This window comes from Cupressus sempervirens, chromosome 4 (assembly GCF_028749045.1).
Source record: "Cupressus sempervirens isolate cs-2001-9-10 chromosome 4, ASM2874904v1, whole genome shotgun sequence".
Classification (NCBI taxonomy): Eukaryota; Viridiplantae; Streptophyta; class Pinopsida; order Cupressales; family Cupressaceae; genus Cupressus; species Cupressus sempervirens.
Genome location: NC_143121.1, coordinates 314,178,165 through 314,311,727, shown reverse-complemented (window position 1 = coordinate 314,311,727; position 133,563 = coordinate 314,178,165). Strand labels below are relative to the sequence as shown.

Below are 133,563 nucleotides of genomic sequence, written 5' to 3'. Positions count from 1 at the left end.
GAATACTTCTCTAGTTCAAGTATGCTTAACATGAAGCTTCCTCTAAGCTAAATGTCACTTTGCTTGCTACTTACTTAACCACAAAGGCTAGGTGACTTCTTAGCAAGCCTTAATACTTCACCTTTATAAGAAATAACTATTCCATTCATCTTGCAAGAGATGGATTCTTGAGAACCAATATTGGTGAAGCATTGGTCAACAAGTTTGACAAAAAAATGAAACATTGAGCCCTGATAAGTGTACACATTTATTTATTTCTCTGTCTAAATAAGTGTATAGCTATTAAAAATAAGAACATTGACATTTGTTTTGTTTGTGCTTCTTTCAATATATATTTTTGTTATTATAATTTGAGAGATATTTTTATAATAATGACATAGTATTAACTACACTATAATCTAAAGAACAAGACAAATAGATTGCATTAAATGTGTTGCTTACTAAAATATTCCTAATCAATAAGAAATCAAGTTGAATTTTTGTTTTACTTTTGATTTGTCTTATTCAATATTTTTAAGTAAAGATATATATTTCTTAATAGGAATTTGTAACTTTAAAAACTCATATTGAAAAGAACTTGAAAATGACTTTATCATGTGATCAAAGTCTTAAAATATACTAGGATAATTTTAATATATATATTTTTTGTAATTATAATTTGATAGGTATTTTTATAATAATGACACAATATTCACTACACTATAATCTAAAGAATGAGACAAATACATTGCACCAAACGTACTGCTTATTAAAATATTTGTAATCAATAAGAAAACAAGTTAAATTATTTTATTTTTTATTTTATTTTATTCAATATTTTGAAGTAATATATTTTTTTTTAATACTTGACTGACCTAAGAACTCGAGTTACTATAAATGTCTTTAAATTATATTTGAATTCAATCGAAATGAATGATAGTTTTAAAAAAATGATTAAAAAAATCTTTAATAAATATAGTTCTGTAACCACAAAAAATGTCATTTTCCATGTTTTCCTTCTTCATTGAGGGCAAACCAGTAACCCATATGATAGCATCTGACATTTAGTTTGGAGTTTAGCCCCAACACGTATCATTATACAATTCATTGCGTGGCATCCACTCATGTAGAGCTAGCCACAATCAATTATATCTTCCAACAGAATGACCACAAACCCCAATGATCCATATAAACACTCTTGTAGAATTCAAATTCTATACGACTGCAGTTTTGTCATACTAGATGTCTTTTCTATGGACTCCATAGAGTGAGAGTTGGATCTCCATGGGATAAGCTGTAGCATTTGTCTTTATCTTTGTTGGCATAGCATATGCATTTGTCATTTTATATGCTTCAATTCTCCAGAGGCCATAAGACTGAAAGCTACAAAAAAATATGCCTCCCTTACCTCCAAGAAATATTGGGTTCGCTTATTTGGGAGAATTCCTGGACCATCTGAGGTCATGGGTGTAAACTGTTTGATCTGGACGTCTTGTATGAGACAAGGTACGCTAAGCATGGGGGTATTTTCAGAACCCATGTTCTAGGCATCCCTACTGTTGTCATGTCGGGCGCATCGGTGAACAAGTTTGTCCTGATCTTTGAAAACAAGTTGTTCAGAAATAGTTCACTTGGATCCTGCTAGAAATCAGCACAAGAATATCACCAAAATAAACATGCTACAACACTAATCAATTCATAAATAATCAGAACTAAGATAGTGGTGAAAGTTTTCCCCTTTATTAATTTTAACATTCAAAGTGTTAAAAATTGGAGCTTGCATGAATAAAGTGGATAATTCTCCTTATTACTAGACATTAAAAACTATTCTAAATTATTTCAATTAGTGCATGTTGTTAGTTTTAGGTAGCTTGGACAGTTGTTCATGCATATGTGATTAATTAGCAAATATTTGTTAATTAATTAACTTCTTCTAGAAGTAACTAGTAACATATTGATTAAATTGTTATTAAGAAGCAACTAGAAACTTCTTCATTAGGTTGTCTTGATGAAGAAGGAAGTAGGAACCTCTAGGTTAGGTAGTATAAAAGAGGAGTCAAAGGAGGCATTTGGTGAGCAAGATAGAGGAACACAAGTTGTACAAGCATTTGTAGTGATACCAAATGGTCTTGTAGTGTTAGCAAGAGTACAGTGATAGCGTTGGGGATACCAGTGGAGAATATTAGTAGGAGAAATTAGGAGGTTGTCTGAATTCTGCCAGTGAGAGGCAAAGAATTTTGTATCTCTTGACTTGTTGAAGTTAATATATTTTCCATCTACAGAACTGGTTTTCCCTTAAGGGTTTTTCTAGGGACAATTTGTCAAAAAAAAATTGTGTTCTTTGTGTTGTGAATTTCTTTCCATATTTTATTGGTGAAGTTGTAGTTGTGTTATTTTTTGATATTAGCTGCGAATTTATTTATGATAGGAGATAAATAATCAATGACTCCAATAGTGTAAATTTTTACATGATCAAAGTAGTGTTGAGGGTAGAAGAGTTTTGCCTTAGGAAAAAAATTTTGATCTCTTTAGAATTAGTATTGCCTTAATCCCTTGAAATGGCTTCAACTGGTTTGAGAGATCAGGGTAGATTGGATGGTGCCTCAAATTTTGGTCTCCAGAAGGCTAGAATTTCTTTATTTTTGGAAGAGAATGATATCAACGATTATGTTACCACTATTGTACATGTACCAACGGATGTGACACAACTTGCAACATATAAGGAGGATTTTGCCAAGGCAAGGAGAATTATCCTTGATGGTGTCAAGGATCATATTGTTGCACATATCTCAGAGCTAGACACAATGAAGTAGATGTGGGATGTCATTCTAAATCTGTACCAAAATGCTACCTCCAACAAGAAGATGATTCTCAAAGAGAAGCTGAAGAATACCTAGATGAACTAGGGAGAAGACATTACAAGTTACCTCAGTAGGCTTAGATTTGTCGAGGACAAGTTCGTAGCTGTTGGAGATAGTCCTAGTGATGATGAGATAGTGAGAATAGCCCTACATTGGTTTTCTAAATAGTGGAGTGTCTTTGTTCAAGTTGTCAATGGATGAGATAACTTACCAAGTTGGGATCGACTATAGATTCATTTTACTGAAAAGAAGTTTACACTAAGTTTTGTAAATGGGGGTAAAAAAAGTGAGGTGGAATAGGAGAACGTTACCCTAGCGAAGAAAGGGAAAGAAAAGAAGGGATCTAGCAAAGGATCAAATTCACAAAGTGAGAAGAAGAAGAAGGACCTTTTTAAGGTCAAGTGCTTTGGATTTCATGAGTATGGTCACTATGTTAGTAAATTCCCAGAAAGGACAAAGGCAATGAAGTAGGTGGCAGCTTTAGCAAGTGTAGAAGAACTCTTCAGTAGAATGAAAGATGAGTTTGTACTTATAGCTTGTATGGTGAGCTCAACCTCATAGACTATCTAGTATACATATAGTGAGGTGTCATTTCACATGATAGAAGTTAGAGAGTACTTCTCCAATTATAAGGCATAGGAGGATGGGCCATATTCATCATGGAGCACTCAAATTACTTCATGAGATGGTGACAAGTGTTCTAGAAATGAGCAATAAGCATGATGATGTATGTAAGGGACGTGTATTGAGGAAGCTTGGGAGAGCATAATGATGTATGTAAGGGATGATTTCGAATCCTTGTGCATTAAGAACAAGGATTGGAAATCATTCATAACTATGGGACTTAGGAGTGGCCACCTTTATAGGTTGTAGTTTGATACTCATAAGGTACTCATGAGTAGTTTTAATCCTAGAGATCTTAGAGATCTATGGAATAGGAGGATGGGCCATATTCATCATGGAGCACTAAAATTGCTTCATGAGATGGTAGCAAGTGTTCTAAAGGTGATCAAAAAGCATGATGATGTATGTAAGGGATGCATCTTGGGGAAGTTTTTGAAAGCATCTTTTCCAAGGAGTGACACCAGATGTGTGTAGACCGATGTTGAAAAAGTTTATCAAAGGATGCGAGTACTATGTTACACTTATCGACAATTTCTCTATGAAGACCTGGATATACTTCTTAAAGACCAAGGATGCAATTTTCAATTGATTCCAAGAGCTCAAGGCACTAGTGGAGAACTTAATAGAAAGGAGGATAAAGGTTCTTCAGTAAGACAATAGAGGCAAGTATAATGGAAATAACTTCTAGGAGTCCTATAGCAAGGATGGAATCAAGAGAGAGTGGACTACTGCTTACAATCCACAATAGAATGTAGTTGCTGAGAGGATGAACCATTCTATATTAGAGGTGGCAAGATGAATGCTACATGACTAGAATATGCTCTATTACTCATGGGAAGAAGCGTGTAGTAAAAAAGTCTACATTCAAAATAGGGTTCCACACAATGTACCAAGGAGGATGACACCAAAGGAATCTTTCACAGGAAGGAAGCCTAATGTTATCCATTTCAGAATATTTGGGAGTTTGGCATATTGACATATTCTAGGTGATATGTGTACCAATCTAGATAGACTAGAGAGAGGGGGTACTTTGTTGGGTATAGTGAAACCTCAAAGGCATATAGGATTTTTATCTTGTGACCTAAAGAATTATTGCTAGATGTGATGTTAAGTTCATAGAGGATAAGTCATTTAGAAGATCTACAGATTTGCTCGTAGATGAAGGAGTGAGTAGCCAGTACAAGCTCCAAGGCCTAGTATAGGGCAGCAAAGCATAAATATAGTTAGCAATACAAGTGTAGGCTCAAGTGGTGAAGATTGATAGAGCATGGAGCAATAGGTGCAATAGGAAATTCATCTAGAAGACTTAGAGGTTGATATTTCATTTTCTATAGTTGGAAGTAGGAACTATGAGGTTCAAGAGACACTAAGGAATATTTAGGAGTTTGTGGGAGCTCCTAGGAAGAGTACTAGACAACAAAGACAACTAACCAAGTTCAATGACTATGGCATTAGTTAGTTAGTTTCTAGATAGTGAAATTTCTAGCTATCGAGAGGCTATACATCATTAGGTAAAGGAAGATTCTATGCTTGAGATGTATTCCTCAATATATAGAATAATGTGTGGGAGGTAGTTCCTAGAGCAACTAGAAGGCTTTGTAGCATACAACAAAGAGAACCATGCATGCAAATTGAAAAGAGCATTGTATATACTCAAGCAAATTCCCAGAGTGTGGTATGAGCACATTGACACATATATGTAGGAAATGATATTTATGAAGAGCGAACTGGATGCCAACCTCTACTACTTGGTAGTTGGGGGTAAGGTTATCATTCTTGTTCTTTATGTGGACAACTTGTTTCTTACAGGTTCATTAGGCTCACAGAAGACTACAAGATGGACCTTGCATAAGGTTTTTGATGAAGAACTTAGGACTTATACACTATTTTCTAAGCATATAGGTGTGGCAAATAGATGGAGAGATTTTCCTTGGTCAAGGGAAATATTGCATTGAAATCTTGAAGAGATTGGGATGGAGCATTGCAAAGCCATGTCTACACCCATGATCATGAACTGGAGGAAGGTAGATACATATAAGGAGAAGGATGTAGATGCCACCTTATATAGGTAGTTGATTGATTTTGTTATGTATTTGGTCAACACTAGGTAAGATATAGTATTTGTAGTAAACTCTCTTAGTTATTTCATGTTTGAACCAAAGAGAATGCATTGGATAGGGGCCAAGCATGTAATGCATTACTTGCATAGTATAGATGAGTATGGGATTAGATATGTTCAAGGTGAAGGTATCAGGTTGATGGGATATATTGATGTAGATTGGGTAGGAAGTACAATCAGAGCACTTTAGGGTGTTGTTTCTGTTTAGGATCGGGAGTTGTATTTGGTTCAATAGGAAGTAGAAATATGTGGCTTTGAGTTCAATAGAAGTAGAATACATAGTAGCTAGCATGGTGGAATGTGAAGCTATATGGCTTTAGAAGTTGTTAGTAGCCTTGTTTGGTTAGAAGGTTGACACTACTGTGATACACTACAATAGTTAGAGTTGCATCAAGTTGTCTATGAATCTAGTATTTCAAGATAGGTCTAAACATATAGACATCAGATATCACTTCATTAGAGATTGTGTACAATGAGGGGTTATTGAACTACAGCATATATGTATAGAGGAGTAGGTAGTAGACATTTTGACTAAGACATTGGGCAAGGCTAAATTCATCTTCTTCAAAGATAAGTTAGATGTCATCTAGAGAAACTTTCTCGCTAAGAGGGAGTGTTAGTTTTAGGTAGCTTGGACAACTATTCATCCATACGTTATTAATTAGCAAATATTTTTTAATTAATTGACTCCTTCTAGAAGAAACTAGTAACCTATTGGTTAGGTTGTTATCAACAAGAAAATAGAAACTTCTTGGTTAGGTTGTTATCAAGAAGCAACTAGAAACTTCTTAATTAGGTTGTCTTGATCAAGAAGAAACTAGAAACCTCTTTGTTAGGTAGAAAGGGATACATTTGGTTAATAGAACAGAGGAACACAAGTTACAGAAGCATTTGTAGTGATAAAAAAGGGTCTTGTAGTGTTAGCAAGAGCACAGTGATAGTGTTGCATATAGCAGTGGGAAATTTTGGTACGAGAAATTAGGTGGTTATTTGAATTTTACCAATGGGAGATAAGGAATTTTGTATCTCTTGATTTGCTAAAGTTAATATACTTACCATTTGCAAAATTGGCTATCCCTTAGAGGATTTTTCAGGGACAATTTGTCTTAAGAATATTATGTTCTTTGTGTTATGAATTTCTTTCCATAATTTATTGGTGAAGTTGCAATTGTGTTATTTTTTGATATTAGTTGCGAATTTATTTATGATAGTTTAATAATCAGTGATTGCAATAGTGTTACTTTTCACAAATGTCAATTCACATGCGAGATCATCTTTGGTGGATCAAGTAAAGAAACTTAAAGTTAAGGCAATGAATATATTGCCAAATGTAACAATGCATGAGAAGAGATTATAATTTCTATCATTCCTTCTTAATTTTGTCAACCCCAATTACTCCTAGATTTTCTTTTAGATATTCAAAACTTTCTTTATGTTGTGCTCTAGTGAAGATATCAACTAATTGCTCTTCAAGTCTGAAGTAATCAAGACAAACTTCTCCATTTCTCACCAACTCTCTAATGAAATGAAATCTCACATCAATGTGCTTGCTCCTTTTGTGAACAAACATGGTTCTTTGAAAGTGTGATTGCTATTTTTTTATCATAGAAAATTATTTTGACTCCTCTTTTTCTTTTGCTAGATCCTTCAAAATTCTTCTCATCTAAGTTTCTTGACATGTTGTTGATGTGACCACTACATATTCCACTTTAGCTAATGTAATTGTTACTATCATTTTCTTCTTTGATGTCCATGATATTGCACTTGTACCACAATGAAAGATATATCTAGAAGTGCTCCTTATATCATCAATAGTACCTACAAAATCACTATAAAAATAACTAATCAATAAAAAATAGTTAGTTTAGAATAGAAAATCCATATTCTTTTGTTCCTGCAACATATCTAAATTTCCTTTTTCCAATTTGCCAATATGTGTCTTTTGGTGACTCCTTGATTCTTGATATCAAGATAACACCATATGAAATATTAGGCCTTGTACCTATGAGATACATCAAACTACCAATAAGTTTATTAAATAAGGTTGAATTAACATATGACCCAAAATAAATTTTTCTAAGCTTTGTTCATATTAAAACTGGTGTAGGTGTTGGATCACAACTCAGCATAGAGAATCTTCTCAACACATATTTGGCATACATTGTTTGACAAATAAAAATCCCTTTATTGGATTGAATAACTTCAATACCCTAAAAATATCACATCAAACCTAAATCACTCTATTCAAATTTGTTCACTATTGATTTCTTAAACATGTCTATAGACTTGAATCTCTAGTGAAAATAAAATCATCAAAATACAAGCATACAATCAAAATTTAACCTTCTTTGTTGATCTTTGTGTCTAAGGTAGGTTCATTAAGACTCTTGTGGAAACCATTGTTTATTGAATATATGAATCATTTTTACTATACCAAGACCTAGGTGATTGCTTTAAACCATAGAGAACCTTTTTCAATTTGCATACTTCAACTTCATGTCCAAGTACGTTGTTGAAAATAAACTTCTTCCTAAAGAAAAACATTCAAAAAAGATGATTTCACATCAACTTGAAAAAATTTCCAATCATTTTCTAGAGCTATAGCTAAAACCATTGTAACTGTATCATGTCTAGCAACTGGAGAAAATATTTCATTGTAATCTACACCATATTGTTGTGAAAAAACCTTTTCTATCAATCTAGCATTATACCTTTCAGCTTCACCTTGTGCATTAACTTTGGTTTTAAAAATCAACTTAACTCTAATAAAATCCTTACCTGAGGGTAGATCTACAATCTACCATGTGTAATTCCTTTCAATGGATTCAATTTCTTCATCCCTAGCTTTGATCCAATGTTCCTCCTTAACTACTTCAAAACACAATGGATCACAAGAGAAAAATGCTAAATTTGAACCAAAATCCAAACTCTTTTCTTCTTGATCATAAATATCTTTCAAACTTCTCATCTTTTTACCTTTTCTTGCAAAAGGTGTATTACGTACATTTGGAGTTTGTTTATTTTCATGATTTGATGGTTGACCTTGTCCATGATTTCTTTGTGGAGTGGTTGGTCCTATTTGATTTGGCTGAAATATTTGGTCTTCATGCTTTTCTTCATTAGGTTTTAGTGCTCCAATTGTGATTATCTTATCAATATTTCAATCCCATACTTCTTCCTCCTCAAATATGACATCCCTACTTGTAATAATATTCTTTGAAATAGGGATATATAATTTGTAATCTTTTTGAATCCTCATTATAACCAATGAAAATACATTTTTCTCTCTTATCATCCAATTTTCTTCTTGATTAGGCTAGATCCAAAACATATACAACACAAACAAAATTTCTAAAATGAGATACAAAATGGCTCATACCACTCTATGCTTCTTATGGGACTCTATTTTTCATTCTCTTTGTAGTACTTCTATTCAAGATATATATCACACATGCACCAACTTCAACCCAAAATTCATTAGATAAATTCTTTGCCTTTAACATACTCCTAGAGAAGAAGGGACACTAGTTTGCCGACCAGGCTCTATTCCTGGCCTTTGCTTCCCTGGCTTCAGGCACTTTTGTTTCTGGCGTTTTGAGGCTATTTTTTTTTTTTTTTTTTGAATTTTATGCTTTACGTTGTTTTATGCTGTAAAACTTTGGGTTTCAGGATCCCTGTAAAACCTATTTTCCAAATCAAAAACATACTCCTCGCCATTTCTATTATGGTTCTATTTTTCCTCTCCACTACAGCATTCCACTATGGTGTGTACCTAGTTGTAAATTATCTCTTGATCCCATAATATCTAAAAAAATATAAGAAATAATTATAACTATATTCTCCACCTTAATTAGATTTGAGTACATTGATGAATAATCTACTTTTATTTTCCACCATTGATTTTAACTCCTTAAACTTTTTGAAAGCCTCAGTTTTTCCTTCAAGAAATATATCTAGGTTTTTCAGCTGAAATCATCAACAAATGTAAAAAAATATAAACTTCCTCCCAAAGATAGGATTTTCAATAGACCACATATATTAGTACAAATCAACTCCAAAATATCTCTTTCTCTAATCAAACTTCCTATAGGAAAACTTCCTCTATGTTTCTTTGTCACTAAACAACTTTTATAAGAATTAGAAGGCACTGTAATAGGAGGCAAATATTGTACCATATTACTCTTTCTACAATAAAATCAAACCATCTAAATGAAGGTTTCCATACCTTAAATGCCACAACCATGTATGATCAAGGGCTTCTTCCTTGAAGTTAACTTCTGTCATTCCTTGAATATAATGGATCTAAAGAGGATACATCTTGTACTTTCTCATTTCAACTTTAGCAATCAACCTATCTATAGAATTTCCATTCAAGACTATGTATTCATTATCCTTAAATATAATAAACATCCTTTCTCATTTTTTAGCCAATACATTAAAATCATACCTTTTCCATCATAGGCACTATGATATCATTTCCTAATTTTATTTCAGATTTGATAGAATAACCCAAATTAGAAAATAATTCTCTATTTTCTGTCATGTGATTACTAAAACCACTATCTAAAAACCTTAAATCCTTAGAAATTTCTTGTGCCACATTGCATGTTATAGATAAATTGTCTGAATTACCCTCATATACATTTGAACAATTTGCACCATGGCTATCTAGATCTACTTCTTTATTGTTGCATTCATTGGCCAAATGAGGATACCTCTCACAATATAATACTAGATATTACATTTATAAAACCTTCATGATTGTTGGTTTCTACTACATCCTCTATTATTGAAGCTTTGATTAGGATGATTTACCCTTCCTTCTTGATTTTTTTTCACTTGTCCAACTATGCCTCTTGTTCTTCTTCTAAATTTTGATCATCCTTTTCCTCTTGATGAAGTCTAAGCTCTGAAAGCATTCTCAGAGGATGAACAATTATTTATATTAACTCTAGACTCATGAGATAACATGGAACCCATTAGTGCATCCACAAATAATTGCGATAGATCATTTGATTCTTCAATAGCAACTTCAATTGAACCAAACTTACTAGGTAAATTCCTAAGTACATTTTTAACCACATTTGATTAGTAATATCTTCCCCTTGTTTTCTCAATTGGTTAACAATATTCATTACTTCAATAAAGAAATTATCTACATTATTGATACATTCATATTAATATTTTCAAAATTTCTCCTTAATATTTGTAATCTTTCTATCTTCACCTTTGTTGTGCCTTGATAAGAAATCTGTAAGGCATCTCATGCTTGTTTTGGTTTGGTTTCTCAAAAAAATCTTTAAAATAATGACTCATCCATTGATTATTGAATAAAAATTAATGCCTTTGAATCCTTCTTCTCCTTATCCCTCATCAAATCTTTTTCTTGTTGTGACAACCCCTGGTATGCTACAAGATCCTTTGGTTCTATGAAACCCTTCTCAATTATATCCCAAAGATCTTGAGAATAAAATAAAGTTCTCATCTATACAAACCAAACATAATAATTCTTACCATCAAATATTAGAATTTGAGGTTGTGATGTATTTCTCATCATTTCAATGTCTTCAAACTTAATTCTCCAACTTTAGCTTCATCTTTCTCCTTAAATACAACCTGCTAAAAAACTTCAAATGGCTGGCTCTAATCCCACTTTGTTAAAAAACAACACAAGAATATAACCAAATAAACATACCATAACACTAACCAGTTCTTAAATAATTAGAAATTCAATTGTTACAACAATACCAAATTGTTAACATGTTGCTACAATACAATAAAAAATAAAGAATTCAGAAATTTTTATTCATATTCTTCATGCCTACTAAATCCCATTACAATTACGTTATTTATTGAAGCATATCCATGCACTTCCATGGCTAAACATTCAGCTATAGTCAAAGCTAATAAAAACTGAAAAATCTACATGCTAGTAACCTAAGACTTTAGTGTAACTATTGTTATACATGACTAAGATAGTGATGAAAATTTTCTATTTTATTAAACTTAACATTCAAAGAGTTAGAAACTCAAGTTTGCATGAATAAATTAGATAATTGTCCTTATTTCTAGACATTACAAATTATCCTAAATAATTTTAATCATTGCATGTCAATTCACATGTGAGATCATCTTTCATGGATATAGAAAACAATATTTTAATTAAAGCAGTGAATGGATTGTTAGATGTAATAGTGCATGAGAAGAAATTATAATTTCTATCAAGTCCATCAGAGTTCTAAATAGAAATAATATCATGGTTACTTCCTAGGGTGTTGGCTAGAAAAGGGTGCATCAAATTCTACACTCCATGCTTAGGATCGAAACCCTTAAAAATTCTATTGCAAGGTTTGAAAGGCTCATGTTGCACAATCTTGATTGTGACTAAAATCTAGAACATGTCATTTAAACACATGACAAATTGACAAAATTGGCCTTGTGTGTGGTGGCAAAGTATTTTATGGGGTTATAATCTAGGGAAGATGAGTTGGAGAGCTTTAGGCACCATCTCAACAATTTCAACATAAGGCTCCTTTCTCACCATCTTAATCTTTCATCAACCACCTTTGGAAAGGCTAAGTGCACTTGTGCCACCATCATTGCTCTAATTCATTAGCTGATCCATCTATACAAAATATCCCTTTGAAAAATTGGAGAAAATGACCAAGAACACTTTTTGACTACTTCAGACATCATTGAAACCCTTGTGACTAGTTTAGGTACCTGGAACCCTTGAACATCACTTATGACACCTCTAAACCATTAATGTATCTTAGAAACCCTTAAGACATTTTAATATATAATAGGCCCCTTCAAAACTTCTTGTGACATCTAGGAACCCTTACGCCATCCAAGGACATATTAACGAAACTTAGAGCCCCTTTGGACTACTCAAAAGACCTAGAAGTTTGATGAAGGCACAACCAAAGACAAAATGAACAGAATAGGAAAATGAGAATATTATTATCAGAAGTGATATGCTATTAAATTTAGTACAACAAAAAATAGACTCAATACATGCCCTATGGGGTTACAATGTTATAGATTCTAGACAAAAATCCTTCTCACAATACCTTCTCCCAAACTCCACTGAAACTACATTTACAATGTAAGAAATGACGTTAAGTAGCGCAAGTTAGGTTTTTAGGGTTAGGAATATATTTCAAAATATGCCATTTGGTATCCACCACCAAAATAGAAGGTTCTAGAAAACACGTTAGAAGTTGGTGTGAAATTAGAAGAATCTAGAAATGGTAGTCCAACCTCTAAGAGCCATAACTTTTTATTTGGGACTCCGATTGACAAATCGTTTACATTTTTAGAAAGTTCTCCAAGTGCTCTATAGCCCTATAGATAAGCTATGTTAATTCTCTAATTTTGGGGCTTGTACCAGGGCATTTAGTGCCTCAAATCTAACTTTGAAGCACTATTAGAGGATCTCTAGGCAACTTAAAACTACAATAACTTTCAAACCATAAAGCCTTTTGAGCTGATTCTTTTTTGGGAGTGCTTAAAATTACAACTATAATCATCCTTCAAACTTACACCTTCTAAATCTTCATAATCATGGATGAATTATAAAATAACCTATTTTCTACATTGGCATATATCCCAACGTTCTTAAAACCACTAACCCAAAAAACCAATAGTGGAACTGTGAGAGTTGTAATTTATATTTGACCCAAATTGGTATCCAAAAATAAGAACACAATAAATAGAAACTAACACTAACCATAGTTTTTTGGTAATACACGATTTCCCTTACACCACTGGATGCTCCTGCATCAAACATCCAAGGTAAACTAAAAAATGACCCTATCACTTTATAGCTAGTAGAGGAAAACCCAAATGGGCAGCCTCTACTATGAATATCCAAGTTGAATGTTTCACTAGTCATCCTTTCCACTTCACTGGGTATTCTTCATATTGCATGTTTCTAGTACTCTAGCCCACACAACTATCCAAAATTTCTTCAATCTCTTCCATCTTAGAAGTAGGAAATTGACATCCATGGCTCTGGCATCAACTCCTTCTCTACACCATCATCATGATATTCTGTTAAGTTTGTAATATTGAAAATAGGATAAATGTGAATCCCATCTAGTAGCTCCATCTCATATGCATTTCTTGAATCATGTTTCTTCAAAATTTTGCAGGGACCAAATTTCTCCATCTTTAGATTGTTGCAGGTACCAACTGGAAATTGTTCCTTCCTCAACTGTACCATAACCAGATCCCTAACTTGAAACTTCTTATGTCTCCTCTTTTGTTCTACTCTAGCCTTATATTGTAGGTTCATCTCGATAATATGTTCATGTACCTCCTCATGTAGGTTCTTGACATGTTCATCAAAGTCTTTTGCATCAACACTTGTCCTCTCTCCTTACTACTCCCATCAAAAATTTGGAATGGTGATCTACTAGTACTCCTATTCATATAATTATTGTAAGAAAATTCTGCTTGTGGTAGAATCAAATCCCATCCCTTGGGCTTATCTCCTACTAAATGCCTTAGCTAATTGCCCAGACTTCTATTCACTACTTATGTTTCTCCATTAGTTTGCAGATGATGTGCAGAACTAAACTTCAATTCTATCTTCAACTTTTTCCAAAAAGTCCTCTAGAAATACTCAACAAATTTAGTGTCTTAGTTAGAAACAATACTTTATGGAAGACCATGTAGCCTCACCACCTCCCTGAAAAACAAATTTTTAATATGCACTGCATCATGAGTAGCTTTGCACTTCTATGTTTCAATACAAATGTATAGCTTTGCATGAACTCTACCCATTTCAAATGTCTCTGATTCAATTTACCTTAGCTATTTAACTACTGTAATGTTTGATGATCAATATACAAAAAAAATCATTTGGAAACAAATTATGCTTCCATTTCTCTAAGGCCTAAACTATTTCATAGAAATCATGATCATAAAAAAATACTTCTTCTTTGCATCATTAAATTTTTTACTAAAATAGGTAATAGACTTACCTTCTTGGCTCAACACATCCCCAATAGCACTACCACTAGCATCATAATCCACCTAGAACACTTTGTTGAAATTTGGAAGTCCCAACATAGGTTGCTATGTCATGTTCTTCTTTAGCAATTCAAAACTCTTTGTAGCTCCTATAGTCCACTTGAACTGTTTTCTATCCCCCCTCATTGTTTTGGTTAGGGATGTACATATAGTACTGAAACTCCTAATGAACTTCCTTTAAAAACTAGCTAGACCATGGAATGACCTCACCTCTATGGAAGACCTTGGAGTAGACAATTTCTCTTCTCTCAACCTTTCAAGGATACTATGAATGTGCAAGAAATGTTCATCTAAAGAATTATTGAAAATAAAAATATCATCTGGATAGACAATAACAAATTTTCCCAAAAAATTCTTTAGTACGTTATTCATAAGTTGCATGAAGGTGCTTGGTGCATTTGTCATTCCAAAGTGCATTACTAGCCACTCATATAGACCCTTCTTGGTCTTGAATATAGTTTCCCACTTATCTCCCACTCATATTTGTATTTAGTGATAGCCACTTTTGAGATCTATCTTTGTGAAGTACTAAGATCCCCTCCAATAGCCCATGAGATCATCCATCCTTGGAAAAAGAAATTGGTACTTGATGGTTATTTTATTTATAGCCTGATAATCTATACACATTCTACACTCTTAATCCTTCTTTGGTGTTAGCACTATAAATACTACACATTGACTCAGGCTCTCTCAAATCAAACCTTTCCTCAACAACTCCTAAAATTGTCTATTTAGCTCCTCAATCTTAGTAGGAGTCATCCTATGAGTAGCGTTGCTAGGAAAACTAGCTTCAGGGACTAAATCTATTTGATTACTGATTTGCCTTATTAGCAACAACCCTTCTGGAACATTATTAGAGATGGCATCTCCATACTTACTTAATAATCCTGAAACTTCAAATGGAACTTCACTACTACCTTCATTATCCTTTCTTGGAATTAAAGCATAACACATATGCTAATAATTTCATGTCATCCATAACTTTTCTTCTATTGACAAGAAATACCCTAGAACTACTACATACCTTTTCACCCTCCTTTATCAAGGGCTCTAATTTATGGAAAGCTTCATCCTTTGTCAAAAAGTATGTATTTGCATGACCATTATGCATATGATACCTATCAGACTATCATGTCCTTCCTAACAATAAATAAAAGGCATCAATTGGGATGATGTTACAAAGAGCTTCATTATGGTAACTCCCAATCTTGAAATTTACCAAACATTGCTCACTAACTAGGACATTATGATTTTCCTACACCCAAGCAATTCGATAGGGATGGTGGTGTTTCTCCCTCTTGAGCTTTAGCTTTGAGACCATTTCCTCTGATACCAAGTTTTCATTGCTCCCACCATCAACAATCACATCATAGCATTTACCCTCACACTTGCACCTGGTATGAAACAAACACCTCCTTTATCAAGGTTCAGTCTCACTACTCAGCAAGACCCTTTCATTAAACAAAACCTCTCTTCTTTCTTCATCCTCTAATTTTGATGACTGTGCATCATCACACACAAGAGCAACCCTTTCTTGACCATCAGCTCTCCTATCTGTCCTTCCTTGGTGTTGAGGGCATTCATAGGCACGATGACCTTTTTCATTGCAATAAAAATAGGTACCATAGAAGCTTCCTCTTCCTAAAAATTTTCCATGTCCTCTACCTTGTCTCCAAACTTTTTACCATGGGAGCAGTTGAAACCCCTGTTCCTCTAGTTTTAGCTAGTACCCACATCTTCATTTTTGGTCTAGTTCTCATTTCGGCCTCCAAATGACCTGCCAATGCCCCTTCCTCCTTGATTGCTCACTCTTTTCCTTCCATCAAACTTTTTGTTTAACTTCTCTTAAACTCGCAAGGCAAATAGGTATGCTTCTTCAATGCTAATCATTCTAACTAGGCTTAACTCCTCCTAAATGTTAGATCTTAACCCATTAAGGTAACAGAAAACATTCTCCTTGTTTGCTTCCACATGCCACACCCTAATAAGGACTTGATAAAAATCTTCTATGTATTCCTAGATAGATTTTCCCACTTGCTTCAACCTTTGCATCTTCTTGAACAAATCAAGTTCATAATCGATAGGAATGAACTACTTCTTTAGTTTGTCCACCATGCGATCCCATCTTGTGATTTTCTCATTTCCTCTTTTACTTCCTTCGAATTGAATCTCTTGCTACTAGATTTTGGCATGACCTTCCATTTTGGCCTTTAGAAACTTAACCCTATCAAGGTCTCCAATATTCTCATACTCAAAATATTCCTTTGGATCATTTATCCAGTTAATCAACTCATCCATATTTAGATTTCTCTAAAAACATGTCGAAATCAATTTTGGGTCCTTTCCACAACTTGGAAATAGCCCTAAAAGATTCTCCTCTTCCTAGTTTAGGACTTCTTAACCTCATTCTCCTTCCTGCACAATATTTCCTTCGTGTACATTTTCCTCCTCACTTTCATTCCAAAAGACAATATTCATCCCTCTACGGATCTCCTCTTGCAATGCCTAAACTTGTCTCTGGAGGGCTCTAACTTTAGAATGAACAACTCCAACCCTTCCACCATGCTCTCTTCATTGAGGAATTTTCTGACTATTACAAAACCCACAACCACACAATCCTAGTGCAAGCTACCTTATAATCGATGCTCTATCTACACACTCAAGAAAACTTGCTCTAATACCACTTGATGAAGGCACAACCAAAGACAAAATGAACATAATAGGAAAAGGAAAATATTATTATCAGAAGTTATATTCTATTACACTTAGTACAACAAAAAATAGACTTAGTGACATGCCATATGGGGTTATAATGTTATCAAATCCTAGAGAAAAACCCTTCTCATAGTACCTTCTCCCAAACTCCACCAAAACTACATTTACAATTCAAGAAATGATGTTAAGTAGCCCGAATAAGGTTTAGGGTTAGGACTACATTCTAAAATATGCCATTTGGCATCCACCACCATAATAGAAGGTTCTAGAAAATATGTCAAAAGTTGGTGTAAAATTAGAAGAATCCAGAAATGATAGTCCAACTTTTGGGAGGCATAACTTTTGATCTTGGACTTTGATTGGTGATCTGTTTACATTTTCAAAAAGCTCTGCAAGTTCTCTATAGCCCTATTTACTAGCTATGCTTGTCCCTCATCTTACGACCCATACAAGACCATTCAATGCCTCAAATTTTACTTTGAAGTGCTCTTAGGGGGTCTCCAAGAAACTTAAAACTACAATAACATTCAAATTGTAAAGCCTTTTGACCTGATTTGTTTCTCTAGGGTTCTTTAAATTACACGTATAACCATCCCTCAAACTTACATCCTCTAAATCATCATAATTATGACTCAATTACAAAATAACCTATTTTTTACATTGGCACATATCCCAAGGTACTCAAAAACACTAACGCAAAAAACCAATAGTGGAACTATTAGAGTTGGAATGTCTATTTGATTCGAATGGGTATCTAGATATAAAAACACATTAAGTAGAAACTAATACTAAGCATTTTTTTGGGTGATATAAGATTGCCCTTACACTACTGGATGCTCCTGCATTAGAATTCTTAAGAAATCCTAGGGTTCACTTATTAATAATAGGATCCCTTATTACCACTTGAGAGACCTATGACCTTTTAGGACCACTTATGTCATCCCTTAAGAAATTTTGGATCTCACTAATGTATTTTATGGCCACTTGCAACCTCTTAAGAATCCTACAACCTCTTATAAAACCCATAAGACATTAGTGTAGCATAGCATTCCTTAAGTTCCATAAAAATATATATCAAAAGTCATTCATGTACCCTAGTACCACTTAGCACCCACCAATATATCCTAGGACCTATTGATATATACAAGGGCCCCTTTGGACACCTTAAGACACTCAAGGTCCATTGAGACACCCTAGGTACAATTAATGCATCATAGGACCCCTCAGGATTGTATAAGACATCTACTACCCCTAAAAACATCATTGGAAAAACTAATATAACTATGAATCATAGGACACCTTAATATATTTTAAGACCTAGTAATGTATCTTAATACCCATTAGGGATACTTAATGCATTGAGGGCCTCTTAAGACATCCTAGGACCTCTTATTTATCCTAAGATGCCTTTTGAGATATGGATGTGTGTTAGGACTCATTACACCCATAAATATATCTTACAATCTCCTAGTACCCATTAATGTATCCTAAGGTCCACTAATATAATCAATGATAAATTAACACATATTATGAGCCTCAAGGACAACTTAAGTAACCAAAGACCCTTAAGACATTCTAGGACCATTTATATCTAATTTCTCTCTGTTCATTTCCCCTATCTCAAACTCTATATGATCCTTCATATCACCATCTTATATTTTCTTCCCCCACCAAAATATGTGTGTGTGTGTGTGTGTGTGTGTGTGTGTGTGTGTGTGTGTGTGTGTGTGTGTGTGTGTGTGTGTGTGTGTGTGTGTGTGTGTGTGTGTGTGTGTGTGTGTGTGTGTGTGTGTGTGTGTGTGTGTGCGCGTGCGTGCGTGCGTGCGTGCGTGTGTGTGTGTGTGTGTGTGCAAGAATTAATTAGAATTAATTTAGAGAAAAATAATTGACAAATATTTTATAATGTTAAAATTTGTACATATTTTTAAAAGTACTAAAATTATATATATATAATAATAATAATAATAATAAGGTGAATAAATTTTGGTTATAATAAAAAATTAAACAAATTATTTGTAACAATTTATGAAAATTAGAAAGGAAGACCAATGATACCAAATAGATGGATGACATTTCTACAATGGGCATTCATCAATGAAAGTGTGTAGAAACCACAGATGTGTTCGAGGTTGTCCAAAGAATTTACTAAACATTTTCCAAATAAAATTGTGTTGACGCTTACTTATAGGAACCATGAATAATTCTTACTATTGAAATTTTTCTTCTTCTAGATTCTCTTCTGTTAACATTGCATTTTCCCAGTATAAATAATAATACTTGAGATTAATTAATTATTCATTAACAAATAGAAGGTTTTTTATTATATCAAGCCAAAGTTCGATAATGCTATCAAGATTCAATTGCTTAGTTCTTATATTCAACTCATAGACCTATTTTTCACAAATAGTAGTTTGCAAGAATCCATCTTCCATTATAATGAATGAAATTCTTATTATAGAGGTGAAGTACCCAAACTTCTCTGAAGGTCACCCATGAAAATACTACTCTAGTTCAAGTATGCTTAACATGAAGCTTCCTCTAACGTAAAGGTCACTTTGCCTGCAACTTGCTCAACCATAGAGGATGGGTGACCTCTTAGGAAGCCTAATGCTTCACATCTATTAACAATAAATATTCCATTCATCTTGCAAGAGATGGATTCTCGAGAACCAATACTTGTGAAGCATGGATCGACTCAAAAATGAACAATGAAATCTAACATGCATACACATTTATTTATTTTCCTATCTAAATAAATGTACTACTATTAAAAAATATGAATACTGACATTTTATTTATTTATGCTTTTTTCATTAAATAATTTTTTAATTATAATTTGATAGATATATTTAAAATAATGTCACGTTATTCACTACACAATATTCTAAAGAATGAGACAGATTGTTGAGTACTGAAATATTCAGAAAACAACTTGAATTTCTTTTAGTCTTTTTGTCTTTTCCAATATTTTAAAGTATATATTTCTTGATAAGAATTCATCACTTAAAAAACTCATATTAAAGAAAACTTGAAAATGACTTTATCATATGATCCCATATGATGAATGTCTTTAAAATATCTTTGAATTCAATCGAAATGAATGATTGTATTAAAAATAGTTTTAACAAATCTATAATATGTGTAGTTCTGTACTCACGAAAATGAAGCTTTTGATCATTCAATAAGGAAATGACGACTATGTTATTTTCCATGGTTTCCTTCTACTTTGAGGGAAAACTAGTGACCCATATGGAATCAAATAGCATCTTGTAGAAAATTAGAATTAAGAAAACAAGAGAAAAAACTATTGAGAGGAGAAGCCATGGAGAAATCCAAAAAATGGGCTCTGATGATCACAGGCCCAATCCATTATATTTATAGACAAATAAATAATAAATTTTGTTTACATTGTAGTAGAAAGTTAGCTAAAATACTTATAAGGAGCAGTTGAGATGGATGGTGATTGACTGGTTGGTCTGTATTGGACACATGCAGAAATTTCTCCTTGGTCTGTGCTGGGCGGCTGGTCTGTGCCGACTATATCTAAGATAATTAATTTATTTCAACATCCCCCCTAAATTAATTATCAAAAGGTTTCAAGTATCCCCCATAATCTAGAAACAATGGGTCTTGGCCCTAAGCCTTATTAGGTACCCATTTACAATCAATTATCAAATGCTTTCACCCTTCTTGTTTCCCCCATCATAATCACTCTAGATTTTGTATGGATTACCCATAACCGATGTGATATCAAAGTGGTTTTAAGTTCACCAAAAACTTCTCAAACATCACACAAGTGGTTTTAAGATCACCACAAACTTCAAACACTCAAGTGGTTTTGGATTACCACAAACCAAGCATTCACTAGTTCTAATGATCACAAACCATCACTACGGGGAAACTATCATCACTTTGGGCCTTTCTCTTTTGTACCTACATCAAACTGATTATTGAGTCCATATAAAAAGAAATCCATCTACTGAGATACATGGGTACCCAGCCGCTATACTCACCAGTTCTATAGGAATCACTTTCACATACATGGTTCATCAATATATCAAACCAAAAACATTTATGGTGTCGGGCACAACCGGTAATGCACCCCATACATTCACATAGCCCATTAACAGTCATTACTAATTCAATTTTCATCACTTGATTGGGGGATATCAATGCAACCAAATTCTGTTACATGACCACTATCAAGAACATAGTATCTTTCGTAATTAGATAGACAAATTCTCACTTCCAATCTCAACACTTTTATCCAATCAGCACACACAGAGACCTTTGCACTATGACAACGAGCTTTAGCACACCATCTCACTTTTTATTCAACATGTTACACCTAATATAACCAACTTAACTTTAACAACTAATGCATAAAAATTGACACACATATTTCAAACACAAACATAATAAAAATTTCCATTATCAATATCTTTCATGCCATGTGTATGCATTCTCTGGCACTCCCGCTTGCATAAAGATGCTTCACATGCTTTGAATCTATGAATGACAGTGTCGCACAAGGCTAACTCAAACACACTTCAACTTTGACTTCCTTCTTTCCATGGCTTTGCTGTTTGTCATAGCAGTCTCTTGATTTGTTCTTCTGTTTATTCTTACAGAAGATAACTTCAAATGCCATTGCCTGTTGGGCTACGTTGCCACAACACTCTTCAAAAATTCTAAACTTCTTGAGCTCTCCACGATCTTGAGGATCATCTCCTTTTATCTCTGATACCACTTGAAATTAGAAGCAATGCTCTGATACCACTTGAAGAAGGTGGATAGAGTGGATCAAAGACAAACATGAATGCAATGATAAACATTCAAATCAATAAGCAAAGAAATCAAACAAGAGAGAAAGCCATAGAGAGGAGAAGGAAGCTAAAATTGAAGGTGAAAGCTAATTCTGTTTTTATTAATAGTACTTTATTTTGAAATACATGTGGATTATTATAAATCAGATGTAGGAGTTAGCATTCATTAGAAAAAGAGATGGCATGCTAGAGTTTGTTGTCATGATGGTGCAAAGATCTGTGTGTGCTGATTGGATAAACGTGTTGAGATGGATGGTGATTGACTGGTTGGTCTGTATTCGACACATGCAAAAATTTCTCCTTGGTCTGTGATGGGCGGCTGGTCTATGCTAACCATATCTAAGATAACTAATTTATTTCAACACATCCGACGTCTATTTTGGAGTTCAGTCCCAACACATATCATTATATAATTCATTGCATGGCATCTACTCATGTGGAGCCGGCCGTACTCAAATATATCTTCCAATAGCCTGACCACAAACTCCAATGATCCATATAAACACTCTTGTTGTAGACTGTAAATTCTACAGAACTGCAGTTTTCTCATAGAAGATGCTTTTGCTATGGACTCCATACAACGGCAGCAGGATCTCCATGGGAGCAGCTGCAACGGTTGCCTTTATCGTTGCTGGCATAGCATATGCATGTGTCATTTTCTATGCTCCAATTCTCTGGGCGGCCATTAGACTCAAGCCTAGAAGAAACATGCCTCCCTTACCTCCCGGAAAGATTGGGTTCCCTTATTTGGGAGAATCCCTCGACTATCTGAGTGTTAATTATTGTTAGTTGGACAGCTGTTATTTCTGACCCGGAAATAGCAGCACTATTTATGGGTAGCTTGGACAGCTGTTCGTCCTTATCTATGAATAGCGGTTGTATTTATGGGTGGTTTGGACAGCTATTTGTCCACTTGCCAAAAATTAGTAAATGGTTATTATTTACTAATTTTAGAGATTCCCTTTTGGACACCTTGCAACCAATTCTATTATTGGCTATTGAGTTGTCTTAATCTCAGCCGTTGGTTTGATTTAATCTCGGTCGTTGGTTTACCAACGAGAGTAGTATAAAAAGGGGTCTAGGGGGCATTTGGAGAGCAAGAAAGAAATGTTTTGGAGAAGCAGTTTGCAGTGTTAGCAAACAGTCTTGCAGTGTTAGCAAGGGCGCAGTGTTAGCGCAGGGATAGCAGTGAGGAATATCAGCGGGAGAAATTAGGAGGTTATCGAAGTTCTGCCAGTGAGAGGCAAGGAATTTTGTATCTCTTGATTTGCTAAAGTTTAATATAATTCCTCATCTGTAGAACTGGTTTTCCCTTAGGGGTTTTTCCAGGGACAATTTGTCCGAAAATATTGTGTTCATTGTGTTGCGCATTTCTTTCCGTATTTTATAAGTGAAGTTGCAGTTGTGTTATTCTTCGATATTAGCTGGGAATTTATTTTCAGCAGTTTAATAATCATTTGTGATAGGAGATTAATAATCAGTGACTGCAATAGTTTGATTCTTCACATGGTATCAGAGCATTGTTAAAGGTAGAAGAGTTTTGCCCTAGGAAAGAAATTTTCATCTCTTTAGATTTATTATTGCTTTAAACCCTTGAGATGGCTTCAGCTAGTTTGAGAGATCAGGATAGATTGGATGGTGCCTCAAATTTTGGTGTCTGGAAGGCCAAAATTTCTTTATTATTGGAAGAGAATGGTATCAACGATTATGCTACTAGTGGTGTACCTGTACCAACGGATGCAACACAGCTTGCAGCATATAGGAAGGACGATGCCAAAGCGAGGAGGATTATCCTTGATGGTGTCAAGGATCATATTGTTCCACATATCTCGAAGCTAGATACAGCAAAGAAGATGTGGGACACCATTCTAAATCTATACCAGAATGCTACCACTAACAGGAAGTTGATTCTCAGAGAGAAGCTAAAGAATACTCGGATGAATCAGGGAGAAGACGTCACAAGTTACCTCACAAGGCTCAGACTTGTCAAGGATGAGTTAGAAGCTATTGGAGATAGCCCTAGTGATGATGAGCTAGTGAGAATAGCCCTAAATGGGTTTACTAAACAATGGAGTGTCTTTGTTCAAGTTGTCAGTGGACGAGATACTTTACCGAGTTGGGATCGACTATGGACTGATTTCACTCAGGAGGAGTTTAGACTAAGTCTTGTCAATGGGGCCAACAAGAGTCAGAAAAATGAGGTGGAACAAGAGAACGTTGCCCTAGCGAGTAAAGGGAAAGCAAAGAAGGGATCTAGCAAAGGATCAAATTCACAAAGTGAAAAGAAGAAGAAGGACCTTTCTAAGGTCAAGTGCTTTGGATGTCACGAGTTTGGCCACTATGTCAGTGATTTCCTAGAGAGGAAAAAGGGTAAGAAGCAGCTGGCAGCTTCAGCAAGTACAGAAGAACTCTCCAGCAGAATGGAAGATGAGTTTGCACTCATAGCTTGTATGGTTAGCTCAACCTCACAGTGTTTTTGGTATATAGATAGTGGGGAGTCATTTCATATGACAGGAGTTAGAGAGTACTTCTCCAGTTACAAGGAGGAGGAAACCAACATCCAGATTTCTATGGGAAACTTGTCCAAACTCAACCCTGTTGGGAAAGGGACTGTTCAGTTTCAGAGGGAGAATGGAAAGATAATTCCTCTTCATGATGTGTTATATGTGCTGGGCTTAGGTATGAATTTTATTTCTGTATATGTTCTTCAGGATAGGGGGTATAATGTACTCTTTAGAGGGACACATGTGTTGATTAAGCACAAGGATTGGAAATCACCCATAACTATTGGAGTTAGAAGTGGTCACCTTTATAGATTGTAGTTTGATACTCCTAAGGCACTTATGAGCAACAATAATCCTAGAGATCTTGGAGAGCTATGGCATAGGAGGTTAGGCCATATTCATCATGGAGCACTTAGATTGCTTCGTGAGACCATGACAGGTGTTCCAGAGGTGAGCACAGAGCATGACGATGTATGTAAGGGATGTGTGTTGGGAAAGTTTGCGAAAGCATCTTTTCCAAGGAGTGACACCAGATCTAAGGGTGTTCTTGATCTAGTACATTCAGATGTTTGTGGACCAATGTCAACAAAATCTCTCAGAGGATATGAGTACTATGTTACTTTTATTGATGACTTCTCTAGAAAGACCTGGATATACTTCTTGAAGACTAAAGATGAGGTTTTCAGTCGATTCCAAGAGTTCAAGGCTCTTGTGGAGAACTCGACAGGAAAGAAGATAAAAGTTCTTCGGTCAGACAATGGAGGCGAGTACAAAGGAAATGTCTTCCAGGAGTTCTGCAGCAAAGAAGGAATTAAGAGAGAATGGACTGTTCCTTACAATCCATAGCAGAATGGAGTTGCTGAGAGGAAGAACCGTTCTATATCAGGGGCAACAAGAGCTATGCTACATGACCAGGACATGCCCCGTTACTTATGGGCAGAGGCGTGTAATATAGCAGTCTACATTCAGAATAGAGTTCCACACAAGGTGCTAGGGAAGATGACACCAGAGGAGGCTTTCATAGGGAAGAAGCCAGATGTTAGTCACTTCAGGATATTCGGGAGTTTGGCATATTGTCATATTCCTGGAGATACACGTATAAAGTTAGATCAGACTGCAGAGAGGGGGTACTTTGTTGGGTACAGTGAGACCTCAAAGGCATACAAGATTTTCATTTCGGGGACTAAAAGAGTTATTGTCAAACGGGATGTCAAGTTCATGGAGGACAAGGCATTCAAGAGATCCAGAGATTTGCCAGCAGATGATCAGAGTGAGCAGCCAATAGAAGCTCCAAGACCAAGTCAAGGGCATCAAAGCTCAAGTACAGTTACCAGTACAAGTGTAGACTTAGTTAGTGAAGATTCACAGAGTATGGAGCAACAGGTGCAACAGGAAATGCATCTGGAAGACTTAGAGGTTGACATTTCATCCTCTACAGTTGGCAACAGGAACCATGTGGCTCCAGATACACAAAGGGATACTCAGGAGTTTGTGGGAGCTCCTAGGAAGAGTACTAGACAGCGAAGACAACCATCCAAGTTCAATGACTATGTGGCATTAGTTAGTCAATTGGTAGATAGTGAGCCTTCTAGCTATCAGGAAGCTGCAGAACATCAGGTATGGCGAGATGCTATGGTTGAGGAATATTCTTCAATAATGCAGAATGATGTGTGGGAGGTAGTACCTAGACCAACAGATAGGGCTGTAGTTGGATCACGCTGGATTTATAAGATAAAGCACGGTGCAGATGGTAGCATCGAGAAATACAAGGCTAGGTTTGTGGCAAAGGGATTCTCTCAGAAGGAGGGAATAAACTATGAGGAGACATTTGCTCCAGTTGCCAGGTATACTTCTATACGAGCTGTAATCTCACTTGCAGCACAGATGGGATGGCCGATCCATCAAATGGATGTCAAGACAGCATTTCTCAATGGTGAGTTGAAGGAGGAGGTATACATAGAACAACCAGAAGGCTTTGTAGCACACAACAAAGAGACCCATGTGTGCAGATTGAAGAAAGCATTGTACGGACTCAAGCAGGCTCCTAGAGCGTGGTATGAGCGCATTGATACATACTTGCAAAAAATGGGCTTTGTGAAGAGTGAAGCAGATGCTAACCTCTACTACTTGATGGTTAGGGGTGAGATTCTCATTCTTGTTCTTTATGTGGACGACCTATTTCTTACAGGTTCACTAGGGCTCATAGTGGATTGCAAGAGGAACCTTGCAGAAGAGTTCGAGATGAAGGATTTAGGACTTATGCACTACTTTCTAGGCATGGAAATGTGGCAGACAGATGGGGAGATTTTCCTTGGTCAAGGGAAATATTGCATTGAAATCTTGAAGAAATTCGGGATGGAGGATTGCAAAGCCATGTCTACACCCATGATCACGAATTGGAGGAAGGTAGATACATCTAAGGAGAAAGATGTAGATCCCACTCTATATAGACAGTTGATTGGTTCGCTTATGTATTTGGTCAACACTAGACCAGATATAGCATTTGTAGTAAACTCTCTTAGTCAGTTCATGGTTGAACCAAAGAGAATGCATTGGATAGCGGCTAAGCATGTGCTACGTTACTTGTGTGGTACAGTCGAGTATGGGATCAGATATGTTCGAGGTGAAGGTATCAAGTTGATAGGCTATACTGACGTAGATTGGGTAGGAAGTACAACAGACAAAAGGAGCACTTCAGGGTGTTGTTTCAGCTTGGGATCAGGAGTTGTATCTTGGTTCAGCAGGAAGCAGAAGTAGAATACATAGCAGCTAGCATGGCGACATGTGAAGCTATATGGCTTCGAAAGTTGTTAGTAGCCTTGTTTGGTCAGAAGGTTGAGACTACTATGATACATTGTGACAATCAGAGTTGCATCAAGTTGTCTGAAAATCCAGTGTTTCATGATAGGTCTAAACATATAGATATCAGATATCACTTCATCAGAGATTGTGTACAAAGGGGAGTTGTTCGACTACAATACACACCTACAGATGAGCAGGTAGCAGACATTCTGACGAAGGCTTTGGGAAAGGCCAAATTTATCTTCTTCAGAGATAAGATGGGTGTCATGCAGAACAACTTCCTCGCTAAGAGGGAGTGTTAATTATTGTTAGTTGGACAGCTGTTATTTCTGACCCGGAAATAGCAGCACTATTTATGGGTAGCTTGGACAGCTGTTCGTCCTTATCTATGAATAGCGGTTGTATTTATGGGTGGTTTGGACAGTTGTTTGTCCACTTGCCAAAAATTAGTAAATGGTTATTATTTACTAATTTTAGAGATTCCCTTTTGGACACCTTGCAACCAATTCTATTATTGGCTGTTGAGTTGTCTTAATCTCAGCCGTTGGTTTGATTTAGTCTCGGTCGTTGGTTTACCAATGAGAGTAGTATAAAAAGGGGTCTAGGGGGCATTTGGAGAGCAAGAAAGAAATGTTTTGGAGAAGCAGTTTGCAGTGTTAGCAAACAGTCTTGTAGTGTTAGCAAGGGCGCAGTGTTAGCGCAGGGATAGCAGTGAGGAATATCAGCGGGAGAAATTAGGAGGTTGTCAGAGTTCTGCCAGTGAGAGGCAAGGAATTTTGTATCTCTTGATTTGCTGAAGTTTAATATAATTCCTCATCTGTAGAACTGGTTTTCCCTTAGGGGTTTTTCTAGGGACAATTTGTCCGAAAATATTGTGTTCATTGTGTTGCGCATTTCTTTCCGTATTTTATAAGTGAAGTTGCAGTTGTGTTATTCTTCGATATTAGCTGGGAATTTATTTTCAGCAGTTTAATAATCATTTGTGATAGGAGATTAATAATCAGTGACTGCAATAGTTTGATTTTTCACACTGAGGTCATGGGGAAACCTGCTCGATCTGGATGTCTGGTACGAAACTAGGTACGTTAAGCACGGGAGGATTTTCACAACCCATATTCTGGGCAGCCCCACTGTCGTCATGTTGGGCGCGCAGGCGAACAAATTCGTTCTGATCAACGAAAACAAGCTGTTCAGAAACAGCTGGCCCAAATCCCTCAGAGTTCTGATCGGAGAGAACGCCATGGTTACTTCCCAGGGCGCTGACCACAAAAGGATGCGTCGGATCATACACTCCATGCTCGGGATTGAAACCCTAAAAAAGTTCGTTGCTAGGTTTGAAAGGCTCGTGCTGCACCATCTGAACTCTGACTGGAGTCCTGGCCACATCATCCACGCCCATAGGAAATTGAGGGAAATGGCCTTGTGTGTGGCGGCAGAGTGTTTCATGGGGTTAAAAGTTGGGGAAGAAGAGCTGGAGAGCTTTAGGCGGCATTTCAACGATTTCAACGAGGGGCTACTTTCTCACCCTCTCGATCTTCCCTGGACCACCTTTGGCAAGGCCAAGCGCGCTCGTGCCGCCATTGTTGCTCAAATTGCTCGGCAGATCCGTCTGCGTAAAGCCTCCTCAAGCAAAATTGGAGAAAATGGTGAGGAGAACTTTCTGGACATGGTTTTGAGGATGCAAATTAAGGTGGAGGGAAGCGAGTGTTGCCTGAGCGACGAGGAGATTGCAGACAACTTGATGGATTTTTTCACTGGAGGTTATGATACCACTGCCTCCGCTTTGGCCACCATTCTCAAGCACCTCTCCCTCTGCCCACACGTGTTACAACGCCTTCGCAAAGGTACTACTCTCCGGTTATCTTTCCTACAGAAGTAGGAAAGTCAAATGTTTTTCTCAGATGTTAAAAATATAGTTAGCTTTTTCTCAATTTTGTTATGTTCCCCATTATCATAAAGAACAAATACTGAAAGTTTGTATTTTAGAGTTTTCAAATTTTTAAAGAAACATGTATTTTGTCTAGAAGATAGCTTAGTCCCAAATTTTATATACAATTTAATCTTAAAATTAAGGATTGATTTCTTTATGTGACTGTTTAGTTGCTACCATGTTAATCAATAGGTGAAATTAAAATGAACTCTACAAGGATTAAGAGATTAGCTCTTGTTGAGTCAAAGCTCCCCACTAATTTTGATACTTCTCAGTCCATATGAAGGATTGATCTCTTTATGTGACTGTTTAGTTGTTACCATGTTGATGAATTGGTGAAATTAAAACAAATTCTAAAATGATTAACATATTAGCTCTTGTTATGTCAAAGCTCCACACTAATTTGACACCTATCAGTCCATAAATATTAGTATTTTAAAAAAAACTTTTAAATGAATTGTAGAAATCTGAGAGTATGAATATGAAATCAAATTATAGATTATGTGAAATTTCACTAATATAAAACCTTGTATCCATTGTAATATATTGAGGCAATGCAGACTGTGAAAGGCTGAGAGATAGCAAGAAAGTAGGAGAACCTCTTACTTGGAATGAGATTAAAGGTGTAGACTATTTGAAAAATGTGATATCAGAAGGACTGCGTCTTGTGCCCCTTGTAATTGGGGGATTCAAGCAAGCCAAAGTAGACATTGTCTATGGTGGTTATACAATTCCAAAGGGGTGGAAGGTGTGTATTGATTTATTTATATATTTTATTTGTAATAGAGATTATACCTAACTCTTTTAAATTAAAGAATATCAATATTGATGACTTGCAGGTTCATTATTCTATCAGATAAACCAGTAACACAGAGGACTACTTTGAAAGTCCAAAAGAGTTTTCTCTAGAACGTTTCCATTTTCCAACATCCCTTTTGGACAGGGAAATCGAATATGCCCTGGGAATGAATTTGCAAAGATAGAAATGGAAATATTTATGTACCATTTTGTGTTGAGATATGACTGGGATTTGATGGAACCCGATGAACCAATTAGCATCTCATTCAATCCTCAACCAAAATGTGGTTTGCCTTTGAAGCTTAAACCAGTGGCATAAACAAGTTGATGTGTATAGGTGAGGATAAGTACATAGACAAAATAAAATGGCTATTTATATATTGTTCTCATTCCACTTTATTTATAATGTTCTCATCTTTGAATAAGACTTTTGATAGGAACTATATTTTTAACATAGATGTAATCAATTATCTTATAGTAAATTATAGTCTATTCACGATGTCTTGTTTTCAATGATGTCATGCTTTATTTGGAGTATGTTATGGTTTATAATTGATTATATTTCTATAGCAAACTTTACACCTTTTAAGATAGAGATGAAATGGTGTTGCATTTAAGACTATATATATATATATATATATATATATATATATATATTTGTTAAGACAATGTATGGTGTCCTATAGAAGAGTTAGAAATGTAATTAACATTATAGTTCTTTTTGTCTTTGTTTTAGAAAAAAAATTGCACTAGTATCCATCTTTATTATTTACTTCAAAGATTTATTCATATATGGCTTCTAGATATTTGAATTCTCTCTTCTATCACTCTGTTTTATTTGTGAGGAAATGTGGATATTGTAAAGTTTATATTAGATATTCTAAATTAGTTTATTCTTGTACCATACTTACTTGAGTCCCAATCCTTGTGTTCATATATCCTACTTACTTGAATTCCAAAAAAATAATTTAAAATATATACTTCAAAACATGTCATATCCATGGTCATCTCCTTTCATTTTCCTAAGTTTATCTTGTATGTTTGAACACAAAAAATGCTATTAAATAAAATAATATAAATAAATAAATATGCAGATTAAGGATCATAATTAGATTACTTGTCATCTTAAAATGAGTTGTTGACAAGCCCCTTTGTGCATGTCTCTTTACTTGCATACTTTTTAGCATTCCCTGGCTTAGGATTATGTGCATACTGCATTTGTTGCATTAAATTTAGATCGTATTATAAAATGGCTCAACCACTCTTAGCATAAATACTAATTTTTTGGCTGAACTATTGCTCGCTGATGTAAATGGCTCATCGTCCAAGAAAGAATCCCTAGGAATTCATTCCCAAGATCTTCCACAATGTAAGCCTTCTAACATAGATATCGTATCACAGGTTTGTAACTTTGATCAAGCTGGTGAATAGTTTGAAAATCATACATTTATTCTGTTTTTTTTTGTATATTGCACTACATATATTTTCAAAAAAAATTGCCCTTTGGTGCTTGTTTGAAAATCAGGTCCCCCATTTCAAGTTTAGACATTAAAAATTAAAAATTAAAAAAGTTCTATTGTTAAAAACCCATCAAATTTTCCATTTAGGCTTGGTACATTCAAATTTTAGAAATAAAATTAATAAAAATTAATTTTTCCATTTTCAAACTTTTTGCCCTCCCAATCTGGTCAACCCTTTGTTGATCACCTAGGTGCCACTTGGATGCCTCCTATTGGCCAGCTCATCCCACCTCATACTGGCCAGTCAGTGGTTTTCTGTACACCTCACCATGTGTCACGTCAATGTGCATTGCAGGCTTAACCCCAGGTTCCACTTTATCTCCCGTGACCGGGCAAATTCAGGCTTATCCCACTTTCAGAGCCCTTCGAGCTGAACCACGATTAACTCTTGATAAACCATGAAATCGGGCCTTCCGTACCATCGGGGGCTTACTCCTGACTCTAGTATTTATTGCTGTGGAGCCGCGATCGACAGTTATCTTAACAGTTTGCTACCCTCGCGCGGTTAAGATCCGACTGCATGGCTTCCTTTGTGATTGTAGACTAGGCGCCACGTGCCACCTATTGATGTCATCCTCTTTGCACTTTGGTCAAAATTTGGTTTTCATCATGTACAGTTGGCGCCGACCATGAGCCCCACGCGGGCACATGCTGCTTCCAAAAGCAGTGGTGCCTTTAAGACATTTCATATCGTCTGTTGGTATATTTAAAAAGCTAAAATACCTTCTACAACATGAATACGAGACTAAAGGTTTTTAGTATTTCTCTCATGCGAATTTCTTCATAATCACAGATTGGCTCATGCATTCCTCTGTATACATCATAAATGTCTTCTCCTCTACAGATTCACTTTGCCCAGTCACCAAGAAATGGAGGCACCTCATCCTATATCCACCACTCCAAATCCTTAGAAGGCAACGGAATTAGAATCCAATTTCCTCAACTCTGCTCAAGCTAAAAAGGCATAGCGCAGCTTGGCGTGGCTCCTACTTTAAGAGAATATGGCTGAAAAAAAACTCACTTTCATTTAAATGGATGGTTCATAGATTTTGCCAGTTGGAGGTGCGCTATAGATAGCCCAGCTTTCACATGCCCATCCCTATTAATGTGCTTCTAGAGAACAACTTGACTTCAAGAAAAGTGGGAGGGTATTACCACTTTACAAAATAGTATACAATTATAAACTTAATCGCAGCAAAAAATTTCATCTTCAATGTTCTGCCCCTACCGTGGATTGCTGTGAAAAAGCCTTGCCAATGAATATCTCAAGCATCTATTGCCTCTATTAAAATTGGCATCATTATAGCCACGAAGTTTAACTATCAAGACATGGAGCGTGAGAGTGCTGACCTACATCCACTTCATCCCGCCAAAACCAAACCAGTGATAACAACTACAGACCTTTTCTGGTGCAACAATTCCGCGTGTCTTAGCTATGTAGTAATGGCTGCTATCTCGGCTGTTACTCGATAGTGGAAACCAACTTTACCTGTACATGGGCATCCCATACCTCCGCCTCATCACTTGTTTTGATCTGTTATTTTCTTTGCCGTGCTTGTTGCATTGAATGCCAGGTTACATACATTCACCTCATGTAAAAGGAAACCCACTGCTTTCTTTCTAACTTGGAAAACCATTTTATTGGTAATTACTAGTTGCATTACAACTTGCCAAGTTAGGAAAGCATGTTATATGGGTATGAGATAAGTTTGACTGGGAAATAGATATCATTGAAAACTCACTCTAATTAGGCCCATGTACTAGCCCACAAATAAATAATCTTCTATGCCAATGCTTAGTCATTTATAAGTTCTGTGCATTTTCTCCCCTTTATTATGTGTATAACCTACATATTCGTTGGATTTTAAAAGACTTCACATACACAAAAAACTTATCAAATCACTACCAAACTTGTGCTTCCTCGCATTTCCTACCTCAACACCTTCTCAATCTGAAGGATTTCCTACCTCAACACCTTGTCAATCTGAAGGATTTGAGTCGGCCCCTAAAGCGGGTCAGACTGAATTTTTTTTCACCTAAAACACCTGACCTTTCAGACTGATCTACTGAGCTTACCTCACCAATTGAAATCAATTTGCATCATTGACACAACCTTTAAAATTCATTTATTTCCTTTCTAACAAAGTGCCAATTTCATGCCAAGGGGTCCTCCGATTGGCCTTAAAAATTGACTAAACACCTAATTGAGCCTTAAAATGAGACATACCGATTCTTTGTTCCACATTCTCTTAGCCTACAAAATTTCACCTCATGAAAATTACCCAATCAAAAGATATTGACCACCAAAGTTTCCCTCATGAAACTATTTGCAAACAAATATATCAGAAAATCATAAAATGCATTCAATTTTGGCTTCAAAAATAAATCAAATTCAAATTGACACTCGAAGGCATGAAAACTAGGGCATTAGTTTAATGTCATGAGGAGAACAACTATTAGGGCACCCTATTGTACTGTGAAAGGGAGAGAATGGCTAAGAGAACTGTATTTCAATTTCCCTCCCAACCCCTAAATTGAGCAATTCTTGGCAAACCCAAAGATCTCTAACCATGTTGGAATGGAGGGGGAATGAGATCTTTAAGGCGCCCTACCATGCTTACTTATTTCATATCTTATACGACTGAAATATACATACAATCAGATTGCTTCTTATTGATGAATATATGATTTACCTATTCGAATAATAGATTTATTTCATGAATTTCATCTGCATTATTTCCTAATTTGACTGCAGGTTTCAGAACAGGCCTAGCACATCTTATTCCAAAATTAAGACGGTAACCCTTACTACATTATATGCTTTGGTTTTTTCATTTTCTGAATTTAGGGAAACATATACAGTCGTCCAGAAAGGGGACATCACAACAAATGAAATCTTCCTTTAGAGCTCACATGATCCAATTCATTTAGTATCTATAAAACTATGCTATTTTTGTAAACGAGATATTAGAAATAGGTAACTAAAGCACTTAAAAGAGACATAGTGGTGAAAACAGGTATAAGTAGAAAAATAAAAATGGCTTTATAACTACAGAGACAAAAGATGTAGATGTTGAGGAACTCGTGATTGAAATTTTAGAGTCTTGGCCAAGGTTGCTAGTGTGTCACACAAATTTCTATGTGCATCACTATTGTATGAATGAATTGTGAACAAAAAAATACCTAAGAAGCATGTGAACCTAATTTTTTGGTTTACACACAAAGGCAAATGCTTCCGTGCTGTGTGCATATTTGGTTGTCAATTTAGCTCGTGTACTTTGTTCACAATAGAATTTATCTTCCCAGAGGATGAATCCACAACTCATAAAATTCAGATGGAAACAGTGGGAGAGATTTCTTGTCATTATCATGTTTATTCCGTTATAATTTATAATAGGGGAGTTTCTCATGTTACAATTGGCTCAATTGCCATTTCTTGCAATGTTTATAATAAAATGTTTTTTGTTGTAGTGTGATCTTGTGATGTCCTTGATTTGTGGCAAAGGTTGTATGCATGTATCGGTTGTTTGATAATATGTGTTCTTGTTTCTCTCGTATGAGATTGGATGCTCTATCCTGGTTGACACTATAAAAATGACCTTAGTATGAGTCACGTACCCAGCTCCGCCAAACATCCAACTTATCTTCCTTATTTCTCATATTTTAGCATCTTGAACATGTACAACTTGGAAATGTGGAAATTTTGGTAGAATCAGAGAATGACTGCATCTTAAATTCATTTATGTTCACCATGGTAATAACTTGAAAGGAATTCATATTGATTCTTTTAAGTAAGAAAATGAAGAATTTGATTATGTTTTATATTCTGGTGCTTTTTTCTAATGTAATATGTTTTCCTTTTGTGCAAGAGTCTTTGAAGCAGCCATCTGTGGTAACAATTTTTTTTGGAGCTAATAATGTAGCTCTCCTAGGTAGGAGCAATGAGCGGCAACATGTACCTCTTACGGAGTAAAAGGAAAATCTTCACCAAATCATAACACATTTGAAGGTTGAAGGAGATTTTAGCAGAATGTCTTATAGTTTAAGTTTAAAAAGACCATTGGTGGTCTGCATCTCTTTCAGATTTCAATTTTAATTTTACCTAATATCTTTTGGTCTGAAAGTGTGTAAACGCATAATGGCTGGAGTTACTGCTCAACTATGTAGCTAGTTGAATCAATATGTTAGAACCATAGTTCCTAGACCCAGGCTTGGCTTATACTTGGCAAGGCTGATTCAACTTGTGTCTCGTATCAAACTCACCAACGACTTGGCAAAATGAAAAAACCCTTGAAATTTAAATTTTTTTAACAATTTAAAACTTATTTTATGCACCCTTTATTGAATATAACTTAAAAACACCATAACATCATCAAATAGAAGCTAAATTTTCATCACATAAATAAACAAGTAACATAAATAATAAATCCATCACACATAAAATGTAAATTCTCTAAATTCTGGCTGAAGGTAATATAAAACATAGAATCATATGACATAGATATATATAATTATAAATGTTGACAAATGTATGTAAAACTAAAATCCATGGAACCCATGACATCAAATGTTTGATGAAACACGTATGTGTAATTGTAAAGTGTAAACAGTAACACTATAAACAAAAAATAGGTCTATTTGTTCAGACTTCAACTCAAGCCTCATCCATGACCTCTGCCTCAATCTAAGAGTATCATGTTTGCCTTCTACAAAGGCGTCTAAGGTAGGCCTTGAAGGATAAAGAAGCTATAGCCTCTGCTTGTGAGGTGGACTCATGATCAACAATAGTGCATGTGTGTGTGTGCATATGCCAGAGTGTTCTCTATCCTCCTCCATGTCATAGCCACAAAATCAACCTCTATGTGTGCCTAGTCAACCCACTCATGGTCCTTAATGAAGACTGGATTGATAGCCACAATGAGCCACTTAGGCTTTGGATTGATCTCCTCTAGAGTGATCAAAGAGGATTCAATGTCCAAAATTTGTTTGGTCCTAAGAAAAAGGTTGTAATGAGAAAAGACAACATCATTCAACCTCTCCACAGACAACTTGTTACATCTCTTTGAGTGGATGTGCTCCAATATGGACCAATTGCACTCACATCTAGAAGCTTTGCCTGACTAACTCAAAATATGAATGACAATTTTTTGAAGATTTAGGGTTGAGGGCCAAAACATTTGCCACCATCTATTTGATATAGAAGAATTTGTTTTAGTCTCATTTACAACTTTAAGGCTAAATTTCAAAATTAAAATGTATAACTTATAAGCCATAAACTTAGGAATATATTTTTACTTGATTGCACTATTGTTTGAGTATCATCCACATCTTGCTTGAAAAAATCACACCTTCATTATATATTTATCCAACTCAATAGTTGTAGTTGAGGTTGTGCCCTCACCACACATCTTCTGCACTATTGTAAATAGGCCACTAAGTGAAGTCAAGACAAAAACAAAATACCAGATTGAGGTAATAAGTTGCTAGATAGATGAGCTTGTGAGGTTGGTTTTTCCATCTCCTATCAATGATTTCCCAAATGGGGCATACTTATCTGCCACTCTTGCATACCTAGATATAATGGCCTCCTTGGCCTTATCCATGTCCTCATATATGTAGCCCATAGGGGGCTTCTCCCTGCCAACTGGTAGGAGAACTACGAGCACTCCAGACCTACATATAATTTAAAATACCAATAGATAAGTGTTAAATTGTGTCAATGTAGGTTTATCTACATTCACTAAATTTAAATAGAGCTCTAAATCCTTCAAAAAAAGTTGTATTCTTATTTATAAGAGTACTTATGTATATTTAATCTTGTGAAGGAAAAAAAAATTATTTATTCCCATATATAAAGATGGCAATAGACTCTGATTTAATCCGGGTACAATATCATGTATTCGATATATTTACCAATTTGAAACACATGGATATAAATATAAATAAATGGGCATGATGTGACTGAGAAGTCATGCATATTCAAAAAGGTATTATGAAACATGGAATCCTTAAGATGATGTGGATCCCCGTCAGTACACATCGTACCTCTAAATAACACTAATTTGGAGATTGATAAATTAGTAATAAAAACATGGTCAATGCCAATAGTGTAGGATTTAAAGAATAGCAGCAACACAATAAAAATAATACTCAAAAATAGGGGTGCTCTATTTTCAGGAGAGACAACACAGATTTTTTTCACAGCTAATCAAAAATTACAAAATGGAAGCTTGTTTAATAGTCTACAATCACAGTAGACTTCAGCTGTAATTCCTAAGAAAACTAAAACAAAACCAAACCAAACTAACTCATGCACAACATAATATAGGCAAGGATAGCATGATTTATTACAAAATAATAAACTACGGTAGTTCAAACTACTAAACACTATTATCCCAAGAAAATAAACTATCCATCAAAAACTATAATCTAATGCATGCCATATGGAAAGCACGCATCTTGCTTAAACACTACTCTTGAACTAAGGTAAACTAGAAATCATTTGTGAAATGGTGAAGATGAAGCAGTGGAGCTGGAGTTTGAAGTGGAGTTAATCAATGCTGAAGCTACATGCTTATTTTAGTTTTCTTTCTTCACTGAACAACAACTTTAATCTTCATACTCCCCCTTGATGCTGAGAGGACTAACAATTCGATCTCTGAGTACCAAAAATTGATCTTTTGCAACTGCCTTTATGAAGATGTTTGTGATTTTCTCTTTGTGCTGATGTACTTCAACTCAACTGCTTTATTTTGTACCAAATCTCTGATAAAATGTTGTTTAAGATCAAAATGCTTAGTCCTACTATGATGAACCAAATTCTTGGCCAATTTAATGGCACTTATATTGTCACAAAATATCATAGTAGGCTGAACTTGTATCTCTCCAATTTCTTCAAGAAGCTTTCTAAGCCATAAAGCTTGTGTACCAACTGAAGTAATGGCAACATACTCCACTTCTATAGATGAAAGAGAAACCATACTTTTCTTCTTTGAACTCCATGTGATTAAACCAGAACCCAAAGAAAAATAATTACTAGATGTAGATTTTCGGTCATCCAAGCTACCTCCTCAATCTGAATCACTGAAGCCAGCAAGCTCAAACTTATTAGAAGAATAGTGAATGCCAAAATCTACTATGCTTTTCACATACCTCAAAATTCTCTTGGCTACCTTCATATGTTCCTCTGATGGATTTGCCATATACCTTGAAACCAATGACACTGAATAAGCAATATCAGGCCTTGTTTGAGTTAAAAATATCAAACTCCCCACAATGCTCCTATATAATGTCTCATAAACAATTTTAGCACCATCATCTCTACATAATGTAACTCCATGAGCAATTGGAGTGGAAAGAGGTTTACAATCAACCATATCAAATTTCTTCAACATATCTTTTGCATACTTTTCTAGACAAATAAAAATTTCATCTTTACCTTGATAAACCTCCATGCCAAGAAAGTACTTCATGAGACCTAAATCTTTCATCTCAAACTCATTCATCATAGCAACTTTAAATTCATCTTTCAGCTTTGAACTACTACCCATATATAACAAATCATCAACATACAAACTCACAATGAGAATATCGTTACCTTCTTGTTTGTAGTAAAGGGTAGGTTCACTCTTACTTCTTTGAAAGCCATTTTGCTGAAAATATCCAACAATTCTTGCATACCATGCATGTCGTGCTTGCTCGAGGCCATACAAAGCCTTCTTCAACTTGTAGACATAATCTTCTTTGCCTTGAATCTCAAAACCTTGTGGTTGTCCCACATATACCTCTTCTTCTAAGTACCCATTCAAGAAGGCACTTTTCACATCCATGTGATGAATACTCAATTTCTTTTGAGCTGAAAGAGAGATTAGCATCCTAATAGTTTCTTGTCTTGCTACTGATGCAACATTTTCTTCATAATCAATGCCATACCTTTGAGTGAAACCTTTAGCAACCAATCTTGCCTTGTGTCTTTCAACACTCCCATCACTATTATACTTGGTCTTATAGACCCATTTTGTGCCAATCTTCTTCTTCTTATGTGGAAGATCTACAAGCTCCCATGTTTCATTCCTATTAATGGAATCCATCTCTTCATTCATTGCTTGCATCCAAACCTCATTAGTACATGCATCTTCAAAATATGATGGCTCAAAATCAGCTTTAGCAAGTAATGCAAAATTTACTGTCTCACCTATTGGATCTTCTTCATGTGCTTGATTTTGACACCTCTCATAGATATCACTCAATCTTTTTACCTTCCTTGGAGGACTTGAGGATGGACTTGCTCTTGGGATTGGTGAGGGGTTTCTTGGTGGGCTTGGTGATCTTGAAATAGAACCATGTTGGCTGCTCATTATCATTATTAGCAATATCATCATCATCCAAAACTGATTTTGACTTTCCAACATCATGTTTTTGATGACCATAAACTCCCTCTTTATCAAAAATCACATGTCTTGAAACAACAATCTTATTAGACAAGGATTGAATAATCTATAAGCTTTTCTTTCGTCACTATAGCCCACAAAAATACATGATTCACTTTTAGCATCTAGCTTTTTCCTATTCTGATCAGGGATGCAAACATAAGCCAAAAAACCAAAAACTTTAAAATGATTTACGTTAGTCTTTTTCTCATACCATGCTTCATATGGAGTCATCTTGTGTAGGGCACTTGTAGGACTTCTGTTGAGAATATATACGGTTGTAGCAACTAAATCAGCCTAATAAGAATTGTTCAAACCCTTGGTTTGTAACATGCTCCTTGCCATTTCTACCATAGTATGGTTCTTCCTTTCAGCCACTCCATTCTATTGGGGTGTGTATGCAGTTGTGAGTTGTCTTTTGATGCCATTCATCTCACAAAAATTCTGAAAATCATTTGAGCAAAACTCTCTTCCTCGATCTATTCTCAAACATCTGATTGTGTTCCCTTTCTCATTCTCTACACGAGCTTTAAACCTCTTGAATGTATCAAAGGATTCATCCTTAGTCTTCAAAAAATATATTCAACACATGTGTGATTAATCATCAATAAAAGTAATGAAATATGATGACTTACCCAAGCTTTGTGTTTGCATTGGACCACAAATATTTGAATGAATAAGTTGAAGTGGGTATTGCGCCCTCCATGCATTGCCTTTTGGAAATGATTCCCTTGAATTTTTGCCTTTTGCACACCCTTCACAAATCTGTTTATGCTCTTCAACCTTAGGCAATCCAAGAACTAATGCATTTGATGTTAGATTCTTCAAACTATTGAAATTCAAATGGCCATACCTAAGATGCCACAACCAACTTTTATCCTCATAAGCCATATTGACAAGCTGATTATCATTTTGACCAAACTTCAAAGGAAACATCCTATTCTTTGTCATAGGAACAACTGTAATCACTTTATTTTTTTGATTCTTATCATAGATAGTAGAGTGCATGCTCTCAAATGCCACTCTATAATTTTTCTCACATAGCTGCCCAACACTCAATAAATTATGCTTCAACTTGGGAGTATAATAAATATCTTGAACACTTTTCATACCTTCCTTTGTCTAAACATCCATGGCTCCTTTGGATGCAACATCTACAATATTGTTATTACCAAGGGTAATATTCAATCTATAACTATCATCAAGCTTTGAAAATATTTCTCTGTTACCAGACATATGGTTAGAGCATCCAGAATCCAAATACCAAACATCATTCACATTACTTTCACCTTTTCGATAACACAAAAATAAATTACCCGAGGAAGGATCCTCATCTTGCTGGGCATAATTATCATTATTGTTACCTTATTTTAGTCTACACTCTCTCTCAAAATGTCCATACTTATTGCAATGATAGCATTGGATGTTCCTTTTATCAAATCTGCCTCCACCTCTTCCTCCTTGAACACCTCCTCTTGCTCTAGATCCTCTTGAAAAATTCTGATTTTGCCCCCTTCCTGAGCCTTTGTTGTTGTTACTACTACTGCTAGCACTATCATTTTTTGAAATTTTCAATTAGGAAGCAAAAGCCTTCTCATTAACACTGGTAGATGTATCCCTTATTCTATCCTTGTGTGATATAAGAGATCCAACCAATTCATCATACTCCATGGTAGCTAAATTTTTGCTTTCTTCTTTGGCAATTACTACAATATTCCATCTTGGGGTTAGAGATCTCAATACCTTTTGTATTATTTTCTCTTGAGCAATAGATTCACCCAAAGTGGCCATTTTATGAGTCACATCTTTCACTCTCACACAGAAATCTCCCACACTCTTTATCTCCTTCATCTTCAAGTTCTCATATTCTCTTTTCAAGGATTGTAGCTTCACAACCTTGATCTGATCATTGCCATGGTAAGCATCTTTTAGAGTCTTCTAGGCCTCTTTTGCTATCTGTGCATCAACAATTTGAGGAAACAAGCTCTTATCATGAGCCATCTGAATGTGAAACAATGCCATTGCATTTTTTTTCTCAACTTCTTTCTTTAATCTTCTGTCATTAGGTTGGAGAGTATTTCAATCTGCAGGCTATTCATATCCGGATTCAACGATCTCCCAAAAATCTTTCCCAATCAAAAAAGTCTTCATCTTGATGGACCAATATTGGTAATCAACTCCATCAAACTCTAGGATTTGCAAATTGTTTGCCATGCTTCTGTCTTCCAAACACCTTTAGCTCTGATACCAAATGTAGGATTTAAAGAATAGCAGCAACACAATAAAAATAATACTCAAAAATAGGGGAGCTCTATTTTTAGGAGAGACAACACAGATTTTATTCACAACTAATCAAAAATTACAAAATGGGAGCTTATTTAATAGTCTACAATCACAGTAGACTTCAACTATAACTCCTAAGAAAACTAAAACCAAACCAAACCAAACCAACTCATGCACAACATAATATATGCAAGGATAGCATGATTTATTACAAAATAATAAACTACAATAGTTCAAACTGCTGAAGACTATTATCCCAGGAAAGTAAACTATCCATTAAAAACTATAATCTAATGCATGCCATATGGAAAGCATGCATCTTGCTTAGACACTACTCTTGAACTAAGGTAAACTAGAAATAATTTTTGAAACGGTGGAGATGAAGCGGTGGAGCTGGAGTTTGAAGTGGAGTCAATCAATGTTGAAGCTGCATGCTTATTTTAGTTTTCTTTCTTCACCGAACAACAACATTAATCTTCAAATAGAACAACACCGACTACGGTGCAACTTATTTGCACCAGCCGGCTGCTCCAACTTCCATCGCTGCCCCAACTTCTCTACCAAGTGATGGGACAGACATGTCAGGATTGATGGACAACATGTCAGCAAATCAATTTTTTTTTTTAATCATATTTCCATTACTTATATATGTTGTTTTCTTAAACTTGAATGAGTCATAAATATGTTTTAGCTATAAAGTTTACCATGAAACCATTTCATAAGTTTTAATAAATTACATCATATTTTGAATTTTAAATTTTGAATATGGAGAAATTTTTTTCGAATAAAATTTTGAAAGTAAAAAAAGATTAATTTCATAATTTAAATGAATTTAAATATATTTTTAAAAATATTGTAGTTTATTTTTATTATAATAATAGACTTTATTATTGAATTTTATTTTGTGTCTTTACTTCAATAGCAATACAATTAATAAAATATTGTTATTATTATTTTGAATATAGCATTCTAATCAACATTTAGAGTCATATTCTAATTTTTTTTAGATCACATTTTACCATGAAATAAGTAGATTGTTGAATTTTTTTTAAACATGTAGTTAAAAATGCACACCAATCATGTTTTTACTTAAAAGAATCTTAAAAAGAATTCTAGACACAAATAAAAAATGCACACCAATAAAGAACTCAATAGTATAACCATCTAATTTTTATAATCCAATGAAGACTCTATATCACTAAATCATGTTTCACCATCAAAATATGAACTTACTCTTCAAGAGTAAAAGAATTCTAGACACAACCATGTTTTTACTTAAAATATCTTTAAAAGAATTTTAGACACAGATTAAAAAAATGCACACCAATGAAGAACTTCTTTTTTCTAATGTAGAATATTTTAAAATTTTAATAAATAAAATTTGTAAGATTCCATTTGGAATGTTATAAATGAAGTAAAATTACATAAAGTAAAATCATATTTTGATGGCAAAACATGATTTAGTAAATATATAAACTTATTCTTCAAGAGTAAGTTCTTCATTTGTGTACATTTTCTTATTTGTGTCTAGAATTATTTTTAAGATTTTTTAAGTAAAAACATGGTTTTGTCGAGGATTCTTTTACTCTTAAATAATTATCTTAAAATAAACAATTTCACATCAAAATTTATCATGTGTGGGATAAGGCATTTGATGTGAAAATAAGTTTATTTTAAGATATTTTTTGATAAAATTATCTTAGCATGAATTCTTCATATGTAGCCTAAAGTTCAAATAATTTTACAATTAATAAAATATTGTTATTATTATTTTGAATATGCTATTTTGCATATGTAGAATGCTATTCTACATAAGTATACAGTCTTTCATTTATTAAAATATTCTACATTAGAAAAAAGTTAAAAAAATTATTTGAACTTTAGGCTACATATTGGCAAATGTACAAAACTAGATGCTTCTTATTATATGAACTTACTCTTCAAGAGTAAAAGAATTCTAGCCACAAATAAAAAAATACACACCAATGAAGAACTTAATATTATCATATTTTTTACTTAGAAGAATCTTAAAAAGAATTCTAGACACAACTCAAACAATGCACACCAATGAAAAACTTACTCTTTTCAAACTCGAGTTACAGCGTTAGTGCCTCCATAACTCGAGTTTGAAAAGAGTGGATGGTTCTACATCTGGCAATGTTGGTGGTTTGGAAGATACTACAGGAGAAGGACAATCTCAGAAGGCTAATACTATGAAGGGGATGAATCCGCAAGATGCTATAGGTAAGGGTAAGGCTCAAATGCAGGATAAGGATAGATTTACCCCTTTTCGCCATCGAGCTAAGGGATGTGGTCAAAAGAGGCCTTTGAAAGAAAGATTATCTAATTCAGGTTTTAACCGCTTTGAGGTGCTGGATAGTATGGTTCTAGAGGAGAGTATTCCTCCTCCTATCTCTTCTGATCTAGTTTGCCTAGATGAGGGATCTGTTCCTAATGATGCTTGTGGGGCATCCCAAGTTGTAGTATATCAAAACTGTGAGGTCCCTGTAGCTCTTGTGACAGAGGCTTTGGTGACTCCTACAGTGTTGGAGGATAATGATGTTGTTTTGGCTAACTTGGTTAAGGAGGTGCTACCATTAGGTAAGGGCAAGGGATCTCCTCTCCCCTTGGGGTTAATGCCTCGACCCTTTAAGCAGGTTTCTTTTACTCCCCCTCTAAGGAGTGGGCGCAAAACAGACCAAGAGAAGATTAAACTCACAAGAGGTATATTGATTGAGTCTGGTTCAGTAAAACCTTTAGATTCTCATTTTCCCAATTCTACCCAATGATGATTATTCTCTCATGGAATGTAAGGGGGTTGAATAGCATCCCTAGACAAAAGGCTATTCATAACTTGGTGGTTGATCATAGTCCTGATGCTTTTTGTATCCAAGAGACTAAGCTCTTTATGGAGTCTATGGTCCAACATGCCTCTAGTATTTGGTCTCGTGGCCAATGCTAGTGTGTTGGGGCAATAGGCAGTGCTGGTGGTTTAGCTATATTTTGGGTTCCTCAAAAAATTTCTCCCCTTGGCTGGATGTCTTCTTGCTCAGCTCTCTCTATGGTAGCTTCTGCTCTAGACTCAGGAGAGGTAATCATGGTTACTAATGTGTATGCACTTGTTGATCTTGCAGGAAAGGAGGAACTTTGGGAACATATTCAATATGTTAGAAATTGTCATCCTTATCATCCTTGGGTGTTAGCAGGGGACTTCAATTTAGTTTTAAGTCTAGAGGAGAAGCATGGTGGTTTGGCTAGTTTGGGGCCTTCTTCTGCTCTTCTTCGACAACACATATCTCTTTTGCATCTCTCTGATGTTAAGCCTTCTAATGGTCTCTATAATTGGAATAATCGCAGGACTGGTGTTGGTGCTATCTCAGAACGTTTGTATAGATTTCTTGTTTCTTGCTTCTAGGTTAGTGGCACCCTTACTATCTCTTCAAAAATCCTTGATTGGAGGGGTTCAGATCATTGGCCAATCAAATTTTTTGCTATAGGGGCTTGTGTTCTGAAGCATCCTCCTTTTAAGTTCCAGTTGATGTGGCTTCGTGACTCCTCTCTTCGTGATTTTGTTTTTCGTTGGTGGAAAGATGGTGCTCCTGCATATGGTACTGCAATGTTCTCATTTTCTAAAAGGCTTCAATATGTCAAAAGGCATCTCAGGATATGGAATAGGCAATGCTTTGGGAACCTTCACTTTATGAAGAGGCTTGCTCAAGAAGATCTTAATGTCATCACAAGGGAGATTAGAGATCGAGGTTTCTCAGAGGATCTTGACAAGGCTGAATCCCTTACTTCTAGAGCTCTAGAAGAATGGGAACTTCAGGAAGAAATTTTTTGGAAGCAAAAGGCTAGAGTTGATTTGCTCCAGGAAGGTGATCGAAACACTACCTTTTTTCATAAAATAGTGCAATCTCACCAGAATTAGAGCACTATCTCTTCTTTGGTTAATTCTCAAGGTATCCAACTGAATTCCTTGCCAGCTTTGTTGTAGGAGGCTATTTGGTACTTCTCTACCCTCTTCTCTAAGGACTCTCCTCTTGCTGATAATGAAGAAAATATTATTTTGTCCTGTATTCCTTCCCTTATCACTCAGGAAATGAATGATTATCTTATGCGTCCAATCTCTTTGGAAGAGCTGGAGGAGGTGGTCTTTGGCATGCCTAAGGGGAAGGCTCCTGGTCCTGATGACTTTCTAGTTGAATTCTTTCAAGAATTTTGGGACATCATTAATCATGATTTGTTGGAGGTGGTTAAGGAATCCTATGCTAGCAAGCAGATGCTTCAAGATTTGAACTCTACATTCTTGACTCTTATTCCTAAGAGAGAGGGTGCTAATCAATTGGAGTTTTTTAGACCAATTGCCTTGTGTAATGTGGTTTACAAATTTATTACTAAGTTGATTGCTGAGAGAATGAAAAGGTGGCTTCCCATTATTATCTCAGAAGAACAAGGTGGTTTTGTTGCTGGCAAACAAATTTTGGATGGGGTGGTTATTGCTACTGAGGCTATTCACTCTATGGCTACTTCAAGGGAGAGAGCAATGTTTGTTAAGCTGGATATGGCTAAGGCCTACAATAGAGTTAAATGGAGCTTCCTAAGGAGTATTCTTCTTTCTTTTGGATTTAGCTCTGACTGGGTGAGTTGGACTATGAGTTGTGTTACTTCTGCCTCTTTTTTTATTCTTATTAATGGTCAACCTTCTCAACTATTTGGTGCTTCTAGAAGCCTCCGCCAAGGTGACCCTCTCTCCCCATATCTATTCATTATCATGGCTAAAGGCTTGGGCAGATTCATTAAGCATCAGGTATCCATGAATTCTATTCAAGGCTGCCGGTGGGGTAATGGCTTACCTTCTCTTTCCCATCTTCAATTTGTTGATGATTCTACTCTTGCTGGTCTTGCTAGGATCAAGGAACCTGAAGCCTTTCGACATGCTATGGACGTTTATTTGGCAGCTTTAGGCCAAAAATTTAATGAGCACAAATCTTCCATTTACTTTTTTAACACTCCTGATTCTATTCAACACAAGATTTTTGGTATCCTACAATTTCAAATTGGGTCACTTCCTTTGAATTATCTTGGCATTCCTATTGCTGTTTCCAAGCAGCCACATCTCTTCTGGAAAAATTTGATTACCAAGCTTTAGGATAATGTAAATTATTGGACTCATAGATGGCTTTCTACTACTGCTTGGGTTACTCTTCTTCAAGCTGTTATCCAAGCTCTTCCTATTTATAGAAGCATGGTTCAGGCTACACCTATTTACTTTCTCAAGGAGTTTGATGCTCTTTCCTGACAATTCCTTTGGAGTGGTAATTTTCATAGTACTAAATGGAGCTTGGTTAATTGGGCAACTATTTGTAGGCCTAAAAAGGAGGGTGGTCTTGGTCTTCGATCTGCTCTCTTGAGTAGTCAAGCTTTGGCTGCTAAACTTTATTGGCGATGGTGCTTTGGACAACATCAACTTTGGTCTCGTATTATCACTCATAAATATTTTCATGGTACTGATCCTTGCTTTGTTTCTGCACTTCCTCTTGAAGGTCATCGCTCAATGGTTTGGCATACTTTGAAGACAGGTGCGATGTTGGTGAAGAGGGGTTTGTTCTGGATATGTAAAGGAGGTTCACAGGCTTTGTTTTGGTCTGATGCTTTGGATGGATTCCCTTCCATTTTATCCATGTACCCCCATCTTTAGCCTCTTTGTGACTCTTTTCTTGCCGCTGGATGGGATAAAGTGGCTCATTACAAGACTCCTTATCAATTGGGACCTATTATTGGTTATAGATGGAAGCATTCTTCTGATTTGCCTCCTGGAGGTACAGACATGGATCGTCTAGAGCTTTCTCAAATTTTGGCCTCTAGAGAGTGTTCTTCTTTGCTTGGTCTAGATGCTTTGGCTTGGGGTGGTACCTTGTCTGGTAAATATCACGTCTCTATTAGATATCAGGAGATAACTAGACAATTATTTGGGTATGCTGAGGTCCCTTGGTGGAAGCAAGTTTGGAATAAAGTTTCTTGGTCCAAGTGCAATTTTTTCATATGGCTAGTGGCTCACAACCATTGTCTTACCTAGGATAATCTTTGTAAACGTGGATTTTAGGGCCCCTCTTATTGTGTTTTGTGTGGTAATGGAGAGGATTCTGTCTCCCATCTGTTCTTCCATTGCTCCTATTCTACTTAGATATGGCACCTTTGGTGGAGCGCTTGGGGTTGCTCTTGTCGGCATGCTTCCTCTTTGCCTGAGTTCTAGGCTTGCTTGGGTAGTGCTCCCTCCAAGTCTTCTTCTCTCAATGCTACTTGGATTGCTGGCCCATCTTTCATGCTTTGGCATATCTGGTTGGAGAGAAATCCTTGCATATTCCAAGATGTTCGGCTTGTTGTTTTGCATCTTTGGTGGAAAAGATCACATTCTCTTCAAGAAACTATTCATGTGAAGTGTGAGCTTGATGGGGGTATGGATTCAGTTGATCTTGCTATTTGTAATCGCCTCAATTTTCATCTTCAGGATGGGGCTGTAGCTTATAGGTTTCCTTCTATGTCTAGGCAACTTCACCATTAGAGGAAGGGTCAGGTTAATCGGGATGGGCATTGGACTCCTCCTCCCTGTGGAATTCTGAAAATTAACACTTATGGTTCTTCCCGTGGGAATCTTGGCCCTGCTAGTATTGGCAGAGTGGCTCATTGTAGTTCTAGGGATGTTAAATTTTTCTTCTCAATTCATAAGGGTGATTATACTAACAATATCATGCAAGCTCAGGCTATTTTATATGATGTGGAACAGTGTTGCTTGCAGGGATGGAGTAAGATTATCTGTGAGACTGATTCCCAAGTGGTGGTGAACATGCTTTCTTTGCAGGAGCTTGAGGATGCTAGTTGGCAGCTGGCCACTATTGTTAATTAGATTATTCTCTTCTCTACCTCTTTTCAGTTCATTAGGTTCATGTATATTCCTCGTGAATGGAACAAAACTACTGATTGTTTAGCCAAATGGGCTTCTAGTCATGATCCGGGTTAGAATATTAGGGATAGGAGGCAACTGTCCTTTGAGATGGTGCAAGAATTTGATGATCTTGTTGCTCAAGATCGAGCTCCTTGTTGAGCTCTCCTTGTTGTATTCCTTTCTATCTTAATAAATTTTTACCCCTCTTTTCCATTAAGACACAAAATAAAATTTAATAATAAAGTCTATTATTATAATAAAAATAAACTACAATATCTTTACAAAAATATTTAAATTCATTTCAATTATGAGATTAATCTTTTTTTACTTTCAAAATTATATTCTAAAAAAATTTCTTTATATTCAAAATTCAAAATATAAAATATGATTAATTTATTAAAAATTCTGAAATGGTTTCATAGTAAACTTTATAGTTAGATATATATTGCTCATTCAAGATGAAAACATATTTATAAGTATATATGACTTGAATAAAACAATATTGGAATATGATGAAAAGGAGAAATTCATTTTCTGACATGTCCATCCAATCAATCCTGATATGTCCATCCCATCACTTGGCAGAGATGTTGGGGCAGCCACAAAAGTTGGGGCAGCCAGCAGGTGCAAATAAGTTGCACTATAACCGGTGCCCCAATACAACATCATGGCATGAATTACATGATATGTACACTCAATCATAGGGTGATAAGACTTGGCCTAATAATGAGTCAGGTGTAGCCATAGTTGACACCATATATTCTCGAGCCTCTTACATAGTAGATACATACCACATACAAGCCTTAAAAGGCATACTAACTTGTACAATCACCTAGAATGCATCCGAAGGATAAGACAATTATGTATGTAAATGACTTTGATTTATAACTTTACTATAATATAGATACTAATATACACCATTATATATTACGTATAAAATAACTTTGATTTATAACTTTATCATAATATAAATATTAACGTACACAATTTTATATATATATATATATGTTGGGTAAGATATTCATATGAATTATCAAACTAAGCTTATAAACATTAAGAATAAGTCACAAATTAATTTAAAATAAGAAATATTGCAAGGTTGCAAAACAATGCACATATATATGCATTGAGACATGATCACATAGGTACATGATCCTATGTGGTCATGCCTCAATACATATCTATAGTGCTCAATACAATAGAAATGCTTCATAACAAATACAATCGATAATAAATACACCTGATACATATTAAATGTTAGCAGTGATAAACACACCTAATACAATATTAAATGTAATTGGTGATAAACTCACTTTATACATATTAAATGTCATCAGGAAAAAGTTCTTGTTAAATAGATTACAACTGATACAAATGATCGGTCACTTGGCATTTTGATAATATAAGTTTATGATAGTTTATATATGTATTACAATTGTAAAAATTTGGCTTAGGCTAGAATTCACCCAAGAACTAAAGAACTCAACACAAGCACACAGTAGACCAAAATAGATAGAGTATGATCAGAATGATGATATTCATTCAATAACTGGATTGAGAGTACACTAGGAGTACCTGAATATAAAGGCCTTAGGAGAGCTTCTAGAATGCATAGAAGTCAGCATCATGATATGTCATAGAACCAGACACATGTCCACCAGATATGGATTATCCTCCATTAAGTAGGGGATTAAGTGTGATGATGTGAGAATAGGCCTACAATGATGTAACACGCAAATCAGTGTCCAGACAACATGTGCTAAATAAGGAGTGTGGATAACTGTGTTGTCATCATGACAACTCAGTGAATGATACATACTCCTATGTTGTAGACACCATGTGCATAATTAGAGTTGCGTAACTCAATGAGAGTTCATAAACTCCTAAGTGTCTCACCTAAAATAATAATAAAATAATGCAAAATAACTAAATAATGCATTAACCTAAGTAAAACTTAAGTATGTGTAATAAGTAAATAATTATTTACACCAACAACAATCAAACCTTCATAATTAGATTTATTATCACTTATGTATATTATGATATATTGTATTTGTTTCAATTTACTATGAGGCTAAAATTCTCAACACTCCCTCTTTAGCAAGGAGGGAATTGAAGTGGATATAGTACAAGATTAAAAACCACCTTAAGTGTGCTTTAAGATAGATTTATGTTATGGTGTCCGAACTAGCACGAAGAACCATAACAATTTAATTTCATGGTGTCCGGAAAAATCTAGCCCGAAGAACCATGATAACACTTGCTCCAACACATTTTGGTGTTAGGAGATAGATCAACTATTGATAAGGTCGTCACCCTACAATAGTGATCTCACACATACGAAAGATCATCACCTTTCATAACATAAGTTTGCAAACAATCTAATTTTCAATTATCTATGAATATATTAAATTACAAATGTATTTACAATTTTCTTATACCAAGTTTACCTCTGAAGTACTCTATTTTTCAACCTTGTAAGAGGCTTGGTGAAAATGTTAACATTTTTCTCATTAGTGCTGATATAAATCAGCTTGATAACATTTCTTTCAACCATGTCTCTTATGTAATGGTATGGATTCTCGATGTGCTTTGATTGATTGTGGAAGACAATATTAGCAAAAAGTTTGATGCAACTTTGGATATTACAATGAAACACTGTAGGACTTAGTTGCTTTCCAAAAGGTCCAAATATTAGTTTTCTCAACCATATTGCTTCGTGAGCTCCCATGGAAGCTGCCATATATTCAACTGTAGTGGAACTCAAGGCACCTATTGGTTGTTTTCCACTAAACCAAGATATCATTGCTGATCCAAGACTAAAGCAACACCTTGTAGTACTCTTGCGGTTTACGGAACAACCAGCCTAATTAGAATCCATATATCCTTCAAGTTTAATTTCAACATAAGTGACCCAATGACCTATCTATAAAGAGTGGGATCAATAGACTTTGAATTCACAACTTCTTTTAGCTTGTGTGGAATTGTTTCCACCAGAGTTGCTAGAGGTTTGTTTTCCATCATTCTAAATCTAGTCAAGATTTCAAGGGTGTACTTCCTCTGATTTAGAAAAATATGATCATTCTTCTAACATACTTCTAGACCCAAAAAATAGTGTAGTAGGCCTAGATCTTTCATTTCAAATTCAGCTATAAGATCTTGTTTGCATCTTTCAATTAAGTGGTCTTCACCTATTATCAATAGATCATCAACATATAAAACAAGTATTAACATGTCAACATTAGATATTTTGAAATATATGTTAGGATCAGCTTTATTTTTGAAGTATCCTAGTTTAGAGAAGTAGCTATCTATCTTTTCATACCAATCTCATGGTGGCTGTTTGAGGCCATAAAGAGCTTTCTTTAGTTTGCATACATATAGATTCTTATCTTTTATAAAAAAACCTTCAGGTTATTCGATATTATACTTCTTCATTAATGAAACCATTAAAGAATGTGGTCTGGACATCCATTTGATGTATCTTCCATCCTTTGGATGCCACAATTGCTATAATTATCCTTACTAACGTGTATCAAGCAACCTAAGCAAATGTTTCCTCATAATCAAAGCCTGCCTTTTGAAAGAAGCCTCGAGCAACAAATCTTGCTTTATGTTTTTCAATGCTACCATCTGAAGCATACTTGAATTTGTATAACCACTTTGATGAAACAATGGATTTGTCTTTTGGCCTAAGTACAATATCCCAAACATCATTTTGTAATATGGATTGATATTCTTTGACTATAGCATCTTTCCATGCTTGACAAGATAGGGTTTCTTTAATAGTTGATGGTTTTGATTTTGTAAGCTTAGTTACTAATATAGTGTAACAAGATTTATTTATGGCTTTCTTTCTCTCTTTGGAGATTTCATCTGGTTCAACATTATTGTTGATGCGAGTTTTTTATCACTTACATAAGATATTAGCAATCAAAAATTTGATACAGCTCGTACCAAACATACAATTCCTCTCTTGAAAAGTTATTGCTCATGGGATATGAGAATAACTCCAATGTTCCTTACTCTTGTGGATACTCGCTCAATTTTATTGATGTGATTTGCTGGTAATCATGTAGGCGGGCTTACGCTATTCTTTCGAGGATGACTTGAAATTTGGTGGGATGAAGGTGATGGTGGCTCAATTTTTGAAATGTGCGGAGGCAGATAATGTTGATGGTAGTGATGATGAAGGATGTGTCTTCCAGGGATGATGTTGATGGGAAAGAGATGGTGGTGGAAGCCAAATGGATGTGTTCTAATACTCGACCTACTCCTCTAACTACTTTCCCTAAACTTCAACTATCCAGCTACTCATTATTCTACTCCTACTCCTATGAATGGAAGGTTAGCAAATGGATGGGGATCAAACCTAATGAGAGCAAACTAGTTACCTCACTTCCATAGGTGCAATGATTCAAAGGAATAATAAACTAGCTTAACACACAAAGCTTCCCAACTAGCCGCTAGGATGCTAGTGGCCTAGTATTGACCCCTATCAAACATTTGGCAATGCTACCATACAACTATCCATCTACTTTAACTTCACTTAAACAACTTCAAATGTAATTTGCTTCAAAAACTTGAAAGAAATCTAACTAAGTGGAAGTAGAAAACATGTAATAACACCCAATATTCTTAATCAACATGCAAATTGTAACAATGAAAAAGAGAGAAATTTTGATATTATCTTCGCAACAATTTCTCCAACCCCTTTACAAATGAGAGAAAATGGCCTTTTATAGGGCCCAAAAACACAATAGTCAAAACAAGATCAACGATCCAGATTGGATCCTCAAAACCCTAATTAGGGAAGCCACCCCATCGGCTAATTAGAAGCTGCCACCTCATTAATGGACCAATGAAAAAAGTACAAAAAGTGGCAAACAATGAGAAGGAACCAAAATGGTGGCCAATCATAAATAGACACTTGTCCTATTCTAGAAGAAAGGGGAAATTTGCCGCTTGGGCTTACATCAAATGATCTTCTAATATAAATCGTCTGTTTTCTTTCATTTTCTTAGCTAAGGCAATGAACTTAGCTAGCCTTTCATTAACTTCTTCTATAGGAGGACAAGGTGTGTGCTCTGCCCTGAGTTCCATTGACTTCACCATGCTACTTGTTGCTTGTAGTATCCTTCCGTGATCCATCTCATATTCTTTCTCAAATCCAATAAAAGCATTGAGAGAGGAAAGGGTGCCCAAATGCTTCTTCCTGACGGCAACCTTTCCCAACTCATCCAACCTCGATCCAAAAACTATCTCATTGATACCCTCTTCTCTAATATCCTAAAAATTAAATGCTACCCCAATGTCACTCATCATAGTTGTAATAGAAGTGTCGATGCTTGGACTATGTCGTGCAATCTCATTATGTATTTCCTCAAGTGTTCTAAATCTAGTAGTTAATGCAACAAACCAAGATTCAACTATACTCAATCCTCTCTCATCAACCAATCTGGCCTTTTGCAAATATGCCTCTAGTAGCACAATGAATGCCTATAGCCTAGGAATAGCCAAATCTCTGATGGAAAGGAAACCTTTCCACTCTTCTTCGAATAATCTGAACTTGTCTCTAACAACCACTAATGACTAGAATGTCAAGATGAATGAAGGCAAGAAATTTTTCCCATCTTGGATTGTATCATGGATCCAATCCCTGACTTCGTGTACCTGAGCCGATATCTCTTATGAATTGCTCCCACTATCTTGAGGAAGGGCTGCCTAGTGCAACTGTTGGATGGGCTAGCTATCTCTCCAATATTTATTCTCAGCCTCCAACTTTACTATCCTTTCATTTTCCTTCCTTAACCTTTCTCTGATTGATGCTATACCTTCCTAGAGCTCCTCACACTCCATATCATCTTTATTCCTTCCCAAATTATGTTCCACTATCTCATATTCTTGGGCCACAATCTCATTCACTGCCTTGTTGACTGTTGGCATAGCAATCTAAACCTTTCGATGATCATCATTGTCACTCTTGATTACCCTTTCCACCATTCTTTCCATTTGTTTTTGGTTCTCGCTATCACCCTTTTCCATTAAAAATTGGATATCCTCAGCTGTATGAGTCATTATCAGCTCACCTTTTGTTATAAGCATTTGTCTTAACCATACACTAATACATTTGGCATCAATTTACGATGGCTATGTGTCACAATTATGACAGCAATGTGTTGCCACTATGATAGTAATACATGTTGTTGTTTTTAGTCACAAATTACGATGTCTATCCTTTAGTGTTGCAATTACAATGCATATCTGTCATAATTCATGTGGCTAACATCGCAATTGTGATAGAAACTAGATTCACCAAAATTTGGCAAGGCGCTATGGCGCAAACAAAAAATGGCAGCATTTTCTAATGACGACATAGCACACTGTCGAAAAACCTTGAAAATTGGTAGACATTGCAATTGCGATGGACACCCAGTAACTAATGTCGTAATTGTGATGGAAACTAGATTCACCAAAATTTGGCAAGGTGCTATAGCGCCAATGGAAAATGGTAGCATTTTTCTATGGTGACATAGCGCCCTGCTAGAAAATGTGGAAAACTGGCAGTCATCGCAATTGTGACGGACACCCAAAAAATTGTGATGGTATATGGCGTCACTGCTACAACAACCCCGTCGCAATTCAATTGGCGCATGTCACAATTGCGATGGATACAAAGTAAACAAAAAATAAAAATTTATGGATGGTGTACTCTTTGAGGCTCTAGGCAGGGTACAAAATTTGTTATTTTAGCTAGCATCCAACTTTTTATTATATATGGTACATATTAACTAAGTTTATTGGTGATAAAGGAGCTATACAAAGTTCAAACATCTACATTTTGACATGACAAATTAAAACACAATCTGATGAACAGTCTGTTGAAAATATGGCCTAGATAAATGAGTAGCCCACTCCCATGTAAATAACATTGCAAAAAACATTGAGATTCCTAGAGAGCTTGAAAAAGATAAATAAATGCCCTCCCTGGATACTCTTCTCCTTGGAAAAGTATAAGGGTTTCTAGCCAACCACATTATTGGAAAGATAAAACACACAAATCTTTACCTTCACCTTTCCCATTGCCATCATACCCAAAAAAGAAGGCATCCTGTGAACTTTATCAACTAGAACACCCTACATTTACAATTAGGAACACATTAATCTTGAAATAATTTGTCTAACCAAAGTACTCAAATTGACTGGGCACAAGACTAAACAAATTTTGAGAGCTATAAACAAATAAACACTAGTAATGGCCTGCACAAAAACAATTAAGACTCTCTGGATATCCCAGTTGCTGCACTCATCTGTGTTGAAGGAAACTATCCAAAATGCAAAGAAAAAGCCTTGGATGTTCTTTAAACTTCATTAGAAGTGTTACTTGTTATATAGAAAGATCCAAAAGTTATCCACAACTCTGGAATTTATAAGATTGAATTCTCATATGGATCTCCTTACATTGAAGAAATAGGTCACATTTTTTAACATGAGGTAAAGAATGTTGTTGACAATAAACATGAGTTCATTCAAGAATCTACCCTAGTCAATTACTTGTTCAGACAACACCTAGGGAGCTAAATAATCCTAGAGTGACAAGTTGTTCATGTATTATCGTTTTTTAAAATGTCAAATATGAGATCAAGAGTGTTCCACCTTATGACCATAAGCACATTTCTCTTTAAGAAGTTGGGCATAATGAATAGGGTAGGGATGCTGAGATCCAAGGATGCAATAAAAAAGCTACAAGTTTGGAACTTCATGATAGTTCAAAGCATGAAGCATTAGATGCATAGGACAATAGTCTAAACATAGGAAAAAATAGAGGAATATTTAGTATCTTATTGAGCTTCAATTTGTTTCGAGAATAGTTTAATATTCTCTACTAAATAGGGCTAACCACGTGAAATTGGAAGCTCATTTGGCCCCACCCCCTCCCCCTAACATCACTCTACATTCTCCATTAACATCTAACATTCATTCATTCTTTCAACCATTAATAAAATGTAACATTCAATCAATATCACATGAAAATGTTCAATCAATATCACATGATAACATTCATTAACACATTAGATTGATTAATATCCAATGTTCATCAATATTATGCATTAACACATAATTCATGAACATTCATTAGCACATAATTAAATTCATTGAGACATAAAATTCAGTAATTATCAATTAAGGTATGTAGATGACAATCATTTCCTTTTTCTCTTTCTATTTCTTTTTTCTATGTAAACTCTAAGAGGAGCATCAGTGTCATCATCAATTCCCCCCTCATCAGTTGTTCTGTTCTCTTTTCTTGATGATCTCAAACTCCTATCCTGTTGAAAAGGGGGGGTCCTTTGCAATAAAAAATAAAAGAGTTAAATTAAAAATAATTTATTATAATTGTTACAAGTATTTAATTATTTTAAATAACATAACTGTGGCACTCTTTACCTGATCTGACCACATCATTTTGTCTGGACTCAACGTCAACAAGCTCATGAACATCGACCCCTTGATCCTCTACAGATGCTATACAAAATGTTACGTTAATCTAAACACCAATTGCAATTACATATAAAAAATTTAATAGAAAATGTATACCTCCACCACTGGGATGCACATCACGCAAACCTTCAACATCCATAGATTGTATAGAAGGATTGTCATGCTACATTCTAACATCGTACGCATTGTTATCATTTCTTGCTTAAAACAAATATACTCACTTTATATTGGAAATTAACATCAAATAGACTAATTGGTAAAGTATTTAATTTGAAATAAATTTCATTTAGCTTATTTACCTGTAGCTCAGATGCATCATTATTAGAACCTTCCACACTGATTTCAGCTCATAGCCATTCAGCCACAACTCTATAGCCTTGTTGGAAGCCAATTCTCTTATCCTCTTCTATGAGGCATCTCTTGAACCCTGAGCCCTGCATTTTTGTGCGGTATGGTGAATTTTAATTGCATTGTTTCATCAACCAATGGAGGGTAGTTAAAATATCAAAAGGAAATGGTAAATAGTTAGTAGGGTTTCCAACCCTTGTTACACCTTATTTTGGTCATGTTGGAGTTGTTCTAGACTGTCTTTGGTGTTTGGGAGTCTTAGAGGATCCAATTGCACTGTTGGTTGGGTGTGTAGAATAAAGGTCAAGTGTTGCAATCTACCTTGTGACTGGTAACAACAAGTTTGCCTTAGACCTAATTTTTTTTGGGTTGTGTTGATGTTTGTTTTGGTTTCCATTTATGTTAGAGGGTTGGAGTTGTCCAAAACACTTGGTGTCAATGTTGGGTGTACGAGGCCTTCAATGGTACAAGGGAGAAGTAACTAGTATGCATCCTTATGTGATGATTTGGGTTCATGAATTAAAGGAGCAGTTGTAATAGAAGATTAGTTCCTTGTTTGAAGGTGAATCAAGCCTTGAATTTTGTTGTGGAGAACAAAGGATTGGGGTGATAACTTGAATTGCTTAGTTGTTCCAAGGTGCTAGGAGTTTGTTGGTGCTTCCAAAGAGTGTTACTCTGCATCATATATTGGTGTGGAGGAACACTAAGATCCAAGTTGAGGATTAGGAGCATAGACAAGCTAGTCTATCCTAGCATTTCCCATCACATTATATAAAAAATTTGATACAATTTATCATTTACTAATACTTACAACTCTTTCTTGAAGTTTTGAAAAATCACCAGAGCCAAGCTTGTGTGTCCCATGCTTTTCTAGTCTTGTCTTTGTTGCCTTTGATGTGTCAGGAAATCTATGAAAAGTTTGCAATATCTTATATATCATAAATAGAGAGGTTAATTAGTACATAATTAGATTCTCAACAGTATCACATACCTTGTTGTACTCTCCACTGGTGTAATATTATTTTTCTTGTCAGCTTTATACTTTCCATCCAAAATCAGAGCCTGCCACTCAGCCTCAAGAACATAGCGTGAGGTTATCCCGTAAACTTTTTCTGTATTGGTCCCTAATATACTTCAAACATAAACCATCATTTTCAAGGATCTTGTTTCTCTCGAATGCACGAGGTCCAAAGAGTTGGGTCGTGCTCTCTATAAGATCATCCTTCAACTTTTTGTCTTGGTTATTCCAACTTTTAAGTAAAAAAAAACATGTTAGACTCATAAATGAAGTGAAGCTACCTTTAATATAGTTCAAGAAATGGATGAAAAGGAAAACTATTCTAGTAATGATATGAAATCAAAATTGTGGTTTGGGGTTTTAGTTATGATATGATGTTCCACCAGGTACGCAGTGTGGGCTTGAATATTCACAAACACTCGTCACCAAGTTTTCTCCAAAAAACATCATTCTCTACAAAATAATCATGGGATCATTAGTCGATGGAGAGTGATCAAAAAATAAATTACTATTATATCACTATAGAATAATAATAACTTTAAAGTACCTAGAACTTTGGCTACTTCGAATGGAATGCATTCATCATCACTGACGATCAATATGACATCCTTCACCGTTCCCGTACTAGGAACATAGGAACATCCAAGAAATGATGTTGTAGCTCCTATTGCAAAAGGTTTCATAAGTTTCATAAGTCTTCATCATGAAGTATAAAAGAACAAATGATAATTGATGTTAAAAAGTTAAAAAAAAAAAATTGTTTTTTGCTGTCATAAGAGAGAAAAAGAGGGATTTGTGTACTAGTAGATGGTGCAACAGTCGATGCTTGTAAGTTGCATGTTGTCGACTCAATAGTTGAAAAGAGATTTGTGGTTGTCCTGGATGGAGGCGGTGTCATCATGGGATCTGAAGCTGAAGAATAAAATTGTTAGAGCATGCATAAATATAGAATGCATGCATAAATTCAGTCTTAATTACATTTATTGTCAATGATTATGATAATTCCTATATATATTCAATGGAAAACAAAAGTGGGGAATGGAACATGTGATCTACCCGAACCACCTACAACACCCTCATCATGGGAATGGGGCTCGAAACCATGCAAAAAACTTTGTAAAGACAATGCATCCATTTTTTAATTAATGCCATAAAAGAGCATAACATAAAAACCATTATTGAACTCTTGTTATAACTAAAAAATTCATTAATACTTACTTTTAAGGTTTCAGAGGTGTGCAACAATTTAGATGCCCTATTTTTTATTTCCTGAGTAGTAAGCTTAATGGTTGCCAAACATATAATTTCTTTGCCAATTTTCTTTAGCAACTTTTTAATCGAACAGATCGGGTCATCGGTCTCTTCTAAATCAATATAGAAAGGGTCCTCCTCAGGGGTGAGCTACTGAGGGACTGCAAGTTCCTTTCCCTCCCTCCAACCACTAGCCCTCTGTGACAACAATAGTATTAGTATTATCAAAATTACTCCAGAAAATTGAAGAAAACAACATTAAAAAAATAACATTTTGCTTCTATATAGTTTGCACAATTACAATGAGTTTTACCTGCTCATGTGTCCCTGGGCGGTTGCTCCATATTGTGCCCCTGTGTCAAAGATCAAGTATAAAAATTTTAGCCAAAAATTTATTGACTAAATGGTATGTTGGAGTCATTGATTAGAAGTTGGTTTAATAGTATGTACCATCCCCATGATAGTAGCCTCATTTGTATCTATGCAGTACAACTCCCTTTTATAGATATCTAATGAATTCCCTTTTTTAAACTAAACACTTACAAATGCTTTTGACCTAAAAGAAAATAAGGCTCAATATATTCACACATCAATATGTGTTTTAAATAGTTTTATTTAGTTAATTTAGATTAGTAGTATTCTATTTCTAGTTGAAACTTGTAGCTTTTAAGTAGATAATGAATAAACTATGTAACCATATAAAACAAATATATTTCTATCAAAAAATGAATATTAAATAGATTAAGGATTGATGGAATACCTCTAAATTTCATCATCATCATCCTCATCATCATCATCATCATCATCATGCTCATCCTCGTCATCATCATCATCATCGTCATCATCATCATAATCCTCAGCATCATTGTCATTGTCGTCGTCATCATCATCATCATCGCCATCATCAACATCATCATCATCAACATCAACATCATCTTCATTATCATCATTAGTAGCAAGATCTACATCATCTTCTACTTCTTAGGTATCCATTATCATGTTCAATAATAGTTCTATTACGATCATTTAAAATAAGTCGTAGCCAATACCATTTGACAACGAAGAGTACTAATTTGAAGAAACTAAAGTCACACTCAAGTATATCATCCAAAATGCGATAGTATCGATTTTTAGACTCTCGAGGATGTAAGTCATTTCTAGATGAAATATTAGTCACTTGAAAGATTGCAATTATTCCTAAATCGCAAGTTTTCTTCGTGTCATCCAACACTTTGATGTAAAATTTTTGACCATTACAGAACATAGCCTTGTGGTGTTTAACCAGCAATAATATGTGAAACATGTCAAAATTATTGTATCATGAGTTCATAAACATACCGGTGATTAATAAATTTGTACGTACCTAGAAATATCTTAAACCACATGCTAAATCTATTTCCCTTTGCGTAACATTGGAATCTCCATTACGATGAGCTTCTTTAACCAATGGAGATACACCTTCCCATGTTAATGCTCGACCAAAATGTTGACATCGTTCAATCCATACCGTCATCCAATCAAGATTGTTTGCAATATACAAATGTAGTGCATCCCACTCTCGAGCACTTGTACAAAAGAAAATAGACAACTTACAACCGATTTATTTTGAAAATTAAGAAATAAGTTATTACAGTAACATGTTATAATTTATTACCTCTCACTTTCCTCATTGTGCCTTTCCCCATCAAGTACTCCCCTTCTAATTTTTTTAAAGGCTCAAGATCCCAAATGCGATCTACATGGATATTTGATGCAAACTTAGGAAGATATTCGGTAATGTACACCATAGTCTAGTATATGATATATCCCTCTACCATAGAACCTTCAGGATGTGCTCTTTCTCGAACCAAAGCCTTCAAAGATTTCAAGTGCCTCTCAACCATCCACATTGACCTAATGTGTACAGGTCCACACAATTCAATCTCCTCAACTAGGTGTATGAGGTAGTGTTCCTGTGCATTGAAAATAGTTGGAGGTAGACACTTTTTCACTCCACACAGTAAATGAGGAATTCTTCTCTTCCAATAGTTTATATCTTCTTTATGGATTTCTTTAGATGACAACCACCTACATTAAGAGATTCAAGTCACAAAAAATATATAGATATGAGACTTTACAAAATAATATACAATAGATTAAATAGCAAGAAAAAAAATCATGAATATAATAAATATATACAACAAATTGAACAGATATTACTGCTTACCTCATGTATTTTCCAAGATCGTATATCACTTGTTTGATGTTATTGTTGAAGGGCTCTAGGAGAGATAGAGGAAGCACGAACTGCAATAATTATAAACCAATCATTTCATTGTTTTCTAACATTACATAATGAATAGTACACGTAGTTTATGAATATATTGTAAATACAGAAGAACATAACTTACCTTGATGAAAGTATGCCAATCAGGCGTTTTGAGCCCTAGCCCAAATTCACTTTTTTTTTTATATGAGATTGTTTATGTTCGCAGCAAATCCTGTGGGAAATTGAATTTTTCGTATGACTTCTTTTATGGCATCACTTTGCTGCTCCGTTAATAACCAAGGAAGGGCACTTATATTAATCTGATTTGTGTTTCTATTTGAGTGAATGAAATTCTTCAATGTATGATTGGATTCATGAATGTCATTACATATTTTGACAATTTTTTCTTTGTCACACCTTCCACCCAATATTTTCCACAATGTCTCTATTATATTCTTTCCAATATGCATAGTATGAAACAAATGCACAATTTGTAAGTGCTCGTAGTAGGGCACCCTACCAAATTGTCTAGGATAGCTTTTTAGTCACTTTGGAAGGTTGTTAGTACTGCCTTGACGACCTTCACGATCATCAATTACACAATTAGAAAACAAAAATCAAAATAGAAATATATAAATTCCAAACATAAACCATTAGGTGGAATGACATTACCTCGACGATTAATTCTATTATATTCCAACTTCCATAGGCGAGGTGTCATTCTTCGTGGTTTTGATGTAGTCTCTTCTTTCCCATTGAAAATATGTTTTTCCATACTTCGATACTTATGATTCCTGTGGAGGAAGTGTCTACACTCATCAAACACCTGCTTTCCTAAACTTTTTGAATGATGAGATTTCATCTTTGGACCATAAACTGGCCATGCAAATTTTCCCATTGTTTGAAGACCTACAAGATAATGATATAATTAGAATTATCGTGTGCAACTTGAATTCACTATAACATACCACAAAAATGTGTTAGCCCTAGGGCATCATGTATTGTCCATGCAAGTATTGCATGGAATTGTAATTGTCTTTGTCTTATTGGTCTAAACACGTCATACATAGTGACACCGTTCCATAACTCCATGAACTCGTTGATAGGAGGCTCAATATATACATTCATATCTTTAAATTGATAGTTTCCTACTTGAATGAATAGTAACATTACATAATTATCGTGACCGTTTTACTACAAGATTTGTAAGTACATGTAAATTAATAACTATCAAATGATAACATACCTAGAACAATCATTGCCAACATAATGTGTTCCATCTTTATTGACATCCACAAAGGAATGTTATTATTAATAACAAAATAGGCCACACCGAGTAAATAGATCTCATCTCTCCAAATGGATTGACACCGTCGGCTACCAATGAAAGCCTGAGATTACAAGGTTCTTCTTTGAAGTGTTGTCACTTTTCCTCTATGTGCATAAATGTCAAACCATCTACAGGGATTCGAATAATGTCATCTCAACTTCTATTGTATGCATGATAATCCATAAATTGAGCCAAGCTACTACACTTGAATAATTGTCGCATCCGTGGAATAATGGGGATGTAACAAAGAACCTTTTGAGGCACCTTTTTTGTTAGTCAATCTATTTGATATCTACTCATATGACATACAGGGCATTGTGTTGCAAATTCATGTTCTTTATAATATATAATGTGATCATTGCGACAAGCATGTATTGCTTGATACTCCATTCCAATATCTTTCATAAAAGTAGATAATTCTCAATATGAGCGAGGTAGAATATTTGATGATGGTATTAGAAACTCACCTATCAATCTACAACAAAAAATATAAGTTGTTAATATAAACAATATTAGTGGTACATTATTCACCCTTTGTTAACTATAGAGACATATATGACATACCTTAACATGCGTGACATTGTTATGTTGGATAAACCATTCATAACCTTCAAGTTCAACAACAACAATACAACAGAGAGAAGAGTTTTTTGGGAGTCTTTGTATAGGGGCTCGTATGCCTTCTCAAGTAGAGGTACATCGGGGCTATCATCATCATCATGATCAGATACGCTTGGAACAAATGTGTCATGGATCAATGTATTTATAACATCATCTTCAATTGTTTTTTCTGGTGCATGATCGTCATCTTCAATGGGATCATTATCTTCACCTTCGATATTCGCAGCTCATTGTTCCTCCACTTCGAAAACCATATTCTTCATATTATTGTGGTTCATATCATGTACTTCCCTATGGAGATCAACCTATATAAAATTGATTAACATAAATAAATCATGATCATAAACTAATCATCAAGTGATTTCATATGTATATAAATTGTTAAAATGATATAATGAACAACTTACCAGTGGATGATAGTCATGCCCCCCTTCAATGTGACCATTCTCCCTACAATGTCTCTTACCTGTTTTGATTAGCAGTCTTCTACGGTTCAAGCCCTTACAAATTTTACAAGGACAATAACCTTTTCTTTTCAAGTTAGACCACAATTTATCAATTGTCTCCCTATTTTGTTCTTCACTTATGTTATTTGACATGATCGTTCTTCGTAGAAAGCAAAAATCATGCTATGAAAAATTCGGTCTACAACTTTTACAAACTAAGAAAAACTATAAAAAGTACACAAATCTTCTTAGACCTAGCTAAATACTTTAATATTTTAAAAATACTTTCTTTGACTTTATTCTTAAGACATTTAACCCAATCACCTTTTATAACATTTAGTCAATTGCTCTAGGCAAATTTGCGGATAAGATTATTTGTAAAACTTTGACCAACCACTTGAAGGTCTTATTTCAAGAGACCTTACAACATTAAGCCACTAAAAGAAATTTCAAAATATATAAGCTAAAATTATAGTTAAAATATACATTAGATTTAAAAATATACAATTTTCATACTCGAGTGCGCGGCTATATAACTCGTGCAACGACCTTCTTGCTTAGCTATAGAAGCTCTCCAGCAATCAAATTATACAAGCTACAAGGCCTAATAGCAATTTCAAAACATATAAGCTACAAGGCAAGACATATTACATGACATGGAAAAGGGAACAAAATTTACAATCTTTAGCAAGACATATTAAACGACATCATAGTGCTAGAGAGATCACAATTATATGAGTTAAAACATAGTCATGAAAAAGTACATAAATTAGTTTCTTATATGCAATTAAAAGATATATAGTTAGATAGGGACATCCATAGGGCATATTGAAGAAATGAAATGGTCATATAGATTTCATATAGGATTTTTGAAGATGATAGTGTTCTAAGGCAAAGAATGAGGAATCTACCTCCAGTGAAACAAATTAGCAGTTTGGTAGTTTCTTTAAATCCTACACATATGGCCTTCAATATAGCACTTCTCTCTAGCTTTCTTGTCATAATAGAAGAAAAGATGAAATTAAAATGAAAGCCAAAAATGCTACAAAGAGAATGCACTTTTTTATATTGATTGTTTTTCATGATATTATAGAATTCCATATCTATAAATGGTAGTAGGGTATTGAAGTGGGTGGCCTTAAAACTAGCCTTGGCCAGCACATGAAACACCATTTCATAGCAATATTTTTATAGCAATCACATTAAGCTTATCTATGTAGTTACTAAACTAGCTATTACAAATGAGACACTAGATACATATTACAGTGTGACCAAATTGAGCACCATATCCATAAATAAAAGGTTAGAATGTTCTAATCTAGCAGAGAGAAAAATATATACCAACATTAGTGTAATCTTTACAAGAGATATTAATTACTATGCAACATATGAGATTATACACAAGAACAAGAATCTTCATTGTCATCTAGCTTCAGAAATCGTGAAGTTGTTCATTAGGTTTATTGCAAAGTTGTAGTGTTTTTTATTTCCAGAATTAGGGATGCAGTGTAGGCTCTCTATGGTAGACTAGGGTTTCATGGTTGGAGATTCATGGCACAGAGCTAACCATATACACCAAATAGAGAAAATAGTACACAAAAAGATAGTTGGGACTATTAAAAATAGAGCCAAAAATTAATAAAGAAACACTACAACCAATATACCCTGGGAATATCTATTTGGAGTTGAAGAAGGAGTTCACTCTTTATGTAGTCCTAAATATGCGAAGAAGATGATAGAAAGAAAGAAAAGATTTACTAAAATAAAAATTTATTAGCACATGTAAGGTACAAGGTACAACTACCATAATATTAAAGTTTTTAGTTTTTTTTTTGTCATTTTTTTCAAAGGGAGAGAAGATCTAAAGATGAAATATGTACGTATGGAAGGAAGGAAGATCATGGTATAAGAGAACATCTGAACATGAGATAAGGAAGAGCTAAAATATACATAAGCACTGTTGACAAGGGCTAGAAATGAATGAATATATAAAAAGAAGAAAATAATCAATAAAGGAAAGGAAGTGAAGATCTGATACTACAAATTTGATGTGATCAGTCATAGGTGATTTTTCTCTTAATAGGGTTTTCATGTTAAAAATCATTGTGTTTAAATGTGTGGATTATTTTGTTACATGTTATTTTATTCTTTATTTTTGTATACTTCTTGTTGATGTAACTCAGTACATGAAGTATATAGTTAAAAGTTCATTACTCTGATACTTGGTGAAAGGTAACAATTTACTAGTGAAGGATGAATTAGATATTATTATGAATTTTTAATATAGTTACCAAGTTTATATAGGAAAAGTTTAAGTTTTTAAGATGCTGAGAGTTTTTTAAGGCCCTATTGGATAGTTGAGGAAAATTGAGCCCCCCTCCCTCCTTAGTTATTTAACAAAAACATGTCAAGGTGTCCAACAAAGGATCATGGGAAAGAATGGGATGAATTAATACCATAGGAACAATATTCCTATAATGAATGGAGAAATAGGAGAAATGGTATTAGTCCTTTTAAGATAGTATATCAAAAAATATAGAAGATATTTTAAATTGAGGGATATGAAGAGTATGGATAAGAGGAGTTCTCATGCTGAAGATATAGTAGACGCAATGAGAGAGGTTCATGAAAAGGTGAGAGCTAATTTATGGAAGTGTTTACAACTGCCCAAAATGTTAGGAGAAAAGATATACAACAATGATACACTTGAATAGGGAGAGAATTTCCAAAGATAGTTAGGGTAAGATACATGAAGTTTTGCAATCAATGCAAACAAGGTTTCTTGCATAATCCTTACTTTGATCAGTAAAATAGAAGTCTAATTTGTGTGTCCTTTTTTGGAAATATTGGTACCCATCTGATGATTCATTTGTTATAGATGATAGAGGGTTAAATCTACTGTATTTTTGTTTGTGAAGCACTCAATTTCATTATGTGGATGAAAAGATATTCAACTTTTTGTGTAAGCTGTCCAAACCCTTACTAGGGTAATCTGTAACTTTGTACAAATAAATTTGTAATATAAAATGTGGATCAAGAACCCAAATTCAAATAGATGGTGGGGGAAAAGTTGTATTATATTCCCTCTTCTTTGTAGGAAACCATGGAAAAGAATCCATGTGTATTTGATCAAACAAAACCATGAAATGTTGTCTCAGATTGCATAAAATAGAGATATGATAAATCTGTCATGATTTTGCTCACACAGGGAATTTATTGAAGGTATAAGGGCTATAAGCACATGCAAAGATGAACCCTAATTGTATCCTAATGGCTGGGAATCAAAGTTTCTCTGAACCACTTTGTGACTGTCTCAATGGAATAATGCATGCCTATCACAGTTTGCTAGCGAACTGATGTTACAAGTTTTGAGTGGGATCAAAGGATTAGATTGGCTGGTTTGTTGCAGGTTATGAAAGCTAATGAATCAAGTGATATAGGAATGTCCTTTGTGCATGGGTGAGAATTTGAGAATCCAATTTGTAAGGATAAATATAAGGTGTCAATTTCAAAAGTGTATGATGGGGCAGTCGTAGTCAATCCAATGGTTCAGAGTATTGGAAGAGTTATAGCTTTTGTAAGGTCTTCTGAAGGAATAGAAAGTGCCCATGAAATGAGTCTAATTAGAAGTCAAGTTAGTGTTGTAAGAAGTCAAGGGAGCCATTATTTTCATGAGGGAATGTGTGTGTTCAGTTAGAAGGAATATATGGATTAGAAGTTTCCATGAGTTCGAGTGGATCAGATATGTTTAAAGAGTCAGTGGGCATATATTGATGGGATTGGAGAATAGGATAGATGCCTGGAAAGCCCTAAAAGGGAAAGGTGTTGATGAATTGGGAAAGGAGAAAACTTTTCAAACAAGTTGAATCGATACCCCTAATTGGTAGTTTGGTGCGTGTGTAGATGCTCTAAATAAATAAGAAGGCAAGGCAATAAGGAAGTTGGTAAACTATCAAATTGGGCCTTAACTCTTAAGGTACACAAAATCATTCTAGAAGATTTCCAAGCTTTAAGGACGGATATGGGAAACCCTCCATGATAATTTCACCCCTCTTTTGGCCACAAATAACTATAGCCATTTAATGTAGCTGGTGACACCGGAGATGTGATGTAAGTTCATTGTGATCTATGCTATGATGACAAGTGATCATTGACAAGTAGATTGATTATGATGGGGAATGATTGTTTTGAGTGCCTCATGAAAAAACTTTGTGAGTGTTTTTTTGGTTCTTTCAATCCCAATTATGAAGTGCTCTACAACTTGAAGAGATGGAAACTTCCTTTACTCTCACTTGCATTAAGTAGAAAAACCCGTTCCATGGCCAGAGAAAAAGGTTAAGACTTGATAATAATGTTCAATTTTGTGAACAAAAAATAGCATCTTGGTTTTGCAGGGGGAAATGTTCCACCAAGTTGAGGATAGACATAGAACGAACACAAATTTTTGCTTCATTATTATGGCTTGGGCGTTGCAACTGGGTGAAGATAAAGCCATCATAAGGCTAATTATGGAAACAATTGTTCCTAGGGAGGCACTGGGAGGATTTGATGAAATCTTAGAAAAATCCATCCCAAAATTAGGAATAAATTTGGGGGACAAGTATAGTGACCTTGAGAAAATTGAGGCCATGAAGTACTCACTATTTGTATTGTGTTTTGATGAAGATTCTAGAACAAAAGATTTAGAAAAGCCAGGAAAGGCCAGTTGGTAATGAAGATGGAGATCATAATCTAGTTTCTTGATAAAGACATTGAAGGAATGAAACATGACTCTAGATGGACTGGAGTGGGTGACAGAAAACTCCAAGAGAAGTTCCAGCAAAGGAAGAAGGTGGGTGATGGTGGTGAGGATTTCTCAGAAGCAAAAATGAATGCTTGGCTATGTGAGTGAATTGAAGGTGCTGTGGCACGGGGTAGGCACTAAGAGATGGTGGACACTCTTCAATAGTACCCTTTATCTTTTTGTTTATCTTCTGCTGGTCTGAGAGTTTTTGAATTTTTGCTAGGCACTTCTTTGTCCATATTTAAGTTTTAGTTTTTCTGTAGGTAGGATGGGAATGTCTATTTTGAGCTACTGGGATGACATGGAGAATGTTAAAATTCTTGTGTTGAGAGTTTTGTAATTACACCATTGCTATAATTGTTATACTTGACGTAATGGTCCCCAAATGGTGGTTTTTGGTTTTCCATAATTGTAGATGGCCACTAACCTGAACTATGATTACTTAGGGTTTATCTTCTACAATATTATTTTTTTCTCTCTTTAAATAAAACAATCTCATTACCGAGAAAAGAAGAAAAAAGTCATTTCAAAACTCAAATAAGGAATCTAATACTAAATATTACAACATTATCACAAATGAAAACAACCATAGATATCACCATACAACCAATACCTTAACAAATAATAATATAAATATCCTAGAATTTGTTAAAACACAAGAAGCTGATCTAGATGTGTGCAGATTCCTCTAAAAATAAAAAATTAGCAAAACTATGGCAAGTGAGGTACCTCAAGATTTTGCACATGTTGTGATGTGCTATCAATGATGTCGATGAGAAATAATGGGTAGCGTGCATAGGGAAATATCAGGAAACTATAGTAAAGTATAACATTTTCGAAAGGAAACAAGCTGAAACCATTCTCCCTAAAGCCATTGCTTCAATCTTTTCTATAACTAGCAATCAATGGGGTACACCGAAGAGTCTCAAATAGGAACATAATTGTAGTCCATTACCAAATGCCCTGGTTTTTCCACAGACCACAGAGATGGATTTCAAAAATATAAATTACCCAAATGACCAACGCACCTCTTTTTTTTTTTCTTATATCCCCTTAACATCACAATTGTGATGTTGTCGGGTTATAATTGAAAAAAAAATGCCAAAAACACATTACATTTGCCCACCGTCACAAATTGACATCGCAAATTTACCCCTAATGTATTAGTGACAGTGGTGCAGTGCATCTCCCAAAATCTAGATTTGGTTCGACTAACAAAGCATTGCCAACAGCATCGAGTTCTTGACTTATTGCCTTGATGTCAATTGGTCTATCTTCTTCTCCACTAGTTTCTTCCATACCATTTCCTTGTTGGTTCTCCAAGAGAGGGGAGTACTCGGTCCTTTCACTATAGCCACTTGATTCTGAAATAGAGCTCACCTCCACCGTTGCCCCTTTATCATTTGAATAGACCTCTTGGCTTCTAGCCTCAATTATACTCTCTCTTGATGGCATTGCATGCTATCTCTTGGTTGGAGGTTCTAGATGTTCTTTGCCCTTCTCTACCTCCAAAAATTTCTTCTTGCTATTTCTAATCATTTCCTGTTGCATCTATTTCCTTCATTCCTTTGTCTAACTGATTTTGCTTGTCTCTCTTTTGGTTTCAACATCTCATAGGTAAGGGGAATCCTTTGTCTTTGTAGCTTCCTTAGTCCTTCATTATACCATGACTTGGTATGTAAATCCACTACCCTTGTGACTGCTTCCAAGGAAGGATCCTGATGGTCATCCCAATCTACTAGATTCAATTCTGTTCCTTCTACTATATCATAGTCTTCTCTCAACACATTTCCATCATCCTCTAGTTGATCTAGAACATCAAGGCCTCTCCATCTAATAGCCATCATCATGTTCACCGATAGCATTGAGAAAGCTAGCTTTCTCACATGAAAGTCATCTTTGGCATTGGCCCAAAAGTCATCTATGGTGGGAATATGCTTGAATTCATTTCCATGAGATACCTTGATAAGATCATTAGGATCAAATCCTTGCCTTGCTTTGTACCATCATAGATGATACCATTCCAATTCCTTCTCTATGGCTTCAAAGGAGGCCCAATTTGGGCAACTATCATTGCCAATTATGATTGAGAATGAAATGCCTATTTCCCCTTCGTTCCTCATTATTCTATCATAGTGCTCAAGTTGCCTAGCCAATTCTAACAAAACTACCTTGTCACGTGGGTACCTTGGAAGCCTCTTCGGACAAACTATACTTCCTGCCACTCTAATGTATGTAAACTACATAAATTGGATGAACCAACTCCCATATTTTTTTATCTTTGCTTCTGCTTCTAGTGAAAGTCTCTTACTAGGTGTCTCTTGTAGTACCCTTACTGTCCTCATAGAGAAGGCATCACAAAATATCTTGTAATCCTTGTTGTTATGTAAATGGAGCTGTAGATAGTATTCATGTACCAAATATTGTTCTCGTCTGCTACCAACTTCTCCTAAGGCATTGTGGACTCTTGTACAATATAGCAATGAGGTAGAATAGATAGGAGCCCATGTAGAATTGCCTTTGGTTTTGCACGGTTATGAGTTGATTTTCTAAGTTCTGGCTTATGATCTTGGCCCAATCAAACCTTCTTTTGCCTTTCTTGATATCATCAATGAAGAAGTACATCTAGTTTTCAAATTGCATCCCTTGAGCTAGGCCCATGATCCAACTAAGTAGAACAACAAAATCACCATATTTTGGTTTGAAATATTCCATTGTGAGCCTTGATGATCTATTAATTCCTTTCTTTCCCTTGTGTATCCAATTCTTCTTTAGATGCTTGTAATAGGCCTCTTGGTTATCTTGAAATGATTTAGTTGCTGGGTCCATCATCACAATCGTCATGCCCTTGTACTGGGGAATGTTGAATGTTTCTTTGATTTCTTGTTCGCTAATGTTGGCCAACACTCTCTTCCCTTCATCAAAAATGATGGATTTACTGTTTAGATCAAATCTGGATGCACATTCTATAATCAATTCTTGACAAGGCAATGTGGGAGGAAAAATCGCCGCATGTACAATTTTGCTCTTGTATATCCTTTTTGCCAAGGGGGATTGTCCTTCCTTTAGTCTGTCCCTCATCCGTATCATGTCCATTGTACCAATATTGGTGTCAGTTATTCTCTTCATTTTTGAGAAGAAGGGAATTTTGGGCATCATATCCTCTTTGTCTTTCTTAGTGTTTGTCTGCTTGGGATTCTTACTTGCACTACCATCCTCCATGCTCATCACCCTATTACGAGACGGTAGAGTGGTGGACTAGAAGGCAAGATGAACCAAGAGGAGCAATTGTTAGACTAGAACAAAAGATGGATGTCAGCTTAAGGAACCCTTGCAACTCCAGATGATGAAAATTCACCTTAACCAATAATCTTATAGTGACTTTTCGGAACCTAGGACAAGACCTCAAAAACTCTAAATCCCTTTGCAAATTAGAAATTTAAACCTCTAAAACTATCCAACACTTGCTCAATCAAATAAAAATCCAAATTTCATATGCATCTCTTCTCCCAACAAAATCGCCAAGTCTAATATAAAAAATGCAGTCCTAAATAGGGAAAAATTAAACCTTCACCATGAATTGTCCATGTCACAAAATCAGATTTGCCTCAAGAAAATACCAAGAGTGGAAGGTTCTACCCTTGTCTTAATTCTCCCAAGCATGGAAGTCCTCAATTTTCCCAAAATGTCACCTAGGGCACAAATTGTAGCACAGAAGGAGAACAAATCACCAAAAATCTGCAAAATCTTCCCACAAGGAAAATCGCCAAGGCCTGAAATTTTCTCCCAAGGAAATTCACTCAACAATGGAGAGGAATCTACCTTAGAACAAAATTGCCTAAGCATCAAAATCTGCTCCCAAGAAAATTCTCCCAAGCATGGAGAGGAAGGAATGAATTGTGAAGAAGAAATGGGAAAGAGGTCTCCTTTATACCCAATTTCTTTTCCCTTTAAGCTGGCCGACTTGGTGCTAGAGGAGGAAAAAAAAAAAAAACTCCAAGCCATGGCCCATAATTAAGTACTTAGCTCAAAATTTTAATTTTTCCAAAAGAAAATTGCACTTTTAAATTTTCCAATTAGCTCCAAATTGCAAAACGAAATTAATTGGTGCCGTGAGGGTGTTAAATATTTCCATTTATTGAGGTTTTAGTAATTAATATGTCATTAAATTTAGATTTTGGCTAACCAAAAGCCATTTTTTAATATTAAATTACCAAATTCATTAAAAACTAAAAAGTTTTCAAGGCAAATTAATCCAATTAAGGCCAACTTTTTGCAAGTTTCTACCTAAATCGATTTTGCTATGCCAATAAAAATAAAATAAAATTGCATCTAGAACAAAAAATTGATTTTTTGCAATTTAGCCCTATTTCAACAAAATTAAAATTTTCACTAAAGAAAAATTTGAGATTTTCCAAAACTTATGTCTAATTAAAATTTCCCTTTTGAAAATCATTTAAATTTACACAATTAAAATCAAATTTTCAAAAGAAATCGTCTAAGTACAAAATTCACAATTTTATCCTGCCAAGTTGAAAATAACTTGGAAAATTATTTAGCCTAGGGATAGAATTGGTAGCTCTGGAAAATCAAGTTGAAACCAAGTGAAAATAAGCTAAGCTTCCCCACATTTGTCTTGAAGGTGCCAAGGCGTGAAATTTTCAAAACAATTATTTTCTTCAATCATTTTCCTTGCCCATAATGGCCTTTTCTTGATATTACAAATCACTTTATTTCTAGTGTATAGTAATAGTTCATTCTCTTTTAATATGTTCTCCCTTCAATTTCCAGTTTGCAGAGTTTCATCTAATTATGTGATAGGCTCATCTTCTATACTAGTGGATAGTTTCAAAGTAATGTTTTCTTCAAATTTTACATCTCTGCTAATTTCAACTGATCTCTATCCAGGTATATAGACTCTATACCCTTTGGTGTTTTCACTGTACCCAACAAATAATCCTTTCTTCCTAGATGGTTCTAACTTGGTTCTTTTTTCTTTAGGTATTTGAATATAAGCGAGGATACCAAATATTCTGAGATAACTTAGGTCAGGTTTAATTCCTACAAAGGCTTCTTCAAGAGTTGTGTTTTCTAGTATTGAGTGTGAGCATCTGTTTTGAATATATACAACAATATTAGTGGCCTCCTCCTAGAATAAGAAATGTAAATTTTGATCATGCAACATGGCTTTTGCTACTTCAACAATGGTTTTGTTTTTCCTTTCTGCCACACCATTTTCTTGAGGATTATAAGGTGCAGTATACTCCCTTTTAATCCCTATAGAGCTGTGGATGTCTTTGAAATTTTTAGAGGTATACTTACCCCCATTTCCTGATCTTACAGTTTTTATTCTCTTTGACATTTGATTTTCCACAATTTCTTTGAACTCTTCAAACTTTAATAGAACCTCATTTGATTCTTTGACTTATAGAAAATAGATCTAGGTTTTCCTAGAAGAATCATCAATAAAGATTATGTAGTATCAGAATCCTCCTAGAGAAAGTGTTGGCATAGGTCCACATAAATTAATGTGGACTAGTTCTAGAACCGATTTAGACTTGTGTTTGCTAGGAGGAAAAGGTCTTTTTACAATCTTTCCTAGAGCACATCCTTTAGAAATGCCTATATGGTTTGAATTTAAGTTAGGTGTTCCAATAATGATTTTTTCTATATTTGGTAGTGTACTCAATCCAATATGTCCAAGCCTTATATGCCATATTTCATTAGCATTTATTACTTCATGGCTTAGGGCTTGCTTTTGAATGTTACATAGTTTATATAGGGTTCCATCTCTAGTCCCTATGGTGATAGCATTATTGAGGTTAGTATTTTTAGGCTAGTACATAACTTTGTCTTCATTAAATGTGACTTCATACCCTTCATCAACAAGTCAAGAGATGGATACTAGATTCCCTTTTATGCAAGGTATGAAAAGATCATTTTTCAAGTTTAGAGTAACCCCTAGTTTTAGGTGTATAGAACATGTCCTTAGATTCCTTTTACTGGATAGGTGGAGTTTATCTCCTATGGTGACTCCTTCAATGGTATAACTTCCAAAAGTTTCAAACTTATCTCTAAATCCTATTATATGACAGGATGGACCACTGTCTATTATCCACACGTTTTCATTGGATTTGATCTCACTTGATAGAGCTTAGTAGAATAATAGATTATTTTCCTTTTTTGTTTTGGCTAAGGAGGCTAGAATTTTTTTCCCTTTTTGGACAAAGTTTGAAGGTATGTCCAAATTTCTCAAGCTTGTAACATTGAACTTTGTAGAAGTCATTTCTTTTGTAATTATTGTTTTCTTTTTGTTTATCATTTTTCTTTCCTTTGAATTTTCACTTCTTCCCTCTCTTACTAGAGACTGAGAAAAGAGCTTTATTCTCTCCTTGATTTGAAATGATCCCTCTAGAAATTAGTCTTGATTCTTTAGAGGTGCAATCCTTTTTAAGTTGATCAAAAGCTGGTATTGACGGTTTGTTGACGACTTGGATGAATGCTTCCCAAGATATAGGTAATTCTCTAAGTGCTATTATGGAAAATTCTTGATCTTCTGCTTTGTTTCTAGTACAAGATAGTTGATTTTTAATTTCAAAAATTCTTCCAAAGTAGGATGAGATTGACTCTCCTTTATTCATTTTTATATTCATAAGTTGATTTTTTAATGTAAGAAATCTACTTGAGTTGTTGATCTCAATTGTATCCTTAATTATTTTAAATACTTAAAATGCTTTCTTGAGGTTTGATAAGGAAGGAAGAATACGATCTTTTACTGAATCAATAATGATCTTCCTGGCTTTGTTATTTCATCTTTTCCAAGTGGCCTTTTCTGCCTCATCTTTAGGTATTGAAATGTCTGATTCAATGAATGATTTCAATTCCAATTCTTCAAGGATTGTTATAATTGATTTTTTCATGAGAAGAAGTTTGTTAATCCTTCAAGTCTATTCTCAACTCTTACATTGTTTGTCATGATGTCACTTTTATTTAAGAATTTAGTCTACCAATTTGGCTTTGATACCATGTAGATTTTATTTGATCATTATTGGTGGAGACTAACTAAATTGTATTTTCAATTTGATGTAAAGATCTTGAGAAATCTTCATTTCTTATTCTGAATATGAGTTTACTTACTTTATATATATATATATATATATATATATATATATATATATATATATATATATATATATATATATATATACATACATACATATATCATACATACATACATACATACATACATATGTATGTATGTATGTATGTATGTATGTATGCATGTATGTATGTATGTAGGTATGTATATGTATATACTGATAAAAATAACTCTTAATTGATATATGCAGACCTTCCTTCTACAATACTGACGCAGATTTAATTCAAATATATATACTGTACTGAATTTACAAACTGAGATCTATATGCCTTATTATTGATATATCTCTGCAGTTTGTAAACAATGCACATATATATGCATTGAGACATGATCACATAGGGGCATGACCCTATATGGTCACGCCTTAATACATATATATAGTGCTCGATACAATAGCAATGCTTCATAACAAACACAATAAAAAATAAACACACCTGATACATATTAAATGTAATCGGTGATAAAATCACCCTATACATATTAAATGTAATTGGTACATAGTTCTTGTTAAACAGATTACAACAGATACAAATTATCGGTCACTTTAGCATTTTGATAGTATAAGTTTATGGTAGTTTATATATGATTGGTCACTCTAGCATTTTGATAATATTACAATTAGACCTTCATAATTAGATTTATTGTCAATTATGTATATTATCATATATTATATTTGCTTTAGTTTACTATGAGGCTAACATTCTCAACAATTGCTACTCATATGATATCCACCTCCTCTTCTTTAGTATGAATTTTATTCTTTGCATTCTGATTTACCTTTGTTATCTTTAAATAAGATCTATCTCCTCTTGCTAAGGACCGTCCTCCACCAGCAAATGATCTTCCTCTCCATAATCTGCCACCGCATCCTCTTTATCTACGCTCTTCCTCTTGTTCAACTTTTCTTTTGCTTTTAGGGAAAACTAATATGGTTCCTCAATGCTTTCTATTTTAACTAAACTAATCTCATCTTGAATAGATATCCTCAAACCATTTAGGTACCTTGTAATCCTTTCAACCTCATCATCCTTATGTCTGGATTTGATATCCAACCTATAGAATTCTTTGGCATATATCTTCATAGTAATTTCCTTCTACTTTAGGTTCTGCAATTTTCTCATCAAATCAACTTGGTAATCTCCCAATAAAAACTTGGCTTTAAATTTATTCACCATCTTGTCCCACAACTTGATCTTGTCCTTTCCCTAGTTTTGCCTCTTTAATTGCAATTGTTCCCAACATGCATGTCCTTTCAACTTGTTACTAGCATACTTCACCTTCTTATTAGCATTGACACTTTCATATTTGAAATATTTCTCCATCTTAGTGATCCAATCAAGTAATTCATTGGAATCCAACTTGCCATCATACTCAAGAGGGTTCAAATGAGGTTTTGCATTCACTCTAGTTAGGGCTCTAAGAAATCTTCTATTGCCTTTCTCAAGATCAAGCTCTGTACCCTCACTAACATCTTCTTTAGCTTCATCATCACTAACATCCTCAATACGTCTTCCTCTTCTTTGGGTAGTTTTCGTAGCTTCAAGTCTAACTGCTGATTGCTCAAGTACAAGCTCTTCACCCTCACTGACATCTTCTTCAGCTTCATCATCACTAACATCCTCAATATGTCTTCCTCTTCTTTGGGCAGTTTCCGTAGCTTCAAGTCTAGCTGCAGCTTGTCTCAACATATCCATTACTGCTAGATCTGTATGTATTCTTCCACAAACCATCCTATGACCCTCTGCAATTGTAGGTTAGGTCTTAATTCTACCACCCTACAACAAATCAACTAGGGCTATCTCAACTTTGGATTTGCAAACACAATTCCACATCGCTTTGATACCAGTTGATGATTGCTTGTTTGATTGATCTCCTAGACTGTGTAAATTGATAAAGAAAAAAAAATTTGAAACATAATTATTTTTGTTTGATGCAAGACTGCTCTGAACCCAAGATGCTCCTGCATCAAAAAGATACAGCTAGGATTGAACAATACAACTTCAAGACATTTGGTGTTAGCATTGAGGTAAACGTTATTGTGCTATTCATTCATTTGGGAAGAGTTTCAGTTAACTAGGGGAGGATTTGGAGAGATGCAAGGATTGATTTAACTGTGCTTGGTTCCCTCTATTAGCTGGAAGCATTGCTACTGAACTGCACTGAGTTTTGGGAGTTTGTAGATATGGGACACTACTACAAGAGCCGGGGGTGTTTAGAACTGCAACAGAAATAGATTGCCTATCATGAACCACACCTGCAGGTTACGTATTACGGTTTTCATTAGCAAAAAAACTAAATTTTCCATGTAGATTACTTGGATGCATTTACATCAACCATTCTACTGTGTTTGAGCCGTATCAGGGGCAAGAGTGTCCTACCAGGCCCAACCAATCCTAGGAAGAGCTCCTTCTAGGTCTAGAGTGTCAAAAGGGTGCCTTTTTGAGTCTTAAGTTAACTGCTGGCCATTGTGGCAAGTTGGAACTTTGATATAAAGCTTGACGTGTTAGCAAGAACTACTATTACCAATTACCATTCGGAAAGCAGCAAGCTGAGTATGCAAAATAATGCCTTGTATTGACTGACTGAAATGAATTAAATCTCATAGTGTGTTTATTTTTCTTAGTTCTTTTAATATGAATGTGGAATTTTTAATGTTCGTATTGAATTTAATTTTTTTGAAAAGGGAATAGAAAATATAATGGTAGTATTGTTGGCTTTATTTGTGTTTGTTGTTCATCATTCTCAAACCCATCTAAACATTTCAAACCCCCCCCCCCCCCCGCCCCCCGGCCCCCCAAAAAAAAAAGAAAATCAGAAATGAAAATCAGCAAACTAACTAATTTCATTGAAAATTGTAGACCTTTACAGTAATTATTTGATCATTATTTGGACATTTTGTATTATAGGCATCTAAATTACAATAAGTAATCATATATATATATATATATATATATATATATATATATATATATATATATATATGCATGGATGTCAATAATCTAGTTTGAAATTTATAATAACTTCATTTGACAATAATAGGTGTGTTGATGATGTAATGATATAATATAGATAAGTAAAGCTAAGATAAGATAATCATATTAGTGTCTAACAAAAGACCACCAAAAGGTCTATGGGACTGAAAGATTAAAACAAGAGAGCTAACAACAGCAGGAACACCAAACTGTGTTTGAGAAAAAGCATACAACAAAAGCAAAGAAGAAGAAGAGAGATAGAAGGAGGTGCAAAGAGAGGCCAAGACAAAGACTAGGAGTCCTTTCTTGGCAAAAAGAAATCAGTCACAGAACGATACAACTATGAATGGATATTAACTCTGATCTATCTCTGCGAGCTCATAGAGGAGTGCTACTGATGTAAGAACCTGGTATGAGGTCTGACAGACTTGGAATGACCAAAAGAACTGGTAGAACTAGAAAGTATGTATAAAATGTCATGTATATTTCCAAATTGCTAGAATTAAACTTGATGGGGAAGTGAAGTGATCATGATTAGGAAAAGGGTGATAAGACCAAATAAATAACAAAAACAAATTAAACATGACAATTTTCTTTTTTTAGTGCATATGCTTTTTGCTGCACTGAGTCTCATCAGAGGGGCTCACCGAGTCACCTTGGAACTCTTTGACTCACACCTTTAGCCAACTCAGTCCCTACACTCGTCTGAGTCCCAGTTTGGCTAGTTGGGACTTGCCCAATCACCTGACATAGAACTCATTGAATTTGGGTGAGTCTAGGTGAGTTCAAGAACTCTGCTTTGATCAAACCATTTCCTCTTTTCTACAGCACCTGTAGGTACTAGATCTTGGCCAAATGTTATTTGCTTCCATTGTAATCTGAACAATAGATTCTCCATATCAGATTTCCTCTTATGATAATTGTATTGTATTAGTGTTAGAAAAGTCAAAAACCCATGCCAGTCAAATCCACATCAGCTTCTATTATAATCGCTACAGATTTTCTTGCTAAATAGATATGGATGTTGTCCTCTAGAATAGGTCATACAACTCTATAAAATCCACATCTCCTTGTGGACTAAGTCTTACAGCTCATGCAGCCATCCGCTTGTCAAAAGCCTAGAATTTTCCTCTACTGGTTTTGTAGCTGGAATCCTTTATTTATAGAGACTATGTATTTGGATTTCTGTGTGCAGTCAGATTAATGAAATAATTTTGTTATTTGTTGTCACCAATTTCTTTCTCTTTTCTATTTTTTAATATGGTATCAGAGCATTTAGATCTTTTTGGGCTGTGAACATTCTTTTCTATTTTTTAATAGGATTCATAGAGAGAAGTTGATGTACTGCGTAAATATCTAATCAATAGCAGCAATCTTGGCACTGAGGAAGAGGTTTCTATTATGCTCAATCATCTTGGAGATGGCCTCACATTCAGAGGAGTTCCAAAAATTGACAAAGTAATGAAAGATTGTAGAATGCATTGTAAGAGTGTTTGGAAGTTATGATTGATTCAGTTAAGGGAAAACTACTATTCAAAGCCTTGGATGATTATATCATTTGTGGTGAGTGCATTTGTTGTGGCTATGGGAGCTCAAGATTACAAAGAAAGAGGCATTGTTTGAAGTAATTATACTCTCCAGCTGAAGAAAGATCAGAAAAGTGATGAAAATCATAGTAAGAAAAGATATTGATGTTTGTGTAATTCTTTGAAAATTTTGGATAGTTTGGGCTTTATGTTGGCTGTTCAATTTGTGTTCTTTTATTTAAGTTGAGTGTCTAGGTATAGAAATAGTTGTGAGATGGTATGTTAGAGTTTTTTTTTGCTATCACAATGAAGATGATAAGGGATGTAAGTGTATGGATTGGTAGTAAGCAGATGTGTCTATCTAAATGGGAAGACTATGTTGTCAAGTTTTGGTCATGTAATGGAAGATTGTTGAATCAAATATCCCTCAAGTGAGTATTGTACCTAATCCATTGTAAGAGGTGCATTATTGGTTGTACCCGACACCTCAAAAGATTTTACTCTATTGATGAACCATGTATTTGAAAAATATTCCTAGAGAACTAGTGAGCACAGTGGCTGGGTACCCATGTGACTCGGTAGATGGATTATTTTTCATATGGACTCAATATTAGTATGCAAGAGAAAAGTTTAGAGTTGGTTTTCCTATCATTGGAGGAATGGTTTTGTGAAGTTTGAAGGGTTTGTGGTAATCCAAAATCACTTGTTTAAGTAAATCTATTGAACGGTTTGTGGTAAGCCAAAACCACTTATTTAGGTGAAAAACCTAAAAGTCTTGAAGGGTTTGTGGTAAACCAAAACCACTTGTTTGGGTGAAAAGCCCTAAAGAAGGGGAAACTAAATTTTTTTATGTTGTAAATGGGTATCTCAAAAGGCTTAATGCCGGGACCTATCATGTTTAAATTTTTTATTGTAATTTCTCCCACTTAGAGATTCTTCAGTGGGAGAAATTAAGGAAGGGTGTTAGAAAAGTCAAAAACCCATGCCAGTCAAATCCACATCAGCTTCTATTATAATCGCTACAGATTTTCTTGCTAAACGGATATGGATGCTGTCCTCCAGAATAGGTCATACAACTCTATAAAATCCACATCTCCTTGTGGACTAAGTCTTACAGCTCATGCAACCATCCGCTTGTCAAAAGCCTAGAATTTTCCTCTACTGGTTTTGTAGCTGGAATCCTCTATTTATAGAGACTATGCAATTGGATTTCTGTGTGCAGTCAGATTAATGAAATAATTTTGTTATCTGCTATCACCAATTTCTTTCTCTTTTCTATTTTTTAATAATTAGTTTAATTTAGAAGCTTTACTTTAGGCAAATCCATGGTGAAACAGGAGAATGCAGCAAATTTTCCTTCGCAATGTAACAAATCAACCCCTTTGTTCACAAGAGTGAAGCAAATCAATATTGAACTTCACTGGATTAAAAGCGCTGTCAAACAACAAAATATGTGAAAATTACGTCAACCACTGTGAAGTTGACAAAAAGACCTTTCCAATGGTATTTGGTTCGAAGCAAATGGCTTTTGTTTGTAGAAGTTATGTAAAAATTTCAAAAAGGCCAGGTCTAGGCACTTAAGTCTCAAGGGGCTTGATTTTTCAGCATTTGCTTGCTCCGTGTGACTGTGTCTGAGCACTGGGCAAAAAACAATGTGGGGCCCTAGGGGCCAATAAATCCTTGTTTGTTTGATTAGTTCACAAGTAACCTCACCACCCCAACTTCTCCAATGGCCTCAAGCACCAAGCCACACATCTAACTCTGTACTATGAGCACTATGGTATATAAGGAAATAAAAGTTCTATGCTGCCAATGTGGGATATATGCCAAAGTTAAGTGCTCAAACCCTATGATCTCAAGGCCCACCTCTAAACTCTTCATGACAAAACAAAAAACCCTAATGTATGCAATATTCAATCAAGACTTTAGAGGAACATAAGAGTCTGCTTCCATTAAAATATTTTGGCCTATCAAGACAATAGTTGAATGACCCGCAGATGGGAAGCCCAATCAGCTGCCTGCTATAAGTATAATCTCATTCAAATGGTGATAGCTGTCAAGGTTGAAACACAGGCAGATAAGAGTTTGAACAGAACAGCTGTGGTCAACTACACAAAATATGCTCAAGTGCAAAGCAATGAATGTCTGGCATGTGACAACCAAATACGGTACTACCTGCATTGAGAATAAAGCAAGCTTACCAAGATCTGATAATGTGCCTTGTACAAATGTGAAAACCATGGGTGGATAAGCACAAAGTTTGAAATGGCCAATCATGTTAAACCTATTGAAGTTTTGATGTAGCTGTGAGATAGATCATTCTTACCTGAGTTCTGCAATCCTACGTCTTGTTGTTCGATCCTTGTTCTCTGTGCTAGTTCAGTCCAATTATAAGCTGACTTGGTATTTTTCGAAGAAGACTTTGTGGACCTTTTGACTCCAGTTTCTGTATTGTGGCAGTCCGTCTTTGATACTTCTCTTTGCCATTGGCGACTTTATTAATATTCTGTTAGCATAATTATTTATCCTTCGTGGAAGCCAGCATGCTATTTACCTAGTCAGCGTGTCTACTCGTCTTATACAACAGTGTAGCAGGGCGTCTATTTCCCTCTTACTGTCAAATTTGATTATAATGAATGTCCTTGTTCTATCGCGGAAGCTAAAGAGTCTACTGTGGCATTTTCATTTGATCATCATCCTTTCCTGTCCTTATGTTCGGGAGTTGTTCATTGTTCTTGATTTATTATTCATGGGCGGTTTACGTGTGGTGATTAATTTACCATTTTTGAAGCAGCATCTATTTTCTACAGAAGCAAACAGATCATTGTGTTTGCTGTGCATTGATTTTACATGCCTTCAGATTTTAAAGGAACTTATGATTGCAGCGTATTCATTCTATTAGTCTACAGATTATAAAGGAACTTGTGATTGCAGCAACTTGCATTCATTCTGTATGTAATGATCCCTTCTAGGACCTTAACTTCCCCTTTTAGGGTTTGAGTCATATTTAGGGATTGTATTTGTAACGTTTCAAGAGATCTTTCTTATATTGCTTTCATGAAATTCCATCGTATTGCCCATTACTAAGATTTTTTGTAACGTGATAGAAGTAGTGTGCAAAGGTAGTGTGAAACAAACTTCAAGCGGCATCCTTCAAGGTCTAACCCTAGTATTGAGATAATCTGTCATGTGCTGGAAATTGATTGCTCCGCCTTCCCCTTCGACAAACTCCCTAACATAGGAAGCCTTAGTAAGGGATAAGAGATAGATTGCTATGATCTACAATTAGAATGCCTGATTTATCTTATATTGGCGTTTGATTATCTCGTACATTTATATAAGCCTGATTTCATTTCTTTGTTAATATATAAGATAAGAGTCCTTTATTTCTTCTATATACAAATTTATTATGTATATGCATGAAATAAACATATACAATTCTTCTTTTAATTATTATATATACTATATATACATATATTTATTTCAAAATGTAAATTATTAATCATGTCAATAATATACTATTAACTATATACTTGTTTCATAGTTTACCATCAACAAATTTATTATAATATCATATGTATACATATTTCATGAACAATACATATTTTCAAAATTATATAAATTAGTTTTGATCCCAATAATATTTGTGCATAATTAATAATATGAAATTTTTTACTTGTATAGTTGCCGCCCATTTGTCTTTTTATCTTTACTTTGCAACTAGTGGGATTCCATTTATTTTGAAATAATAACTATAACAAGAGCTTTGAAAGATCTAGAGTTCTTGCCTTTTGTAAGGAGAAGAAGATTTATTTTCATTTCCTTGGTTACAACATAGTGATTGAATGTGAATGGGAGAACATGAACCTTCACTGCCATGTGTCACGATTCTCGAACTCGAAACTTATATCTAAATTCTGCAAAATGATATGTGGTATGTGTCCATCGAGGCATAGTTCAGAAGGCATGACAAAATAGAAGAGTTTGAGAGATAGGTAAATCATAGAAGGAAAATTGCCAAATTCGAGGAGTGTTGGTTTTCCATTGGAGGCTTTATCTGTAGTGGTCTAACCTATTAGTCCACAAAGTTAGAATATGGCAAGACTTTGGTGCATGTTCATTTAAGTTATACAAAATAATGTAGCATAATAGAATAATTTTTTTTATATTAAATACTAGCGCTTCACCAAATGAGGTGCAATGGAATTATTATATCCATCATAGTTGAGCCCACATTTTTTTTCTATGCATCCACACTTTGTAGGCATATTGTCCTTCCAAATTACATTCTTTGTATTGAGAAATCTTGTCAAACAATTTGAATGCTTTCTATGCTCCATATTACATGCATATATATACAAAACAAAATTAAGTACTTTGTCAAATAATTGATATGTAGCCTGTGTTATATTTACCATTGCATATAAATCTTCTTAGAAATATACTATTGAACAATAATCATTTAACATTGTAAACTCATTCTGATTTACATTTATTTTCTCATCTTATATATAATCTTAAGCCCAATCCATTTTTACAACTCCTTCACTTTTTTCAAAATATTAAATTTTATTTACATATCAAATTATATATTTAGCAGCTAGAAAAATATCTTATATATTTTAATAACACCATAAAACATAATTTTCTCAATATTTTAAAATAGTTTTGCTAACAACTCAATACATTAAATTAACCAATCAATATTCATCAGAAAACTTTTAATAAAAATTACATTTTCAATTTATCTAGAAGTAAAAGGTTATAATATTTATGTTTAGATTATCTAAATAATAATTATTATAGAATACAGATATATTAATATAATTTAAATATTATTTTAAATACAGATATATATTAATATAGTTATAACAATAATTCTACAGCTATTGTTTCAAATAAAATTCTAAATTATAATTAACAACTTTAATATATGATTGTAATTAAACTTTAAAAATAATTATAAATTTACATAAGAATATAGACCCGGTCGATTTAAATTATATGCACTCAAAGACACCAATAAAACTACATCCGTGGCAGTGTTTCAAATACCAGATAGCTTATGATCCACATGCCTGTACAACATTTTGTAAACTTGTGTAAATGTGGCACATTGCAGAGGAGGGAAATAAGGACTTATGCAGTTGCTGAAGCCTCTCATTGATATTTTCGTATCCTAAGTGTGAATGCTCTGCAAATTTTCATTATTGCTCAGTATCTTAGTTCCAGTTAGTGGAATCATTGTGTGGATACATTGATTTGGGAATATGCTTTTGGTGGGGTTACACAGTATTGTGCATTTTTTTAGCATGATTGATGACTAGCATTCAGGGTACCAATTCACCATAATGCACGATTTTTCCCTTCTAGGTTTGGTCTGTGGAGGCTATAAATCTCAATGGATATAAGGTGGAATAGGCAATGTGATCTTTGGTTCATAAGTTTGAAAAAGAGAAAATGGGCATTTGGAATTTCGGTTGTGCAAGGTTTACACATGGACATTGAATTGCCTTCTGTAGAAATTGGGGCATCGACCAGCACTAGCAATAAATTGATGGTCTTTGCAGGGTTTTTGATGATGCAAAAGGTCTTGACGTAAGGGATGTGTAAGTGGTTGTAAGCCCAAGTCATGTTCATGAAAGCTCTGCATCTTTTATGCCTTCTTCTAAGTTCCCCAAAAAGGTGAGTCTGGGATGCTGTGATGTTTTCTTGTTCTTGGCTAAGTATGAACAGTTTAAACTTACCGTATGCTAGTGTGGTTGTGCTATGAACTTGACCAAAAAACCGTAGCACAATAAACATTAGCCAAAAATAAACGGAGCAAGACATTGTAGAAAATTGTAGTAGAGAATTCTAACAAACAGTTGTTGAAGATGTGAAAGAATGGATTGCGAACAATAGGTTGAATCGAAAGTAGTGGAGAACAAATAGAGAGCTGTAGGCTAGGGCATGCATTTTTTAATGAGGGGTTTGGTGTTGCTCAAATGAGAGAAGGGTTAGGGTGTTGTTAGGGCGTAATTGATGGTGTTTTAACCCAAATTTTGTGTGGTTTCAAGGGGTACGCATACTATTTTTGGATAGATTTTCTTTAAATCTGTATAAGCATGCGTTGATTTAGTGAATTGTCTTCATTTACACCTAACAACTTACATTTTTGATCTGGAAGTTTCCAATTTGGCGAGCAATTGGAAAGGCTTGAATGCATAATCAAACAATGAAGGCATGACCGCACAATGTCGCCAATGCATTGTCCTAGCTGAAATCACTTTCAAGCTCCCACCTTTTCTAGATTGGATGATGCTTGTTTTCTTTTCAATGATTTAAAAAAATGTAGAATCACAACAGCTCTGCACAGAAGGCAGGCAAACAGGGCTGTTGATCTAAGATCATGTTCTTCTTAAGTTGTTAAGTTGTTGATCCTCTGCTTCTTGGATATGTGATCTGTGTGTGAAAGTTGGACTGTAAAAATAAAATTTTGGCTGAAAAGAATTGAAAGAAGTTTTCAGAAAACTTTTTTCCTATTTTTGTTGTAAAAATCATTTTTACCTCTAGCATAATTGCCACCAGCTAATCAGAAAACAAGAGTTCCTCATTCAAAATTAATTAAAAAATAAACTTTGTTTCCAACCTTAGAAATTTATTAGCTTTGGATGAAAAACTTGATGGTGACCACCACCAAAAACATTAGTACCCTGCCTTATGCAAGGCAGGGACTAATAACCTATATGTCTTAACTTTTCCAATTGAAATACCTTTGTTTTATTCTCCATGGAATACCTTTGTTTTATTCCTGATGGATTTTTTTTGGATCATTTTTAATGCATATACTTTGCTCTGCAAATATGAATGATCCTCCACATATAGTGTGTTCTTTTAATCAAACATTTTTTCTCATATTTATATATATTTTTTATTCCTTATATCTCTCACCTTCGTATTTCTATTATGCTCCTTTTAACATATCTTCTCCCCTCATTTATGATGTACATACTCCCTTATTTTCCTATGTATTGTGCCCATGCACTATTTATATGTAGTCTTTTGCAATACGGGTCACAACCTTAGACATGACCAAACTTACTCCTTTTCATTTATCTTGACTAATTAAATGTATATTGATAGATATTAATATTGATATTAAATATATACTTCTTAGTAATTGATTATTGATTATTAGTATTATAAATAATGTGTCTTATATATTAGTGTTTTAATAGTTCATTCTTAATTAACTATATAGATTATCTATTTTCTAATGATGGTACTTTTGATCAACTTGTATATTAATACATTAGTGTGCTCTTTTTTTTTAAAGAGAGGCAAACACTTTGACCTAGAGCTATGAACCAGTGAGGCCACAAACGGGGGACCTCATCCCCATGAGATTTGAACCTTAATGGCAAGGATAACAACATAACAGCTTAACCATCACAACATGCCACTATTGACTACATTAGTGTACTCTTTATAGCCCATGACACTAATGAATTTTTTATTGCAGTAACTGCATTCATTCATAAGTCTTTTTTTGCTATATATGTCAGAGATATTCTCTTGCTGTAAGCACATTAGAGTATTTTTTTTCAAAGCTATGGCTATGTATATGATTCAATTTTTGAGAACTTTAATAAAGGATCAAAGTTTGGTGGGTTGGGTTGTTTCCCTCTCTGAGGAGGGTTTTTCCTAGGATGCTTGATTGTGTTGTATATTTTAATTGTCTTAAAATTTCAACATTTTCTTCCGGTTAAAAATCTAACATAGTATTAGAGCAAGTCTAATGCATTTCGATCTTGAACCAAATGCTCCTTAACTCTTCTTGATTGTTTTATTCTCTCCCCTATCAGTGTGTAAAGATGGTGAATGGTTTGAAAGTTGAGGACAGATTAGAGGGATCTTCTAAATTTTCTTCTTGGAAGCCTAGAGTCTTGATTGCTCTGAAAGAAAATGATCTTATAGAATACATAAAATCGGATTTCGCAGAACCATGTGATGATGCTGGTAAAGCTCAGTGGAAGAAGAATAAAATCATTACCAAAAAGATCCTGATGAACTCTGTCAAAGATCATTTAATACCAGTAATTTCAAAGTTGGAATCTGCTAGAGAAATGTTCAACACTCTGAAGGAGAATTTGTGGTCTCCTATTGTATGAAAATTTCAGAACTGAAAGATCAACTTTCTCCTATTGGTGAAACTTTTGGTGACAAAGATCTTGTTATGTTGGCAATGAATGGTCTTCATGATTCTTGGGAGTCATTCATTCAAGGCATTAGTGGAAGAGATGAACTTCCAAAGTTTGATAGATTAAGGGCTAATTGTATTCAAGAAGAATGTAGGTTGGAAGCAAGAGACAATAGTCAGAAAATCTATGTAAAGATGACCATGTTCTTGTAGCTCAAATTTCAAAAGACAAGGGAATGAAATAAAGCCTCAAGAGATTCAAAGATAAGAGTTTTGAATCAGCCTCTAATATCAAGAAGAAGAAAAAGAGATTTCTCTCGAATTTAGTGTTTTAGGTGTGATAAGTTTGGTCACTTTGCAAGATATTGTAATGTGAAACCAAAACCTTCTCATGGTGCCTATGTAGCAAATGTGGAAAATTCTTCTCCCCAAAAGGAGTCTTGCATCAATTATGAAGGTTTTATTTTTATTTTTGCACATTCCAACAAAATTTCTACAAACAAGGATACATGTTTAATGGATAGTGGAGCATGTCATCACATCACTAGATTCAAAGAACATCTCTTTGTTTTGAAGGAAAACCATTCTCACTTGTAAATCATCATTGATGATGATGCTAGTTAGTTTAAGGTGCTGGTTCTACTTCTTTTAAACTGGATTCTGGTATTCCTCTTCATTTAAGTGATGTGTTATTTATTCTTAGTATAAAAAGAAATCTGATTTCGATATCAACCTTAGAAGATAAAGGATATCATTCTGATGGTAAAGTTTTGGCATGGAAAAAGAATTTTGATTTTAAATCAGCTCATGAAATTGGAGTTCATCATGACAATCTATACAAACTTTTAGCCTTTGCTCTTCATTCTCTTTCTCTTAGCTCATCTGATTCATGTGAATTATGGCACAAGAGGTTTGGACATTTAAATTTCAAAACTCTAGACTCTATGGAGAAAGCTATCGTTGGTCTTCCTAAACTAAATATGGATCATGAGGTAGTGTGCAAGGGATGTGCTCTAGGTAAGAATATAAAGAGCATTTTTCATAGTAGTGAGTCTAGAGCTAAAACAATTCTACATCTTAGTCATTTGGATTATGTGGTCCTATGTCTATTGCATCTCTTAGTGATTATTGGTATTATATTTCATTTATTGATAACTTCTCTCGTAAGTGTTGGATCTATCTTCTTAATTATAAGGAATCTAATGAAGTGCTTTCTTGTTTCAAAGAGTTCAAAACTTTTGTTGAAAGCCTATCTAACAAAAGTACTAAGATTCTAAGATCAGATAGTGGTGGAGAGCACGTGTCTGGAATTTTTCATGATTTTTGTGTGCAAGCTGGGATTGAAAGAAAGAATGGTACTATTGTTAAGGAAGAAAAAACAATGATTCATGATCAAGGTCTTCTTACTTCTCTATAGGAAGAAGCTTGCAGGAGGACAGTTTACATTCAGAATCATTGTCCACAATAGATTCTTGATAACATGACTCTTGAAAAATCCTTCTTACGTGTCAAACCAAATATTACTTATTTTAGAATTTTTGGTTGCTTGTTTATATTCATAGCCCTAAAGAGAAAAGGTCAAAATTGGAACCTTCAAGAAAGGAGTTTTTGTTGGCTATAGTGATTCTCCAAAGGCATATAGAATTGATGTTTTAGGAAAAAAACAAATTGAAATCAGCAAAGATGCCACATTTGATGAAGTTGTAGCTTTCGGATTATCCAAAGACTCTAATTTCGAAAATGTTGAAAATTATCAAGATTTTATAGTGGCTAATTTAGTATCACCTGTAGACATTTAGAGGGAGACTATAGATTCAAAGTTTCATGCTAGCCCATCTTATCCTCATGTCATTGATGTTACAGCAAGTCTTTTTGCCACCCCAGCCAATAAGAAAAGGTCCTTATGGGCTAGAAACATTATGGAAGAAGCTGAAAACTAAGCAACTCGTGGTACATTTAGAGAAAGTAAGAGCCCTCAAAAGTTTTCTGGTTATGTTGCATTAATGAGTCACATAATTGCTTCAAAATCCTCTAGTGTTGAAGAAGCTTCTAATAAGTTAGTATGGAAGGATGCAATGATGAAAGAGTATAATTCTATTCTTAAGAATAATGTTTTGGATGTTTTTCCAAGAACAAAAGGTAAATCTATGGTTTCCTCTAAATGGTTTTTAAAAATCAAACTTGTTGCTGATGGTAATATAGAGAAACATAAGGCTAGATTTGTTGCTAGATGTTTTTCTCAAAAAGAAGGTATAGATTATGAGGAAACATTTACACCTGTAGCTCGCTATTCTTCTATTATAATGTTAAATAGCCTTTTAAATAGTCATTGAAGAGGAAGTTTTCATTTAACATCCTGAAGGATTTGTAATTCATGATAAAGAATCACATGTATGCAAGCTACAAAGAACTTTGTATGGTCTCAAGCAAGCCCTTGGAGCTTGGTTTGAAAGAATTGATAACTATTTTCTTAAATTGAGCTTGAAAAGAATGATGCTGACACAAATTTGTATTTTCAAATAGATGGTAACAAAGTGTTGATTCTTGTACTCTATGTTGATTTATTTTTAATTGGTGATGATGATCTAATTGTTAAATGTAAGAGTGAACTTTCTTGAGAATTTGAAATGAAAGATCTTGAACTATTCTATTACTTTCTAGGGCTTGAGATTTGACAAAACCCAAATGGTATCATTCTAACTTCTAAGTCAACATAAATATGCTATAGACATACTAAAAATATTTGGGATGATGTATTGTAAATCCATGGTCACTCCTATGGTTACTTTATGGAAGAAAATCTGAAAAAAATACATGAGGATGCAATTGTTTTAGATTTGGTTGATTAATTGGTTCATTAATGTATGTAGTTAACACAAGGCTTGATATTTGTTATGCAATAAATAGATTGAGTCAATTTATGTGTGCACCAAGAAAAAATCATCTTCTTGTAGCCTAACATATATTGAGATATATTAGGGGCACAATGGGCAGTAAATTGAAATTCTCATCTAATGTTGAACTATCTTTAATAGGCTTTTTTTATACAGATTGGCCAGGGTGTGTACCTTCCAAAAAGAGTACTTCAGGATGTTTTTTTAGGTTGGGTTCAACTATGATTTCTTGGTGCAACAGGAGTATGTTGTTGTGTGTATGGATGCAGAGAAAGTTGTGTAGCTTTGCAAATTACTTACTGGTTTATTTGGTCAACTTGTTGATCCTACTATGATTATGTGTGATAATCAGAGTTGTATAAAACTTTTAGTCAACCTTTTTTTTCATGACAAATCTAAACATGTTGAAGTCAAATACCATTTTCTAAGGGATATGGTCCAAATAAAGGTCATTATGCTTAAATACATTCCTACTGAAGAACAAATTATGGACATTCTCACCAAACCTCTTCCTAGGGTGATGTTCTGCTACTTTCGGGATAAACTTGGCATTGTGGAGAATGATGCTCTTGCCGAGAAAGACTCTCAATGCTAGTGATTCATCTCATAATGTTTTCTTTGCAAGAGATTCCAAGGTGAGATTCATTGTTCCACCCTCTACATGTAGGCATGATGGAAGTATAGCCTTCTTTGGGAGAAGATTGAGGTTGAAGATTTCATCCTACCCGCTACGGGTAAGCATGGTGGATCCACCCTCTACAAGTAGTTACCGTGGAAGTGTAGTCTTCTCTGGGAGAAGATTGAGGTGCAAGCCCTCATTTTTTTGTACCCTCTATGTGTAGGCATGGTGAATTCACCCTTTGTGTGTAGGTATGGTGGAATTCATGTGTGTGATTGTCTTTCCATTGTTTCTCACCCTCTAGAAGTAACTATGATGATTTTTATGAAATAAAAATTAGTTTATTGTTATGATGAGAAAACAAATAGTTCATGATTATGCTTTATGTATTAACATTATTTATTGATTTCAACCTTGTCATAAGAAGATGCTCTAAAGATCTCTCTTTCTAAGAGGGAGTGTTGAAGTTTTGATGTAGCTATGAGATATATCATTTTTACCTCAGTTCTGCAATCCTATGTCTTGTTGTTTGACCCTAGTTCTCTGTGCTAGTTTAGTTCAATATTATAAGCTGAGTTGTTATTTTATAAAGAAGACTTCATGGACCTTTTGACTCTAGTATTATGTATCATGGCAGTCCATGTTTGATACTTCTCTTCTCATCATTGATGACTTTATCAATATTTTTCTTGCATAATTGTTTGCCCTTTGTGGTAGCTAGCATATTATTAACCTAGTCAGCATGTGTACCCAACTTGTCTCACATGACAACAGTGCAACTGGACATCTATTTTCCACTTACTGTCAAATATTATGATAATGAATGTACATGATCGTGGAAGCTAAAGAGTCTATAATGACTATTTCATTTGATCATCATCCTTTCCCATCTTTATGTTTTGGAGTTATTCATTGTTCTTGATTTATTATTCATGGGTGATTCGCTTGTGGTGATTGATATAATATTTTTGAAGCAGCGTCTATTTTCTATAGAAGAAAACAAATTATTGTGGTTACTGTTTATTGATTTACATGCCTTAATATTTTAAAGGAAATTATGATTGCACTTTAATTATTCTATTAGTCTACAGATTATAAAGGAAATTGTGATTGCAACAACTTGCATTCATTCTGTAATGAATTTGTTATTGCACTAAGTGTGTTCATTCATAAGTGTTTTTTGCTATAGATATCAGATATATTCTTGTAGTAGGTAAATTTTCATTATGAATAATTAAAGTAATAGTTAGGAAGTTATACCAAGAGTTGTGTCAGTATTTTAACCAACTTTTGACACTATATGTAGTACACCATGGAACAGGATTGTATAGTAATTCTAGAGAACTATCTTTGGTACAGGTATGTAACTTGACTTGGTACAATCAATAAAGATATATTATACCATTTTGTGAATTGTTTGAATTACTTAGATAAATGTCATAATAGCATTAGGAGCTTTATACATTGCATATGTTGCTGGTATTATTCTACCATATTGGCATAAACATTTCTGACACTGTTGTCTAAGTAGAACCTTGGGTATGATAAATTAAAAAAGGATGGATGTATAATGGGTTGAACCTTTAACCAATAGACAATGATTACAAAAAGTGACATTGAGTAAGAGGAAATGAAAAGAGAGGATCAATTGACACAGGACCTTGTCCAACCATGGGAAGTAGCAGTTGATGAGTATGTATAGCAGGAGGTAGAGCAGAGGGCTCTCCCCATTGTTACGGTATGTGCCAAGATCATGGTGAATGAGGATGTGTATGATCTTCTAGGAAGCTTTCCATGATTGCTCACATGGAGGTTGGTAGCAGTGGAAGAACAAAGAGAGGCAGACTTGAGAGAACAAAGACAAAAATAAACATTGCAATGGTTTTATCAAAGGACTTAGAGAGAGGATGAGCCCAAAGATACCGGTGATCATAGAACTAACCCTTAGTGGAGACATCTAGGAGCAACAGAGGAAACTATCACCTTTACCTTTAATGCCCTTCCTTCCCAATAAGAATAGGAGATGCAGGAAGGAAATTTCATTGGAAATCACTGAGGAAGATGTATGGAAGGCATTGTTAGCACACCAACAAGAAGAGAGGAGGCGTAGACTACACGACCAGGCCAAACAAGTATGAGAACCAAAACATACTCTTGACGAGGATGAGGAGCAAAACATTGATGGTGAAGTAGTGGAATTGTTTGAGAGTATAGTAAGAGGAATTGAAAGATTAGCTATTTTAGAAGCACCCATCATAGGTTATACCAAACTAGAAACCCTAGGAAGGTGGGAATTCTATTTCCACCCAAGAAGAGGAAGGAATGAGCATAGGAATGTGAAAATTCTACAAACACCAGGAGGAGGAGGAGAGGAATGAGAACAATGAACACTGGGAGACCAAGAGGGGGAACCTCTACAAGAAAGTAACAAAAGAAAAATGCTGAACATGCCAGATAAACAAAAACTTCCTAAGTTTCAAGGGGAGGGATCGAAAGATCCCATAACGCATTATAAGACATGCATCACCATTTGCGAGGTAGGGGGCAAGATGACAAAAACTATTGGTTGAAAGCCTTCCCTGCCACCCTATGGCGGGTGGCAATTGACTGGTACACAGATTTTCTAGATACAGGAAAAGCCACATGGGACGCTCTAAAAAAAATCCATTGAGGCAAAATTCAAATTGTAAAAGGATGATGATGAGGTGGTGGCCAAAATATACAACACTCGCCAAGGAATGAATGAAAGCATGTGGGTATACCATAGGAGATTAAAGGAACTAATAAGGAAACTAGAGAACAAACAAATGGATGAACTAAAGAAAAGGTGTTTCATAGCATCGGGAAGAAAATGAAGGTGGTTCCTCCATCTACCTATAAAAAGGCCTGTGACAAGGCTATGGATATTGAAAGTGAATAAAACATCAATAAGTAAGAAGAGGAATAGTGATGCAAGTAGCGAGGAAGAAAGCGATGGGGAATAAAAAACAATACAAGCTCTTTGCAAGGACATGATGCAAATGATGAAGGAAACTAAAGGGGAAAAGGAAGTCAAAAGTGAAAATTATGGTGTACAAAATGCTATGGTTATGTGATGGAATGCTCTATTAAATGTTTGTACTTACTGATTGTTATTGCTTTCCAGTCTTCTTGTGTAAAGCTGAGATTCTTATATATGAGACATTTGACTTAACCATTTTTTAGCCATTGATCAGTTATCCTTGGTTTACTTTCCAGTCGCCATGATGGGACTGAAATGTTGATTTATGATGTCATGTTGTGACATGTTTTGACTTAACCATTTTGGAGTCTTCGATCAGTATGATTTTGAGATATATTTTGGTTATTAAGAACCAATGGATACTTTTGATTATCAATGATACTTTAGTTGTCAATAGAGAGCTATTGTGGTCATGATTTTCTATGGATGCTTTTTAGTTGCTCATGGAGATTTGATGCTTTTATTATGGATATTTGATGTTCTTTTGATATTTCTTTCCAGTCGCTTGTATAAGACTGAGGTGATTTATGATTCCATGAGCTTAGGGTAGGTAATCTGCTTGTAGTGTTGAGAAGTGGCTTGGAATGAGGGCCGGAGCCCTAAGAGGCTACCGGGGTAACTCATTGTAAGATGTTTTAATAAGTGAAAACATTCTCACCTAATACTAACTTAATGAACCTAAAATGATAATTGTTTTGTTCTTGCCCATGCCTCGAGTGCTTGTGCAAACTAGGATGGGAGTAGAGAGAATGCTTGGTTGTGACCTTGGATTCCATAGTATGTGCTGTCAGTATGAGAGGATACTAGTGGCTACATAAGGATTAGTAGGGACCCGTGGAGTCCTAGCTAACTACCAAGGTAACTTCTACATGATATATGCAATGACACTTTCTCGCTTGCATAGTAGGTTTCCTACAAGTCATTGTGTGTCTCTGGGATTAGATGTCGATTTTGCGATTGGAACTTTTGAGTTAGTGTACTTTTAGGATCCTTGGACTTAGAGAGTATTTTTATGTTATGTAATTTTGATAGCCTCTTTGGGACTTGAGATTATCTCCTCAGGACGGTGGGAGTGGACCACTTAGGTTCCACGCAGTCGAGTGGTAGTGTTTCTCCACTCTTATCATTTGAGATCCGTTTGAGACATCATGGCTGATGCATCCTTTATGATGGTGGACATGTATCCTTTCATTCATGATTAGCATATGTTAGATGATGATATCTTATGCTTATATTTGCATGTTTTATTACTTTCTATATATGATGTAGTATGTATAGATGTGACATTCCTACTATGTTAATACCGATGATCTCTTTGGTAGTTTGGGATGCTATGCATAGAGGTATGGCTAGGATCCATGATGGTCTAATGATGCTATTTATGATTGGGAGGAACTGTGCACTTAGTTTATTATGTTTGATCTTTTATGATGGATGCCTATATCTTTTATGATTATGTATCATGTATGACATGTGTTTATCTTTACTTTGTGGTATCATGGATTAGAATAGGATGATGTACCTTATTCCACATATGTATATTTTTTTAATCTTTTCATACCCTATGACATGTACAGTGGATGATTGAGCATTAGAAATGTAATGTGTAAACATTGGACTTATCATTATTATTTCATGTGGTTGATGTATTAGATGGATTCGATAATGTTAGTTGATTTAGATGTAATTCAATGTTAAGGGATCCTTAAAGAATGTAATCTATTATGTTTACTTCTAGATGGACATTGCTATTGCTTCTATTATTCATGTATCAGTTGTAAATGATATTACTTTCATGTATTTATTTTTTTTAAGAAAAAAAAAATGCTACCAATCTTAGCGAAGTTTTAGGTTAATTCTTTGGATCCCTTGGTGGGGCGTTACATGATGCAGCAGTAAAGTCTTTGCTAATGCAAATTGAATTGGGAGAAAGAAGAGGAAAGTGGATGGCAATTATTCAAGAATATGACATGGAGATACAACCAATGAATTTGGTACGAGGACAAGCTCTAGCTCAAATCCTATCTACAACTGGTCCCAAGTTAGTACAACAAGTATATGTGCTAGAAGAAGTATCCTCGGATGAATGGTATGACGATATTGTTCATTATTTTCTAAACCATAAGTCTCCATCACACTTGAATTCTGTTCAAAAGCATTCACTAAGAATGAAGAGTCGAAATTTCATCCTTCAAGGATCTGTGCTATATAGAAAGAATCATGATGGGGTTTATTTGAGATGTGTTGGAAAGGAAGAGGCTAGACACATCATCAAGCATTTTCATAGTAAATATGGAACCAGTCATGCAAGTGGTTTGCCTATGGCTCATCAAATATCAAGAGCAGGGTATTATTGGGAAACCTTGTTTAAAGACACTTATGAACACATGAAGACTTGTCACACATGTCAGATAGCTATGAAACGTGAAAGAAATCCTGCTATGCCATTACAACCTATTATTTGAGTAAAACCATTCACAAAGTGGGGATTGGATTTCATTGGTCCCATCAATCTACCATCATCAGGACACCACCAGTATATCCTGACTACTATAGAGTATTGCACCAGATGGACTGAGGCTCAATCACTAAAAAATTGCACAACAGAGATTGTTATCAAATTTCTTGAAGAAAATATCATTACCAAGTTTAGATGTCTCCATGCATTTGTATGTGATAATGGGCCAGCATTTAGATCCTTGAAGTTTTCAAACTGGGCATTTGACTATGGAATCACACAAAACTTTTCATCAAACCAGTATCCACAAGGGAATAGATTGGCAGAATCAACAAACAAAAATATATTGAGTGCAATGAAGAAGTTATTAGACAATAATCCTAAAGATTGGCATACACAACCGAGATTCACACTTTGGGCAGATAGGATTAGAATAAAGAGTTCTTTGGGGACATCTCCATATCATTTGGTCTATGGACAAGATCCAATTTTCCCTATCCAATTGAGGATTCCAACACTATGATTCATGCAAGATTTTACAGAAGGAGAAGATATAGTGCAAACAAGTTTGACTCAATTATTGCACTTGGAAGAAAAGAGAGACAAAGCATTGGAAAAGTTTGCTAAACATCAAGGAGTTGTTAAGAGATGGTTTGACAAAATGGAAAAGGTCAAAGAATTTCAAATTTTAGATCTAGTACTTTTCTGGGATAAGGCACATGAAAAGAAAGGTAGACATGAAAATTTTGATAATTTGTGGAAAGGTCCTTATCAAATTTCTAAAATTTTGGGAGATAATGTATTCAAGCTTAAGACTCTAATAGGAAAGGAAGTCCAATTGCCCATTAATGGGCAATTCCTTAAGCACTATTTCTACCCTTAGGTTTTCTTTGTGAAGCCTAAATTGTACATAGTTAGTTTAGGGTTTTCCTTTGTGGTGTGTATTTTTCTCTTTTCTTTTCTTTTAGTTAGGTGGGGGTTTTGGTTTGTCTCCCCTCTCCTAGTCAAGAGTTTTGGCTTTGCGTAGTTTATGTTTCTTTCCCTTGTTAGTTGTGTTTTCTTTTTTCCTGAGTTGTCTTCCTCAGGTGGTTTGGTTTTGGCTTTTTTCTTGGTGGCTTGTAGCTATGAGAATCTCTTTTTACAAGTAGAGTGGTGTAGTGATGTGGTTACTTCATCCAAAGATTTCACTAAGTTTTGTTTATTTCATTTCTTGGATAATTGTTATGAAGAGCATTAGAATCTTGGCCATCCTTAATATATTTTCAGTGGGTTAGAAAACATACTTGACTTGGAAGTTAATCATACATTGTGTCTTGACACATAAACTCTGAGGTTGCCACATATTTCACACTCTTAACTATTTCTCTAAGTCTATTTATGTGTATTTGGGAAAGATCATAACTTGTGAAACTTTTAAAATCTTGCTTCAGCACCACTGTAACTCCTAAACCCATGGTAAGCTTCATTGGTTACAAGATGAGAGAAAAGAATGAAATGAAATACCAATTCAAAAGGAATAAAAAAGAAAAAATGAAAGATGAAATAATAATATTGGCTTTGGGGGTATGCAGAAATCTCCATAGGTGTTCTAAAGAATAATTTGCTGGAAGTGGAGCATTCTCCGTTGGTTTTATAGCGACAACTCCGTCGAGGCTATGGATGCCTAACTAGTAGTAAGGAAATTTCTAGGATGCTTTTGAAGTCAAGAGGAACCAATAACTTGTCATGATCAATCCTAGGAATTTTTTAATGGTCTTGTCAAGCTAGAATTAATACATTTGCACACACTTAGGTTGTCACAGAGTAAATGTGTTTTGATCCAATATATGATTATTCTCCCCTTTTGAACTTGTTTTCTCTCTTATTGATGACATAAGATTGAGAAACCATAGATTCTAAGTTCATATTAAGTTTTATCCTTGAAATGTTTGTAACATTTCACCTATGGAGTCACTAGATGTTGTGACCACTAGTCACAACATGCCCAAGCTTGGGATCCCATTCTATTTCAATTTGTCAGCTATTTCCTTTTTCTGCGGAGCACAAGTTAGCTGCCCACTAGGAATGGTCAAACAAGATAAAATCTTGGATGGTTTTAAAACTACGCGTTTAAATCTTTTTGCAATGAGATTTTAAGATAGTCATGGAATGTTGGAAAAGGACAAAATCTACCAGTTTAGAAAAATCCTGACCCCACAAATCATGGAGCATATTTTTAAGGTAGTGAAGGATATTGTGGAGGATAAAATCCTTCATTCCATAAAAATCCCATTTTCCATAAAGCATGGAGTGCAAGTCAGTAGGAGTCATGGAAATATTTCATGAAGGAAAAAATCCTCCATTCTGGAGAAAACCCGACCCTGCAAATCACGAAGCGCAAAATTGGTTTGCTAAGGAACATTTGAGGAAGGATAAAATCCTTCACTCTGTAAAAAGCTCACTTTCCATTATATTCATAATTCAAACATGGAGTGTGGTTAGAAGTTGAAAGGATCTTGGTGCCGTGCCTAGAGGAAATTGGAAATATCTCTTTCCTTGTAGAAATCTCGAAAAAGTTGCAAGGGAAACATAACAATCTCCATAATTGTTGATACATAGGTCGGTGGACTAATAGCCAAAACTTCACTACTCTTAGCATATGATGCCTCCTAAGGATTTCCATCTTCACTCAAAAGCTGTTGATAAAATGCAACAAAATCTTAAATGGGTGTCCTAGGGTGTATGCAATGAAAAACTAAACATCAAATTTGTGAAACACCAAGACACCCGACAATAGGTCATAAGTTCATATAATTCTAGCTAAAACAACCTTCAAAGTTTGGAGAAGCACAGAGCAATGACATTGCATAATGTTGACGCAAAAACAATGAAAAAAGCATGAGATATTAAGAGAGATGTTGTTCGATAGAATTGTGTACAACTTCCCTCATGCAGGCTTCTTTGCCAAAAGAAAAATTGCAAGGATATTGTGCTTTTTACAAGCACAAAGGTGGCTAAAAAACTAGATGAGAAATCTCAAAGTTCTCCAAGGCATGTTCAAGATAACGATAATGAAATTTGCTAAATGAAAGAAATGGGATCTGATATTAAATCTCCTACAAATACTAGAGATATTAAAAATAGTCCCTTTGAAACAGGCCCCAGTAATGTGAACAAGACCTCTATGTTTGTTGCTAAGTTCAAAAAGGTCTTTTCATTTGATCAAACCAATAGTAGTGATAAAACTAAGGACACTATCATAGAAGGTGAAAATAAGGAAAATGGGGATGGAGGAACCCAAAAGCAGCAGATAGGAGAAGGAAAAGATAGCCAAAGTTATGTAAGTAAAATCCATTCTGCTAAGGATGACATTTCATCAAAGTTAGGATTTGGTGGACAAACTAATCAGGAGCCTAATATAATAGGAGAAACAAAGCTTGATGACCAAATTCAAAGAAGAGCGAAAAAAAAAATTTCCTTCAAATTTTTTTTTGGATTTACATTAAAAATTAAATATTAGTAAAACTAATATTTAATTTAATTTTCCTTGAATAATAATCGGAAAAAAAAAATGGAGAAAAGTTGCAAATAAATTTGATTTTTTTCATTTAAATATGGAAAATTATTAAATATTGATTTTTTAATTGATATTTAATAAATAAAAGTAAAAACTCAAAATGGGATAAGAAATAATTAGCTTCATCATGAAGTTAAGAGGATAAAAAATAGCAACCTTTTGAAACAAATACCAAAAAAGCGACAAGTGGCACAAAAGATGGAAACCTTGATGGCTAAGTAAAGCAACTACCTAATTTTAGTCTACAACTTTAAAGGCATCTTTTTTGAAAGATGATTTATATAATAAACCCTCTCATTCATTTAGGCTCACACAAAAATTTCAAGAACAAGTCAAGAATAGGAGATTCAAGGAGTTCAAGGAAGCAGATTTTTGGGAAAATTTCTGAAATTGTTGAGGAGTTTTCTGGGAATTCATGACAGAGGATTTTCAATCCTATCAGAAAGGAATTTTTGTTTAGCAGTGAGTTGTGAAAATTGTATATCTCTTGCAAAAGTATTCAAAAGTGAATCTTGAAAGGAGTATGGAAATTTTGGCAAAAATCCAAAATCTTTGTCTTATGGACTAGTTGTATCTATTGTTTTTAATACTTTCCTTGCATAGTCTTATGTGTGTACATTTTCTATTTTGCAGAAAAGGATAATGACAGAGCCCAGGAGAATAGGAGAAACATGAGGACAACTGATAAAGAATGAAAGGAGAGGATTCAATCCTGAATCCAAAATTGTATCGAAGTGGATAGAAATCAGAGATACAAGTCTTGGCAGCCTTGATTTGAAAGATTTTAACCAGAAAATGCTCAGATATAATGACTATCACCCGACACACCTAGCCACAAGAATTGTGAGAAGTGGAATTTTTGCTGCAGGAAGTTTCCCTCCTTCTTTTTAGCATTTAGAGTTAATTGCGGAATGTAGCAAACACTATAGTCTTAGAGATAGAACCATCAGGGATTTTGAATGAAATGTTCTAGCAAATTTTTCTCCAGTATCCATTTCTGAAGTGTTTGGAATTCCTTCTCACCCAAGGATGGTCACAAAGACATAGGAGCAAGCATTGAGAATCTACACATCTAGAATAAATTTCTATGAAGAAATAAACAACAAAAGATGGTTGAAAATGAATAGATCACATCATTCCAAGATTCCTAAGGTAATAGTATGGCTTGACTTGCAGAAGGAATATAGTGACATGTTCATGGTGTTGAGTTGCATATTTGGCATGCCTTATTCTTTTAGGTTTGAATCTTGGATGTGGTATTTTTGTTGAGCAGGTGATGGAGGAAGGTGGCATAATAGATTGGGTTGGGCTCATAAGTGATAATCTAAATGAACAGTTGATGAATCTAGAGCATACGAGGAAATTTTACATGAGTTTCTATGTTATCTACATGCTAGCAAGGAGGAAAAATTATGATGGACTATAATGCAAAGGACTAATTGGAATCAGAATTGAACACCTCAAAGTCCATGAATGTTACCCATAGTTGCATTTGTATTCAAAGGATGATTACATGAGGATTAATGATATATTTTCCATGCGCATAGTAAGAATACTACAAAAGAGGCCACATATAAGAATGTCAATAGGTGCGATGAAGTTGGTTGAGGAATATGGCACTTAGTTCATTCAGTTTCCCACCTTTTCATACATCCAAGTTCAAGGATTCTCCACGGAGCCATACAAACTTCTCAAGTACTCGACAGACAAGATGGTCTTGTTAGAGCTTACTCGACAACTTATAGCCTAGGACAAGAATTAGAAAGGAACGAAGAAGTTGGGATTACAGTTTCCAATTTCCATAAGAGAAGGGAAAATTGAGGTACACCCATGTTTAAAAGCTGTGGAGAGATCATCATATGAGCTCCACTTCTTCCACCTTTCGCTTTATCCAGAAAGGAATGATTTTGATCCTTACAAAAAGATTTCATCAGTAGGAGGATCAAAGTACCAACACAAGGTTCACCTTGAAGAGTTTTGGGAAAATGCAGCAAATGAGAAAAAGATTAGAAAAAGGTTGTATTCAAGACTACCATTGAACATTATTAGAACATGCAACATATTCAAGGTTTCTGATCAAATGGAGGAGGATCCAAACTCGATGCGAAAGGGATTCAATCTAGAAATGATAGGTCAACCATATGATTGGAAGAAGAAATAAATTATAGATCTCAAAGCTCTTTTAAAACTAGTCTTAGATTTTACAAAGTGGTGGATCAAGCGCAAGCTTGAAAATTAAGTTGCACCAGCTAATGGATTCACATATAAGTTGCTTGGTCATAGACCACTTAGGGATGAAAGATTAGGACAAATATCTGAAGGGACTATTGAGGAAAGACGAACTCCATCTGAAGATGTAGGAACCAAAAAAGTGAAAGAGGTACCTCGGGAAAAGTGTGCTAGGATCGAGGAAGTCACCCAAGATCCTCAAAATAAGAAGTAAAAACATGAAGATGCTCCCTCTTCTCCGAGTCAAACTCCAAGTGTCCACAAGATAGAAACATTTGAAAGGAAGGATGTAGGGACAAGTATAAGGAGATTTGAGCAAGAAGAGAATTTATATAGGCCAATTCATGATTGGCTGAGTATAAATGCCTATGAAAAGTCCATGCAAGAAAGAGGGAGAGATCAAGATATTGCTAGAAAGGAAAGTCTCGCTATGATCTTGGAGTGAGAAATGTTTAATGATGGAGATGGTCCACTAGAGAAACAAAGTCCAGGAGTAGCAATACATCTTCCAAGTGTCGAAGCTATAGTTCCTAAGGTTACAATGGATAGTCCAAGAGGTGAAGAGGAGATTGACATTCAAGCAGTCCAAAGGAAAGAACAATTGGTAATTTTAGGGGACCAAAGTATACCCATTCTAGAATGGTTAAGGTGACGAATTCAATTGCATCAACAAAGGGAGGTGGATCTAGCAATTGAATTACAGGAAATTTTGGACCGATCAAACTGATCAGAAGAACAAGAGAAAGCAAGAAGATATACTAAATTCATCAGAGGAGAATCAGGATCTTGAATCTTGCAGATTGTGACTCCCATAGTTGACAAAGGAAAAAATTAGATTGCTCTAGATATATATCATGTTATGGAAGTAAATCTCAGTCAAGCTTTCTTAGAGCAAATATTGGAAGAATTTGATGACTCCACATAGGCTTTGAAGGATAGGCTGAAGAAAGTAGAAGAAGGGTATGAAAAGTAGAAAAGAGAAATTTGGGCCTTATGTCAGTACATCAATTACTTGCCTCATCCAGTAAGAGAGGAAGGTCCATCATTTGTCCCTCCAATAGGTGTTTCTAGTGAAGTGGTAGGTGATATTGACAGAATCAAGCATATTGCTTAGGGTACAAAAATTTGGATTGAAGGAATTTAGGAGGTAGCCTTCAAACATGCAGAAGAATTAGTGCAAGTGCACAATAGGGCATTTACTGCAATCTCTAGGATCTAGTGCATGGAGGAATCATGGGTGGATGAGCATATTTATCAAGAGGAGGTGATTGTCGATATTTAGAATCTGATGGAGACCCCAAAGCAAGAATTGATTGATGGTCGAGTTATCATCAAGGGGGATGTCTATGATTTTTTTCGATGGTATAGTGCAGTGATCATAGCTAAGGAAATGTTTTCGAGCTTTACCAGGGAATCCATTCGATGGAAGAAGATTTTTGATATTATCAAGTAAGGAATATCAAATGCAGTTGCATCCTTGTTATCACAGAGATTGGCGGAAGAAAAAATGACAACTAATAATCTAAAAGTCAAGTTAGAGGAATTATTTCAACTAAATGTATATGGAAGAGATGATTTTGAGAACTTCTCCATCTTCTCAAATACAATGCACACTACTAAGGACTTACTACCAGATTGCGATGAAAGCTTGGGAAAAGCAGAAAGAGCAATTGGAGTTCTAAAATTAAAGCAAGAATTTACACCAAGCATCTGTACAGAGGAGTTGGAAATAGTGTTAGTTTGATTTTGATCCTTCAGGAAAAAAAATCAAGGATAGATGCATTAAATGCATAGTGGGTGTGCTTAGGGATCATTTATTACACCCCACTCCTTCTTAAACAAGCATGCATAGTGCACATTTATTACCCACTATAGTAGTGGATTCCTTGTGGCATTAATGTAGATTCGTTTCCTTTGCCATAACTCTAATTGGGGCTGATGTGGCATGATCTTGGCCATCAGTTATTGTGATCATCCAGGCCACCTATTGTAATTGAGGACCTATATAAAGGCCTTATTTCTCATTTGTAAAAAGGGGGATTTTTATGAGATTGTTGCTATGAGTTACTGAGATAATAAAGTTTTTATTGGAGTTTGGTGAATACTTGACGTGTCTTAGTGCTTGCTTTTTCTCCTAAATTTGTTCAATTAGATTAAGTTTAGCATAGTCACTGTGTGGTGATTACAATGAAGAATATGAAGGTGTATTGATGAGTTCTTTTGGTTCATACTTTTGACATTTTAGTGATTCTAACTCATTGTGTAAAGTTAGCCTGAACTCCTTTCATGCATATGCTCAACTTCTATCCTTCGTATACATTGTTCTTTATGATGGTGTATGCAGTGATATGAAAATCTTTGGCATAACCTTTGAAGATTGCACCAGTTCATGCATAGTTGTAGTATAACTTGGAGAAGTGGAATTTGGTAAATTGAGAAATTTGTCCACTAGAATACTATTTGTTGTTATCACTACCCTTAGGATTAGAATAGAATTCCTAAACCCTATCTTATTGAATTTTTGCATATTTTGTGTAAACTCTATAAAAAAAAGCACTTCATTGCAAAACCTTAGGATAGCTCCCACATCTAGTATGGCTTGAAATGAATCTAAACAAATATGTATGGCCTCTTGTGATTATCAGAAAATCACATCAACCACCGATCTTATCCACAGTCAAGATCTAACATTAAAGGAACCTTGAAGTCATTGTATGATCTTCTAGCAATCTTAGCATACACATGACTTTATTCTTTAGAGGATAAGATATTTCAGTATTTTGTTCTACTATTTGGTGAGTCATAAAACACACATCAACATAGAACCCAAACCTCATTTCAAAATATTGCTGTCCTAGTGAACCGGTTCTTCGAACCCAAACCTGAACTGGCAACTTAGTTAAATAATATGCAGCTCATTATCTATTAAAATATTATGTTGGCTGCCTAAATTAATCTTAAGCATGGTAAATAGGAGAAAATTGTAAATCCGTATTTACTCCAACACTAACATTGAATACATTCTCAGAGAAAAATTCTGTGAGTTATTGTGACTCAGTGTGTTTGTATAGTATGATTCGATCTACCACAGTGTTTATTGCTGTGTTTAAGTCTATTCAACCTTTATGTGTATATGAAAATGCTTGCTGATAATGATTGAACCTCTCTAATTTTCTGAAAAGATGACAAGGGTTTAAGAATCGACCTAAAAGTCTCTTTTGTTGATATGACAATGCTTGGAGACTCTTCAAATCTGTCTCTTAATGTTGATTTCCCTCGAACCTTTTGAAGAGCAAATTTGCTGTGACAGGATTGTGAATGCTCTGCTGCAGAACAATTTATGCCAAAAGGTTTGATAGAGAACACTCTTTTGAAGAAAGTATCAGGATAACTGATAAGAAAAATACTGAACACCTGCAATAAAAGACTTGCTAATATTGTGGACTAATGATGGAGAGACTCCCTTTTTATGGCTTTTCAGGAATGGAGATAGCATATAACCCTTTTTTGGGTATACATATAACTCTACATAAATACCCAATATAATTTAACCATACACATTTCTATCCTTCAATCATGCTTAAGCCCGCACGTCCATTTATATACAAATATCTCTAAATAGGTAAATCTTTTCATGGGTATATATCTACAAACATTTCTGGGTTACATATGTTAATTTCAACTTTATACACTTGAAACAAAAATATATTTTAGTATTTTTTTGTGTATCCTAATTCTTGTGGGGCTGCCAAGGTGATTGTAACCATGATTGCAATGGTTTACTAAAATCAACGAGATTTGGGAAAAATAATTGTGAAAGTGTCTTCTTGGCTGATCTCCATTTGATTTACAGAATGTTATAATAGACTACAAATAACATCTATGTTAAGCTCTAAAGAGTACATCTCTTATTTTATAGCATACAAAGCAGTTCAATTAATTCTCAAGTGTCACTTTAACTTCTTAATTACCAAATAAATGCTTAGATTGTTTTGAAATTAGCTCTATTATCACTTAAAACTACCATCCTATTGTTTGGAAAAAATGCAATATTATATGCTAATTTTCCCTTTTATTCTTGATGTAGAAATGTTCAATTTCGATGCTGATAGTGCTAATCACTCCTCCCCCTGTTGACGAAAAGAGGCGCAAGCAGTATGCAAGGTCACTTGTTTTGGCTCATCCTAGACTTTTGTATTTCTGTTTGATTTCTCAAAACTTAGAGCAAAAAATTGGCTATGATGGAAATAACTCCCTAAGACGACCATATATTCAACATCTCTTCCCAGGTTGATCTCAATTTTGAATTAGAGCTTATAGACTTTTATATAGAGCTAGTTGTCTACAAAAATTTGATTAGGGACTCATGAAACAAGTCACAAAAGATTATATGCGCACCTCTGGTATCGTGTGTAAATATCTGGTGCTATATTATGATTGTATATTCGTTAATGCCCTAACAATGTTTCCTTTCACTTTTGCAGAGCTACTTATGGCCAAAATGCTGTTGATATACCAGAACGAACTAACGAAGTTGCAGGAGCCTATGCAAAATCTTGCCTAGAAGTTGCAAGCAAGGCTAGCATTCCAGTAGTTGACTTATGGTCAAGAATGCAAGAAACCCCAGGATGGGAACAAAACTATTTGAGGTACACAAACATGCTATAACTAATGTCTTTCCATGGACCAATAATATGTACCCTGTTATTAACATCTTTTATTCTGTTTTCTCTGCAGTGATGGTTTACACCTTACCCCAGAGGGTAATGCTATTGTCTTTGAAGAGGTTCTCGAAATACTAAATGCAAGAGGTTTGAATTTTAGTGACATTCCCGATGATTTCCCGCATCATTCTATTGTTGATGCCAGGGATCCACAAAAAGCATTCCATAGCGCAAAATGATAGGTTATTCTCATTGCACACTGCTCTGGAAAATATAAGTTCAATTACTGTGTTTTTTTAATGTTGTTTATAGTGCTCATATATTAACTTATATAACTGAAAGTTGTGATGCATGTAGTGAATAGCAAAAAAGAGTTTATTGATTGCAAACGACATTGTCTTGTATTGCCCAACCGCTATCACTTTTTCATGGCCAATCTTACTTGTTAGTTTTGAAAATTGTTGTGGAAAGAATTCTTTGCCGTCTGTAAAAATTTTCTTTATCCATTGAAATTTGATGGCTGGAATTGTATAATCCTTGGTTCAATCGTTTCAGGCTATTTATCATTGTGCACTTATATTAGGTAGTTTCAGCACAAACAACTTAGTTCTTAGTTCATGATGTTAAATTTTAAGAACCAGCATTCTACAAAATATTGAACAAGAAAACATGAATTTATCCTGGGAAAACCCTCTTACTCTAGGGAAAAATCCAGCCACACCCGAATAATAGATCCCTTTATTGAGTTCTTCAAATCAATACAGTAGTCTCTTGCTTTTGATTGTAGACAAGCTGATCAATCAGAATAAAGTTTAGGTAGTTTTAGCATAAACAGTTGGAATTTAATGTGGTGGTTGTCTTACTCCTGGAGCCAAACGCCTACCAACCACCCCTGACGGATTGTCAAACAGCCCAAAAAATTAATACGGGTAGGTGAGTTTTCAAATTTGGAAAAGAGGAGAAAATTTTGTGTTAGAAAATAAAAGGAATGTCTCAGATTCATTCGACCAGACAGAGAGAAGTTAGAGGAAGAGCAGATAAGAAGTTGTAGAGAAGGAAGAAGAGAGAAGTGATCAGCAGATCTATTCATTAGAGTGCAGAGATAGAAGGAAGTTCATTTTGTGCCTGTAGATGCACGTGTTTCTTCTCTGGTCATTTTGTAAGTTCATAGTTTATTGTGTGGTTCGACGTATGAAACAGTGATTTCTCCAAGTCTATTGTATGTAGCCATTAGAGCTGCAAGTTTAAAGTTTAAAGGTTGAAGTTTCATCAATTAAAATTTTTAGAGTTAATTTAGGTTTTCTGGTTGAAGTCGAATGCTTCCAAATTTTGTAATAGTTTAAATCTCAGTTGAATAGAAAAACAAGCAGGCATACTCGAATCTATTGTTCTTCCTCTTCTATTCATTGCATTTGAGAAATTTGCTTGAAAGGTTAAAGCTTGGCTCTTTGGTTTTAATGGTGAAAGCATTTATGTTAGAATTTTTCTAAGTTATAAATATTTTCTCAATTGGAGCCAAGCTTACTCGGCATCCATTGTTGCCGAGCATTTTTCTTTGAGTGTTGAGCATCTTGCCACTTGACACCTATTGCCTAGCACTTGGCACCTTCAAGTGCTGAGCAATCTATGACTTGGCACCTTCATGTGTCGAGTAGTTTTTAGTGCTGAGCAAAAATTTTAGGTTTAGAGTTGTGAGTTTTAAGTTTAATTTATATTTCTCATATAAACAACTTAGTTCATAATGTTAAATTGTAAAAACTAGAATAGCATTCTTACAAAATATTGAAAAAGAACACACACACGTATCCTGGGAAAACATTCTTACTCAGAAAATTCCAACCACACCCAAAAAATATATCCCCTCACTGACTTTTTCAAATCAATATAGTTGTCTCTTGCTTCTGATTGTACACAACTCAAGTTGATCAATCAGAATAAAGTTTAATCAAAGGATGCGATTATAAGAAGCTGCTACAAAAACATGAAAAACAAAAATCTCATCACATATTTTTTCAATATAAAATTATTATCTCAGCATAACAATATTCATCACCATAACTACTCCCAAAGGGTGAATAAACAAAAGTGCTACATCATAGAATTTCTTCCATGACACCCACCATGCCTACTTGCAGAGGATGGAACAAGGGATTTCACCTCGAACTTCTCCCTCATAAAAAATAACTCATTAACAACATGTATAAGAGTGATTGAGACTCTCTCTTAATAGAGGTTCTCTCTCAATGGGGGCAACATTCTCATTGCTTTGATTATCACAATAAGATAGTTGATTCCAAGTTGACCAAATAGGGAGCTTTAGTCTCCTTTTGAATTTGATTTATGTAGCTTAATAGTCTCCCGCTGAATAACATTTCTTCGTCTAATGATAATTTTAATAGGTTCTTCCTTTTTAATGAAGTTGAGTAACCAATTCAGCCCAATGACTTTCCCATGTTCATGACTTCACGTACAATCTCACATCATCTTGATGCTCCTCAATGCATCTTGGAAGCATTTTAGAGAGATTAGTAATAGAATCAAATATACTAATGCTAGAAGCATACATGTTTCAATACCCTCAATATTATTGCTTGAATTACATATATAAAATCCATGATCAATAAAAAATTCTTATCTCTTTATAGGTTTATCTTCCTCACAATACACCAATAGATCTTTCACCATCATATAATTATAGTGCAAGTGAAGAATGCAAATTCAAACCCTAGCACAACATATTGCACAAGAAGCCTCAATAGTTGAGTTTGAAACACCTGCAATAAATCATCAAACAACTTATTCAACACCCATTAGACAATGATTCTTCTAGAATCCAAACGTCATATTCTAGTTTAGATCGTTTCCTTAAACATGGCTATGATACCGTGTTAAATTTTAAGAACCAGAATAACATTATACAAAAAATAGAAAAAGGATACCTAAACTTATCTTGGAAAAACCCTCCTACTTGAAGGAAAAACCCAACAACAATCACAAATAGACCCCTTTATTGAGATCTTCAAATCGATACAATAGTCTCTTGCTTCTGATTGTACACATATTGATCAATCAAAATAAGAAAAAGATGTGTGAGTATCTCATAGATACAACCACTTAAGCAAACTTCAATTTATATATACCCAAATTGAGTATACAACAATATCACTTATCTAGAATCCTATCTTCTTATAGCTTATCTCTTAGACATACATCAAATACTAGAAAATGACTGGACATAGATACCACCATTGATGATAGTGTTGAATACACATATTTATTCAGAGAGGGTCTTTCTTGTTGCAGGCACATATATATTAGACTTCCCAAAAATTGAAAGATCCTCATTGAGTAATGCAAGTAGATTGTCGTTACTGTTACACCTGATGTTGATCAATGCAATCGTGGTGATCATTATAAATGGTCAACAACTAAGCACAACAAGACCATCACGACCCATATCAAATGAAAGGAATCATGTTGTTGAGAAAGATCAACATGCAATATGAGACTTTTTTCATTACAATAATCTCCAATATGCAACACATGATACAATACAACAAGAGGGTAAGGACACAGTTATAAAGGCTTGAACTGTTGAAGGAGAAGAAAAAGAACCAGTGAGGGAGAGGAATCAAAAAATTCATCAAGGCCAATAATAAGCTCAAAAAGGTGTATGTTGTGAGTGTAACCATTGATTCTACTCTACAACTGACATACTTCAATTCAAATTCATTGAAATGACACATGTGACTGACCATGTTAGCAACTAAATACAATCAATCCTTCAATATAAATATCAAGCAACAGGTTCATTGCAAGTAATAATATCTCGTACAACTGCAAACATTAACACATTATATATATGAACTTTGTCTTTCTAAAAAAATGTTTGATTACTCAAATGTGAAACAAGACTATAAATGAAGTTAGTTAAAAAAAATACTCTCAATAGTGCCACATTAATTTTTTCTAATAAATATGTAGTGTTGAGTAAATCTCTTGAATTGTTAAAACTTGTGGTCCTTTAGTCCCTAGTGGTGGTTTCTATGCTACCCAATAGTGTGAAACCCTTAGGTTCACCCTCTTAAACACATTCACACAATAAGGTGGGGTGTAGGTTTGCACTAATGTCAAACATGTAGAATACACAAAATACAAAGCATGAAAGATTAATTAATGTTATCATGAGAGTTACAAGATCTCATAGCTAGTGCATATACTAAAAAAGGACATATCCAAGAGAGTGAATAGGGAGTGGCATTACTATAGCCTAATGTATGGGTTAAGTAGAATCCAAGGCATGCCACCTGAGATGAGGATACCTTATCATAGAATCTAACACTCCCCCAATGGGCATATCTTCTACACCCACAACAAGCCTTTAGGATCACTCCAAGCATGTTATAGGTAACATTATCTTTCCTAAATTTTAATTATCCACATGCATAATTAATTATGACTTATTTAAAAAACATACAAATGAGATATCCATCGGTCCACTTTGGGCAAGAAAAATGTTGGAAGCTACTCCCATTTGACCCTCTAAAACCTACATCCTACACTCATCACATTCTCCAAAATCAAATACAGTGTGAAAATCAGTGATATTTAACTCAACACGATCTATATTAAATTATCCTAAAAATTCATAGAGTTGATTTTTCCTTTATCACAAGACATCATAATCACTCACAAATTCATAATTTGTAACATTTTCTTTAACACCAAAAAATACCAAATTTTATGAAATCCAATAAATACCTTAAATTTCTACATTTAAAAAAAAATTGAAATTAAAAAAAAAGTGGCATTTCACTCTTAATGGGGACAGCATCCATTTTGTATCATCAATTTAATTTTTAGGGTTTTTTTTTTTTTTTTTCAAGTTACATTGTAAGGGCACAAAATGGTCAAAAATGAAAATTGAAAACAATAAATAAATTCTACACTAAAATGCAAGATTTAGAATTCATTAGGTATGCCTTATGATCCTTTACGGATGGAAATTACATTAAATATGTAAAAGAATGAATAAATGAGAAGAAATGCGCAACTTTTTCAATTTTGATAGACACAAACAAACACCCAAAGATTGCAAAACTCAAGGAGATAAGAAGAATTCATGCAACACAAATGATTCCCTTATCTTTTTTTTATCCAATTCAATTCAATTCAATCCCACCCCATTCCTTTCTTTTAAAAATTAAGAACATAATTGAAATTGACAAATTTAGTTTGGAGAGGGGTTAAAGAGAAAAATGTTTTAGAAGATGATCCATCTTCCCCCTTTTCAAACCTATTTCTTTTTTTTTCAACAATTTATTATTCTCAAATTCAATTTTAATTTTACTTTTATCTATTTTTCCCAAATGTACCCTTTGACAGTTTAGAATTTTATTGAACTCTCTACCTCATTCAAATTTCACAATTAGGATAATGATTAAATTATACAAATATTCAACTCGTGAAAACTATTTACAAAAAACACAAAAAAATAGTAATCATTTCAATCATGCATTAAGTGGAATTAAGAAAAAATGATTATGAGCTATTCTTGATTTAAGTGTAGGTTAGCTTAGGTTAAGCACAACATATATTGTACTCATATTGAGGACATTGACTATATGGCAAAAATGGGTGATCTAGTTTGTCATCTACCATATACCTACCACTAGGAATAACCTAAACCGAAAAGTCAAAGGAGAAATTCCCTATGCCTCCATACGCAATAGAAAAATCAAGTGTACTTGCAACATACATATATGATAGTCGAAGCATAATTCTTGAACATGAAACATAGAATAAAAATATAATTTAAAAGTGTGTAAATTATTAAAATAAGACAAGGCATACTATTGAAGTAAGTAAACAAATAGTCTAAACATAAATATGAGCATAAGAATAATATAAGTACCCTATGAAATGTCTTATAGACCTAGTGCCAATACAAAATGATACTATGAGAACATCTCAAATCAAGATAATCAAAGTATTGATATATTAATCCAAGTCCAAATCCAAGCTATCACAATAGAAACACAAGAGACATTACATCCCAAGCCATAGGAAACATACTTACTCTTGAAAGCCTACAAAAAGATGTGAATAAAGAATTACTAATGACATCAAGTCCTCATATGTCATTTAAGTCTCTTGAATTAGGTCATATTGGACCCATACCTACTCTAGCTCTTGTCTTTAACGTGCTAGTCTCTACTAATGGAGAATATACATAAACTTCAGAGAAAATTACTTTCCCTTATTAACCTAGAAGGCGCCCCAAGAAAGAAAATGGTTCACATTTGAAATATGTTTCCTAAGAGCTTAAATATGAAATATATGACAATGTGCAATAGGCTTGGTAGTAGGGGACATGATAAATCCTCTTGAGAAGATTGAAAGGACCAACAAATTTCAATGCAAGGTTATATTCTTTCCTATAGAGAATAGGGTTCTTACAAGGTTGCAATCTCAAGAACACCAATAGTCACTTCTATATAATTTACAAGCCAATCGCTTGGGATTGACATACTTCTTTTGAAAATCCTAGATAGTCAACAAGTGCATTCTAATTCAAAAATCTTATCATTCGATGTCTTGAAGCATCTCAAAGCCCATGATTAAACATTCATTTAATTAATCCGAACTCAATTGGGTTGGACGAGGTTGGCCATACAAGGCCTAATATGCCAAGAGAGAAATGGTACTGATTATAATAGGAAAACTACATAAGGTAGAAATGATCCTCCCATCTAAAATTTTAGTACGACATAAATGTGAGCACATTGTCTAATACTTGGTTCACTGTGTATGCTTATTTTTATGTATCATGATAGTATGCATAATTGAAATTACACTAGGTACCCAAAGCTTGTTGTAATGAGGTCCACAAAATAGACACATATTGGATAAAAATGATCCAGAGCAGGACCTCATGCAAGAATACAAGTTCCTTTGTGAACATGCATACCACATATACAATATTGTGAAAATCTTATATACAAAAAATGTTAAACCTTCGATAACACATCCACTTTAGCATCATGAAGATGAGAGAAAATAGGTAAGAATTTTTTTTTAGAGGAAGTGTATCCCATTTCACCTTGAGAATCGTGTACAACTACAAGAGGCCTACTAGATGTTAATGCTTGACCTTGGGCAACTAATATTGTAGGCATCTAACCATAAAATTGGCAAAATCATGCATCATCCTTGCCTAATGAAATGACTGTCTAAGAAGTGAATTCACCTTTTTGAGGCTATGATGTGCTGGATATGGGGCATGATGTGCCTTGGATAAATTATAAAAATAAATATCATTTGTGGCTTCACTGGCACCGTGGATTTTCCCTTGACGGGGTTTCTACATGTAAAAATTCTCATGTAATGGTTGTTTAAATACATTTGTTAAGTGGTTAAATGATGAGAGTAATAAAGTTAAAAATTGCAGATATTGATTCACCACACCCCAATAGTGTTCCCTAATTACAACAATTAGCACCAGAGCCTAGTTCCTCATGAAGCTTAACAAGTGGAAGATCTACCTAATGTATTTTGATGGTATTCAACTTCAAATCTTTGTTGTACTTTATTATATTGATCAATCCAAAGTTGAAGTCCTAGAGCTGAGAAAAAATATTAAGGTTGCTGAAAATTCCATTTAATAATTGAAAGGGTAGGTAAAAATATGCATGGAAAAGAGAAAGAAACTCCATGAACAATTAAATTGGAAAGGAAGCATGGATGATGGTCATCTGAGTCAAGCCTTGAAGGAGAAAATGAAAGGATGTGAGAAACTTGCAAAAGACAACACACTTCTAAAACATAAGATGAAATTGTTGGTATGTTTGTTGTTTCACAAAAAGCTTGAGCTATCAACAAATGCCACAAACACAAGACTTACCCAGATATATGAGAGGCAGTTAAGCCATTTCATGAACCCCAAAGGAGGTGCTGACCACCAAGTCAACAATCTCCCCCTTAGCATTGATAGAGGGTTCCGCACTGACAGAATGAAGGAGACCTCTTGAGATTCAAACCCATGACCCAAGGCTCTAATGCCAATTGTTGGTATGTTTTTTTTTGTGCCAAAAGCTTGAGCTATCAACAAATGTCACAAAAACTAGACTTACCTAGATCCACGAGAGGTGGTTAAGCCATGTCACAAACCTTGAAGGAGGTGCTAACCACCAAGTCAACATAAATATTAACCAAAGAAATTGAGGGAAGGAATAATGAAGCAAATCTTGATCAATAAGATCTGATGAATGCTACAAAATTAATTGTGAGATTGGCCAACTTCATCTTGACTTGCAAGAACCCAAATATAATGAGGAAGAACTTAAAAAAGAAGAATGATGTTTTAGGAATGAACTTTTTACTGCAAATGAGTACAAGGAGACATTCATGATTAGCTCAACTAAGCTTAATATGCTAATTGAAAGGTAAAGGAATGAAGATAACAAGCAAGGTCTTGAATTTGACAAAGGTGAATGCTTCAAATCTAGTGAAAGAAATCCTATGTAATAAAATCAAAAGGTCAAGCCTAAAAGGTCTCCAATAACACAATCTAATGTTCAAAGGTATCCATATTTTAATGGAAATTGGTTTGTGTTCAATAAATTTGGAAATAAATCTATTCAATGCATGAATATGATGAATTGTCCATCATTTTGGGATAGTGTTTCAATTGCAATAATTATGGTCACGAATCAAGTGAAGGAAAAGGCATGAAAAATAACTCTTTGAAAAAAGGGAGCATCAGATGTTTTGCATGAAATAGATTTGGATAGATTATTAATCAGTGCATATCAAGAGAAAATCAAGTAAATTATAAAAATGAACAATCAAATGTCGTATGCTGCAATTGCAAGAAATCCAATGAAATTGCAAAATTCTATAAAAGAAAAACTTCTGACAAGAAGTTTGGTAGATAAGAACAATGTCTATATTAATCACAAAGGAAAAGATAAAATAAATGTGGATGAGATCAAGAATCAAATAAACAAAACATGAGTGAAGAAGAAAGAGTGATGCATGAAATGAGTTTGCACGTGAATATAGTGTTGGAACTTCTTCCAAGATTTAATTTAAGGCCTTTGGCTTAGGAAGATTTTTCAAGAAGATCTTATAACACCATGATAGGAGTTAATAACTAAGTTTGACAAGATAACAATTTTAATTGGGACATCATAGATGATTTTGAAGGACTTTCGAAGGAAATTAAGCTATATTAAAGACCCACACATAAATTTTCCTAAAGTTTTGACACAAGGTCTACAAGAAGCTTAGGATAATCACAATTATTACATTAAAAAGTAGGTATATGAATGATGAAAGGTAACTTTTACTTTGTACTTGTCACTTTTCATTGAAAGAGAAAGCAAAAGAGATAACACTACAAGAAAATTTTCACGAGATCAAAGACATGAACATGATTTTTGTGCAAACCCAAGTTTGGCAAAAAAGGTAGTCCTTTGAGAATTTTTTGAACCTAAGCTTTTAGAAATGGACATGCCAATGATTGATACACTGAAAGACCTTTTCCTAAATTCAAGATGTACCCCTTTAAATTAGTAGAAGACAATTTCTTAGGTGCATTTTATGGTGTTACATACGGTATTCTTCATGTTAAAGATATTAGGGCTTACATTCATGTAAATCTTGAGGAATTAGGAAATTCTATGATATTGAATATTTATTCAAACAATATCTCAAAATATTACAAGCTTAATAAGTAATTCAAAGCGATAGAAGAGAATCAATTTGTTTAGGTTTGAAGTTAATATTGTTTGATGAAAATGAATGGGTTTGGTATGTTTTGAGTCAAATTCATGGTGAATTCATGTGGTTAAAAAAGTCATTCAATATTACTAAGGACACCATTACCATATTTTTTGTTGTAAAAATCTACCTTAAGCTCCAATATTAGGTAAGAATTTTCTTTATGCAAAAAATTGGAAATGCTAAGTTCTAGAAGCTTAATTGATAGCACAAATAAGAGACACAAAATAATATGATAAAATGATTAATTAAATATTGATCAAATGATAATGGATACAAAAAAAATGAATACAAAGTAGATGTGTCTAAATATATAGACAATGCATGATAACTAGGAGACGTGCATGAGATAACCTATCAAATAGACAAGGTGTGACATGTCCACCAAAGGTGGATCATTCTCCCTGGTACATCAAAGTATGTGCAAAATGAAAGGATGATAATTTTATGGATCACTAAATGTGGATCTCACAAATAAAGAGGTATGAGATTAAAACTAGCTCCACCTCAAGTGGATTTCTCAAACATGACATGCTAAAATGAAATGCAAAATCCTATGCTTCTACACGACAACTAATATGAAAATACATTATCCTAAGTAAACTAGTGTAATTAGTAATATTTACATCAACATCCTCCTTAAGTGTAACTTACAGGAATGCACTTAAGCTCACAAGGCTAGATGACAATACATAATGCCCCCCAATAACTAGGCCATATTAGGTGCCATGTATACTATGAAAAGGAAATGCAATCTATCATAAAGTAGAGATAAAAGGAAAACCTCATGTAAGAAAACCTCCCCAGAAAGAGAGATGAAAAGAGAAGATACATGCATGGATGGAGTAATCAAGACCCTCCATTATGAAATACAATGCATATAAAATCAAGAACCCTCCCATAGGAAGGAAATATGAAGAGAGAATATACCTTCAATAATGAAAGATCTCCTTCAAGGAAAATGAGTGCTTGAAGGAAAAACATAGTTCAATATTTTCAAACAATATTTCTTCTCTTAGGAAGAAGATAGACAAAGTACATAGGTAAGAAGGATTTCCATTGTGGATAGGAAGAAGGAAGGTGAATCCAAATGAAGTATGATGTCTCTAAAGAATGCTCATGTGTTTCTATGTCCTTGGTTCATGATGATGTCATAAAAAAATCATGAACACACCCAATAAAAGCAATGATTTTAAAGGGTTGGGTGGGACTAGTGCTAGTTTAGTGTGGGAATCTGAGTTATAAAGAAAGGTAACAATTAGGTAGATGGTTTTCCTTATTTTGGAATCAACTAAGTCTTCTAAGCCTACTATTCAAAGTGAGGGGGTCAGGGTTGGGTTGGGATGAAAAAAAAAACTAATGGTAACTAATCTACTGGCAAATTTGGATCAAACTCTGAAGACAAAGGTGCCTCCTCAAAAGAATAATTAAGAAGAGAAGAAAAATAGCCCCCCCTTAATATAGAAGGTACACCCATTATAGATGTTATTGATCAATGTAGAAGTTGCACCAAGAGAAATAAATGATGTTCTTCCCTTTAGGAAGAAACAATGTCATACGATTACCAATGAATCCTCCCCACTCTCTAGGAAAAATACTTGAAATGTATGATGTCTTAGGAAATTGAATAGGAATCTCCAACATATGAGTATGATCAATCATGGAATGTGACATCTCGAGTGAAGTTTGAGACTCATAAAAGATAATTTTCATAGATTCAAAAATCTTCTAAAAGTGAAAGTGACCTCCAAATTTTGTATCAAAAGATCCACAAACATGTCAAACTTGAAAGATTAAGTGGAGAATGGTGAAGGTCCAAGTGTTCCCTCACAAAAACTAAAGAAGGATCATCCTTAGAAAGAGAATACAATTATCATCAATGTAGTCTCCAAAAACCTCAATATATGACTCTACAAACAAGCTTACAATGTCTAGCAAGAAATTATTCTAAGGAACTATAATTGGTAGAAAAGGAATATCCTACCACACTAAATAACAAGAAACTATGTCTAGAGAAGTAAAAGAAACATCAAGAGAAATAGTCAATGTAATCTCAATAGGAGAAGTAGAAGAAGTTTTAGCAAATTTACATTGAGCCTTCAACTCATCAGAACACTGAAGTGTTGCAATATCGTCATGCAACTATAAGGTATTCTTATCATAAGGAATATTATCAACATCATCAAGTGGAATGAAGCAATCTACAACTGGATCTTTTGGGAATGGAGGAACATGAGGATCTCCAAAATATGACCAAACAATGGTCCAACATGTCTGTAGGCATTGAATATCCTCAAGACTGGATTGGACTCTAATAAATAAATAGATGTTGTAGTATACCAATCCTTTAGTATCTCCATTCTTTTCACCCCAACCTATTCTTTTCCATAGAGAAGTTGGCAAAGGAATGAGTCGATAACAATGAGGCAAAATCTTTAACCATCTATAATATGTGATGACACCTTTTTCCCACGACTCATAATTATCCCCATAACTATAGGATGGATTATATATTCCATGATTTTAGCAATGAAAAACTTATTACATGATACAAAATGAGATCAGAAAACTATTACACCCCCAAAATACAATGAATCAAAGACCCCTCTTAAAATGGATGATTTTGACACTTAATGTGTAGTGCATGTACAAATACCACTTGCTAAAATTAACCAAAGTGGACATCTAATTTCAATAAATACAACTATAAAATTATTGCTATATTAGACTCAAACAAAATTAGACATAAATCACTCAAAGATCGAATCAATTATAAATGTCAAGCTAGGTCAAATAGACTCAATGCTAACATTACCATGTGCACTCATAATTTCTCCAAATTGACACCAAATCTAAATGTAAACAAAAATTCATGTAGTTTAAATAAAACTAACACCTAAAAATGTGTCCATATGATCCTGAATGAAGCATTTGAAGTTGAAAAAAATAGGATTTGTGTTTCTTAAAAATAACTTTATAAAAAAAAAAAATCTTGAGAAAAGGAATCTGATGATTCAAATATCATTGTTTGAAAATTGCATCTGTATTTTTTTAATGAATCATTGCCATCACACCTCCAAAGTTCCAATGGCTCTATATTTGACATTAGATGCCTAATTTGGATGAAAAAAATGTTGATTTAGTGGTTTTTGGACCTTCTAAATGTGATGCTAACCTTTTATTTATACTACAAAGCTCCAATTTTGACCTACAACAAAATTCTCTTCAAGTAGGCTATATAATGACAATCTTATGACTCATATATCATGTAAGAATATTCTTCAAGCTTTGATAATATGTAAGAATTTTACTAAGGAAAAGAATGAACATGCCAAATCCTAGAAGCTTAATTGATACAACAAATAAGAGAGACAAAATGATATGATCAAATGATTGATTCAATATTGATCTAATTATAGTGGATACAAAATCAATGAATACAAAGTAGATGTACCCAAATATATAGAGAATGCATGGTAACTAGGATATATGCATGTGATAACCTATCAACTAAATAAGGTGTAATCACATGTCCAACAAAGGAGGATCATCCTCCATTGTATATCAGAGTATGTGCAACAATGAGAGAATGATAATGTGATTGAAAACTAGAGGTGGATATCACAAATAAAGAGGTGTGAGATAATAGCTAACTCCATCTCAAGTGGATTTCTCCAACAACATGTGCTAAAATAAATTACAAACTCCTTTGTGCCTACATTAAAACTAATATGAGAATGAATTATCCTATGTAAATGCAAGTAAAGTATATCAATAATATTTAACCATGCCAACACTATTCATCTATTGATTTACCTATTTTTGAAGTCCATGAAGAAACAACTTGTCACAGATGAAACTAGATCTAAATTTGACAAAAGAGAAATGACAATCAATAATATCATAGAGTTTGATATGAAGTTTTCTTCAATTGTTTTTGGGTAGAAGGTTTAGTGCTTTAACTATGAAAATTTGATCTTTGGTACAACCATTTATGCTTTTTATCAAATGGTTTAGGAAAATGTAGAGTATGACCTATGGAAGCTACTGGAAAGCTAACTAATGGAGAGCCAAAGAAAGATAAATAATGATAAGAAACACTCTTTCAAGTATGACTCTATGGTGATGTGCTTATTATTTTATTTTAGGAATGAGATTTGAGAGTTGGAATTATTCAATGGTCAAATGATAAACTGATAGGTGTGAAAATTAGAGATCTTCTATACATGAGTAGCAAAAAGACCCAGAGAAGCACTCTTTGGGGTTGCTTCAAGGATTTTCAAATTTAGATGTAGGCTTGGGAAATGATCATTAAATTAAGTGTTGAAAATTACAAGGACACAATTTGTTTTATGGTTGATATTGATCAATTTTTAATGGAAGTTGTGGAACCTAGGATGATATGAATCCTTCATATCTAGGTTATGAGGTTGATGCAAAGATACTTGACATATATGCTTAACATCTATTCACAAAACTTAGTGATTGAATCAAGAAAATTTTTGGCACTTTTGAAGAGAAAGATTTGAAGGTGTATATAGAATTGAGTAGTCTAGAAAGAGAGAAAGAACAAAAAAGAGGTTAAGGTATTGGTAGAGAGTATGGGTGTTCTAGTTAAAGTAGTTAGAGAAGAAAGAAAGACGCCAATTCAACCAAAGGAGAATCCAATCAAATTTTATAGAAATTTTTTGGATGTCTCTTTCCCTAGACTAAGACAAACAAGAAGCTTTCCACCCTCCTCTAGTGTTCCTAAGACATTCAACACCAACAAGAAACCATTGAAAGGAGAGAGGGTGAAAGTCAAGAGCACAAGAAACTATAATGCTACTTGGGGTTACCTAATAGTGACACCCTACTATTCTATGTTGAGGCTCTACAGAGCTACTCTTTCTCTAGCTAATGCTCTGCCCCGAATCCTCATGCCATATAATAGTAGCAGGCACCCTACTGCCCCAACAAAGTAGGGCACAATTCCCAGAGAATGTTGCACATATCTCCATTTTGGGGGAGCGGCTCAAGCCATCCTTTCTCTAGCTATATCGATGCAATCTAACTACAAAGAGTGCAGTGGGTGTTTAGGAGGATGGGCCCCCCTACTCTTATAAAGGGCCCCAGGGGCCCTACATATGAACAAGGGTAATAGAATAAGCCTGCTTGCAAGGGTGTGCCTATAGATGAAGATCCAAAATTTGATGAAGTAGTAAAGGGGATAAATCCCAAGGTCTCTAAATATTCAAGAGTCTTAGAGGCCAAGTTATTTGATTAGTTTAGATAATGATGGTATGCTAGTTAATGATTTCGAGAAAGCCATAACTGTTCATGGTAATTTCAAATCCCTTTCTAAATTCTTTGAAAAGTTTGATGACATTTCAAAATAAATACTTGATGAAGGCACAATAAAATAGTTGAATAAATTTAATATGAATGTTTTGGAAATTATGTTTAAGATTCCAAAAGTGATCATTGAAAATGAGAAAAGAAAATGTTAAGACTAAGGATGAAAGATTGAAAGAATAAGTGTTGATCAATTTATTTCTTGTTATAGTAGTACAAAAAATGGATATGATATTAAAAAAGTAGAAGAAAAGGAAGAAGAGAAAATTAGGGATAAACACACTAATGATTGGAAGGGACAAATGAAGTTGAAAGAGAAGCAAATAAGATTTAACTAAAGGTCCTATCAACTTGGCCACTCTTTCTCCTATCCAAAAATTGAAACTTCCACCATTTATGGAAGACAAGGCAATAAAGGAGATACTAAGGTCTTGCATTGAGGACAATAAGCTCCTCAGTCTTGTATCCATGACATGGATAATATAATGCCTATATTTGTTAAGACACATATGATTTGGCCCCTAGAAAATTAAAGATCCTCAATTTTTCTAAGAGTTCACTTTGAGTCTTTACAAAAGTCATCAAAGATAAAGGATAAAAATGGATTTAATTCCAATAGATTCAACAAGTTAAAATTAATGATTGCGAATGATAGGATGTGGGTACATTGTTGTGTAAAGAGTATTCAAAATGTTCTATTTGAAGGTAGAAATGTAAACAAATATTGTCTATCATTTTCTAAATTTTTTGAGGATGTCAAGAAGAAGATAAGTGAAAATGAGAAACAATTAATAGATATCTATTAGTCCTATGATCTGTTAACAATTTTTGTAACTAATAAAGAAGGTCAAGTCATATATTTTCTTAACAAACTTAAGACCTAATGCATGAAAGGGATAAGATCATTGGAATAGTTGGTGAGCTTTAGAGTCGACTTTCTCCAAAGCTAGAAGTATTGTTCAATTACACTTAAGATCTTTAGAATGTAGAAATGAAAGAATATTTCTTATGTGGTCAAGTTAAATTTTGTAGAGTATCAAACAAGGTTGGTTCAATGCTTTCAAGTTACTAAAGGACATTTTTGTAGATATATTTAAGCCCACATAAGTTAGAAAAGTCTATTAGTACATGTGGTCTATTTATAAGACACGTGTATGAATTTTGGTAACTGAATCCCTACCTTTTCCATGGATGTAAAAAATGGAGTGTAAGGAAGGGGAAATATAGGGTTGTATACATCCTATGGGGAATGTTGAACTTTTGATTTTGAAATGCATATTAATTTTGACACTCAGTCAATTATCACTAAGTTTTGGCATCAATTCCAAAGGGGGATATTATTGGAAATAGACAGTACAAATATCCTTTCATTTTTTCATTTTTGGAAACTCAAGTCTTAATAACCATCCTTTCTACACCATTTGATCATATTTAAAATCAGATTGAAGATTTGTTATAGCCTAGCAAAGAAAAAAGTATATGACACTATAAAGTTTTTTAGTTCGGTTCTTATTTTCAAGTAAATATTTTATGTCATAGATCTAAAGGAAGGTTAATGCATACTAGGTATACCTTATTCCATAGTTTTAATTTATGATGATAATCATTGTGCAAGATAGAAGCATCTTTGAATCAGTTTTTTTTTTGACAGTAAAGTACATCACTCTTGTGAAGAGGGTCCTTATGCAAATTTGACCGATTGATTTTCATGATTATTTTGTTGATCTAGGATGCTTAGCTAACATGTACAGTAACATGTATTCAATTATTTTGGTTTATTTTGGTATTTTTATTTTGATTTAATTGATAACATATGCACATTTAATTATTTCTCCAAGTGTTCTTAAGATGACATGCAATCAATATTGCAACTATATGAGATCAATGATTTTGGCCATTTTGATGCATATAGAAAGTATGCCCATAAATTGTGAATAATTTTACTTGTATGAGATAAAGGTTTGTTGTATTACTTAGAGAAAATAAATGTTACAAAGAAACAAGTAATGAAGTGTATGGTATGAATATAATGTACTCAATTATAATTGGGTTTTTGGTTGTAGATGATGTTTTTCAATTCAAACATTAGTGCATGGCATTTTAATTATCTTATAAGATGTAAACCTTCTTATTTTGGGTAGTGATCTCTAGGAAGCATGTCTATATGCATGTGTGTTCACCATTGTAATACTTCTATAGAGTATTTTCATCTTGTGGATTCATCCCCATCATGGATTTTCCCTTAACCAAGTTTCCATGTATAGAAAAGCTCGATGTTATGTTTTTATGGTTGCTTCTGCTATTCTTTTGCATATTTCATTTGATTACATGTGCTAAGTGGTTAAAGGTTTATATTAATAAAGTTAAAAATCGTAGAATACTAACTCAACACCCCTATTTGTGTTCCTTGATTCCAACATTATGCAATACTATGCAATTTGGGAAATATGGTTATGCATTTATTATGCTTTATATACATGGTAATTTGGATAATATCATTATGCATTTATTATTCTTACATCTATGATAGGAGTTGGAGGAAATAGGATAGAGAGATGTAAAACTAATTATACCACCAAAATAGGGGGAATTTTTTGACATTCTTGCCTTTTGTTGGATGAGAGGTGATTTGGTTGATCTGAGGGGGAATTTTTCATAGTTGATATTCCAAATTCTTGTTGGATACCTCAAGGGGGGAATTGGTCCAACATTGGGCATTCTTACTGATGGACCCTCAATTTTTCTTGAAAAAATACATGGCAATATTTTCTAAATTTGTTTGGAAATGAAGGAATCATATTTTTTTTTAAGATATATCACAAGAGGAAAATTAGATGATAGAAAAATAGAATGTTATTGTATCTCGTGGAGATAAAGGAAAGACCTTGCAAAATAGCCATTCTTTGCTAAATCTCAAACATTGGTTTTGGAAATTGCGAGAATGTGATTTATCACCATTTTGGAAGTAAGGGTGAAAGAGACTTTTGAAAGTGTGAAATGAAACAACTCTTTGGACATGATAAAGTGGGCTAAATTAAATTATCAAAATCATCTTAAATCTTCAAAACTAAAAATATTTAAAGAGAGAATGTTTGAAGTGATAGTTTGAGAAGTAAGTACTGTTTATTATCCATTTGTGTGAGATGTCTGAGCTTCTCATTAGAAATTAAGTAAAAATAAGGGTGGATGGATATTTAGGTGATGAAATTCATTTCATGCAAAGTGGATTTTGAAGCTAGCAAGGATTGTGGAAGGAAAACAATATAGCTTGAAAAGAGACCCTATAATTCCTAAACCAATAAGTTCATTCTTGCACCCTAGTTGAAACTTCCTTTTTTGAATTCACAATCCCTGTATAGAGAGATGTCAATACTAAAATGGATAGCAACAAGGAGAAACAAGGAATTGTAGATAAAATATCTTAGATAATGCTTATGAATATATTTTCTAATTCTTCAACAACTGGAACAAAGGGCATGTTTAGTAATGATTTGAGGGGGTGTAGAGATTCTATTATTCCTATGTTTGGTAGGTGTCTTTTTTGGTATTTTTATGCTTACATATATGAAAAAGAGCCTAGAAAAAACTTGTGGAATCTTGACCTAGAAAATATATTTGTTCGAAAAGTATTTTTGCATGTTGACCTCATGAACATTTTAGTAGATCACTATGAGCCTAAAAATAGAAGAGTGAGAAGAGATGATGGGATGCCCTTATTAGTAATAACCAACTCTTACATTGAAGAGTGCTTTGACTCAAGTACACAAGCCCTAGCAAAAATTGATAGATCATAATTCAAAGTGGACTATGAGAGGTTAATAAAAATTGTTGGGTTTAAAGAAATTCCTCATTTTACGATGATGGGGAAAAACAACAGATTGATGCTAGTCGAACAAATGGGTCCTCATTCGGTCACTAGCTATATGGGTTTCTTGAAGAATATTTACTATGCATGGACTTGACTATTTAGAGAAGATGTGAAACCAAAGATTCTACTAGATTAGATATACATGTACATGAGGATTGAAAAACCTCATACTTATTTGGAGTCTGATTTTCCTTGTGATATTGAGAGGTCACTTCACATACAAATGACACATTGGAAAACCTCAAAAACATTCACGAACTATTCACTACTTTCCCACTTGATTTTATTTCAAAATGTGGGACAATTCGGAGACTAATGAGATGGGACGAAAATTTACCATTTAATTATGGTGCAAAGTGTGGCATATGCATAGAAGAGACCATGGATATAGAGTTTTCAAAGATGTTTTTTTGGTATGGATCATAAGGCTACTAGGAAAAGAAGTGATAAGGACCCATAATTAGATTAAGATCATGTTGTGGCCCAAAGAGTTCTTTCCACATAATAAGTATGAGCATAATTTTTTTGATTGGATGTGCATGGAAACTACACCTTAATCAGGTTGTACGGGTGAAGAGAACCACCCACAGACTTCCATATTTTGTATATGAGAGGGTGGGTTTCCTAGAATTCATTTGGAGGTTTTTGTGGGTAGAAAATGAAGTTATATAACATATAAAGAAGGGAAATATGATGCCACATTTTATTAATTTTGATGGTTTTATGGTTGAATGTTCTATGATAAAAGAAGTTCGAGAATATATCATTAACAATTTTAGGTTCTAGAGTGATATGGCTAGCATATATGAACCTAAGGGACATATTAAATCCTTTGTTGCAAGGTATGCAAACCATTTCAATATATATGAGGAGATAATGAGGAATATTCAAGAGATTTCAATAATTGTCTAGAAAATAAAGAAATGTGGTGTTTTGTTAAAAATAGAAAATGAAAGACTAAGGAAATGATTATCCCACTTTTATAGTAAAGATACATTAGAGGTGATCAAAATTGATGAATGCATTCAGGATTTTGACAAATTGTACCAAGATCATGTGAAATAGGATAAAGGAAAGGAATTTGAACAACCTCAACCCACACCAAATAAGAAGAGGAGAAAGTTGATATTGAATGAATCTAACTTTGATTCTCATGCTCCAATAGTCTAGGAAGATACTATTAGAGGGAGTGATGTCTCATTTGTATCCTATGAATATTCTAGTGATGGAGGTGATTATGAGGAGGTTTCCCACATATTAAGTAGTCTAAGAGAAAATGAAAAAGCTAAAGTAGTTTCCCCACCACCAATGTTCCAGAAAAATATACATGGCTATCATGCTCAAAAAATGGAAGGAAAGCTATTTGATGTTGATGATGAAAGAGATTCTATCTCCTTGAGGTTCATTGAACAAGAATATTCACAAAATCTCAATAAATTAAAGACTTTTAGATCAGATACATGATGAAAGATTTTGATGAAATGAAGAGGAAGATGTTGGAAGGTGTTAACGAGTTAATACATGCAGCCAATGAACACTATATGATTGATGATTTTCATCTAGATTATATAACTTGCACTAAAGAAGAGGCTAGGGAAATTGTAAAAATAGTGATACATTGATTGTGCTAGGTTTGAGTCTAAAAGAGATATTCTTGCTAGTCAAGTCAAAAGAAAGATGTCATTTTTGTGTTGAATTCAAAAAAATAGGGAAGGTGGAAGGATCATGTTTCAATGCCAAATTGCAACTTCTTCTACTTTGGTGAGCTTCAAAGGTAATAAGCCTAAATTGATTGATATTTCCTAGGGAGTAGATGGAATCGCATTGATGCAAACCATAGATAAAACACATCCTCTTTTTTTCCCCATTGAATTAATGCATAGAACTTTGTTTAAAATATCCCAAATGAAATATATGTAGGAAAGGATTGAATAATTATAGGTGAGGGATACTTGTACAAATAAAGTCATAAACAAATGCATTTGAAATATAGGAAATTGGAAAAGGAATTTAGTGAGTTAAAGGCTCCTATTGAAAAAAATATGACTTTTTTTCACCAAGGACCTCCTACCATTACACACGAGGAAAAATAAACAGAAGTGGAAAAAATAGGAAGATTCACAAAAATCGCATATATAGAAACCTTGAAGTGATGCTATCTTTTAGGGTAAAGCTCATGAGGGAAAAAGGTGATGAGATTCACTCAAGGTTTAGAAGCATTAATTTTATGGATGTCAATTTAAAAGGCACTCAATATTTATCAATCCTATGTGTCTCGTGAGAAAATGTTGAATAATGGTCTTTTTAATTATGTAGACACAACTCAATTTCATAAGCACCATCACAAAAAGTTTTGTTTGGGCAATTTATTGTTGGTTTGGTGAAGAACAAACAATTGATATTTTATAAGTATGAAACTACCTATTTTGTGCTCACAAAATTTGAAATTATAGGTTCTCGAGATTTAGGGATCCTAAGGTTTTAACTAAATTTCTAATACTAAAATCCTAATGTTTTACATATATAATAATTTTCTCAATCAGATAATAATTGGTTACCAACTATCGCTGACTTCAATATGTTATTAGATGCTTCACTTTCCAATGCAACATATGAACTTGTTGGTTCCTTAGCTTTAACAAATGATTCATCAAGGTTTCTTACAAGATCTTTCTTGTTTTCTCTTTGACTATTATTGTTATTCTCATTCTTTTTGTTGTTGTTTATATTCCTTCTAGTATTTGAGTTTCTCATATTCTTTTTTAAAAATAGGGGTAAATGCTTTGACTTGGAGCTATGAACTAGTGAGGTGACAAATGAGGGACCTCGTTGCCATTAGATTTGAACCTTGTTGGAAATGATAACAACTCAAGAACTTAACCATCACAACATACCACTATTGGCTAAGTTTCTCATGTTATTCCTCATATTCATCATGCAAAATCTTGTTGTATGTCCCATGTTGTTACTATTAGAAATTTGTTCAACAATCCCCTTGGGATTCATGACAAGGGTTTAACCACCTCCTATGTACTATAAGTTGAGTGGTTGTATCAGGCTTTAAGAGATTAGTTTTTTGGTGCAATGGAAACCTCACTCTAACAAGTGGTATCAAAGCTTGGTCATAGGTTTGAATCCTCAAACCCTTGAGTAACACTAAGGGGGAGATTGTTAGAAATTTTTTCAACACTCCCCTTGGGATTTGTGATAGGGGATTAAACACCTCTTGTGTACTATAAGTTGAGTGGTTATATTAGGCATTGAGAGATTAATCTTTTGGTGCAACAATAACCCCACTCTAAAATTACGAATACAAAAAACTATAACATTATTTCCATATCTATGTCTTGAATCACCAATCTTTTTTCTATAATCTCTACAACCATGTCCAAAATTTTTTCACTTATAACACATAATACCATTTCTTATAACATTGGTTCCTCCAATAGGTCTATTTTCTATAGGGTTAGTACCTCTAAAAATTCTATTATTATTACTATTATCAAATTTAGGCTTCCTGCAATTAGCTTCTCTATGACCAAAACCATGACAAATATAACAATAATGAGAAATTGGTAAAAATGAATTACCTATACAATCCCTTTTCATGTGACCAAATTCATTGCATGTATAACATCTACCTTTGAATTCATTACACACTTCTTTAGGTGATTGATCTTTCTCAAGCTTCTTAGATACATCAACTTCCTTAGGTTGATTAACTTGCTCAACTTGCTATGGTACAACTTCGTAATGATTTGAGTCATTTCTATTATGATTATCTTCCTTATGTTCAAGCTAATAGATCATAATATTTGGTTTCTTTCTTGCTTCAAACTTCTTAGCCAATTTCTCTCCTAGGTATCCAAGGCCTATCTTACCATAAGATGGTCTCTATATAAAGATTTGTTTATCAATATTTTTAGTACTAGAGTACAACTTCTTAAGATCTTTCTTAGATTGAGTTAATTCTCCTTTCACAATAGTATTGTATTTCTCAAGTTCTGCATACTACAACTTTTTAGACTCAAGCTCATATGTCACTGTGGTAAGATTGGATTTAAGATCTGCATTCTGCAATTTCAAATTTGACTCAATCTTATTATCATCATCCTTCAAGATCAATTTTAGATTTGTAATCTTCAGTTCATGCTTTAGTATCTCATTTTATTTCTTCAATCTTGAAACTTCATCATTGTCTATGATATGATCTTTAGGCTCTTTCTTGGACTTAATATAATCTATCTTATCTTTCATCTTCCTAATGTAGTCTTTAGCATTTTCATGCTTGTCTTTCAAAGTATCTCTTTCTTCAGTAAGAAGATCAATCTGCTCAAGAGATTGTTCTAGGTTCTTCTATAACCATTCCATATCCACAGGAATCACACTTAAGTGGTTAGGCCTTCTTTGAGTAATTTTCCTTTGATACCAATTGTTAAGAATAAGAAATATTGAGGGGAGTGGGGGAGGAGGAGGGGGGGCATGAGTATTTCACAATTTTTTTGCCAAAAATTGGATATCTTTAACAAACTTATAACTTACATATGAAAGTAAACTAATTATGCTGAATAGTAAATACAAATATAAAGTAAAGAAACACATAACACCATATTTTTTTAACTAGGGAAACTCTAGACAAGGAAAATCCTTAGTGAGGATGATACTCACAAAATGATCCACTAATCAAAAATATCTTCTGAAAGATATTGATCTTGTTAGGAATCTATTACATTTGTATCGTGTCTTGGTCCTTGTTAGAGGACTAGACCTTGTTAGAAGCCTCAACCCTATTAAATTTTTTATTACAAATATACAAAGTATTAAATATGAGCCCACTACCCAAACATGCAATATACAATGAAGTTCTTCAATACAATAGTTAGATACAAAAACCTCTTTAATGTTGTTGGTATCTTCAATATCTTATTCAAATTTTTCTACTCTTCAAAATTTACGTTGTTATGATCTTACATCAAAATTTGTATCACAAATATAATACTACATTTAATTCAAAGTTCACATAACTTCATATTCAAAATATTTTCCTTTATACCATATTTCTTCAATTGTCAGCCTTCATATCTTTGTTCACTTTTCAAAACAAAAACTATATCTTTTTTGAATTAGGGTTAACATTTACGATGTCATCCCTAATTAGTTAAGTAATTATTTTGATAAAAAAAATTTCCTTAATACAAAATAATTGATTTCATATCTTCTACCCTATTTTGTTTGCTCAACATTGTTACTGTAAAACTAAAATATTTCTTTCTATATGACCATACTTTCCTACGCTCCTGCACACATCATCCTAACATAGTGTACTTCCTCTAGGAAAGTTCACACATGCCACTAATACCTTTTTGAACTACATTGGCCAAAAACTTTCCTATGCTAAC

The 133,563-nt window shown here is 34.4% G+C and overlaps 1 protein-coding gene and 1 pseudogene across 1 annotated transcript; both read left to right on the top strand.

Moving 5' to 3' along the window:
- The first annotated feature begins 28,572 nt into the window (after positions 1–28,572).
- LOC149561271 (cytochrome P450 716B1-like) lies at positions 28,573–29,442 on the top strand. The gene has a single exon (XM_089823770.1). The coding sequence runs from the start codon at positions 28,608–28,610 to the stop codon at positions 29,346–29,348; it is 741 nt and encodes a 246-aa protein (XP_089679896.1). The 5' UTR covers positions 28,573–28,607; the 3' UTR covers positions 29,349–29,442.
- Positions 29,443–32,115: 2,673 nt separating this feature from the next.
- LOC149561270 (GDSL esterase/lipase At5g62930-like) lies at positions 32,116–109,418 on the top strand (annotated as a pseudogene).
- The last annotated feature ends 24,145 nt before the right edge of the window (positions 109,419–133,563 follow it).

Excerpts from the sequence above, each read along its gene's own strand:
- LOC149561271 (XM_089823770.1), top strand. The coding sequence starts at position 28,608 with ATGTTGGGCGCGCAGGCGAACAAATTCGTTCTGATCAACGAAAACAAG.